This window comes from Diplotaxodon limnothrissa, linkage group LG11, assembly GCF_057381915.1.
Source record: "Diplotaxodon limnothrissa isolate DT_005_m linkage group LG11, D_limnothrissa_male_GT1.1, whole genome shotgun sequence".
Classification (NCBI taxonomy): domain Eukaryota; kingdom Metazoa; phylum Chordata; class Actinopteri; order Cichliformes; family Cichlidae; genus Diplotaxodon; species Diplotaxodon limnothrissa.
This window is the reverse complement of record NC_140606.1, coordinates 38,565,995-38,706,657: the sequence shown is the minus strand read 5'-3', so window position 1 is coordinate 38,706,657 and position 140,663 is coordinate 38,565,995. Positions and strand designations below refer to the sequence as shown.

Sequence of the window (140,663 nt, the reverse complement as noted above, 5' to 3'; positions counted from 1 at the left end):
AGTTCAGCGCCTCCGCCCTGCTGCATACCCGCCACAGGAAGCCGCCACCCTCACTCGCACGTTTTCACGCCCTGGCATTTGTGCAACACTTTACAAAAAGAGCAGCTTCCTGTTAAAAAGTCACAACTGTACATGTTGAACGATTAGCTCCACTCTTCGTCTGTTGGACGAGCGGATTGGCTCAAACACAGCTGCAATTTCACTCATGATGCAAACATGTCCTCGTGTCTCTTCCTGTCAGATTACAGGAAACCTTGAGGAAGTACACTTACGTCATCGTCTTAGATCAGAAAGCTTTAAGAAAGAGACAAAAAGCTGTCGGGTGTACCTGTTGGGTCCGGCAGCAGCAGGTGCGACTGCCCCGTGTGGCGGCGGTTTACTGTTGGAGTTGTAGACGGGGTGTGGCGGAAGGTAGGGGTTGGACGGCATGGCTGGAGGGCGGGGCTTTTTTGGGACTAGAGGTTTGAGTGGAACAGAAACCTGCAGAAAGAAACAAATGAGTGTCACCTGTAACTGCTCGGCTGGCTCAAAGGAAATGTGACATCACGGAGAAGCTTGGAGGATTTTTTAAATCAAAACGGCTGATTGGTTTCCTCTTTACGAATGAATCAGCTGCAGCTTTGAAACTTACCAAGTCTGAAATGATAAAACAGGTGATTCTATCCAATCAGGAGCCTGCATGCCCAACGCTCACCTGCGTTCCTGAACGCCTCATTAATGTTGGGCATGATTCCAGCCAACCAATCACATCACACCCTCACACAGCCAGTCTGACCATCAGCTCTCAGTAATCACAGTGATTGATCCATCTCATCACCATTTCAGCTCCTAGCACTACTATATGCTCTCTATGTACTAGCAGCTAGCAGCATGCAGGTAGGGCGTACCTGTCCAGGTGTGATGGGGTCAGGGGGGAGAGGCTTGTTGGGCGGAGCTGGTCGACTCACCAGCTGCTGGAGGGTTAGCGAGGAAGAAGAGAGGAAGAAGAGTGAAGCTTCAGCAACAAAGACGAGGAAACGTGAGGAGGAAACAGAGCACAGCAGGTGGCGAGGACTCGAGGTCGTTGAGCTTTATTTTGAAATTCTCTGTTGACTGACGTGAAACCGAGAGGTCTGACTCACTAATGAGATGTTATTTCATATCAGACTGATAGCGCAGCATGCAGGCAGGAAAGACATGGGTCAGACAAACTAGGCTGTCAGGCAGATGTTTCACCTGCTGATTGGCACCAACAGTTTCCTGGAACTTCAGATTAACTTGACCACCTGCTGCATTAGGGGAGGTGTGAGGGGGTATTTCTATTTCTTATTTGTGTTTTTCGATTTAAATATTTTAGAGTTTTATGACTCGACTGGAGCGGCGGGACCTGAAAATGAAGCACCAGCAGCTGCAGTTCCTCTGACATCCAGCAGAGGCAGCAGTGAGTCAGTCCAGGGTGAATTCTGCTAATTTGTATTTAAGGATTAAAGTTTGCACTTTTAGGGGCGTGGCCTCTTTGACTGACAGGTATCTGCTAGCTTCACCTGAACTGGACCTCTGGACCGTGTTTGTGCTGCTGGCGCCTTTTTATTGACATCATCCAACCAATAACATGGCTGCTGTGAGGTCACTGTACTAACAGACCAAGAAGGCGGAGCTCCAGTTTTGCTGAGTGGGGTTCTGTTTTAACTTCAGCGCTACATCAGCAGTGACAACACGTTCCAACAGACGACACACACACACACACGTACTGCAGACAAACGGGACGGACAGTAACACTACACACTACAGGTAGCGTACCTGGTTGGAGGGGGCGGGGGGGTCAGGGGGCAGAGGCTTGGTGGGGGGGGCCGGTCGCTGTTTGACCAACTGAAGCAGCAGAAATAAAAAGTCAGAAGAACATCGAGTCAGTGTTTGGAGGTGGAGACGAGGCCGAGCTGAGTCAGTGAGGAAGAGTTCAACATTTTAGGGAATCCTCAAAATTCCTCGTTAAGGCTGCTCTGCAGGTGAGCATCCACCTGAGCTGACGAAGTCGGCTTCTGTACTTCAGCTATGAAAATTAATAACGTGCTCCTAATTATGTGGCATTTGTGGCGGCTCACACCCAAAACACTTTCGTGCTAGCAAACAAACACTGAAGTCGTTCGCAGTCCTGGAGAGTTATTGATCGACTCCTCAGAAAACAACACGCCGTGTTTGGCTGCACTTCTGCTGGGAAGCTTTCGCTGCTGCAGGAAAGGAGGGAGAAGCAGCAGCAGATTGCAGCGCGTTTGGTTTGTCCAGGATCCACTTCAGCTGAACACCTCATCGAGCCAACACATCTACCTGTGCAGGTGTGTGAGGGCCTGAAACCGGGCATGAAGAGCGCCTTCTCAAGCCTTTGCTGTTTGGAAATGCAGCTGACCGCCATCCTCCGGCTGCTCAATTAGTGTCATGTTTAAGGAAAAGTAGACGAGTCCACACGCACCAGCACGCCTCACTCTCCTCACGTAGCCGGTGCTTCCTGTCGCTGCTGCTCGTTGTGTTCACTGATGCCGTCTTTGGTTTATTTTCCCTGCTGACCGTCTCTTACAGAGTCCCGCCCAGAGCGACACGTTAGACGACCTCAGCTGATTTTATTTCTGAGGTCTCGGGGACGCAGAGAATCTGAGGATCTTTTAAAATGCTGAACTTTTCCTGCTTTTCCACTGAACACTTAAATCTGCACGAATGATTCACTACGACTAAGACGACACAACTCACACACATCATGCATCACGACGACACGCAGACACACTCAGGACACCTGAACACGCACACACCTAGAGGGGAGCGGTTACCTGCGGTGGAGGTTTTAGAGCAGGGTCTGGGGGGAGTGGCTTAGTGGGAGGAGCAGGTCTGTCATGAACCTGATTGGAGAGGAAACAGGAAGCAGAAGCAGAGTGACAGCTGACAGACTCAGAGGTCAGAGGCCAAACGGGCAGGTGTGTTAATATCAGACAGAAGAGGAAAAGGTGCTGGAGCGTGCCACTTCCTCTGAGCCGTCGGCGACGTTTCACTTCATGTTTCTGCGAAGCCTCGCTCGCTTCTGCTCGAGTCTCAGTATTAATTTTACTCACTGCAGACAGGAAGTTTACTCAGAACGGAGCAGGGCGAAGGAAGCGGCGCCACAGCGCACACAGTCATATATGCTCAAAGTAACACCGTCTGTGATGTCATTCGATACAAGAAGAGAAATATGGAAATATATTTTGGGAGCTTACAAGAAACCTTTTCAAGAGATTAAGGGCGATGCCTTTGAAAGAGTCTAATATTTAGCAGGATGAGGTTTAGAAGAACTGGGTGCGTTTTAAAGGAAACGTAGGAGGTGTTCGTGGATTAAAATAAAGAAAAACCCCAAACCACGAGTGGTAGACCTCACTCACAGAAAATCAACAAAACCTCCACAGTTCGCTTCAAATCTTTACTATTAAAAAGACCGATTTCAAAAATACAAAATTCGCTCTCCACACACACATCTTAATTCCCTTAATGCTCGCTCAGGCGGTTTGCCATGGCGTGCTGCACCTCTCCGGCTGCAAACAGTCAGTGTCGGCGTGTCTGTGCGGTTACTCTGGTTACCTCTTTTTGGGGCGGGGTCAGCGGGATGTCCGTCTGAGGGTTCAGGTGGTATCTGAGAGGTCGGACCTGCTCTCCGTTCCTGCCGTCCACTCGCTCCATCGCCGGAGTCCTGGACGAGAAGGTGAGTAAATCAAAGAGACACGGGCAGCTCAGGTGTGGACTCGTCCTCAGAATCTCTGTGATGCTCTTATTTTATTACAGTTTGTATGTTTTAGAACAGCTGATCTAAAGTCACCGCACCTACAGGCCACAAACACAACACCAGCCGCACCAGTTCAAGCTGCTGCAGGTTTGTGGAGGGTGGACACGAGGAGCTCGGGGTTTTTTACATGTGTTTAATCACCTGAGCCGCTCTACAGGCTGGACACTACACCATCACTCTGCTTTGTGTTTGATTCCTGGCTGTGAAAATCAAAGCTCTGTGTTTACGCAGGCTTTCCCATATATGAGAAGTTTCATTTAAAAAGTCTGTTTACTGAGCAGCTCCAGCTGTGCAGCATCATAGACAACCAGACGTTTCATTGGGTGTTTGTTTTAATGAAGGTGATTTTGGCCAAATTTAACAGCACAACTTTCGTTTTTTAGATCTATAAATCATCAGTAGAACAAACATTACGAGGCCCTGCTGCTCAGTTTGCTGACTGGAAAAACAGATTTTTGAGACATTTTTCACGTCAGTGCTGAGGAAAAGAAACAGCTGATTGTGAGGAGTCAGGTGGGAAGGATCCAGGTAAGACTTAAAGCTGCGCCAGGAAAGCGCGTCCTGAGACGTGCTTGAAGGAGCCTCAAACTCTGACTTTGTTTAGTTTCTGCAGGAGGAGACGTGGACCCGCACAGCTTTAAGCCCTGACCTGGTTCTGCTCCACAGGTGAGAGCAGACAGTCAGTGAGGTGAAGGAAGCGGGCGAGCATGTCAACGACAGCAGAGACACTTTATCAGCATCCATCGGTCCAGCGCTTCATCACCTCTCTGACTCTAACGGGACAGAGCACAGAGCAGGACCCTGCAGGTCCAGCAGTACCTGGAGACGTGAGTGGGCGTTACCTCCAAACCCCACATCTCACAGTCAGCCACACTGCATCGTGGGTAAGAAAGAGCACATCAGAACCAGGCTGGAGGTGGAGAGAGGCGGTACAACTGAGATGAAGCTAACTGTTTCACATGAGGAAGACTGCACTGGTTTAACTGATCTTCATCAGTAGCACACACACACGCACACACACGCACGCACACACGCACGCACGCACGCACACACACGCACGCACACACTAGGGCTGGGTTTTTATAATCGATTCATCGATTAAAATCGATTCTGGCTTGGATAACGTAAAATCGATTCATTAAAATCCTGAATCGATTTTTAAATATAAATTTATTTTTCCTGAAATGCCAGAATCTCTGGTGAAACCTCACAAAATTTCAACAACCACCAAACAGCTAAAACAGTAAATGAGAGCAGGAACACAAAGACGTAAACACACAGCGCGACCCGCGGATCAGAATCAGTGAGATGTGACTTTCTCACGGTCGGGGCTGAAAGCCGACAGCTCGCTGACTCTGATCTGTCGGCGCTTTGTGTTCACGTCCTTTATGCGCTGATTCTAAAGCTGTTAGTTTGATGTCTCTCCAAACAATATTGACCGAACCAGCAGCAAAAGAAGATCCAAACTACGCTTCACATAAACATCGTCATGATTCACTCTTTCACTGTTTTGCTTCCACCGCGATGCACAGCTCCCTCTCTCTCTCCCTCCCTCTCTCTCTCTCTCTCTCCCTCCCTCTCTCTCTCTCCCTCTCTCTCTCTCTGTACTTCAAGAACAGTTTCCCTTTCTTCATTATTCGCTTGCTTGTTACGCACCAGTCTACTGTTGTTTACAGGCTGTCGGCCGCTGTTTTTTCCTTTTACATTCTTCTGAAAAGAAAACCTCATTTCTGCTGCTCAAAACTGAACAAATGTAAACTTTTTAAAATTATGCAAAATGCAAAACGCTGTGTCTCTAATAAAACCTCTGTAACTTCAGATTACAATCATGTGTTGATTAATGGTTTTCTTTCGTTTTTGATGTACTGCAGAATATTTTTATAAAATCCAGAACAGGAAAATCACCTTCATGTTTTTCTGTTTTATCCTCAGCTACTTTGACACAAAGGCCTCGCTGTGACGCTCACACCTTTGATAAAGTCTCGAAAGTGTCAGCTTCCTTTTTATTGATACAGAAATATGTAAATGTACTGATCTGAATTATAATATTTCTGTCAAAATTCGAATAGAATTAAATCGAATCGTGGATCGAATCGATTCTAGAAATCAGTGACAATACCCAGCCCTAACACACACACACACACACACACACACACACACACACACACACACACACACACACACACGGTTACCGGTTGTGCTGTCGAGCTTTATGAAATGGGCTGTTCGGTCCCAGGCAGAAGAGACGCTGACGGAAACCAGGGAACCGAAGAGCGAGGAAGAGGAGGACCACCGGCAGGATGAAGAGGAAGATGACAAGCAGGGTGACTCGAACGGGATCCGATTCTGAACGCAAAAACACAAAGGATTAACGGGCGCTGCGGAGAAGACGAGGATCGTCTCATTTTTGGATGGTTTCTCAGAGCGAAGCACCTCGAGGCGCTCGGGCCGGGCCGCTGTCCACGCTGCCGCCGTGACCCGAGTACCTGCAGTCGGGCGGAGCCCAGCCCACCTCGCAGTGACAGTTCCTGTTGCTGTTACACACCTGCAACACAAACACACAAAACAGACTCACACTGTCACCAAGAACAGCAGGGACCCGGTTGTAGTTACAGTCTGTGGTAGCAGGCGGAGGTCTAACTGCTGCTTCTGCCTCCACCGCCTCAGCTGGAGGTGTGCAAGGAAACAGAGCTCATCGAAGGACACTACGGTCTCATCTGGATCCAAGTTTCTGGACCTTGTTGGTGGAGTCGGTGGAGTTTTTCATGTGATGGGGGGTGTTCACCACTAGGATGGTGGCGAGGTGGAAATGTTGTAGGTGGCTGAGTTTATGCTAACAATGGGACTCCTTCTTTTATGGGACTTTGGAGGTAAATACCATATTATCCATCGTTGATCAGCACACGTCTGCTGCCACGGACGTCGCTGTCACGAGACACTCTCACAAACATAAATCAGTTTAGTAACGCAGCGTGCTTATGTGAAAGTAACAGTAATCTAATTACTTTTTTGCAATAGTAATCCCTTAGTTTACATGTTACTTGAAAAAAATAATTTGATTACGCGTTACTGCCCATCGCTGCTCCTGACCGTCTCTGGCGGTGGCGTCTCCCTGTTCTTGTCTGTACGGCCGACGCATCGACTCAGAATTATAAGATTGTGTTTAGAATTACAGAGTTTCTGAGGTTGTTGTTCTTTTGCCTCAAAACTGTAAATACAAAAAAGTTGCACAAACTAGTTTCCCACCACAGGAAATTTATTTTAAGTGTCTTCATAGTTTTATTTTTGAGATACACCAATTTTTATACACTGCAGGAAAAATGAAAATAAATATTATAGTGCAAATTTGCAAAAAAAACAGCAAATGCATCAAAATAAACTATTTCCAGCAGTGCAATATGAGTCCTCAGCATCCCAGAAACGACACAGGAAGTCATGAAGTCAAACATAACTTTTAAAAACACCAGTATAGGCTCATGAGATCCTGATGGTAAAAAACTACATTTCCACAAAATGACGTCACTTCCGGTTTCGGGCAGGTCATGGCGGACATGCGATAGTTCGCGCTGATGGACGTAGGAAGTGTTACAAACAGCTGATCAGATCACAAAGCGTGTTTCTGGAATATTATGTTTTTGTTGCTGCAAGTGCTTTTATGCAGTTTTTGCAAAGCTACATGTGGAAGGAAACCGTGACCGAGGACAAGCTGATGGCATCAGATGTAAGTACAACTCCTCCGGTTTCATATGCAAAAAAATTTATTGCGCTAGCTTACAGGGTTGCAGAGCTACCGGGATTTAAAAATATTTACGCAAACTGGAGCGTGCTGCTCTGACCGGCTTTAAAGGGTTAATGTGAAGGATCCTCCCAAAGTGCAAGGCAGTACGTCTTTCTCATGACCAGCAGGGGGCGACTCCTCAGCACATAAATCATGACCTCAGTAAACTGATGAGTTTATTTGGTCTCATGTGAAATTATGGTGGAAAGCTCTGTCTTTGTGCCAACGTATACCTCACACATTTTTAAACGTGACTCACCCCGTGGCCGTTGCATTTCCTGCGACACTCGTCCACACCGAACACTGACACATCCTGACACTTCTGGTTCAAACAGGCCTGAAACAGCAACAAAATCACACTTCTACAAAAGTTTGTTTCAAGAAATTCTCACAAAAATCTTACAAAACTCGGAATATTTGGAACTTCAGTGGAACATTCGGTTTTATCTATCTAAGGAGCTTGGAGAGAAAAGCCACTGGACTTCTTTAAGTTTCTTTGAAACTTTGTTTTTCTTTCCCAGCTGCTTCGATAACCATGACCTGGAAGACTGCGAACCTACACAGACGCTTTGCTTTTAATCCTTTTTTGTTGTTGCATAATTAAAATTACTGCAACTAAAGAGAATTAATTCAAATACAAACTGTCCCCCAGCCTGTAGGAGGCGCTGTCTGACCTTGCCGCGGCCGCATGCGGTGCCGTGGGCCACGGTGGCAGGGTCGGACACGTCGTCACCCAGGTGGAAGAAGGTGCCTCTGCAGACCAGGTCGCTGTTGTTGAAGTGGACCCTGGTGGTGAGGATCTCTGCGTTGGTGCCCAGCAGGGGGCGGTCCCTCCCACCCTGACACTGGATCCTGCCGCAGTGAACGTCCCTGCATCGGCAAGCAAACGTGACAGGAAGTGAAGTGCGGGAAAAGCTGGAATTTTGGTTCCCATAAGCATAGCAAACGTCCAATTTTTGGTCTCCAAAAGAAGATATGAACACACACACACACACACACACACACACACACACACACACACACACACACACACACACACACACACACACACAGGCATGATGGGATTTGTAGGCCTGCAGTACAGTAACGCAGCAGTGACCGTGACAGTGCCCCTGTGGACTCACGAGTTCCTGCAGGGGATGTAGGAGCCGTTGGTCAGCTGACCACAGTTTCCATATTTGTTTCCCTTTTTGTTCACAGACGAGAAACAGACGGCGGGAGCGCTGGTGGCATCTGAAGACAGAAATAAAAACCAGTCACAAATGCACGTTTTAAACTGGTTTAAACCAAAAGAGCCAAAGTTTAGTCAGAGTACAACAGAAACCAGGCTTCAAACAGGAGCTGGCTCAGTGCAAACTGGTTTAAGCTTTGTTGGCTTCAGTGTTGTTCACTGTGCGGGTCAAACTCACTCCAGGTCGCTGGTACGTGAGGTGCAATCAGATTTAGGCTAAAATAAGCTGTGACAAATTGTGATTGATAGGAGATTTAGACTCGGTTTAAATCTATCTGCTCATTCTCAGCTGTGTCGTCCTCACACAGCTTTAAGTCCTCATTTGTGGCTCACAGTGATCATTTCCTCCATGTTTAATATAAACATCCAGCACAGGACAGGAAATGAGGGACAGGTACAGACTGGAGTCTTACTGGGTCCCCACAGCGTCTGGCACTGGCTGTGCATGCTGGCGCAGACTCCTCCATAGCAGTAGGAGGCGCCCTCCTCACAGGGTTCCCCGTTCTGCAGAAATACATTGGGGGGGCAGTAGGGGGAGGAGCCTGTGCAGTACTCAGGGAGGTCACATTCCCCGAGAGGCTCACGACACACCGAACCCGCCGCTCGCAGCTGATGGAGGAGGAAGAGGAGGAGTTAGATGAAAATACTGCAGGAAACATTGTTTTTATATTTGTGGGCATCGACGTCAGCCTGACCTTACAGTCCTGGCAGCAGATACCATCAGATGAGCACTGAGCTCCAGGAACCAGCTTACAGGTGGAGGCGTTACAGCAGGGGTCCTCACACTCCTGACCAATCAGAGCACAGCAGCACATCATCAAGAAGGAGAACAAACCAAAGTAACGTGTGTGACCTTCATCACTGCTAGGAGTGACGAAGAGTAACTGTGACTGAAACTGAAGCAAACGTGCTGCAGAAGCAGGTGAACAGGCGAGTACCTCCAGCAGGCCGCAGTCACACTCCTCTCCTTTCTCCACGTAGAGGTTTCCACAGCGAGGTCCTCCCAGCAGGTGCTCCGGCTGTGGCACGTTGAACAGACACATACCGCCGCCGTGCAGCAGGCTGACGGACAGATCTGCAGCGCTGCAGCTGCTGAATAGCTGACCCGGCATGAACCTGAGGTCAGAGGTCACAGGACACTGGTATTACACGGCTAAAAACGAACCAGGAAAGCCTCAGGACTGAAAAATGACACCGAAACTGAACCTGCGGCTCCTCTAATGGCCACTTGAGGCTCCAGCAGAGAGCCAGTAAACAACAGACACATTAAGGCTGCGTCACACGCAAACGGCGTTTTCGATCACTGATAACTGAGATTCTTTAAAACTCCTGCCATGGTGCAGATTTTCAGTTTTTGCGTTTACGTGTGGACGAGGAAAACTGAGAGTTAGTCACGCAACGTCAAAGCTGTGCGCCTTGTTTGATGTGGCGCTGTGCGCCACATTGTTGTTTACATCAGATTATTTCTACAATGGCGGATAGAGACAAAATACGATGGCTGTTAATCCGACTATCTGCAGTTTTGTCGTGCTTACATTTACACACACAAAGAAACAAAAACGGAAAATCTGTGTTTTCAAAAATACCCGTGTTCATGTGGACGTAGCCTAGGAAGTCCAACTTTACAGCATATTTACAGCCTGATGCAAAAACCAAACGCTTTGGTCTCTGTGGATAATTTCATTTAGGCTTTATCGGGTTTTTTAAACGACAGACTGAGCTGATCGAACAGGAAACACGATCCAGCACCGGAGCTAAGGTCACGGTTCACCTTTGTTTTCAGCCTGAAGTGCGAACTCTGACCTGACGGGTCCGAGGGCGTAATAAGAGGTACTTATTGAAAATGAATAGAAAATTCAATAACCTTATTTAACTTTATTTGACCGGGCGAGACATTAAGAGCACATTCTTTGGGAAAAGGGGGAACGACTAAAAGCAGCTGTGCTCCTGCTGAGACGAGACCTTTAAGACTTCAGAGATGTAAAGCAGTTAAAGCACAGAGTAAAGAGAGAAGCAGGACTCGAGCGATGAGTCTCAGCAGGGTTGGGGGTTCTGGTCTGATGCTGACCCGGGTTAAACAGTCTGGCACTGACCCGGTTGAGGGCTCCATGATGCAGCCCCCGAGCCGCGGCTCGTTCTGGCAGGAGCAGTGGCGCTCCGCGGTGTCGTGGCTCATCCCGAGGTTGTGACCCAGCTCGTGAGCAACAGTTGATGCCACGCCCAGAACACTGACCAGGTGATCCTGACAGGAAGAGAGAAATCGCTTCGTTTTTATGGAGCCAAGTATTTTGTCAGTAAAGTGTAAAAAGATCAAAATGTTTTACACTAAAATCTTGTTTGGCTAAAAATGTAAACGAATCACTAAATCACAGTGACACAGGAAGTAAACGGAGCTCGACGCGAAGGCCGACTCACCACGTTGACGCCGCCCGACCTGTCTCTGGAGCACATGGATGACTGAGACGCCATCCCCACTGTGGTGCCGTCAAAGGACCCGCCCCTGTGAAGAAGAAACGAACACGTGACGACCCGAACCAGGAGCGATGCGAGACTTTTATTTTGGTAAGTGCTCCTACATGACGAGCTGGGCGTTGTCATGGCGAAGGCGTGGCAGCAGGTCTCTGGTCCTCCACTCCAGGAAGTTGCTTAGGGTGTCGGTCGGGCTCTTCTCCACACGGATCTTGTCGCGGTCGCTCCAGATCTCCAAACCCGTGAGCGCCACGCGGACGTTCAGGGGACGGTAGAACTGAAACAGGAAGAAGAGGCGGTTCAGGTGCGCTGCTGCTGCTGCAGTGTTACAGAGGCCGGCTGTGACAGGAAGTCAGAGATCTCACCCAGTCCACCTGGTTGGCCACGTCCAGCATGCGGTAGATGATGGTGTTATTGTTCTTCTGGTAATTCAGAAACTGTGGAGCAGACTGCAGCTTTAGTCACATCAGGATGGAACAACCAACATGTTAAACTGCAAATCAAATCAGCAAACGACAAAGAATCAGTCGGCACATTTCAGGGTGAAACAAACTGCTGCCATCTTGTGTCGAGAACGCGCTACTGCAGGTTAAAAACCCCAAACAGCTGAAACTCTTTAAAAGACATTTGTTTGGCTCGCTGCAGCACGCCCCTCCTCTCTGCTCCAAACGCCAGGCCATGTTAATTGTCAAATCACATGACCTTTGCAGGTCAGAGGTCACCGCTCTGCTGCATTGAGCCGGGTCCCATCAGACAAACCTGTGAAATCCTGCTTTGAAGAGGTAACTAAGGCTACGTTCACACTGCAGGCGAAAGCGCATCAAATCCGACCTGGGTCACTGTCATGTGGTGCTGAATCCGATACATATCTGATGTTGTAGAAAGCGACTGCTGTTTGATGGTCATGTCGCATTAAATCCGTCTTTTACGTCACTGACACAAGACAGACGCCGATTATCAGCGCCGGAGACAAACGAGAAAGCATGGCGGCCATTGTTAAAGCACGGGCCCTTTTTTCTCAGTGTCCTTCTTTCTCTAATTAATTTGTCAAAATTCTGTCGGTTACGACTCTGCAGAAATTGATAGACTGCTGCAACAACACCTGCTAGCTCTGTAGCCGCCATTTTTCCTTCCGCAAACAGAGCGCGTCATGTGTGACGGCTTCTTTTGCGCATGCGGGCCGCTTTGAGGGTTCACACTGGAGCGCGTTTGCGGTCACATTTTATTTGCAGTGTGAACAACCAGACAAAAAAATCAGAAGGAGCTTTAAGACCTGCAGTGTGAACGTAGCCTAAGAGACACACCAACAATACACACACACACACACACACACACACACACACACTGACCTCCTGGTGATCGGCCACCAGCACCAGTTCGATGTATTTGGTCTCAGACAGGATGTCTCTCTTCGTCTGCAGACAGAACACACACAGAGGTCAGGTCAGAGGTCAGGTCAGAGGTCAAATGGGAGTAAAAGTTTGACGTATTTGTAGTTTATCAAACTTCTGCAGTTTAACGACCCCGTCAACAGCTGCCGCACGAGGGCTGACCTACAGTTTGAAGCCTCCAGACTCGCTCACCTTAAAGAGAGTCGCCTTCTCTGTGAGGTGAGTTTTACTCACATAAAACAGGAACTGCTGATCTGACTTTAACACGTCATCTAACATCTTAAAACTCTTTAAAATTCCTGCTTTATTGAACAAAGTCTGGGGAGAGGAACAGCTTCACTTCCTGTTTGACTGCAGGTGAAATACTGGAACACTTAAACACGCGGATTGTTTCAGGTGTGTGAGATCTGTGAGCACAGCACTGCATCACTTCACCCTCCATGTCCGTGGGGGCGTGGCTCCTGTCACTGACTGTGGGCCAGAGCCTCTCCAGATCTGACCTCCTGGGGGCCCTAAGCCTTACCTTTGCAAACACCTGTAACACATTCCTTGTAAGCACTTCCTGACTGTGCAGACTATAACTCAGCTCTCTATAAAAACATGGCAGCCTGTCTCACCCTGTGTGTGTGTGTGGAGCTGTGGATGGGGGGGACGGCGGTGTGCGACACTCCACAGCCTCCTGCAGCGTCATCCTCCAGGGGGGTGGTGGAGAACAGCAGGTGGACTCCTCCTTCATCATCCTCACCTCCACTCTCCCCTCCTGCACCCTCCTCCTCCTCTTCCTCCCTCGCCTGGCGGTGGTGATGGTGGTGCTCCTCCTGTGGCTGCAGCTCAAAGCTCAGGGTGGCGTTCAGGGCGACGATGCCACTGCAGGAGGAAGCAGCTGATTAACAGGGGTCCTATTCATATTTCTAAGCACACACACAGGAGTGTTTACCTTTGACCTCAGAGCTCCACTGTAAATATTTCTATCACATAACAATAAAAAACAGAATAAAACTGGTTTTTATTGATTTGTTATCATGATGCTGACGACACAGGAAGTAGGATGGGCGTGCAGTTATGAAATCATATCGAGGGAAATGATGACTCCGGTTTTTTTGTGCAGTTAGAAAATAAATTCGCGATTCATTTCACAAACCAGACTCGGTTCTTTTCACGGCGACCTACAGGCTGCAGGAAACCACCACAGAGCTCGCTGAGCTGCACAGAAAATCTTTGTTTTTACGTTCTCAGTAATCCAACCTGATGAATAAAGGTTAATACAGCTTGTGTATAATCTGAGCTCAGCGATTACTCTCGGGGCCGGACCCTCCCTCTTCACGTGCTGATAAATAAACCTGATAATCGTCCTGCAGCTCGAACGTTTTCTGTGTCAGGTCAGAGGCCGTTGATCCGGATCAGTTCGGCCGGCTCTGGAACGCTGACGCTTCACTCGGGTTTTCTGCCAAGAACACAAAGACCTGAAACATCGAGTCCTGGACTGAGCGGATTGGAGGTTTTTAGGTTTAAGGAGCTTTCTGACATGTTTTTGGTTTTTGACGTGACGCAGCAGTGAATCCCACCGACTGAACGTGAACATCTGTCAGTCTAAACACAGACAGCTGTCAGCGATAAATATTCATATTTCAGAGAGCAGCTGCCTGCCTGACACTCAGCTTCGACCCGTCAGCAGAAATCTGCAGCTTCTGTTTTTGCAGAACAGGATGAGCGTTTGGAAACCAGCGCTGTCTAAACACGACGACTTCCTCCTGAACCGTGCGTCTCCGTTTGTCAGGCTTCACGTCCGTTCGAGCGTTTAAGCACAGAAACTCTTTTCTTCTTCCTTCCTCTCTCACACTGAAATTACTGTATTTTTATAGTGTCTGTATTTAATACGTACAGGAACCTCTAACAGCTGTCTCCACCTTAAACTCAGAACAGGTGACCCTGAACTCTCCTGCAGGCGTCCCAGGATGCAGTGGGGCGTTCTCCTCCACTCTCTGTGGCATGTAAAGGTTTATCTTCTCTCAGCTTTAGTTTGTTGTGTCTTGCTCTTAGTTTTTCAGAGGAAAGGAGGATTCAGGGTCACCTGATCGAGCCCAAAGAGGAAAGTTTCAAAGCTAAAGTTGAAAGCAGAGGATGTCTGTGTCCTGAAACCAAGCCGAGGATTCACGGAAGAAGGGCCGAACGCTCGACTTTTAGAAACTCTGAACCACAAATAAGCCTCCAGCTGAGAGCGAGACGCGCTGTGATGGGCCTGAAAGGTTGTCCTTCCTGTTGGGGGCGGGTACTGACCGGAGTCCCGAGCAGGTGCTCAGAGCCACTCTGGACTGGGGGAATCCTCTGACGCTGCCGTGGTAATAACAGTGAGTCTGCAGGCGACATAAACACAACAGCATCTGTCACAGCTGGACGACTCCACGGGGAAGGTCTGACGGCTGCGGTGCGTTCGCTGACTCACCACAGGGTTGGCCATTACAGACACTCCGGTACCGTTGGGGAGGTAGTAGAAGACGTTTGGCGGTTTGGGCAGCAGGTCGCTAAAGAGACACGACAAAGATCAAAGTGTGTGAGAGACGGCGAGAATCAAACAGCAGCATTAACAGAATCACATTCAAACGAGTGATGCGACGCGCCCTCGCGTTACGGCCTCTCAAACAACCTGCGATGTTCGCTGCCAGGCTGGTGTCAGAGCACGGCTTCCCAAAACAGTTAAATATTACAACACCAAAGGACAGCTGATAGTTGGGAGGGGCTCAGAATAAAGTCTCTGACTATCCCCCACATATCAGCTGTAAACTAATGTCAACAGGAAGTGATTGAGTCAGAAACGGCGAGTGTACGCGACGACGACGACTGAGAAAGAATTCAGAATCAAACAGCAGCGATAAAATTAAAAATGTCTCCTCAATCCGACACGATCCGCAGTGACGGCTGCGACATCTTTATTTATATCAGCTCAGATTAACGTCACAGGAGGTTCGGTACATGTGGTGTTTAATGTCACGCCGCTCAGACTCACTGGTTCTTCTCCAGCTCCAGCAGGAAGAGTCTTCCTCCCACCTCCAGCCCACACTGCAGCCTGTCAGGGTGGCCATCCTGGGAACACAGGAAGAACAGTTCCTTCATTTACTGAGCCGATTAAACTCTGGAGGCAGGAAAGAAAAGAACAGGATGGAGCGCGTCCAAACGGCACAAATACCCGAGGCTAACGAGACGGATTTGCACATTCAAATTACTGCTGAGGGCACCTGTGGAGGTAAACAACAGGGGCATAAATGATTGGCTAAGATAACAGAAACTAACAGAGCTGTGGAGGGGCGGAGCTTCCTCATTGCTCTATATCCAGTCACCTGCAGCTCTAACAGCTGTCTGAACTTTTCCAGGTACCACAGAGGGCCTATGTGTGCCTGAACCAATCATCATCTGGATTTTTATTATTAAACGCACTTACTGCTCAACTTCATCATCATCATCATTTCATACCCTGAATTAAAAGCACCAACTCTCATAATTCAGCGAGCCCACTCCCACTCTCATTGTTCCGCTTCCACCATTTTTACTTCATTCCGGTGACTTCCTTTCTTCTGCTCCTTTAGGATGTGGCGGTGCAGAGTACATCCGCCATCTAATCAATACACCTTCCTGTCTTAATGGAGCTTCTCTCTGAAGTGCAGGCACTTCCTGTCCAGCGGCTTTCTCCTCTCAGCTCTGGAGGAAGTGTAGGAGTGTGTGTTACTGGGTGTAGCAGCACTGTTCCTGTGAAACCCCCGTCATGGGGAGCAGCCACGTGGCCGTTCCTGTGGCTGATGACGCCCTGCTTTTCCTCATAAACCTTCGCTGCGCACCGAGGCTCAGCGACTGAATCGGGCCCCGCTGTGTCGGAGCTAGAGCTGGACGTCCTGTTAGAGCCACCTGACACATGCTTTGAAATCCCCTCCATCCACATGTTTCTGACATCAGCCAGATGTTGTGCACTGCAATGCAAAACGGGATTTAAGTTTCCTTTGTTAAAACATCGTCCCGGCAGTGCTGGCCGGGACGATGTTCATGGTGTATCCCAAGTTTACCAGAGCTCTTTCTTGTGTCATATCAGCGGTCCCCAACCCCCGGGCCCCGGACCGGTCCGTGAGTCGTTGGGTACCGGGCCACGAGAGCTGAGGCTCGGGTGTGAAATTTATGGTTTTCAGGGTTTTTATCGTTAACTGTTTCCCTGGGTCTTTTCCCGCGTTGTAGTTGCGTGTCTTATTTTGAAAGGGATATTTACACGTTACCATAGCGACCTGAGAGCATTAAGGGGCAGAGAGGAGGATGTCACTCTCATTGTTGTCGTGGCATTTCAGGAGGACGCTGCTAATAAAGTTACACACTTACACAGTGAATTCCCGTTCATTATTATATTTACCACCGTTTTTGTCTCGGTCGTGTCATTTTACTTTGTGTTTATTTATCCGCGACATCTTAAAGGCCGGTCCGTGAAAATATTGTCTGACATTAAACCGTCCGTGGGGCAACAAAGGGTGGGGACCGCTGATCTATATCATACTCAATACAGAACATGTCCTGTTCGAAAACAAATCAAACAAATCAGTAAACCACAGAACTTTTTGCTGTCTTTAAACTAAATGAACATCTGGATGGTCGTGTTCGCGTTTCCTCAGCACGACTGTGAAGCTCTTCTTTGAATTTCCACATGGACTCCTCCGTTCTCTCTCTCCAGGTAGAATCACCGGCTAGCCCAGAGTAACGCCTGATCTTTGCCTCACCTGGTTCCCCATCACTGTGTGTGGGCGGGGCTGCCTGTAGCCCCACCCACAGCAAGTCCAATGCAGAGGCGGCAGCAGAAGTGTTTGTTTAAAGCTGCAGACACAGCTCTGCTCTCTTTCCTGTCCCAGGTGCATTTACGGTTCCTGAACGCAGCACGGAGCCGCTCCAGGCCGCTGCCGCGCTGCGATCATGGAAATGTGCAGTTCTTAATATAATCTGGGGTTATGTTGATTTCTGGATCATATCACGTCACACTGGGGGAACTGTGGGACCTTCACACAGCTCTGGTCTCACAGCACACAGTCAAACTTTGAACATCTTTAATTTTGTTACACTTACAGTTTACAAGAAAAAAAAAAGCAGCTTTACAACTCACAGCTGACTCATGAATAGTCAGCGTGAGCATCTCTGCTCTCCTCCCACTCGATGATTAATAACCTTCAGTTTTGTTTTTCTGGAAAGCTGGACTAACATGTGACCTGGACCGCCCTCGCTCCGTTCGGATCTTTCGTTTTAGTGGTGATACTAAACAACAACATGTATTCCTCACATCATGGGCTGCAGTCCTGCAGGGTTTGAAGGGGAGATTTTGGGTGAAGTTCTCCTTTAAAAGTGAACAGAATTCCCCTCTGAGGCGTGCTTGTTTCCCCACCCTCTCTGAACTTTGTACTGTGGTGGGGTCAGATTATTGTGCAGCAGGATGTGTATGTGTGTGTGTGTGTGTGTGTGTGTGTGTGTGTGTGTGTGTTGGCTGAGTCATGATCGTTGCAGCTGGGAGGGTCCGACTCTGAGAGGCAGCGCAGAGGAAACTGAATCAGCGACATACTAAACTCTGCGAGCTGGAAACATGCAGCTGTTCAGACCTCTGATTGGTTCCTCCAGACGAGCATGACAGCGCCCCCTTTAGGTTCATTTCTAGAGCACGCAGCTGATGTACAAAGATTTTCTTTCACCGCTAAAAGAAACAGGCGTGACTCGAGTTGCTCTCGTGTGCATTTTTTTTTTTCCCCAAACGGTCCAAATAATTCCCTGAAAGCAGACGAAGCAGCTGGAACAGATGTTACTGTTCATGTTACTAAAAATGGCGAGCGTGTTATTGTAGCTCTTAATCTGAAGAACAAGAATTATTAAAGCAACAAATGCATTATAGATGTAAGATGGTTCATAGACTGACGTCAGTATTTAGAACTGCAGAGACAAACTCTGGGCGGAGAACGGCGGCGTCGTCGCTGCTGGGTCGTTTTTGAGTCGGCTTAATTCATCGCTAATCAAATCAGAGTGAAACACAAAACGTAATTAGCTCCACTGCAGGAACTCTGCTTTTTAAACCAAATCAGAAGCTCCACAGTGCTGTGGTTCAGGAGCTCCACCCGGCTGGAAAATCCTGATTTTGATCTGAAATAAACGACTTTCTTATTGGCGAATCGTTTAATAATCATAGATTTAGGAACTATGATTAAGTACTGCAAACAGTAAAACTGGACACTTCATTATTATCAGGAAGTCCTAAAAACTCCCTGAAAAGCCTTCAGCTGATCCAAAATGCTGCAGCAAGAGTCCTGACAGGGACTAGAAAGAGAGAGCAGATTTCTCCTGTTTTGGCTTCCTGTTAAATCCAGAATTCAAAATCCTGCTCCTCACATACAAGGTCTTAAATAATCAGGCCCCATCTTATCTTAATGACCTTGTAGTACCATATCACCCTATTAGAGCACTTCGCTCTCGCTCTGCAGGCCTACTTGTTGTTCCTAGAGTATTTAAAAGTAGAATGGGAGGCAGAGCCTTCAGTTTTCAGGCCCCTCTTCTGTGGAACCAGCTTCCAGTTTGGATTCAGGAGACAGACACTATCTCTACTTTCAAGATTAGGCTTCAAACTTTCCTTTTTGCTAAAGCATATAGTTAGGGCTGGACCAGGTGACCCTGAATCCTCCCTTAGTTATGCTGCAATAGATGTAGGCTGCCGGGGGATTCCCATGATGCACTGGGTGTTTATACACCTCTCTGCATTGAATCATATCTGTTATTAACCTCTGTCTCTCTTCCACAGCATGTCTTTATCCTGTCTTCCTTCTCTCACCCCAACCAATCACAGCAGATGGCCCCGCCCCTCCCTGAGCCTGGTTCTGCCGGAGGTTTCTTCCTGTTAAAAGGGAGTTTTTCCTTCCCACTGTCGCCAAAGTGCTGCTCATAGGGGATCATATGATTGTTGGGTTTTCTCTGTATGTATTATTGTAGGGTCGACCTTACAATATAAAGCGCCTTGAGGCCACTGCTGTTGTGATTTGGCACTATATGAATAAAATTGAATGGAATTTCTGTGATTTTAGTCCTGGATGTGTCTCCTTGTCTCACTTGGTTCCCTTTGTGTCCTGCAGTCTCTCTGCATTTGTGAGTTGAAGCTATCGTGCTTCCACTTCCTTCTCTCGTGTTTGAACTCCCATCAGCCTGCACAGCTGAGGTTCACAAGGTCGTCCCCTGCAGGTCATTGACCTCGGCTCGCTTCTCCTCTGCCAGGTCGTTGGGCGTCGCTGAGACGCTAAGACCTTTGTGATTGGTTTTGCTAAATTTGCTCTGTGTTTTTTTTGCCCCCTCGATGCTAATTGGATTCTCCCGTGCTTAGATTCACCGTCGCCTGTCGGCTCAGCCGCTCACCTTCAGCTCATTCAGCACTTTGAGCCACGCTCAGTCTGCCCTCACCATCACTCCTCCATCAGCTCGACTCACTCCGAGATTTCAGCCAGAAACAAGTGCGAGTCACACAAAGGAACATAACAGTCAGAGATCACGGAGTTCTTCATATAACAGCAGTGCAATTCACTGAAAATATGGAAACATTAATGAATGGACTGGACCCCGTCGGACACTCCGGTGGGACAGCTCTGGTCCTCTTGCTTAAGAAACCTGACGTCTTGCTATCTGCAGACATAAGCGAGAGGCAGTCACCTGAATATATGCTATATGTAGCCTCATTTCCACACAGTGCAATGATGATGTTCCTACAGACTAACTTACAGGGCATTTAAGGGGAGGCCTGCAAACTCCTGAAACGCGGCCCGGTGACACGTACAGCTGTGCCCGCCCTCTCAGCCTGCTGATAATCAGCCCTCCTCGTGTGTCTGAGCACATACATGTTTTAATACTTCAGGAAAAGTTCATTGCATCACTTTTTTCTTTCACTGTTGTGATTGTTTCTAAGGTTTTTATTGAAAGTACATTTCTGTTCCACAAACCTAATTATAACCTCATCCTCCCCTCGCTGTGTTTTTCAGCCTCTCTCGCCCACTCTCACCATCTGTTACCACCCTCCCTTCTTGACAGGTTTCTCCCTCTTCGCCCCTAAAACTCGCTCTCCATGCAGTGAGGTCATGTCTCTCGCCCGGCCTCCAGATGATGTCAGAGCTGCAGAAACTCTGGGCGAGGCCGAGAGCTGCCGACCACAACAGAGCAGGAAGAAAGGCCGAAAAACAAGGAGGAGTGAAACAGCAACAACAGGGAGAGAGCTGAGGCCTGGTTTACGTCGCGTGTCAGGAAGACACAGGGGAAGCACGACGTCAGGCGCCGCCAACGACAGCCAAACACAAACAAGGCCAGAGATGAACTTTGTTCCAGTTCTGTGAAAGCCGAAGAACGGCTCGCGTGAAGGAAAGCAGGACTGATCCCACCGGTGTTTGATGTTCTCTGAGCCACAGCTGCGACTGCGTTACACGACATCCACGATGTTGCAACATCTGCTGAAAAGATCCTCCCTCAGAGGAAGGCTGACGGTGGGGGAGCCGGGTGGGAACGGTCTGTGGCTACTTTGTGAACGGATGGATCAGGTGACCCTGAGCCATGTTAAATGGAAGTTCTTCCTCCCCACCATCACCATATGCAGTTTATATGGGACCATCTGATCACTGGAGATCACAGCTGTAAGGTCGTCAGCTTGCAGCACGAAGCAACTTAAGACTGTTGCCATGGGGAGCTATGGGCAGAGCACCACCGGTGATGGTTTTGCTGGTCAGAGCTGATGGTCTGGGGTCCTTCAGCCCCGCTCTCCTACTCTCTCTTCCTAAACTCCACGTTCGCTCCTGGTTGGGTGGGGTTGGGATGGGTGGGGGTTTCTACAGGAAATGATTTCAGAGCTTCTCTCAGCAGCGCAGGAAGTGTCCATCCTCTAACAACGCTCTTTCCCCAACTTCCCCTTCTTCCCTCCTGCAGTCAGGTCTCAGCGTGCCTACAGGAAGCTTCTGGTGAAAACCATCAACGCTGCGGCTTCCTTCCTCTCTCAAACAGTCACAACGTCTCAGAAGTTGGACTGAAACTGAGACAGAGAAGGTAAAGCCGCCGATTCCTGCTGCTCGTCTGCAGAATAAACTCCGCAGCTCTGCCGTCAGTCTTTGTGGAGCGCTCAAGTTTGAGGGTTTCCGTTCAGGTCAAACGAACTTTATCCAGCATTATCAATAAAGCTACACACGCTTTTCTCACCGTCACTGTAAACGATACCTTCTTTACAAACTACACCACAAAGAAACAGCCTCCTCACAAACACCTGCGACTGTTAGCTAACGTGAATCATCCAACAGCATCTCAGACGCGTGTGCAGCGCGTCAGTGTATCCATCGAACACAGACACAGTCCAAGCAAGAGTCACGACTTTGCTCACTGCTCCCACACTCGCTGGATGAAGACGCAGTCAAAGCCTGGCTAATATGTAGCGTGTCCTCCATAAATGGAGACTTCTCCAGAGTCTTCAATGATTACTGCAATCAGCTGTTTCTCAGAGGAGTCTCGTGGCCTGCTGATGCACTCCACAGTGGACTTCAGTCTCAGTGAGCTTAGTGCAGATTCTGGTCTGAACCTACGATTAGCAGGAAGGTCTACGGTCGCTGGCTGAAGTCCACGATGGTCGAGTTGGACAATGCTCACCTAAGATTGTCTCTGTGGGAACTGACTGTGGACAGCATCGGCCTCTCAGAAGGACAGTAACATTCAAAAACGTGCAAATATCATTTTTCTGGCTCAGAGTGGATCTCTGTGGGAGGACTGCACATGTAAATCCACGCACAGAGAAAGGCAATCAGGCAGCATTAGCCTAGCTGAAGGATCTCATTTGTGTTGTATCATCACCTGAAGAACAACATGTTGTGTTTGTGCAGATGATTTCTGTGTGTAGGAAAGTCCCTGTAACCTGTCCAAGTAACGTCAGTGTGGAAACACACAATCTGTGCTGACACTTCCACCCCCACAGCCCGGCCACGTCTGCTGGAGATAATCTAGTGCCGGGCAACACAAAGACTTCATGATTTGATGTTTGACAACAGAAAAAATATTACAAATGAGGACTGGTGAATATTGAAAAAGTGAAAAACATGATTTAAAATCTCCTCCTCTTGTGTTTTCAGCTGTCTCTGTCCTCATAACGCTGCCGTACATGCAGTTTGTGGAGGCAGAGCTTCACGCCCTTCATGTCGTGCCCAAAATACTCGCATCAGGTAACCGCGATAACAGATGGGCGGGTTAAATCAGCTTTGTTTTCTCAAATAGGGAAGGGAAGTGTGTGTTTGAATGTGTTTCCCACCCATCCCGAATATCCAGTTCCAGCTGGAAACCAGACTGAGCTCAGGACCACTGCACCAACACAGATACTCCACCCAAACAGCAGCACCACCTCGAAATGACATTTTCATCCTACCCGGAAAGCTTCCTCGAGGCTCCGTCTCCGCCCGTCCACCAGAACGAATGGGCGAGTTTTTGCCAGCAGTGGGCGTTGGCGTCTGTCCACACCTGAGAACAAAGACAGACGGTGAACTCCAGCAAGCTACTGGGAGAACTGGGAACACGGGGTTCCACACAGAGGCTACACGATCATGTTGTTTCTATGGCAGTTTTATACTTGCTAATTATTAACAATTGATCTGAGAACCAAGTGTGTGCTGTCTGACAGCCAATCAGAGGCCGTCCGCCGTCTGGACGCTCTGTCGTGTTCACGCTACAGCAGGTTACAGAGAGGCAGTCCGATTAGCTACCACGGCAACATGCCAAGTATTAAATTAGAAAGGGGTCAAAGGTTACACCCGTTTGTATTGCCATCTTTGAAAGCGCCCTCATTAGCATCACTGTTCTCTGTGATGTCATGAGGATGCAACTATTTTTCACATTTATTTTTAACTTTAAATTTATGTAATTATATAATCAGTTACTTTCTTTTTTTAAAGTTAGCCCAGACTTGTGAAAAGTAGCAGATCCACAGTGATCACAGATAAGAGTGATTGTGAGTTTTTGCCATTCTTCAGCACAAATGTCTCCACCTTATACGAGCAGGGACACTATTGGGTGATGCTTAATTAAACAATCTTAATTGTAGGCGCGTACATAATCGTGATGGACATGATTCTGGAACATCTGGAGTTTAATGTGTAAGTAATCTTCCCATTTTCTTTATGGTGTGAAACGAAGAAACGAAACTTAAATTCTTTTATTGTAATTTACAGAATTATAAAACTCTATGTGACAAAATAAAGTCAGACAGAATTATTCAACGTTAGAAGCCACATAGCAGCCTTTCCTCGGCTGCCATAGTGGCGTGGTCACAGGTTTGAGTCTGTCACGCAATCTTCCAAAACTCAACAAAAGTGCTTCCAAGTAGGTCCGCCTTCAGGATGTGTTGTTATGGCAACAATGGCAACAACACCAAGAAATCCTAGATCGATCCAAATGGTCATCAGTTTAATCCAGACAAAGGGTTAATCCAGCTGCGGACAACTGGCACCACCACCATCACCTCACTGCCCACGAGGACCTCACTCCCCACGAAGACCTCACGCCCCACGAAGACCTCACTAACCAGGTTAAAAACTCACACTGGTCCCCACAGAAACATATTTATAAACACAATAATACACACGAACAGGCTGAAAACTGAAACAATCCTTGATTAAATGTTTTTAATGAAATATTTCTCCTACATTTTCTGTCTGTAGAGCACATTTGTTCTCTTTTATTTAATTATTTTTTAAACCTCTAATTTTGGTTTTTCCTGATGTAAAAATTGACATTTTGGAGGACGACTTTGCACATAACCAGGACTAGTCTCCGTATAGTTATATTATATTACTTATCACAGCTACATTCATTGTTTCCTGTTCTTTGATTAAGTAACTACTTCATACATAAATAAATAAAATGTAAAAATATTTTTGAAAATTAAATTAATGTTTTTATTTTAATCCCAGTGATTTTTCTTTTTACCCAGACTTCTTGGGTTTTGGACATGTTCATTATAATTTTAAAATTTTCATATTACCAAGTTAATTTAAGTAGAGATACAGTATGTTCAGCTTTATGATTCTTTCTCTGATTATTGTTTACACATTTCTAATTAAATGTAAAGAGGCTCCTTTATTTTTTTGTTTTATTTTCAATAAAAATAGGTTGAGAAGACCAGATTCAGTGATTTTTGGATGAATTACATGGTTACTTTTTAAGCTCCGGGTGTATTCCTGAATGACGGTCGGCCCCATCAGTCGGTTATCGTTACCTGTCACCGTGGCTGTCAGACTGTCGGTACCGTCCGTCTGTCCGTCCCGAGGCAGACTCCCCACATCCTGGGGTGCGTTCAGGGACCGGCAGACGATGAACGCAGCACGGCCGCTGAGCAGTAGCAGCAACAGCCCGGTAGTCCCGCTCATCCTCTCTGCGTCACCGGCAACCAGCAACAGGTTGCTGCTGTCTGATGTGTGTGTGTGTGAGGCAACCCCGTCCCGCTCCCGTTACCTCACCGTGTCCGAGCTCTGGGAGAGGCTCCGCTGAAACTCCATGGCGCTTCTTTTCCATGTAACACCCACACAAAGCGGCGTGTGCTGTCCCGAACCCCGGGCGGGGGAGTGTCCGTTACTGTCGGTAAAGTAGCGGGAAATCACGGCTCTGGCTCGGACCGTTATCTGCGCAGCTCCAGCCAAACGTGTCATACAGTCCCAGACTGAGCGCCAGTCCCGGGAGGACCCCGCCAGCTCCTCCGGCTCAGGGCGTTTGTTTCCGGACAGCTGGGTTCATCCGTGTTTGGAGGCCTGAAGCTGCTCATTAACATAGCGCTCCGGACCGTCCGTGTTTATACTGGGACCGACGGTGACGTCAGCAGGCTGGCCGAGGAGACAGGAAACACAGCGAGAGACCCTTCAAAGTAAAACAGCGTAAACCTTTATGTACGTGTTGCAGCTATTTTAAAGATTATTATTATAATTACTAGAAAATGCTAGCTGTTTTATAAACGATTTAGCTTTTGATGAGGAAATTGTAGTATTTCTTATCAAATGCTTAACATTCAAATTTATTAAATTCACAATATTCTTTTTTTTTCCTGCATTTTTGTGCCAAAATTGGAGAGAAAATGATTTAGCATTAACTGGAAAAGTGCTGGGTTTGTACTTTTATTTATTGCCTTTTTTAAATAAACAGATTCAGATTCAGATTGCAACTGGCTGTTGGATTTCCTCACCGGAAGACCTCAAGCAGTACGGGTCGGCAGTAATACATCCAGCACCATCATTTTAAACACGGGGGCCCCGCAGGGATGTGTGCTGAGCCCCCTCCTCTTCACTCTGCTGACCCATGACTGCACTCCATCATACAGCTCCAACCTCTTCATCGAGTTTGCGGACGACACAACGGTGGTGGGTCTCATTAGCAACAGGGATGAGACCGACTACAGAAGTGAGGTGAGACGCCTGGCCACGTGGTGTGCTGACAACAATCTCTCTCTGAATGTGGAGAAGACAAAGGAGATTGTTGTGGACTTCAGGAGAATGCACACCCAACATGCTCCTCTGACCATTGACGGAGCGTCTGTGGAGAGAGTGAGCAGCACCAAGTTCTTGGGTGTGCACATCACAGAGGATCTCTCCTGGACGTACAACACCACAGCACTGGCCAAGAAATCACAGCAGCGTCTCTTCTTTCTCCGCAAACTAAGAAGAGCAGGAGCACCAGCCCCCATCATGTACACTTTCTACAGAGGCACCATCGAGAGCATCCTGTCGAGCTGCATCACTGTGTGGTTTGGAACCTGCAATGCGTCCTGTCATAGAACCCTCCAACGCATAGTGAGAGCTGCAGAGAGGATCATTGGTGTCTCTCTCCCCTCCCTCCAGGACATTTACAGCACCCGTCTCACTAAAAAAGCCCTTTGCATAGCGGCTGATCCCACGCACCCAATGCAAAGCTTCTTCAAGCTGCTGCCGTCGGGGAGGAGACTGCGGAGTCTCCGGGCCAGGACCAGCAGACTGAAGGACAGCTTCATCCATCAGGCTGTCAGGAAGCTAAACTCCCTCCCGTTCTGCCCCCTCTCCCCTCTCTCCTCCACGGTCCTACTGAACTCTGTCTCACACACACACACACACACACACACACACACACACACACACACACACACACACACACACACACACACACACACACTCTGACTCACTCACTGGCCTGCACCAGTTACCAGTCACTTTGTGGAGCATTGGACTGCCACTACCTCATAAGACTTTGTTGTTACACTATCTCTTACCACATACTACTAAATCTCCATTTGCACTACTCTGCCTGGTTTGCACTCAATGTCATTTACTCATTATATTGTATATTGTATAGCTTTCTTGTTATATGTAAAAATTGTATTGTATTTATTTATTTAAATTTTTACTTGCATTTTTAATCACTCTTATATTTAAATGTTCATTTGCTATTTTATCTAGGGATTGAGAGTAACGTAGTTTCTATTCTCTGTATGTCCTGTACATGTGGCAGAATTGACAATAAAGCTGACTTTGACTTTGACTTTGACTTAAATAATTGAAATAATGAAAATTATTTTTAATTTTTTTTTTTACCTTTTTCAGAATCAGAATCAGAATACTTTATTGATCCCTGGGGGAAATTATTTAATGAGCAAGATAAAATAAAATAAATAATAAAATACTTCCCCAAAAAAGTAATCCCGTTACTTTACTGATTACTTATTTTCAAAAGTAATTAATCACTTAGTTACTTAGTTAATTTTTAAAAACACGATTTACAACCTGAATAGTTTATAAAGTGATAGATCTTTCAGCCCAATTCTACATTTTTACACTCAGTCTTTCAAATAGATGCAAGTAAAACGCAGCAGAAAATAAATAAAGTCAAAGACTCAGCAGTCCTGTTGCTCTATTTTCACCTGTAAAGCAGGAGTGGGGTAGGCGGAGGTTTACCCTGGTGCAGGTGTGCCGCGGTCAGTGGAAGAATCCGCGAGTTTCTCTGTGAGTTTCCCATTACGTCGTAGCTACTCGGTGCTTGTTGGAAGTTTAGGGGTTTTTTTCGCTGTAAAAAGAAGTTTTCTTCCCACGCACAGCGGACACTAATGTTTTTGTCACTTTTTATGGAATCAAACTCAAAGTAAGGTCAGTACTTCCACGCTTTAAACGCTGCACACTCATACTCTCTCTGCACTCGATATGTGATCCATTGTTGATCTGCACACAGCTGTTGTCACGAACGTCGCACTCGCTTACGTCACTGTCGTGAGACATTCTCGCAAAAAAATCACGGTTTTAGTAACGCAGTAACGCAGCGTTCCTACGGGAAAGTAACGGTAATCTAATTACCGTTTTTGCAATAGTAATCCATTACTTTACTCGTTACTTGAAAAAAGTAATCAGATTACAGTAAGGTGTTACACGCGTTACTGCCCATCTCTGGTGGGAACGAAGGCAGGCAGTAAAGTAAGACGGTGAAAAATAAACCTCCCAAAAATGCATAAAAAGTTAAAAAATAAAATAAAGACACACCAACACACACAGATGATAACTCTTCAGTGGATTTGAACACTTCCTGTCACCTGTTTGATGTGACGTCCACAGGTTGAACCAGGCTGTGTTATTAACCATTCAAGCAAAGACATGCAAACATATTAGAGTCCTCCAACAGTGTGGAAATATGTTGGAGCTTTCACAAAATCACAGAGATTTATTTTGCTTTAATTTTAATTCTTTTGTTTTGTTTTAAGCATCCCTCCAACCGAAGGAGCTTCATAGAAGGCTGTGGTGGTGTTGAGCCTGTTGGTGTGGTTCAGCATCTTGTAGCATACCTCCTGGATGTCTCCTACATGCCTGGGGCATGTTGGCTGACCTGAGGAGCAACAACAGATGCCTCGAGGTGCTTTATCGTTTAATGCAAACATGAGCATTACCCCGTAGGAGTCAGAGGAGGTGGCTGAGAGTCTGCTCTCTGTTTAAACTACAGGAGAAGACTGGTTTCATCTGCAGTTCTTGGCAGGTTGATGCTACCTACAGACACCAGAACAAAAAACCAAAGACTCTTAAGCTCACAGACATGTTTGCGTTTGTCTAGTTTACTCTTTCAGGTAACTGAAATGACTTTTTTTGTTTTACTTGCTGCAGCCAGAGGAGAGAGGAAAGATGCTATCTCTTTCTTATTTTCTTTTCTAATCTGCTTCATGAAAAAGAGAACATGACAGCCATGTCTGTTTGAAGGACTAATGTGAGTTTAAAAGCAGTGTTACTGGTGTTCCTGTGGTCCACATGGAGCTGAATAATTAGTGTGTTCGGGAGGATTATGAGTCACTGGGGTCAGAAACAGTTCAGGGAGCGCCTCAGAGGTGCACCGCTGTAAACTGATCCAGAGTCAGATTGAATCTGAGCGAACGCGGCACGTGCTGCTGCCGCTGCAGAGGATCAGCTGCTTACATAACTCCTCTGTACATACGGCGAGTAATCGGATCATGTGATCACACACAGTGCTGTATATCAAATGTACTGACTGTACAGTTTAGTTAATGACTGATTGTTCCGTCGGCTCAGTTTGACCACACTGATGGTTTCACAGGGTTTAATGGGAGACAGATACATTCAGCAGTGGGTTACCACGGTAGCAGGATGCAGCTATTCAGGCTGATTCAGAAAAATAAAGTTTGCAATAAATGCAGCTCAGAGAAACCTCTCACAGAGTCAAATCCACTCTCACTCTCACACTAAAACATAAAACGAGCTTCAGTCCAGTTTGAACTGAATGTGTTTTTATTGCCTGAAGCTCGAGTCTGCCACGAAAAACTGGACGACTTCTTCTTCATCCAGGTGGAGCTTCCTCTCTCTCCTCTAACCGCTGGCGTAGTGCGTCTTCTCGGAGCTGGATGCTTCCTCTCCGTGATGATGCCAGCAAAGGCGGTGCCCCCACCTGAGCAGGCGCTGGAACACCTGAAGGCAGCAGAGGAGACGTGAACACACGGAGACGTAGCACAAAGAATCCAGAACTGCAGTCTGTGTGAGAACTTTGCAGCTGCAGAGGTGAAACTCCAGGACAAGAAAACATTTTTAAAACTTTATGTTGAGTCAAAAATCGGTAAAGTTTAAGCAATGTGTCGAATCAGATTTGACTGATGTTTTATGTCCCAGTGAAAAACACCTCTGAGAGCAGACTTCCGTGAAACGTGGTTCTACAGGCAGGAAGCCACTCACCGTCCTCTGTCCACGGCTGATGATGCGTTTCCTGCTGTTGCTGGAAATCCGGCCGTGAATGTGCAGGTTGTAAAGGAACAAGATCCTCGTCTTCTCCCTCTGACACACAGACAGAGACGACGTTTTGTTTTACATGTATGGAAAGTCTTTATATGCTTCACATTTCTGTCTGAAGACCTGAAATCTAAAACGCGATTCAGTCGCTTGGATCAAAGCTGAGAGAAGCTTAACTGGGACCGGCCTGCTCTTCATCACCTGGTGCTGACTGTGTGCCCAGGTGAGTGACGCTCTGCAGCAGAAACATGATATATTCTCTGTATGTGCAACAACACACATTATTATTATGTCACTGATTTAGTTTAAAGCGATGTTTTCTTGCCAGTGTTGCATTAAAATGACTGTCACCTGATCTCATCTGTATACAATGTTCACGTGTTTACACTTCTGTAAAAATGTGCAGAAATATAACACAAAGCTGTTCTCCTGTTACAGCTGCTGTCGGCACAGGTTGGAGGTCAGAACCAGAGCTGCAGGACTGGAAGCTTCCTGAGGAAACGGCCTGAATGGAGCAGATTTAAATAAAGTTTGAGGATAAAGGAACGTCTCGATCACGGCTGTATCCGAGTACTCTCTGATCCTCCGTGTGAACGCGTCAGCAGCAGCAGCTGATGCTGGACTGCAAAGTGCTGAGTGTGAATGTGCAGACCACGTGTGCACCTGAAGCTCATTCATTCGCAGCCTCGCTCTCTCGCTCTCTCGGCCACAGTCAGCTCAGCTGTAATGCTCTTACACTAATCTGCTCTCAGATCAGATTTACAGCATCTCCCAGGGTTTAAACAGAGCGTGCGTGCTAATGAGTTTGAGCGGTTTACTTCTTCATCAGTTCAGGAGAGGAAGTGACATCACGGCGTGCGCTCAAACCAAGACAAACACTCGTTTCATGTTTCTTTGTTTACTAATAAACACAACAAATACTGCTATTGTCGCTACAGACGGCACAGCGACCCGGCCGCTGCACGCGCTCCATCCGAATCTCTGTTTGTCTGTTTGTGATCAGTCGTGACCAAACACAACAAACACCGCCATGAGGAAATGGACACACACACACACACACACACACACACGAAGGAAACGCTTTGATATTCACTGAAGTCTGAGCTGAACGATCACCGAAACACAGAGAACTCGAAATGTTAACGCCACACAAACTTCTGATTTTACACAAATCAGAGATGCAACATCAGTTTTGTTCTCATTTAATGTCTCTGTATTTTCAGTCCTTTATTTATCCTGGTAAAAAATCTCTTTGAGATTAAAAATCTCATTTCCAAGAGAGACCTGGCATCATGGCAACAAAAGTAAAGATACACGTACCACACAAGTGTATAACATTTAAAACAAATACAACATCCTGTACGAACATGTGAAAAATATACAATAACAGATCGAATTAAGAGCGACATTAAAAACCATCACACTGAGTAAAAGAGTTATTCTCCTTTAAGACGGACTTAAACTCCCCGAGGGAACCAGCTCTGATCATTTCAGTTCCTCCTGCAGATGATTCCAGGAAGCAGGGGCGGCGTGTTTAAAAGCCTTTTTCTCCTATTCTGTTCTGATTGTTGGGACAATCATTTGTATGATATTGTGAGAACGCAGGCTGTATTGGTTGTGGTTTTTACACATATAAACACACAGATAAGAGGGAACCAGCCCAAGCAGAGATTTATAGATAAAGATCAACCAGTGGGAGAGTCTGAATATGCAAAAGGTGGATTTCCATAGCCAGTAATAAAACATGAAGCACAATGGTACACAGTTTCCAACCTCGTAGGCGGTGGGCAGGTGCATTCATAAAAAGCAGGTCACCATAATCCAATAAAGGTAAAAAAGTTGCATGAATCAAGCGTTTTCTCACTTGGAGGGAGAAACAGGAGGGATTTCTAAAAAAGTAACCTAGTTTTAGTTTTAACTTCGACACAAGCCTTTGAATGTGAGTCTTAAATGACTAATTCTGATCTATAATGATCCCTTGATACATGAGACCATTTAAATTTCAGTTCCTTGAATTGTTTTAATCTTAGGAGACGTAGCTAGCGACTCTTTGCCATTCGAGAATAACATGAACTTGGATTTATCTGGATTTAACACCAACTTAAGTCGAGTTGACACATTTGATTTGTTCTCACACATGAAGGAGCTTCTTTATATATTCATGTGGCAGGAAAGGAGGGGGGAGGAGGGCACACAGCACTTTACAGCCAAATGTATGTGGACAGGCCAGAGAGGAATTACCCAGAAACCCTGCATGATGATGTCTCAAAGTACAATTTTAATACATAACTATGGGTTGTTTTGTTCTCCATTCTGTTGGCTCCACATATTTGATTCCCAGGTTTTGGTGCTGGATGTCCTCAGGAGATATTACAGCTACTTCTGGTCTCGATCCTGTTTCATGTTAGATGTTAGGTGAGCGTGTAAACTGCAACATCGCAGAGCCACCTGTTTACTCAAGCACTACTGTGTTACTGTGCCAACATTAATTTGGATTATGAAAAATTAGCATGTTAGTGTCATACAATCATATGTTTGCTTGCAGACGATGTTTTACTTTATTTTATTCCACAGGCAAAAGTGTGTGTGTGCATGTGTGCGTGCGTGTGTGTGTGCATGTGTGCGTGCGTGTGTGTGTGCATGTGTGTGCGTGCGTGTGTGTGTGCGTGCGTGTGTGTGTGCGTGCGTGTGTGTGTGTGTGTGCATGTGTGTGCGTGCATGTGTGTGTGCGTGCGTGTGTGTGCATGCATGTGTGTGCGTGCATGCGTGTGTGTGTGTGTGCGCTCACCTTGGGGTTGTAGAAGGCAGCAATGACATGCCGGAGCCGGTTGGTGTAAATCTGAAGGCAGCTGAACAGCGCCACCAGCAGGACACAACACACACATCTCACATAGACCTCAGCAGAGAGGGTGGAGGGGGGGGACATGCACTCTGAGGGGGGAGAGGAAGAGGTGTGGGACACTTTTGTGTGTAGTTTGAGACAAACTGCGCTGTCAGCAAAAGTTCGGCAGTCGAGACTGAAACTTTCAGCATCCAACAAAGCAAACGTGGACATTTACTCCCGTGTCAGAGATGTAACTGACACACATGGACACATAGTAAAATCAGTCTGATTTAATTAGCGCCTGTGTTCATCAACATGAAAATCGGAGTCATTAAAATGTGCTGTCAGGACGATGCATGTGTAACAGTACTGTGTACTGCCCTCTGGTGGTCATCTTTTAGGCCTGATTCTCTGGTTGTTTAATGATCTGGTGAATTTGAATATATGCTAAACAAATCCTGTGTGACCTTTGACCTATGACCCACCCTGGTTATCACTTTGGATATTGAGGGTGGACGAGCTGTTGAAGGCTGAAATTGTCGTCCTCAGGAGGCGGGCCATCATGGTGTCCCCTTCCACTCTGATGTCCACCTGGTGACTACCTGCAGAGAAGGGGCGGAGTCACAAAGTGAAACTCCCTGCAGTCAGCGAGTTCAATCTGCAGCATTTCTGTAAGATAATCCTAAACACATGAGATAAGAGCAGAGTAACATTTATTATGGGACTACCTGTATAAATAAAGGTTAAATAAAATATTTATTATTTATGGGTCGCGGGGGAGCTGGAGCTACCACGGGACGAGAGGCGGGGTGCACCTCGGACAGATCGCCAACCTGACGCGCAGCGAAAACAGAATATATCCTGTCCAGTTTGTGTGTTTCACAAAGTTTCAAACACAAGTGTTGATATCAGCTCCACTTATATGAAGTGTTACTTAATACAGGTTTTAAACCTCTTTCACTCCAGTCATCCTGCTGGTCCTTCAGCAGGACATCGAAATGACCCCCAGCAGCTCCAAACAGCTGATGTTCAAATCACCTGCCCTGCACACAGCTGACCCGTGTGTGGGATTTAAGACTGGAGAGTGGTGTGTGTGTGTGTGTGTGTGTGTGTGTGTGTGTGTGTGTGTGTGTGTGTGTGTGTGTGTGTGTGTGTGCGTGTGTGCGCGCGCGCGCGCGTGTGTTTACTGGTGATGTTGAAATGGGTGAGGGTGTGTCTACTGATGATGTCCAGCACGTGGGACAGCGAGAAGTCGACAGTCAGCAGGACAACGGACAGCAGGAAGACCGTCAGCACCTGAAACACACCTGACATCTGCCAACACACACACACACACACACACACACACACACACACACACACACACACACACACACTAACTTTAGTCTGCTGTCTTGGCTCTGAGCTCTGCTACACACAGACAGGTGGGGAGTGAAAGGTGGGGTTAATGAGGGGTTGAAACAGGAAGTGGTGCAAAGCAGCAGTAAGACTGGAAATTCTGCAGCTACAGTGGGATGCAAAAGTTTGGGCCACCTTGTTCATAGTCATTATTTTCCTGTATAAATCGTTGGTTGGTACAATAAAAACTGTCAGTTAAACATATCATATAGGAGACGCACACAGTGATGTTTGAGAAGTGAAATGAAGTTTATTGGATTTAAAGTGTGCAAGAATTGTTTAAACAAAATCAGGCAGGTGCATAAATCTGTTGTCATTTTATTGATTCCAAAACCTTCAGAACTAATTGCTGGAACTCAAATTGGCTCGGTAAGCTCAGTGACCCCTGACCTACATGCACAGATGAATCCAATAATGAGAAACAGTATTTAAGGGGGTCAATTGTAAGTTTCCCTCCTCTTTTAATTTTCTCTGAAGTGTAGCAACACGGGGGTCTCAGAACAACTGTCAGATGACCTGAAGACAAAGACTGTTCAGCATCATGGTGGGAAGGACACAGAAAGCTGTCTCAGAGAGTTAAGCCGTCTGTCTCCACAGTTAGGAACAGATTGAGACAATGGACCACAGGCTCAGTTCAAGTTAAGGCTGGAAGTGGCAGACCAAGAAACATCTCGGAGAGACAGAAGCGACGGTGAGAACAGTCAGAGTCGACCCACAGACCAGCACCAAAGACCTGCAACATCATGTTGCAGCAGATGGAGTCGCTGTGCATCGTTCAACCATTCGGCGCACTTTACACAAGGAGATGCTGCATGTGAGAGTGATGCAGAGGAAGCCTTTGCTCCGCCCACAGCACAAACAGAGACGCTTGAGGTTTGCTGAAGCACATTTGGACAAGCCAGCTTCATTCTGGAATAAGCTGCTGTGGACTGATGAAACTACAATTGAGTTATTTGGGCATAACAAGGGGCGTTATGCATGGAGGAAACAGAACACAGCAGTCCAAGAAAAACACCTGCTGCCTACAGTAAAATATGGTGCTGGTTCCATCACGCTGTGGGGCTGTGTGACCAGTGCAGGGACTGGGAATCCTGTCAAAGTTCAGGGACACATGGATTCCACTCAGTATCAGCAGATTCTGGAGACCAATGTCCAGGAATCAGAGACAAAGCTGAAGCTGCGCCGGGGCTGGATCTTTCAACAAGACAACGCTCAAAATCCACTGAAGCATTCATGCAGAGGAACAAGTACAACGTTCATCTCAGCCCAGACCTGAATATTATTGAAACCTGTGGTGTGAGTTAAAGAGCGCTGTTGATGCTCGGAAGTCATCAAACCTGAATGACCTACAGATGTTTTGTAGAGGAACAGTCCAAAATACCTTCAACCACAATCCAGACTCTCATTGGAGCCTACAGGAAGCGTTTAGAGGCTGGAATTTCTGCAAAAGGCAGATCTGCTAAATATTAATTTCATCTCTTTTTTTTGTGGAGCCCAAATTTATTCATCCGCCTGATTTTGTTTAAACAATTCTTGCACACTTTCTGTAAATCCAATAAACTTCATTTCACTTCTCAAACATCACTGTGTGTCTCCTATATGATACATTTAACTGACGCTTATATTTAACGATTTATACAGGAAAATAATGACTATGAACAAGGCCGCCCAAACTTTTGCATCCCACTGTAAATGAAAAACCTGCCAGGCACGGGGACAAGGTTCAAAGTCACAACCTCAAATACTTTTTTATCTTTATTAAACTAAACTGTGATAATCAGCTATAAAAACAGTAAAATGTGTATTACACCTTTTCTGGGTGTATTTGGCTGAACACAGACTGTGTCCTGAAATTGCACCTTGAATTTATAACGGCACAGAAATCTGCTATTGCTGCATACCTGTTTGTGAGAGTGCTGCACTCTGATTGGACCACGTCTAAACACGTTATTTATAAAAATAACTTAAACTTAAAAAGATGGAAAAGTGGTATTTAGGGTAATGATCCTTTAACAAATCTGCAGATTTTTAGGTGAGTGCAAAGAACTGAGGAGTCGCGTCACTGCTGCTATTACAGTGGATTATTTCCTGTGAAGCACTTTGTGAAACACTACATAAATACTGCCAGAGTTACTGCTCTTGAACGCACCACTTGTTTGACCTCTTCGGGGTAAATTTTCAGACTGCAGGGGTTGATCAGCTTGTTTTTCTCAGATTTCCTCAGAGGCAGCAGGCAGCGCTTCCCCTAAACGCAGCACAGGAGAGGACAGGACGGTCAGACCGTGGACTGTACTGAAGTGAGGATGATGAGGATGAGAATGATACCGCTTTCCGTCTGCGGGCATCGATCTGTCTGAAGTAGGTGGTGATGTAGACGTTGTCGAAACAAATGTCCCTGTTGTACTGCCAGAGGTACCCAAACGCCCTGCAGAGGAGAAAAGAAGATGGAGATAAAGGTGTGAATCTTAACGGGATGAAGGTGAAGGTGAGACTCTTACTGGGTGAAGAAGGTGATGAAGGTTAAGGAGAGGAGCATCTGCAGGATGTTCAGCACCCGTCCCGTCGTTGATGTCAGTTTCTGGAAGGATGTTTTGACAGCGTTGGTGAACTGTTGGTCCAGCAGAGCTTCGCTCAGCGCCGGCTGCTCCTCCTCCTGCGAGACGACACGCAGGTTACATTTCAGCCGACTCTGGGTTCGTCCTGTGGGTGGTGCTGGAGGACCGGCGGTGCAGGTCTGACCTCTACGGTGAGCTCGGCGCTGAACTCTCTGGACAGCAGGTCAACCGAAACATTCAGCCGGTCGAAGAGTTGACCAAAGTTTCCCTCCACGGGAATGTTGTCCCTGCACCACGGAGTCATGACTGATGGGAGGAGGAGAAGAACTAAAGATCACAGCAGCTGCCTTTTCAGCACCACAGAAGAGTCACCAAAACACCAAGACTATCAACCCTGAAATAATAACTCAAAAATAATCTGCCGTTTACGTTTGAGGACACTTGAGTACGACATACCGCTCAGAACACTGAAGCTAATGTTTGCACACCTTCAAATTTAAAGGTGCTTTTTGCAAAACCTTGAGCTAAATTTAATAAAAACTTCCACCACAAGATGGCAGCGTTTACCAGAAAGGTTTAGTGTAGTCGTTTTTTTAATATTTAAAAATATAACTGCTCGTTTTTACTCTTCGAGCTCCCAGAACAAGTCGCTAAATATTACTTTAATGTGAATTCTGTACAAATGTCAAACTAGCACCGAGCTAACAATAATAGTGTTGTCATGCTGTGTTGTGATTGGATGCTAAACTCAGTGTCACCTTGTGGCTCAAAGTGGTATTACACCAAAGCGCCGGAGCCCAATTTCAGTTTTATTTTTTTAAAGCAAAGACTTTCTGGTGACAGTTTAAATGTATTCTGATGCTGATGTTTGTGAGTTAGAAATGTCTGACTGGAAAGAGTAGAGACCGCGGGGTCAGCTGGATGTGGATATTTCATAACGCCGTGGTACGTATAACCTTTTACCTTTCATGATGTCACACAGGAAGTGAAACTTCATTGAAATGCAGAGGATGTAGTTGATGACGGGGACGGGGATCGCCTCCAAACACGCCGTCCACCTGTTGGCGAACCAATCGACGCACCGCTGCACGCCCTGAGCCACCACACCTGGGGATCAAACCACGCGCGAGTTCTCATCTTTAAATGACGTTTGTGAAGCAGGTGTGAAATCATTTTGAATCACATTAGTGACGACATTTAAAGCGATTGTTTTCTCGTATTTGTGACACGAGGATGATGATCAACAGTTTCCTTCTGTATTGCGTTTCCTGCCTGAAACCTTTGAACTTCACGTCTGGTGTTTCTGGTGTTTCTGACTTACCGTCGCACTGCTTTAGGGTCTTGGCGGTGAACTCCTCCTGGGTGCTGTTACCGCCGCCTTGTTTAGATTCGAATCGGTCGTATCCGTACTGAAGGACCATCTCGTCTCTGATGTCCTGAAACTTCTTGCTGACATTTAAAGCCTCCAACTCAAAACCTTCTTTATTATCCTGGAAGCGAAGCAAAAGATCTGAGGCCCCTTCAGCTTCATGTTCATGGCAGTAGGTAGGGTGATAATTATTATTATGTTAAACTAGAGGAGCTTTGAAACATGTTCCTCTCACCATGAGCTCCTGTGTGATGATCAAAAATGGCTTGATGGCTTCTCTCCACAGTAGCTTGCTGTGACGGACCTGCAGGTCCAGGTTGCAGCTCACAGACACGGCGGCGGCCTCCACGTTACGCTGGATGTTTGAAACTGGGCCTGCAGACGGGACGCAGCATCACATGACACAAAACTCACCTGAAGACATGTTAATCAGGCCCATTCAGCCGCTGAGGTAACCAATCGTATCTGCATGTTGTATTATGTATTTAGTAAAAGATTTAATCAGCCACAGACAGACTGGGTCCAGTGAGGCCTGTGGACCCAGTATGTCTGACTGTCTCAGTGCACTTTAATGTTGGACGACTCAGACTCATAAATGTTACTGTGCAGGCTCACAGGATCAGTGACGTCCTTTAAACCAGCGGTCTCCAACCTTTGTTGCGCCACGGACCGGTTTATGCCCGCGATATTTTCACAGACCGGCCTTTAAGGTGTCGCGGATAAATACAACAAAATAAAACCGGTACCGAAAAAAAGAAGATTTATTCATAACAGACGTGAAAAGACCCAGGAAAACAGAGTTAACGATAAAGACGATAACAAAATAACGCTGAAAACCGATAAAAACCCTGAAAACCCGACATTTCACACCTGAGCCTCAACTCTCGCGGCCCGGTACCAAACGACTCACGGACCGGTACGAGGCCCGGGGGTTGGTGACCGCTGCTTTAAACACGTTCCAACACTCGCTTTTATGTCACTCCATCACATGAGAGGTCTTTGTAGTCTTTGACATTGTAGCTGTTAATTCATTCATATGTATTTAGTATTCATTCATCCTAAGTGGTCGAAATGAAGGTTTTTGGTTCATGAGGATGAAACATTTCACCTCTCAACAAAGAAGCTTCTCATCTTTAAAACTGAAGAGTGAAACGTCTTCACGAACCAAAAGGAAGTGCAGCCGGCCTCAGCCTGAGCCCTCGGGACGACGCACACATTGATTGTTGCTGTTGGTGTCGTCTGAACTCTTTAACACTGATCAGTATATCAGCCTATCCCAAAGTCACACGGGAGCAGGTCTGTGTGACTTCAGACAGCACTGACCTCTGCTGGTTTGATTGCTGCACTTTGTTTTTAACAGTGTTTAATGTTTGCTGATAAAGTGTTATTAAATCTGTCCTGCTGATCAATATTTTGCTGACATGAAACAGTGGAGCTTGTAGAAAAGTTATTTGTGGGTTTTATGTTTTTTTCTAAATGACGCATCAATGATTTGGTTTCAGGGATTCTGACCAAACACACGAGCGAGGGGAGCAGAATGAAGACAGTTTGGACATCTGTGCTTTCACAGGTACAGACGAGAGGAGTGGATCCTCCCTCCATCTCCTTCTGAGCTCATTATTTTTGTTTTTTCAGTTAAAAAGCCAAATATGTGCCGATTCCTGCAGATTCATGAAACTTTGGACTCACTGGACACGAGAATGTTTCTGATACGACTCCATGAAAAAGATGACGGCACTGACCACACTGTGAGCCGTGTGCACACTCTGCACAGGCGTCTGTTTACCTGCGTACAGCACAGACAGGGCCAGCAGGATCAGGTAGGAGCGGCCACGGGAGCCGAGCATGCTGGGAAACACGAGGAGGACCGAACACCTGAAGGACGAAGACAGGAGTCCGCCTGCGAGACACACAGCTGAAACACACACTCGGTCAGATCTCCACGTGTTTCAAACGTGTTTCAAAGAACAGATGTGAGTGTGCGACCTCGCCTCACCAACAAACAAACATCCTACTGCCACCTTCAGGTCAAAGGTCAGCGGGAGGTTGTGGGCAATGCCCAGGAACAAGACTGTTGGTGAGACGAACAACAACAGGAGTCAAACATCACATCGGCTTTTTTCTAACAACCTTTCAGAATAATAATAAAAATAGCTGGAAAGTAAAAGAAGAGCTTTGCATTCGTTATATTTATAGTAACAAATGATAAAATTACACAATATTAAAAATAAAGACAACAACAATGTGACTAAGTCATAATAACATCAGCTAGTATTTTACAGTGAATGAAATTATTTAATGAGAGGCTGATTCTGTGCGCGCTCCTGTTTCCTCCGAACAGCTGATCGGCCCCAAAATGAGCGCAGCTCTGCGGCGTCTTTTCGCTCTGATGCCCGCGCTGGTTTCCAACATGTGCGGATTGAAGCTCAGAGATGAACCGCCCAGGTGTGTCGCTGGAGGTGTTACCTGTGCCGGTCGCTACTCCAAACAGCGCCCTGAAGAGCGGGCGAGCCACCGGAAACTCCTCTGATTGGCTGAAGAGGAACCGATGGACAACTGGAGGCAGGATGGTCTGAACGCACCTGTGCGCCGCTGTAAGGAAGCACAAACACCTGGAAACAGGTTTTGACCGTCGGCTGGCAGCCTCAGGGCTGATCAGCTCCACCACCTGAGTTTTGAGTTGTTGTGGGTGAACTCACAGCTGTGACGTGTCCCGGTGTCAGCCATCATTCACCACAAATCGCTCCTCTAACCTGCGTTCAAGCGCACACCGCTTACAAACGTATCGTCGTTTGACTGTTGGAGCTTCTGTTAGCTTCGGCCTGTCACGTGATGTGTCTCTGGTTTCCAGGTGACGCGGAAACGTTTCCCCTGGTGTAAAAGATGAAGATGAGGAGTGAAGAAAGGAAACAGCTCCTGATGAAAAGTGACATCTCAGTCCAGGTGAAGAGGGGCGGAGTCACAGAGACTATCCGAGGAGCTCTGAGCAGGTAGAGGGACCAGATTCACCTGAGTGCTAACTGTTAGCTTTTGAGCTAACACATTCTCATTTAGAGTGACCTGGATGTTAACCTTTCACCTTTTTAAAAAATGATTTGTGCTCACATTTATTGCTCCACAGCCTCATCACAGAACATTTTAACTTCCCTCCTATTCACTTCCTGCAAATTATTTTACTGTATATAAAGGATGGAAGCATCTGAAAGTGAACCCAACATTCATCCGTGGGGGCGGGGCTCCTCCGGCTTTATTTGGGGAAACAACCCCAGAGTTTTCACTTGGCTTGACGTCAGTGGACTCTGATGAGTTTACACAACAGGATGGTATTTTGTAAGTTACGACCTGCATCAGGGTGAAAGGCGAGGACAAACAGACGTGTGCTTCGGGGCAGCACACGGGCTTATCATCTCTGGTTTCACACCCAGCATCAGACCTCGCCGACGTCACCGTGTCTGTGCAGACCTTTACTGCACAGCGCGCACTCACAGCTGACATTGAAACTCATCGTTTCTATTCCATTAATCCAACATTAAAACGGTGTAACAGAGACACGTAGCTGTTTATTCTTACTCAGAACTCACAGATAGTTTTAAAGTCTGTTACTCCGTTGTAGTCGTCTCTGTTTGTCCACCAGCGCGATGCAAACAGGAACAACAATCAGGCTTTTCAGCCTTTTGTGTTTGAAATGACGAGTCTCGGGGAAAAGGCAGGTAGAAGGTGAGGTAGTCCTGAGACATGTTTGTTAAATACAATAAGACAGGGCTGATGTTTTAAACTTTTATTAGTTTTTTATTTAATTTGTCCTACAAAGACGGATCTTTGATAAATATCCCAGCCACTGTGAATCCGCCTGTACGTCACGGCCTGCAGGTGGCAGCACTGTAGCTTCATGTCTATGTGGTGCTGCAGGTTAGTGAACATGTCGTTCACTGTTTTTGCTTCCACAGACCGGCGGGACGCTCTCGACTCAGCGGCAGGAGGAAGCTCAGAGCTCACCTGGTGGAGGTGGGGCAGAGGATGGTGGCGTTTGTATCCGGGCTGCTGATCGCGTCTCTGTACGGACTCATGACTCTCTTCCTGCAGAAACAGCCGCTGTGGTTCTGCGCCCACACCACGTTGTGCTTGGCTGGTCTGGCAGCGTTCGGTATGGGGCTGTCGGTCAGCGTCAGGGCCAGCATCATGGTCATGCTGCCCTCCATGTGCTCAGGTTTGTCAGCGACGCGCCTTCAAGGTTTTATACCGATCCTCTCTTTGTTCATCGATATAAATCTGACATGCTGTAGAAGAGAAAAACATCCCAAAAATGACAATATTGTGTGTTGTAATAAGTCCTCATCGTTAGTGCTACTACTACTAAAGAAACTTATAAACTCTGTAAATTAAGAATAAAAATAATTTAAAAACAGACATTTCTTGGATGACATGAGGATGGTAGTGATCCCGTCAGCCCAACTTCTTTTAGTCTCCAAACAGAGGACGAGCTTCCGATAACAGCCAGAGCTCTGAAACAGACAGCAGAGCTTCTAACTGAAGTCAGAGCTCTCAAAAAGCTCCTGAATAAAGTAGAGATGGACCGATCCGATATTACGTATCGGTATCGGTCCGATACTGACCTAAATTACTGGATCGGATATCGGAGAAAAATAAAAAATGTAATCCGATCCATTAAATATCACGAAAGCACCTCACAAAACTTGCAACGCGCTGTAACTCACCTCAGAACGTTAGCACGTCGGAGCAGTGTGCATCACGTGATAGAGCGGCTGTGGCATGCGGGACCTGTCGGTGGTCTGGATAGCATGTGGAGCTTCGCTAGCAACCCGGCATTTCATCTCCGACAAAGTTATCCCCGAGAGAAGTAAAGCAAGTGTGTAAGTCCATCTCTGAATGTTTGTAAAGCATTCCTGCGTTAAGCTTAACAAACGATATATGGAGCGACTGCCTCTTCTTGCTGCTACTTCAATCATGAAACTGCTAATGATCAGCTGATCGGCTTTTCTGTCGCGAGTCCGTGTCTCTAGTTTGCTTTTGGCCCACTTTGCACCAGAAACAGGAAACCAGCGGCTGAACAACAGAAGCACGTTTAAGCTTGATCAGCTGTTGTTAGAATTTATTTAATATTACTTTCTACTCCAGGATCTTTTTCTACGTAGCTGACGCTGGTAACTGTGCAGGGGCGGATCTAGCAAAGTTTAGCCAGGGGGGCCGATAGGGCATGAACAGGGAAAAGGGGCACAAAGACATACTTTTCTTTCTTATTCTCATTTAAAATGTCTAGCTTTTAATAAATAATTATCTGACACCCAAAGTTTTAATTTGATGCAAAATGAATAGAAGTCCATTACTGTATATAGTGACTATTAAGTCTAATATATATACCCTAGTAAGCTATAGTACTTTTTCCTTTGGGAAGGTACCATCTGTGCAGTCTGCAATTTTGTTGAAGAAAGATGTTCAATCTATTTAATATTTCTTGAAAAATAATTGATTTCTGTGCATTTTTTTCACATTGCATCAAATTAAAGTTGATTACGTCGATTAAGCATCATGAGGTGGAGCGTGAGGGGTGGTTCCCTATTTTTTATTTATTTATTTTTGTTGTTGCTGGGAGTTGGAACCCTATTAGTTAGGTTGCTTAATATTTATGCTAAGTACTCTTTAAAATACCAGAATAGGGAGGATGGTGCAGGTTTAAGTTTATTAGATTGATCAGTATTGCTGAACTATGAAACATTTTTTTTGCATACAGGTATAACAGAATAGCTTTAGTGTAGTTGTTGTTTTAAACTTGAGTATGAACTTATACAAAATGCAGCAAGATATTTAAAAAACAGTTTTGTTGATTAAAAAACACTATATCGGATTCATATCGGTATCGGCAGATATCCAAATTTATGATATCGGTATCGGACATAAAGTGGTATCGTGCCATCTCTAGAATAAAGTTACGACCACAGGTGACGCCGTACAGAGCTCTCAGAGACTGCGCGCCAATATTCAGATGGTGAAAACTCTGAGAGGTCGAGCTGTTATTGCCCTTTAAAGCTCTAAATAAGACACTTCTGAGCTCCTGTACAATTCAGTTTGAGAACTTCTGCTTTGAAATGATCAAAATGACATCGTCACACGCAGGTCTCCATCTTTGTCCACGACGTCACTCGCTGTGTTAAAGGGAACAACTTTAAGAAATTCAAATTCATCATGCTGTTCTTGTGCAAAATCTAGATATGAAGTCAAGTAAACCGTCTTCTGGTATTGTGGCGCTTACACTACCGGTCGAGTAAGATGAGCTTCCAAAACAGAGAAGCATTTCTAAATGACGTCATAGCTCAAAGGGATGAGTTAGGACTCATAAATCAAGTTAGAGCCTCCATGTTGATTCAGAAAAAACGTGACTCTCTCCACTTATGAGCTTCCAGGTATGAAATCTCTGAGCAGACTTCTACAACGGCACAAATAGAGTTCTCAGATTTGAAGCAACACACACTCTACGTGCTCCCTAACCTTCAAACAGAGTTGGACCTCCTCCCAAACGCAAATGGACCTGATGCAGTACAAGCTCTGAAGTGGAGGTTGAATCCCAAGGTCCCAAATAAACATGGAGTTCCCAGCAGAGTCACTATTCCCGATTAGAGGTGGACAATCAGAGCTTCTGAATTAGACGCCAGGTCCACGCCGTCACAGCGCTTCTCTTCCTGTGTTTCAGGTCATGGCAGGAACTTCCTCCTCCTCATGTTCGTGTCGCTGCTCGTGTCCGGTCCGCTCAGCAACACGTTGGAGAACACCGAGCGAGCCGCCTCCAGCCTGCTGTGTGGAGCTGAGCTGGCAGCCAATCAAACGCAGGAAATGATGCAGAAAGCAGCCACGCCCCTCTTCTGTAAGACCCGCCCCCACACCCACTGCAGTTACAGCCGCCAGTGCTCCTAAAAATTTACCACTCGTGTTTCATATTGAAATTTAATAGAATTTTAAACAAAATATGAATTTTATATCAGTTGCTGCCGTTTTTATCCAGTTTCATGGATTCATATAATTCTTTCTGATCCAGTCACAAATCAGATGAATGTGGCGAGCTGTGAGCGTCAGTGTTTTTGTTGGTTTGCAGCCGTGTTGGACCACATCAGGGAGATCAGCAGAAACGCGTACGCCGTCGCAGGAAGAGTCCAGAACTTCATCTACGCTATGACAGACAGCATCCGCCATGTTGGTAAGGCAGCCTCTTTAACCAGCTGATATGGGACAGCAGTTCCTGCAGATGCAGCCACCAGATCCAGTGCATGGTGCGACAGTGGTCAGCACTATATCCTCACAGACAGAAGGTTCCTGGTTCAAATCCCAGCCGGGGCATGTCTGTGTACAGTTTGTACGTTTCTTTCTGTCCCAAAGACAAGTTAGTCATTCGAAAGTGGCCGTGACTGTGAAACAGATGAAGTGTACATGCAATATAAATGAAAGCTTTGCACCTGTGACATAACAAAATGAACCAATTAGAAAACACTTTCACTGAGCTAACAAACATCAAAGACGCCTCAGAGGGTCATAAGATTGTAAAAGCATGTATTTATCTCAAATAGGCTCTTCAGACTTTCTCATTTGGTGTAGATGAAGGAAAACTGACCCGAACCATGCTGTGAAGGCAGGAAGTGCAGCCCTGTGTTAAAGAGGACTGATGGTTTCACCCACAGTCATTTACAGTTGGCTGCAGTTTCACACCTTCCATGTGCATACCTGGGGATCCACACTCTGAGCTGCAGGCCCCGCCCAGAACAGAACAGGTGTCGCTGACATCAGATTTTAAGTTGAGTTTCTGTGTTTGGTAAAGGGAGGAGGCTGGGCCTGAGGTGTGTAGCACTGTGGGCAGGCTGAGGCCTTATAGGAGACAGTGTGTGTCAGACCGACCATGTTTGCCATACGCCTGCAGATACTCACCTTACACCTCTGACCTCTGACCCTGCAGCTCGCGCGCTGAGGAATGTCCTACGCTTCCTGGCCGATATCGGGGACATCTGTAACGAAAAGATGGGAACTCCGTACAGGAAGTGCCGGTCACTGTTTGAGGAAGCTCGAAGCGACTGCTCTGAGCTGCTGGGCGACTTCAACTTCCTGTGCAACATCGTGGACGGCTTCCTGCCGCTCTGCAACCTGGCCCGCGGTGCGTCCATGTATCCCGGTCCTTGTGTGGACGTTAACCCTCAGAGGCACAAATATCAAAGTTACAGAAGGTCAGGCTGTAATCTCTGAGACTTAAAGAATAAAACGTGGAAAAGGAGTGTCGGACAAGATCTACTGTTCACGGTCCAGGACACTTTTCACTTATTTCAATGATTTTATTCTAATGTCAGCGTGGCCTTAAAAACCAAAGAGTCCAAACTCTGTATTTGCTCTCACGTTCATCTTTACGTCTCTGTAATCGTCTCACTGTTGGTCTTTCAGCTGGCGAGTTCTTCTGCATCGTCCCTTCCTACATCGCCGACCACCTGAGGAAACGTCTCGCGGCTCGTGAGTCCATTTCCTCTTTATTGTTTAGCCTTTACTGCCGGGCGCACAGAGGCTGACTCCTGCCTCTTTCAGCTGTCATTGCAGTGTTTCAGAAGATGAAGCGTGAGTTTGAGTTCAACATCTCCGCCTCACTGGACTTTGACCTGGATGCCAACAGCAGCCAGTCTCTGCACCAGATGTCTCAGAGCATCATGTCGGAGATTTCATCGGAACTTCAAGTGTTTCAGAAGCTGAGTGGACCGCTGGCGTACATCGGCCTCGTCCTGCTCGCCTGCTCCTTCCTCAGGTCGGGACTCTTCTCACATCTACACACTTGGTTCACTGAATCTATCTAATGTACAACAGCCGCACACTTCAGTTGCTCCACACAGTGCACATGCTTCAGTTCATCTAATAGATGCAACGCAACACTTTAAAATCCTTCAGTCACACCACAAGTATTCGTCCCCTCCTTGAATCTATTTATTTAAAAGGGACAGCGCAGCTTAACTGAGTCCAAGTACAAAACAGGAAACTGATGTAATACACAAGTTTATAGCTATTGCTAATTTTCAACAATTGTCCCTTGTTGGGCTTACAATCAAAATAGATGCATTTTACAATAAAACAATAAAACTTAACTCATGAGTTCAGTTTCACGGCCACACCGGGGCTGATCACCTAAACCAGCGGTGTCCTTCAGAGCTACCGTCCTGCAGCGTTTAGACGCATCCTTGTTTCGACACACCTGAATCAAATGAATGGCTTGTTATCAGGCCTTTGCTGAACTTGATGGCGTGCTGAAGAGATGATCCAAGCAATTTGATTCAGCTGTGTTGGAGCAGGGATGCATCTAAAAGCTGCAGACAGTAGACTGGAGTTGGACACCCCTGACTTAGACAAAGCGCGTCTGACAGAGCGAAGCACGCCAAAAGATCCCAAACAGCAGCAAATCATTCCTCGATTGAAAGAAAGAGCTGAGACACAAAGTCGCTGACATCCATCAGTCTGGAGAGGGTTGCAGATCCGTTTCTAAGCCTGTAAAACTTTGGTCGACCAAAATTACTTTGGGAACGCATCAGTGGCTCATCTGGGAGGTCACAGAAGAACCCAGAACAACATCTAAAGAACCGCAGGCCTCACTCGCATCAGGTGAGGTCAGAGTCGCTGTAACTGGTGGAACCATGGATTCTGCTCTCGACCAGGATGAAGGAGAACCTTCCACCATCAGGACGGTGATCAGGAACACGGCATCGTGTGGCGCCTAAAATGCTTTGAAGAGGCTGTTCCTGCTGGAAAACCCTCTAATGTGACTGAATTCAAATAATTCTGCAAAGAAGAGCGTGGCACGCTTCCTCCACAGCGACGTGAAGCACTCATTGCTCAGCGTCAGTTATGGTCGCACAACCAGGTGTTAGGTTTAGGGTGGAGTTACTTCTTCACACAGGTGGGTTTGGAGAGCTTCCTCCCTGTAAACCAAATCATTATTGATCACATTAAAATCTGTTTGATGATCTGCAAGTGTGAAAAATGCAAAAAATAAAACAAGCAGGAAAATGTTTTATTATTTCTCTGTTTTCGCTCCACATGCGCCGCTCGGTCTCCCTGATCCACAGGCGTCAGCTTACTTGAGCTGCCTGATTCAGTTTGGTTCATTTGCGCTCTTTAGTTCATGACATCTGCACATACTCTGCATGCTTTAGGTCACTTTAGCCAAATGCAAACCACATGCTTCAGTTTACTTCAGCTACACGAGGACGATTCAGGAAGTCTTTCATAGCTCACGCAGCAACATCTGTGCAGCAGAGACTCATCTGTAATCTCATCGCTGCAGTTTTTCAGCTCTGCATCGTCTTCTCACATCGCTCTGCTCGTTTCCTTTTTTATTCAGTTTCATTTCGCTTTTTGAGGTATTTTGCTTCATCGATCCACTTTATCATGTTCAGCTCTTTGTGGCATTTTTACTCCACGAGCTTCCTTATTTGACTTTTTCCCCTCGTCTCACTCTTTACACTTCACTTTATTTCCACGAGCGTTGCTTTGCATTAACCTCGATGCTGATTGTTTCTGATGGGTGTTGATGTGGTTGTGTGTCTGCAGGGCAGTGCAGTACAGACACAGGTACCTCCACAATATTAAATTTGATAACAACTACATCACTGCTCAGTTTAAAGACCTTGACCAAAGGGTGACCTTAGTAGGCGGAGCCTCTGTGTTTCCAATCACGCGCAGAGAGGCCAAGACCTACATCACACCACGTGAGTACATCCGTGTGTGTGGGTTTGTTTGTTAGCTTGTGTGACAGGTACACAGCAGGTGCTGGACGAGGTCATGGTTTGTGGATCAGCGATGTTCATCAAAGCGATCTGACGCGTCTGTCCTGCAGTGTCATTTCAGCTGACGTACAGAGAGCGGCGGGCGGTGATGGCGGGCTTGGTTTCGGTCTTCAGGCACCTGATCATAGGCAGCCTGCTGGTGGCGCTGGACTTCCTGGTGTTCTGGATTCTGGATCAGGTGCACCACCAGGTGACGGAGGACATCGTGGCCAGAGGTGAGCCAGCACACCTGCCAAAAACAGCCCTGCGTTTTCACTGTGAGCGGTGACCAGCGTGACGCTCTGTCCCGATAGTTCCGGTCACGGTGGCGGTCCAGGTGAACGGGTCGGGTTACGCCTCAGACATCTACAGAGACGTGGTGGCCTCGTTCAACATCCTGCAGCGGGGAAACATCACCGTGATCAGCAAGAAGTGCCTGCTGGAGCCGTCAGAACCAAACTACAACACGTGTTTCATCCTCGGTATGACATCACACAGGAAGCGAATCACAATTGGCCTCATTGAACTTTAAAGGAGGACAAACCACGTAAAGCTTAGAATAAATCAGTGCGTGGCTGCAGTGACGCAGGTGGCTGTAGCTGCCAGCTGTCTGCTCAGTTTCAGCTCTTGTAACCTCTGCAGTGTCTGTGCTGTGGAGCCTTTGGACGCAGTTTTAATGCAGTCATCTAATGAATAACATGATTTTGTACTAATAGATCGATAGGTCTGCACTGATTACAAGATCCAGTTTATGCATCTGCAGCTTTTTGAATAATCTTCCTAGTTTTAGCTGTTAACGGATTCACAATCTACCCAAATGATCCCTGAACAAAAGAGGACGCTGCCATGAAGGGAAGATGAATGTGGTCTCAATCTAAGGACCTATACTTTCCCCGCAGACACACACACACACTTCCTGTAGTACATCCTGCTTCCATCTCCTCTCCAGGTAAACAATGGAAAAGGAAAAGTAATTCATCAGACCGGGACACCACCTTGGCCTGGCTCTGTGCTCATTGTAGGTGGAGGTGGAGTGATCTGGCTCCTTTGTGCTGCAGTAACCCTTGTGTGGGCTCTGAGCATACTGGCTGCTTCACCTGTCATCCTTCCTTGGATCACTGTGTGCAACGTGACCCCTGCCCTAATCACTCACTGGCCTTTTACCTGCCTCCAGGGCATCACCTCGAACAGCTGACTGCTCACCTGCTGTGTTAAAAATCCCACACAAGGACACACCAGGAGGCTGATTGTAACGAGATAATCGGTGTTATTCATCTCAGGCATCAGTGGTTTCATTTTGTTGCTGGAAGCAAAGTCGTAATAAAATAAAAGCCAGATTCCTGAGTTCATAGAAGCTTCCTGTACTGGAAACGGGCCAGTAGCAGCAGAGGAAGAGGATTTAAAAAAAAAAAAAAACTACCCAGGAATGTGGAATCCGAGTGTCAGAGCGACTGCGTTGTTTTGTCTGAACACGCAGATGACTGGAAGCAACGTTTTGAGTGACTGTTGAGAGAAGCTGTGACGACAGAGCGTCTCTGACACAAACACGTCCTGAGCTCAGGAGCTTTAATCCAGCTTTGACCTGCAAACATCACAACAAAGATGAGCAGAGGAAGAGGTTGTGTTGTTTTGAGCTTAGCAATGACTCATCAGTCACTGATCCGTCCAGAGCTTTTGGAATATTTGAGTTTCATTAAAACTGAAAGAGCAGACAGTCAGATTTCTAACACTCATATGACGTGACAACATGGAGTCGTAGCATCCTTCATCACTTTACACGCTCCACTTACTCAACTATTCAGACCACAGCATGAGCTTCAAACCTTACAATGAAATAATTAGATACTGAGATCAATAAGAACTAGGGCTGCCACAAACCATTATTTTGATAGTCGACTAATCAGATCATCATCCATTGGACGTAAAACGTACAGCTTATTGCACCAGCAGCATCTGCTCTTATATAACTATCATTAGCTTACAGCTTTAAGTGTTTAAGGTCTGTGCTAACTAAAGATAAAGACAAGATGATAGTTTATTAAACTCTAATGAAATTTGCAGATTGTTTCGGTGAAGTTTAATAAACTCCTTGCTATCTAAAATATAACAGGACACCGGAGTATATTCTCGAGCATCTCACACTTCTGATAATCAGCTGTCTGCTTGACGTTTATTCAGCTGTGTAAAAACTATAACTTTAATCTCAGCCAAACAGATTTACTCAGGAACAAATAAAATACTAAAAAAAAGCCAAACAATAACATTTTGAAGTTATCTAAGTGACTCATATATCATGTTTAACCTGAGTAGCGAAAGACGGCGGTGGGTTTGAAAACGATCTGCCGGGAGTCCGGTGTTCTCACGGCTCTAGTTAGCCTAGCCCCCCAGCTAGCTATCAAGCTAGTGGGTAACAGACGTCTCAGAAAACGTCGGAGCGCTTTTGAAAATATGCGGTGTCTTGATAAACTGAGCAGATATTTGAGGTTTACACAGCTACATTCTCCATGAAAATATGTTAAACGTTTATTTTGTGACCCAGAAAGAATAATAAGAGTAATGGATGTCGTGTCCAAATTCATGGGCTGCATTCTCCTGAGGCCGCATTTGTAGACCGATTACGTCACAGCGACGCGCCGAAGGCTGTCCAAATGCGTGCTCCTTTTTCCGAATTTGAAGGATGGGTCGGGTGTGTCCTTCGTGGCCCACCATATCCCAGAATTCATAGCGCGGCCCAGCCAAGCTCCAGTTTCCGGCTAATGGCGGCCGCTACTAAGTTTTAAAATTACTCTTATTAATCTTTCTGGGTCACAAAATAAACTTTTAACATATTTTCAGGCGAGAAAGTAGCTGTGTAAACATCAAATATCTGCTTGGTTTATCAAGATATCGCATCTTTGCTAAAGTGCTTCGACGTTTTCGGAGACGTCTGCTACCCACCAGCTCGATAGCTAGCCAGGAGCTCGAGGGTTACTGATGCGGCCGAGAATGGCACAACTCCCGGCACATCATTTTCAGATCACCGCGGACTTTCGCTGCTCGGGTTAAACGTTGTCAGCCGGTGATCAGCTGTGATCAGCTGATCACGGGGCCGGGGTTAAAAGAGAGACGCCAGACATCATTCTCTTCGTGTCAGGAGCTCCGAAACTCTGCCGACGTCAGTCTCCGCCTGATTCAGCAACCGTGAGTGATTATCCCTTCAATCCTTTTTCTCTTCCCGGCTCCGCTCGCTCTCTGTCGGTAACGACCGTTCCGAAGCCACGCTTCGTGCACTGATCGTTACTAGAATAACTGCGTGCCTGCTCCAAACCCACCGCTAGCCTTCGCCGCGCTTGGGTCTAGCCAACACGCCACACGGGCACGCCGAATTACTGTGTGTAACCCGCCCGGCCGTGACAAACGTAATATATAAGTCACTTAGACAACCTAAAAATGTTATTGTTGGGCTTTTTTTCAGTGTTTTGTTTGTTCGTGAGTAAATCGGTTTGGCTGAGATTAAAGTTATTAGATTAGATAAAATAAAACTTTATTAATCCCCCGGGTGGGTTCCTCCTTGGTTTTTACACAGCTGACTAAACGTCAAACAGAAAACTGATTAAACAGAAGTGTGAGATGGCCGAGAGTTTACTCCAGTGTCCTGTTATATTTTAGACAGCAAGGAGCAGACGGCTGAGTTTATTCAACTCCACCGAGACAGCGGTGACGCTAATCAGAAGGCTAGACCGTCCAATTTCACGGCCGTTTACTTCCGGCCTACCCGATCTTCTGAGGACCCGGCCCACGTAGACCGCGAAGGCCGGGTCCTCGGGAGAATGTAGCCCATGAATTTGGACACGACCATTAAAACTAACTAGCTGCCGCCATTGTTGGAAACTGAGCTGGGCTGCGCTATGAATTCTGGGACAGAGCTACTTCTTCTTCGTCGGAGTTTAACGGCAGCTGGCATCCTTGTACATGCAGTGCTGCCATCTTCTGTTTCAGTCCGTTATTACACTCTTAAATCCTGCTACTTATTCCTGCATCTTTTGTGATCTTACAAAGCTTCAAACGACGCGTCGACTATTAAATCAGTCGTCGACGATTTTAATAGTCGACTAATCGTGGCAGCCCTAATAAGAACCCACCAGAAAAACAAATGGCAAAGGCCTGAGCCCCGGCCGCTTCTAACAGAGCACCCACCCAGCACAGAGCCCAGTGTGCAGAGGCAAACCAACACAAATATGTTCACCTGACATCAGAGATTTACATGCAGACAAATGTGATGTTTGTCTGATTGCAACCTTTTCATAATCAAATCAGCTGTCCGTCCGATATCTGTGTTGTATGTGTGTTATTGCCGTCACACCGTGAAGACGGGGTCGGTGTTTCAGCCACACACATTTTCACCTTTCTTTTTTAACCACATTGAGACAAAGGGACTTTACTGGTTTTACTGGTTGTGGTCTGTGTTGCAGGCTTCCTGTTGGGTTTGGCTCTGCTTGTGTCTCTGACCAGCGGATTCATGCAGCGCTGCAGACGCCTCATCTGTGCTTCATATCACCCTGAGAGAGAGCAGGTACACACACACTTAGAGTCACATGATTCGGACGACGCCTCTCGCCCTGTGACAGCGGGGACGGGCTCCAGCTGTCACAGGGCGAGAGGCGTCCCCGAAATGGAGAAATGGGAGAAAATTTGTGGGTGGGTGGAAACCTTGTCGCAGGTTATTGCTGCGTTTTTGTTTAAACCAGTTGAACTGAAGCTGGAAGTCTGCACCTGAGTCATGCCTCCTGCCCGTCCGTCGACACTGTGTGAGTTTTAAATCCACTGCAGTGGTGTGGATTTACAAGGAGAACTCTGATTTAAACCAGCTCTGAACCCTCTAACAAAGCTGTCTGGCAGCGCACGCAGCCGCTCCTGGGTGGCTCGCATTTTTTCAAACCTGGGCTCATATTCTCTTCGTGGATTTTGGACGCCGGCCAGCCTCGCAGAGATGATGTAAACCGATCCTCTGACAACACGAGGATCAGGAGAGCTGTGCCCCAGGGCAGGTTTTTTTATTTCACCTGCATGCCCCGCCCACTCCTCCTCTCCGAGTGAAGGTGTGCTGTTTTGGTGAGACGAGCGAAGAGGAAGAACAGCTGCTGCTGTGGGTGAAAGGTCACGGAGCAGAGAGGCATCTGAAGAATCTGCAGAATGAAAGAGTGAGAGGAGGAAGGAGGAGGCAGGTCCGGACTGCTCGCAGAGACCCGAGCCCGGGCGAGGCCGAAAGTCAGGAAAACACGCTGCTGCCACAAACCAGCCCGGCAACTCCGTCACATAGATCCGATCTCCAGTTTAAAGGCCAAAGCTTTCCCAGTCTTAGACGATTCCCCACAAAAGGAAATCAATAAATCAATAAACAACCACCAAATAACACCAACGTTTGACTTTTGCCAAAACACTTTCACAATGAAGGTTAGAAACATTTCCCAGCATGCCGCTGGGCATGAGCCCGAGCGGCTGGCTTCATGGTGGCGGTGCCATCTTTTGTAAATGCAGCCTGCGGTTTAGGAAAGGATTATTGTCAGGATTCAAATAGATCCACGTTCACCGCATGTTAGAAATCCGGGCGATGACCCAGCTGCAGCCTGCACTCACTCTGAGGTCGTGCCCGCTGCTCGTGACTGCGAAGCATTCACGCTGAAAAGGTTAGAGGCGGGCGCGCTGCTCGACAGCTGGCGCAGGTTTAACGGTGTGGAGGTGCTCGCCGCTTCAACCTCATGTATTTTGGCAACGCCTTTCTGCGCGACCCTGATTGTTCGGGTTACAGGAACCAGAACATCCTGTGCCGCCCGGCTGGTCGACGGCTCTGAGGCGGGGGCTGTGTGTCTAATGTTGATCACAAACTGCTGTGGCAAACGGCGACTAGTGTGTCTGTTAACACATCTGTTTTCTGTGCTTTGGTCGTGGTGGTTGTGAAATTTCTGGGAAATGACCCACTGCCGTCGGCCGCTTTCAACTCTGATTTCACAAAGAGTTCAGTTTGGTGTTTGCTTTTCCTCTGTCTGCACGTTAGTGTGTGTCTGCTGCACGTGTCGTTCGCTCTGCAGGCTGGATGCAACTTTCACGCAATAAATCACACCAATGTTGCTTTCTGGATTCCTCCTCTTCTTCTGTTTGTAGTGAAATATAATCAGCCGCGTGTTCTGGGCGTGGTTGCTTTTCTGACTGCCAGGAGTGCGTGCCGGAGATGCGATTGGCTGGAGGACGCCGGGTCAGATTTAGTGTCACGCCAAATCTGAGCCCAGCGCAGCCTCATGGGCTCCGTTTAGATGACTGGGAGAGCTGCTGGGATGCTGCTGGGCTGAGTTTGGCCTGTTGATTTTTCTGTTAGTGTGGAGTCGGAGCCTCGACAGATTAGATGTGAGTCCTCAGTAACATGACAGCGTGGGTTCATTTACGGCCCCGTGATGTTTTATATAAGGATGGTTGGTCGGTTACTCCGTGTTCGTCTCACTGATGCTGTTTCCTTAATCAGTGTGTTAGCCGCGGTTCACTGCATGTTAAAACAAACCCACGACGAGCTGCAGGAGAAGCAAACGGACTCAGTGGGAATCTGAGCGGGACACCAGCAGGTCACTGGAGTGTGAAACTAGCTTAATTTCTTTAACGTGGAATTTTCTGATGATTCCAGCTTCATTGTGCTGCTTATGTTGAAATGTTCCCTCACAAAGCGTAAGAAGCAGCACGTTCATCTGTCGGCCGTCAGTGTGTCGTTGCAACATGTCCGTTTATCTCTGCATCGCCTGACAGCGGACCTGCCCTCACCCTCCCGCCGAGCGGCATGTTTTAACTCTCCGTGACAAACGCTGAAACTCTGCCAATGTTTCTGATTTTGCACAGAGAGCGGGAGGTTGTGTTGCTGCTGTGGTGGATGTTGATCACAGAGCGTGACATTCTGGATGTGTGAGGGAAAAGTGAGACATGATTGTGATGAGCTGGGCTGTTGTCGTTGCGCTCGACAGGAGAGGATCCGGTTCCTCCGCCAGCAGATCCTGGATCAGAGGAGGGGGGTGCGCAGAGCCCTGAGGAGGTCTGTGGGCAGGAGCACAACCGACCCGGGAGGAGGAGGAGGACGTCTCCATGCTCTGCTGATACGGTACAAAGACTGACCTAAAGTCGTGTCCCACAAACACGTGCACGCTTTAGGTGCTGTAGGAGTGAAAAACATTTGTATTTCCCTCAGAAACTGTTGAACACAAATTCAGTCTGATTCAGTTTTTTTTTTTTTTCAAATGATGATTTCATTCGTGAAGGGAAAGACACTCGCTGCTGTGTTTGCGTCCTGATGGGCCGACATCCTCGCTCACTCGTGGTTCCCTCAGAGCAGCCCGGACCATCACACCACCGAGTCCGACTGTAGTGGTGGCAGGTTGATGTTCTGCGTGCAGGTTGACGCAGACGTAACGGGACTCAAACCTTCCACAAAGTTCAGCTTCTGCCTCGTCAGTCCACAGAATATTTCCCAGACGTTTCTGGGATCTTCCAGATGTTTGTTGGCAGATGTGAGACGATCTTTTCGGTCTGCAGTGGTTTTCATTGGACTCTCCCACGGAGGCCATTTTTTGCTCACTCTCATTTTGTTGAATCGTGACCTCTGACCTTAACTGAGGCCTGCAGGTCCTCCTGGATGAATTTTGGTCAGCCGGTCGCTCCTGGGAAGCTTCCAGGACTGTTCCAGGCTTTCTCCATGTGTGGATAACGGCTCCCACCGTGGTTCGCTGGAGTCCCTGATGTCACTGACTTTGTGTCTTTAGATCGTGGCGTGATGTGATGATCCTTTATGCTGCTTCACTGTCACAGCTTGTGGTTAATGCGATGCAACAGGTCTGACAGGGATGAGCAGAGTAGATCGACTTCAGCCTGTTTAATGTTGAAACATTGTGTGTGGTTACATTAATAACAGGGTTGGTATTATTCATTGAAACTAAGGGACCAGAACCTTCAGAAGGTCAGGATGCGATCTGTTTGCATTACTGTCAGGTTACCTGGAGGAGGTCGCCTGTCTCACCTGCTGGGCTTGTCGACACCTGCCTGCTGTCTGGTCTGTGGAGAGGTGCTGCGCCTGCCTGACCTGAGCGCAGTCATCTGTGATGCCCCGCACTGTTCAGGTAAACCCACCGAGGGCGCTCCCTGGTAAAACCGTCCTGAGGTTTTTAGTTTTTATTGGGTGGATTGACCTTTAACCTCTCCACGTGGCGCCTCTTCCTGTCCAGATTCTTTGCAGATTTTCTGCACATTTGCAACAGAAAGTAAGCACAGGGAGCCACGTGCCGGATATCTGCATCAACCCTGAAAAGTCTGTTTGCTGGACATAGCATCAATGTTCAGCCCTGATGATGAATGTGATGTGATTTAGTCTCTGAGGTGTGTCTTTCCCTTTAAACAGTGAGGTAACGCTTTACATCAAAAAACAGCGAAAGACTGAATCATTTCTCACACCAGGACAAATACCTGCAGTGTGACGCCGTAAACTGGAGCGTGTGTGTGTGTGTGTGTGTGTGTGTGTGTGTGTGTGTGCGCACGCTGAGGGAGTGTCCTGCAGCACTCAGTGTTGTTGACTCAGCTGAAGTGAGAGATAACTGTAACTGTAGCAGATTTAACTCTTTAGCTTCTGTTTAGGTTTCACAGAGCCAAGAGATCCTTTTAAAAGGCTGCAGAGAGGATTACATTGAGCTGGTTAATAAAAAAACACCTGTTATCTGTGACACTGAATCAGTCCACCCAGCAGGAGAACTTTATATCAGACTGCACCCAGTGATAGCCTGGGTCACTGTTTCACTGGTCCTTTCATTTCCTCATAAGTTCGTAGTGAGCGATTTAAAACGAGCAGAGTTTGTGTCATGAATGAGGATGAATGCTCTTTTTACAAGCTGCCGTCTCTTTGCAGGCGTGTACTGTCGGCCGTGCTTCCAGAGTTTGGGGAGCACGTGTGTCATCTGCGTACGACCTCTGACCTTCCAGGAAGACAGCGAGGAGGAGCTGTGAGTGAACGCCAGAGAAGGGCTGTAAAATTGAGCCAGAGCGGTGTCGCCATGTGTCTCATTGACTCTGTTTTAAGTGATTTATAAAGCAGAGAAGCGGCACTGGATTTGAGTTCTGACGTTATCCAGTGACAGGACGTCACAGAGACGCAGGGTGACGAAGGGTCCAAACAACTGTAACGAGGCAGAATTACAACGGTTTCCATGGAGATGCCTGCTGTCACTGTTTAAAAACAAACAGCTGGCAGCGACAGCTGAGGCCACGCCCCCACACAGGCTGACTTACCGCTGCAGCCTGCCTCAAGTGGCCATCAGAGGAATTGCGGTTTTTGTATTAGCTACATTTGTCAGTCTCTGCTGCACACGCCTCCCCGTAGACTGATCGCTGTTAACAGAAACCTAGCGCGCAGCTATGATCTGTTACTCTTCAGCGTTTCTGAACTTCTTTCAGTGATAAATGTTTCCCAAAGCTGTTGGAGCAGCTGAGAACGGCACCGGTTCGCCTTACTTTCCTTGTCAAGAGTCATGTTAAAGATTTAAATTCTTTGCACTTGTGCTCGGGGCCCATCAACAAATATTTGCTTCTTAACATTATTTTCCAAATTAAATTTAGTGAAGGAGCAGATGAGCGATCCAGATGTTTCAGCACAGAAGTGCTTCCTCTAAATCAGTCAAACATGTTCTTCCCTGCCCCGGATTCAGAATCTGGGGTAAAGGTTCCCCTCCATCTTGCAGCTCTGTGTCCCCCAAGAGTGGCTTGCCCCACAGTGGGACCCACTGGTCTATGCTCTCTGTCTGGTTCTCTCAGAGACTCCACTGATGATGAGCGGCCCAGTTTGTCGTCGACCCGCCAGACAAACGCGCAGATAAAGAGGAGGATCCCCACAGCGAGGCAGCAAAGTCCGAGTGGCCGCTCAGGAAGGGAAGCAGAACGAGGAGAGCGCCCCAGCAGTGATGACAGTGTTTACCTGGACTCTGAACTCAGGTAGGACACGTCTGAAGGAGGCATTGATAGAAGCTGATGGTAAACGTAAAGGATCGCATGTCCACATGTAGATATTTTTAAATGTGACCTGCTCGGAGGTTAAAAGTCTTGAACATCTGTTTCCCCCTCTGGCCAGTGAAGCAGACCTGATGTACCAGGACCAACCGGGGTCAGGCGAGTCCGACAGCGACCACTCCTTTAACTCTGCTCTCTCAGAGCACGAGTCCCTCGTCTCAGTCGTCATTCACCGACCCGACCGTGCTCAAAACCTCCAGGACCTTCCACAACCATCGGGTTCTCTCTGGGCTCCGTCTCCCGGACCATGAAGCTCAGCCAGATGTTCCACTTTGTGATTAAAGCTAATAAAGCAAATTTACACATGAAATACCTGATAACAAAACTTTAGCTCCACTTATCGACTTTTTCCACAGAGAGACAAAAATACGGGCTAAATTCTGAAGTCCGAGTCTCGTCTCAGTGAGGCGGAGAATCCAGATGTGCTCCAGATAAACGGATCATAGAGAAAACAGACGGTAGCGGTTCGTGGACCCACATCCTGAAGCCTCGGGTTTGTGCTTTTGAGACCGCCACAAAAAGGCGGGACACAGGAGAACGTCCGAGATCTAAAGGGCTCATCCCAGTAGGGCAGGTGTGTCAAACATAAGGCCCGAGGGCCAGAATGGGCCTGGCAAAGACTCCTGTTGGGTTTGGAAAATGTGGAGCAGGCGATAAATTTTGGACTTACTTGTATTTTTTAAAAGTTTTACGACTTTCTTGTGTTTTTGTTTTTGCTGTAAAGCCACATTTTAAAATTCTGTGAATTAGAAAAACTTTTTTCTTATAATTTTATATAATTATCTATTTTGTTTATTAGTACAAGACAGTCTGAGCAAAGATTTACCTGAGCTTGTTCTGTAATTTTACATGTTTATTTCTTACAGTTTAAGGTGTCGTGATTTCTTTATCATGCAAACTGAACTGAGCCACACTGTTGGAGTATATTTATTTTTCTTATAATAAGAAATCTGAGGGTTTAGTTTAATTTCTTCAAACTGACAGAATTTCACCGATCCGGGTCAGTTAAGATCCAAATATTTGGCCCACTGTGTAAAATGAGTTCGACATCCCTGCAGTAGGACAAACGCTGAAAACCTCCAAGGTGAGATTGCCTGACATCAGCTGACACCACCAAGCAGCTCCTCGCCTTGTTGAGCTCAGTCACCTTACAGATGAATGATTATCTGCTGCTTGATCCTTCGAGCTCACCTGTCGACCCGACGGCCGTAGGTGATGGTAAGAATGTAGACTGACTGTCTTCTGGTTCCTCTGTTTTACCCAAAATGGTCCACGTTAGTCTCAACGCTGCACTGATCCTCTGATCCGTCCACGGTAAAGCACAGAACGTGAAAGTGTTTCAGTGACAGCGGAGAAACAAAACCTGAGAATAAAGAGCTAAAAGAGACCAAACGAACCACACAGACTTAAAACGACACAAAGGAACAACAGGAACCGACAGAAGTGAAAAGACCGTTTCTAATGAAAAGCTTTGATTGGTGTGAAAGTAAAAACACATACTGCCAAAGCATCAGATAACATGATTGTTGTGTGTTTGCGTGTAGCGTGAGGCGTGCTGAGCACACGGAGTAATAAGTCGCTCTGAAATCTACAGACTGAATGTTCTTTGTTTCATTGAAAGTTTTGCTCTGCAGGAGGAAGTAACTGCCAGCCTCACCTGTCGAGGCCTGACCACACTTACTGACTGCTTCCTGCTTGCTGCCACGATCATTACGCGTCTTCCTTTTTTGATTTATGGTTTCAGACAGCAGAGACTTTTTTTCTTCAGATCATCTTTTACAGCAGGACTGTGCTCGCTGTGTTCTTTCCAATAAATAAAGTTAATTATTGGTTTTATCCAAAAGTGATCAGAATAAAGTTTATTTATAAAGCACTTTTGCTAAAAGCATCTGGGAATCTGGGTCTTTTCCAGGATGTCAGTAGACGCCACGACCGCCAGCGTGTAAAACTGCACTCCACCTTATCTTTTGGAAGAAAGGTGTTCATCCACCCACTCTCAGAGACTTGGAGAATCGGTGTTAAGGCGGTCCATATGTGACATTAACAAACTTTGTTAGTTTTTCCTTTAATTTGTCACCTCTAACAGGATTCAGTCGAGTTCACGGACCACGTTTAAAACTGGAAATAAGACCCACCCTCCATGTTCTCTTATCTGTAGCTAAACAATCTGAAGATGTTCACCTGAGCACAGGTAACCGAAAGTATTTTGTCAAATAGTTTTGATCATTTAATGTGTCATCTTTGTAAAAACAGCTGAGAAATCTCATGAGTGGAATCTCACAAACACGTCACAGTGGAAACGCATAAAAGTTATGTTTGGCTGGTCCAATCAGCATCTTGTCTCACGTGTAGCATTCACAGTCATTTGGCCAATTTATGCACACAAACAACGTCGCTGACGTCACTGCAACTTCCACACTTTGCAAAACGTCCAGGGGCGGACCGGACGCTTTGGCGGGCTGGATCTGGACCCCGAGCCGCTTGTTTGTCTCTCCTGTCCCAACAGAAACACCGTCAGAGATCTGCTTTTACTCTAAACGTAAGAATGACTTATTCAGGCCCTCGGAGACACACCCGGCTGGTGTGGTCCAGTTCCCTGTGACGCACCTGTGACGCGTCTCCACTGATTAACAATTATAAGAATTTGAGAACAAACCTGAACAGGCTGTTCCAGAAAGCTCATCTTACGCTGCTGTTAGTTGTCAGTTTGGACTGGTCACGTCCCTCTGTGTGTGTGTGTGCGTGTGTGTGCGCGCGCGTGTGGGTGGGGCTGATAAGAGCTCAGCGCTGACAAACAAAGAGGTTACACAAAGTTTAGAGGGTCTGAAAGCAGCGGAGGCTCACACGTCCGTGTGTGTGTTCAGTGGGTGTGTATTCGCGCGTGTATCACTGTGTGTGTGGTGAGTGGGAGGACTTTGTGTGACTCTCAGCAGGAAACGTGTAAATCCTCCGGCACTCTCCGCTCGGTGCTCCTCGGTTTCGGTGGTTTTTCAGTTATTAGTTGTTCTTGTTGTTTTTTACTCGTTTTTTGGGACCGAACTTCCGAGATGGAGACTCAGGTAAGATAATCGAACTCCCCGGCTGGTCGATCAGAGCGATCGGCTGAGACGGGCTCGGCGGGCGGAGCGCAGGACTGCTGGGTGTGATCGGGCGCCCAGAGCTGCGCGAGAGAGAAATGATCAAGTTTATGAGGATGTGTGAGACAGAGATGAAGGAAACGGGTCGAATCAAACGGGAACACTGATTTACTTCCAGGTGCGAGAGGTGCAGATTCTCTCCTCTGTCCGGTGTTTGCGTCTCCGTAGAGTTTATTTCTCTGAAAGTAATACAGTAAAAGTAATATTTATGAGAATAGCCCAGGTTAGAACTATAATACCTTAAAGGCTAATTAATGTTCCATCAGTGTGACTGATTATTTTCTATAAATAAGCTTAAAGGCGCTTTAATGAAAGCAGCGCAGTGAAACGTGAAATAATGAGGCCGACGACCTGAAAATGAAAGCAGCTGCTGCATGCAGATAAAGGACAGCAGTTACTGGAAGCCGAAGCTCTGAAATTCTAGTCAAACTTTTCTTTCCTGGCTCAATTTGAATAAAATAAATGTGGGTTGATGGTATCAGCAAACCTTCCCCATTTGGTTTAGTTTTAAACAGACTGTACATAAAAGATGGCATTGGGCTTTTGGCTCTTCCTGTTGAGTACGTGATGTTTGCCTTTGGGGTTCTGGGGACAGACCTGACCATAGAGCGCTGAGTTATCAGCTAAATGTAGCGAGCTTGGTTCAGCAGCTGCTTTCATAAACTGTACAGGTGCAAAACATGAGCACAGGTACGTGCTGACTGGCTGCTGAAATTTCATTCATCAGAATGGAGCTCAGACTTCAGTCTGTTGTTACACCTAACCACACAGCAGCCATGTTGTTGGTCAGATAACCACATTAGAGATGCTCCAAAACACGGCCCACAGGTCCAGTGAAGCCGAACAGACGGCTGTGTGGACTCCTGTCAGCCAAAGAAGCCACGCCCCTAACTTAGAGCCTCAACAAGTCAATTCACCCAATAAATAAGTTATTTCTTTTTATTCATCTGTGATGAAGGAGGAAATCAGCTACAGAGACTAAAACTGTTTTGTTTCAGCTCTAAAGTTTAACCTTGACTGACTCTTCTTTGGAGCCAGCAGAGCTTTGGTACTTTTGCTCTGACCTCTGGTGCTGCAGCCGGGCTTTGGCCTGGATTTGACTTTGCTCATCCACGCCCCGTCTGCAGTGGCGTTATGCCCTAAGAGTGGGGCTTTCCCACACTGCGTTGGCGTTATTCGTTTTCAAGCTGATATCATTTGTACAGTTAGTTTTATGTCTACTGTTTTTCTGCACACAGTATACAGCAGTTCCTGCAAAATAAAATGGATGGAAGGAAATCCATTACAAGCTGTAAATCCGCCTGAATGAAGCTGTAGTTGGTGCATTTGGCCTCTGGGAGGCAGTGTTGCATTCAGCTTCTACTTTGGACCAAACGCTGATGCAGATTTGAGCTCAGGTTAAACTGACTGAGAATGCAAAAATACAGGTGGAGCCGACAGCAGACCCTTTAAGTGCTCGTCTGCTTCAGCTACACCCACCATGCACAAGCAGCTCACATGAACTGGGTGAAGGAGGCTGGACAATCGCATGAAGTGGATTTTCAGAGGATCTCTGGACTGAGCTGAAGCAGTTTGGACCCTCTGAGTAAAAACACATAAAAGCTGGTTGACACGTTCTGAGTCTCGGCTCGTGTTCAGTCATCTTTTCTCTTTAATTCGCCTGTTAAAGCAGGAGAAATAGTTTTTCTGGTTTGGGATCAGGCAGACTTCTGCAGCCGCCGCCCTCTTTCACAACAGCAGCTGAGCCCTCAGAGGGCCGCTCGGTCTGATCTCATTCAGCTGTTTAACACTTTCTGCTTCGGCCGAGGCAAGGCAAAGCCAAACAGCTCAAACCCAGCCCCGCACACTGCAGGAACCTCATTATGTTTCATTAGAATTTAAAGATTACTGCCCTTATTTTTGTGATCCTGCCCAATCTTAATCAGTTTCGAGCTCGGAGGAAACTTCTGATGTTAATATTTTTGTGTAGCGAACAAATAAAATCCAGGATGATTTGTCCCAGTGTGAAACTTAATATTGTTACTGAAGAGCGTAAATCAAAAGATTTGGTGCAGAAATCGAAGCTTGTGTCAGTTTATGGGTTTATTTTTGTCCACTAAAGAGTAACGACTGATCTCTCACTCAGGAGTAAATGATTAATGCTTCATAACAACTGCAATATGAACATTGGACATTTCAAATCAAATCGAGCACCTTATCAGTCCAGATTGTGATTGGCTGACAGATCCTCGTCCTGTTAGTGACAGGGTGAGGCGCATATGAGTAACAGCAGAGATCCAGTGTTGACACAATGAGTCTGTACAGAGAGGGTGGAATAAAACCCCGGTGCTTGTGAGGAAACACGCTGTGGCTGGGTCGTCCTGTTTCTTTAAACGTGTGCAGAGACCTCGCTGCCTCTGTTCTTTAGCACTGCTGGATTTATCACACGAAACATCATCCCGCTCAGATTGGAGACGCTGATCTGTGATGCTAGAAATTCTTCAGATTCCAGCTTTGTGTGTCATTTAGCTGCACCCTGTAGTTACCCAGGAAAAGAGATATCTTTCTAATCTCCTGCATGTTTTAGTCCATTTGACAGTACTAGTGTACTTGTAGCTGTAATTTACACACGTTCCTTAAATGCATCAGATGCTGCAGACACAGAGGGTGAGTATCAGGACAGATTCTGGCTGTTAAGCCTCAGTTTTAGGGTTAAAGTCAGAGTTTGGGTCAGTGTGGGGGTTGTGGGCGTAAGAAGTCAGTGGAGGTCGTCACAAAGAGCCCTTCCCCGCACACTGAGTGGAGCAGGCACTGCTAACAGATGCAAACTTAAAACCTAAAGCAGGAAAACCCCTGAGTGCCCAGAAACATACCTGCCATGTTTGATGTGCGCTGGATAAAGGCTTGGTGAAACAGAATGTGTCATGGAGGGAACAGGAAACCAGTTTATTTAACAGACCAGCGACCCAAAGTCCCAATCAACACGTTTAAGGAAACGTCACAGTTATATATGCACAGACAACTGAGGGATGAGATCCAGGTGAAGAGGAAGGACAGGTGAAGGGCGTCAGAGTGGAGCGGTAGAGCAATTGTTCTTTATCTGTTTTATATCTGTAAGCTGTCGCTAACATCGGGGATGAAGCCCACCTGTAAAATTACAGCAGGATGAACTGTGTGTGGAAATGTTCGTATCTGCTGCTGACTTTCTTCTTTGGCTCTCGGAGGAGGCGGACGCACTTTTTCTCCTCTCCCTCATCTTCCCTGCTTATGTCCTTGTCTAGTCTCGTGTTTTTTGTATTCCTTTTCCCTGGAACACTCTCACAGTCTGTTTCTAAAACATAAAGAGGAATTATGGATTGGATCAACTGGTCCCTAAATGCAACTGACACCCCTTCCTCAACGAGAAGTCTGGGCTCGGGTGAGCCTGAGTGCTGAAGATATCGACCTATTCTGAACCATGGTAACAGGGTTCTGGCTGATCGGAGCTGGCTTGGCCCTGACTTATCGAAGAATTAAGAAAGTGGAACCAGCTGTTCAAACCCCCACAAGGCTGCCCGCTGGGATTGAAGCGATGGGAGAGGCGTGAGTTTCTCAAAATGGGCTCATTGAGTCAGCACGGATAAGATCTTGGAGAAGCTACGGCTGCTGTGAACACTCAGAATAAGATCTCTGACTGCAGACTGGATACATCTCAGAAGGGCTAGCCTGGAATAACATCTCTGGGCACAAATTGGATGACATCTCAGGGAGGCACACTGCCGTGAGTTCTCAGAATCGGCTCCTTGAGCACAAGAAATGACAACATCACAGAACGCAAGTATGGTGAAGCTCGCGGCTCTCCAACGGGAGATTGAGAGACCGGTGTTGGACTGTAGAACTGCTTTGAAATTCATATGAGCTGTTCGCACTAAAGTAAAAAATACCATCACTTCATGCGGAGACCCTCTCGGCACCAGCTGCAAGGCCGGAGCCGAACAACAACTCCCTGATGACGACTGTGTTGAGTCTGTTCCTTCCCATTCCATGCAAGGCCACCTGGGTTGGCTGGAAGACTGTTTACTTAGCCTGGCAGGACGAAGGACACTGTCTCAGCTGAACTATGGACACGCACACACAGACATATACTGATACTGATAAGCACTCACCGACGCATCACCCTCCCTACCCCGGATCCAACGCCACCTCCAACGCTTACCTCCCCTCTGATGTGGACATCGGGTCAGCTGGAGGCGCAGTCGAAGATTGTAGCGGTCCCAGATCAGATGTACACACTGGAACTCTTCCCCATGTTGCTGTCTGTGTTTATTGTGCTGTGGTGTGTTGATATCTGTGCATTCCTGTATTATCCTTCTGTGTTACACATTTCAATGTTTTTTCCTGCTACCTGGCCTGACCTGTCTCCCCAATGTGATGTTTCTGTATTATATGTACGGTCGGCAAGGTCTGTCATCTCGGTTGTGGGCAAAAGACCTGCAACTGACAAATAAAGGCTATCTCATCAATAAGTAAAGTTCAAATCATCAGGATCACAAACACTGGACCAACACAGAGCAGACAGACATGAGAGGCTTCTTTATTATTACAAAGATGGTTTCATGCAGTTTGGTTGTTACATTCAATAAAGTGTAAAAGTGTTCATGTTTGACATGAGATGGTCAAACACACGTTTATCATCGGTATTCGTCTTCACTCAATTTTCTCTCAGGAACAGATTTCAAGATGTTGTCTTGATATCCTGACATTTTTCACGATGATTAAAATCAGCGATCAGCAGCTCTCACTGACTTTTACGTTTGGGAACAAAGTTTCCAGGAATATGAAACAATGTGACTCTGGTTCAGACGTAATCTTTGCCTTTTTATTAAGAAAGAAAGAACGGTTAATTAAAAATTGTTGGTCAAGAGCTTTTGTCAGTCTCTCACTGATTATTGATTCCTGATGATTAATAACAGTATTGCTAACAGCAGCTGTTTTGCTCCTGTTTCAGTACTCAGAGCTGGAGTTGGCCCTCAACACGTTGGTCACCGAGTTTCACAAAGCTGCAGACAACGGACCGACCATGAACACCACCCAGTTCCAGTCCATGATCTCCAGTCAGATGCCGGCAATTGCCAAGGTACTGATGACATCACAGCTCGTCTTCCAATCACAAATCATTTAACTCGGTCTCCAAACAAAGGCTGTTTAACCAAGTAAGCAGACTGCAGGAGAACATGCGTCTGTTCCTCGTTAATTAAGCGCGGGGGCTGGAATAATATGCGTCCTCGGTGACGTCTGACGTGTTCGGGAATGCTCACTGCAGATCAGAGACGTTATGACGGAGACAGTCCTCAGAAAGTCCTGAAGGGAAATCTGCACAGATGGTAGAAGTTGAAGTGTTTTTGTTGTGCTTTGTTCCAAATAAGGTTTTAAACCCAAAGTCAGCAAAACTCTGATTTTTCTGTCACTTATTTATCCATCCCAGTCCACGCTGAGGGCTTCAACTGAGAAACAGACTTTGTTTTTATACTCCCAATCAAATCATTCCTAAAATAAAAAATCCTTCATGTCTACAACCGAACTAGATTTCACACTGATCCTCCAACATGCTTTTATTAGAAATGACCAGCGTTGGTCAAGTTACTTGTAAAAAGTAATCAGTTACTAATTACTTCCCCCCAAAAGTAATCCCATTACTTTACTGATTAGTTATTTTCAAAAGTAATTTCTTAGTTACTTTTTAAAAACATGATTCACAACCTGAATAGGTGATAAAGTGATAGATCTTTCAGCCCAATTCTACTTTTTCTGCATAATCCATCATACAAAATGTAATCAAATGGAAAAGTCTCTTTTTAAAACTTGTTTTATTAGTTTTAATCTTTTAATTTTATGCATCAAGCAAACATTTAATTATCTGCAACATTCTCTGACTTGAATAAATTAGTTTAACATTTAAACCTATTTTCTGCACATTCCAGCACATAAAATAAAATATTTTGTGTGTTTACACTCAGTCTTTCAAATAGATGCAAGTAAAACACAGCAGAACATAAATAAAGTCAAAGACTCAGCGGTCCTGTTGCTCTATTTTCACCTGTAAAGCAGGAGTGGGGTAGGCGGAGGTTTACCCTGGTGCAGGTGTGCCGCGGTCAGTGGAAGAATCCGCGAGTTTCTCTGTGAGTTTCCCATCACGTCGTAGCTACTCGGTGCTTGCTCGGACGTTTAGGGGTTTTTTTCGCTGTAAAAAGAAGTTTTCTTCCCACGCACAGCGGACACTAATGTTTTTGTCACTTTTTATGGAATCAAACTCAAAGTAAGGTCAGTACTTCCACGCTTTAAACGCTGCACGCTCATACTCTCTCCGCACTCGATATGTGATCCATTGTTGATCTGCACACAGCTGTTGTCACGAACGTCGCACTCGCTTACGTCACTGTCGTGAGACATTCTCGCAAAAAAAAAAAAAAAAAAATCACGGTTTTAGTAACGCAGTAACGCAGCGTTCCGACGGGAAAGTAACGGTAATCTAATTACCGTTTTTGCAATAGTAATCCATTACTTTACTCGTTACTTGAAAAAAGCAATCGAATTACAGTAACGCGTTACTGCCCATCTCTGGAAATGACAAAGCAACTGATTCCTTTAGCTTAAAGTTTGATGATATTTCTGAAAGTTGTCGTAAAGAATTCTGCTTTTTGTTGCATCACCTGGAAACCAACTGTAAATGCAGTCATCTGCACAGCAGAGGGCGCCGCAGAGGTGATTTAATTCTGGGCTTCTCTTCAGCGAACTGCCATCAGTCGGCAGAACGTCCCACGTTAGGTAACAATCAGACTAATCGAGTCTTTGTGCACTGACAGCTCAACGTTGTTTTTAAAGTCTTAAAACAAGCTTAAAACACACTTTGCATGAAAAGAAAGGAAAAAGTGATTAGAGTCAGTATTATGTTAAAAATATTGAATTAACATTACAGCTGGGATAGGCTCCAGCCCCCCCACAACCCTGAAAAGGATAATGGGAAGAGGATGGATGGATGGATGGATGCTTAAGCATACAAGAGAAGCAAAAAAATATGAAATAAAACTCTTTCATGCTAACAGTAATGAAGCAGGTCACATCCTCCTCTCTGTTATTCTGGACCAGAGTTGCTGGAGTGCTTTGTGCCTGAGATCACGCTCCCCTGAGTTTCCACTAAGTGTTTCCAGCAGTGCTGACTGACTTGCTGTTTCCTGCCTGCAGACGGTGGAGAATGAAGAAGGCCTGGGTAAGGTCCTGGAGCAGATGGGTGTGCAGAGCGGCCAGAACATCTCCTTCGACAACTTCTGGAAGCTGATCAACAACCAGGCCCTTCAGCTGTTCGGCACCATGCACAAAGAGAAAGGCACCAAGTGCACCTGCCTGCTGCAGTGAGCTCTGAAGCCAAAACGCCACCACACCTGAGCCCAGAAACACCACACCTGCCAGGTTTCTCTGTGCAGACCACAGGGGGGTGCTGCAGGGTAACAGTGGGACATGAAGACACAAAAGAAGAAGAGTTTTATTGGTGATATTCAAACTTTGTTTGCATTAAAGACGAGTTATAACCTGCAGTCTGTTTCAAACCCACCGAATATACGGAGGACCAAAGGTGACTTGTTGAAAAACAAACAGGCCAAATGAATAAACACATTTGTAAATGACAACATGTGTTTAGAAATAAATATAATTTAAACTTTCATAAATGAAAACGATTTACAGAGCTAAGACGTTCTTGACCAAATACGTCGCAAAATATATGTAACACTGAAAAGTAACAAATGAGTAATAATATGTCCACAAAATACTCAAATAGTAAATTTATTTATCAATAATAATACTAAAATAACACAACATGAAATAGGGAAAATGGATAAAAGGAGAATTATAGTCACTGTTCTGCTTGTATGGAAGTTGAAGTCTGACTCAAACTGATCTCGAATCATAAAATACTGAAATAATATTTTCAAGGTTCTCTAAAGTTAATACATGAATTTAAAATGATGAACACAGACCATGAAAAGTATTTAAAAGGAATTAAATTGTGTATTTTCTCGTTTGTATTTCAAAGTGTTTTATATGAGTCGTTTTTATCAGCTGTATTACTTTATTTTCATGAAGTCAGCTTTGGTCCTCCGTAGGTGAAGTCGAGCAGAGGGAAAGGTCACCGACATGACTGCACTCTAACAAAAACATGGAACAAGGATGTTTTTAGCTAATCAATGTCTTTTTTAATGTAATCCTGGAGTTAACACAATCTTATAAATTACTTCTCATTTAGACTTCATCTCTTAGCTGAAACTGTGATGTTTTGTTTTTAACATCATTTATATTCACTCTGAATATTACTAACATGTTTTTATTGACTGTAAACCATCTGATCATCTCAATGTTAATAAACCTGTGACTGCTTTTAGTATAACATCCTACTGCGGTGTGCCGACTAAATTTTTATAAGAATAATTATTTGTGAGAAAATCAACATTGGTGTGTATCGGCTCACTGAGTGGACAGGAAGGATGGGCCTACATCCTCAGTGGTGGAGGGGTTGGAGTTTGCTGAGCCCTCACACTTTTATAGGTGGACACGTCCTCTGTGGACACAGCGAGCCGAGGATGACTTATTGCAAAAAATTGGCTAAATGAACAAAAATGGTGAAAGATGCTTTTATTCATTTATATACATATTTATTTGTAGTCCACATGCATTGACCAATCACGTCTTTGGTTGCATGTAGTTACAGTCCTGTTCTTCTTTTTGTTCACATGTAAACAAAACTGTAAACACACTGATACCCACTGCTATGGCGGCCAAGTCACAAATAGGCTGTAAAAAAAGGATGGACGTTGGCGCATCTGAACGTGAAGCTTTGAATCTGCATTCTTTCTACAGGCCAGCAGGGGGCAGCTGGTCTGGTTGGAAGAAATCTGACTGTATAGAAGTGCAGTCTCTAATTTCAGGTCTTACTGAATGCAACAAACAAACAATCTGTACATTTCCACACAGTATATTAGAGTCTGTAAACAAGCCACAGTTACCAGGATGCACACTACATAGTCTTTATTCTTGTAGTGCAATGTGAAGGTTTGGCCAGCAGATGGCGCCATGCAATCAGTAACTAATTACTGATTACTTCCCCCCAAAAGTAATCCTGTTACTTTACTGATACTTATTTTCAAAAGTAATTAGTTTTTTAGTTACAACCTGAAGAGGTGATAAAGCGATAGATCTTTCAGCCCAATTCTACTTTTTCTGCATAATCCATCATACAAAATGTAATCAAATGGTTTTTAAAACTAGTTTTATTTATTTATTACTCATCTAACTTTATGCATCAAGCAAACATTAAATTATATACAACATTCTCTGACTGGAAGAAATTTGTTTAACATTTAAACCTATTTTCTGCACATAAAATAAAATATTTTTTTGTGTTTACACTCAGTCTTTCAAATAGACTCAGCGGTCCTGTTGATCTATTTTCACCTGTTTAGCAGGAGTGGGGCAGGCGGAGGTTTGCCCTGGTGCAGGTGAGTTGCAGCAGTCATGTCAGTTGAAGAATCCGCGAGTTTCTCTGAGTTTCCCATTACTGTAGCATTCCAGCCGGACTTTATTCAGACGATGCACTCAATGATCATTACGGATGGACCATGGTGGGGTATTCCAACCCATTTATTCACAAATTGCCATAGACACATCGTAAGAGCTGTAATCATAACATAAAACAAATAAACATTCACTTGATATAACCACGTTTCTGTTATGCTAATCAATTCACAGAAAAGGCACAGGAGGTGCTAGCATCAGCCTGCTAGATCGCTCATAAACTTATTAACAATCAAGTAATACATTTACAAATTGTCCGAAATGTAAACAACAAGTACAACACACAAACATACCTGTTCGCCTTCCAGCTAGATGCTAATTTTAAGATGGATGGAAAACGATAACCTTCTCATTAATCCTTTCTGCGGCAAGCAGTTGCGGTACGATCTTCCTTCCCGGAAGTTGCCCGTTCCGAATTTCAAAATAAGAGTCTAATCTATATTATAAGGTATAATTCGTTCAGGGATTTAACTGTTTGAAAAATATCAAATAAACAAATAATCTGGGTCATTTACACTCCCACCAAATCATTAGTGTTCAAAAACATAACTCCATAAACATAGGAAGAAAGAACACAATGATTTCATAATACAAATAATGACCAAACAACAGAAGCATAGTATGCAAGGAATGGACTAGTCACCTTCCAACAACAAGACTAGTTTTTGAACTGGCCGTTCAAGCACTGACCGCTTAGTAAGACGTTCAACATTTTTGCCAAGTTTCCTGTCACCTAGACAGAGCTTCACTCTCCTAACCAGTCCATCTCTGTCCATTGTAGTCTCTACGACTCTTCCCAACCTCCATTCATTTCTGGGCAAGTCTTCATCCTTCATTATGACTATATCCCCGATCTGCAGGTTTCTCTTTGGGGTGTGCCAGCGTTGTCTAAAGGCAATGTTGGCTAAGTACTCTTTTTGCCAACGGCTCCAGAACTGCTCGGCCAAATATTGTACGTGGCGCCATCTCTTTCTCGCATACATATCTTCCCTTATGAACTTGCCGGGGGGAGGAAGGGCCATGGTAGACTTCAGGGTAAGTAAGTGGTTTGGTGTCAGAGGCTCAAGACTGTTGGGATCATGTAGGTTTTCAATAGTGAGAGGACGACTATTAACTATCGTCATTGCTTCATAGAAGAATGCTCGGAGGGAAGCATCAGGTAGGTTTCCAGGTGAGAGTCCAAGGGTCGCGTTGAGAACACTCCTGACTGTTCTAATTTGACGCTCCCACACTCCACCAACATGACTTGATCCAGGAGCATTTAGGATGAAGTCACACTGCTTCTTAGAAAGGAAGTTCGTCAGTTTATCACCATCTAATTCCGTGAGGGCTTCCTGCAGTTCATTCTTGGCTCCTAGGAAGTTACTGCCTTGGTCAGATTTGATCTGGCGTACGGCTCCACGTATAGCAATGAAGCAGCGCAGTCCAATTATGAATGAGTCTGTAGATAGATCCTCCAGCATTTCAATATGGATGGCTCTGGAGGAGAAGCAGGTGAAAAGGAGACCATATCGTTTTCGCACACTACGTCCTTGCTTGCTATAGAAGGGTCCAAAGCAATCCATTCCACAGTAGGTAAAGGGTGGAGATGGATTTACTCGCTCTGGAGGGAGATCGGCCATTTTCTGTTCTTCTGTCCGTCTCCGAAGCTTCCGCCAAACTACACATCGGCGAAGATAGGATGCAACCGTCCTGCCAATTCCTGGTATCCAGTAACCTCTTGTCCTAATTGCACTGAGAGTCATCCCCTTGCCTTGATGTTTGACTTCTTCATGACAGTATGCTATGATCATCCTTGTAACATGATGTTCCTTTGGAATGATGGTAGGGTGTTTAACTGAGAGAGGAAGGTTTGAATCACGGAGTCGACCTCCCACCTTAATCACACCATTGTTGTCCAAGAAGGGGTTGAGGTGATGTAGCTTGTTATGAGGTGGCAGCTGACAACCTTTCTTCAGTAGCCGTACTTCCTCCGAATATGTTTGTCTCTGCAGATCTTTGATGATGAGGCGCTCGGCTTCTTCTCTTTCCTGCACTGTAGAGAGGCCGATTGACTTATCCTTGTTGATCCTTCGAAGAATGCGAGCCACTGCACAGATGGCGCGAGTCCAGGATGAGAACTTTGCCAGCCGATAAGTAAGAGAATCTTGTTCTACAGTTTCCGTGTTTAGAGTCCGTGTTTCCTTAACTTCTGGATCTCCGACTGACAGTTCCGGAGCCACCTCTTCTGAGAGGTCAACTCCCTTTTCCCATAGAAATGCAGGGCCGGTAAACCAGTCCGATGATATTAGCTCATGGACAAAACAACCTCTAGAAGCACGATCCGCAGGATTCTGGTCAGTAGGGACGTATCTCCATTGCCTTTGATTCGTCTAGAGATGTATCTTCTGGATACGGTTGGCTACGAATGTATGAAAACGTCGAGCCTCATTATTGATGTACCCTAGTACAACCTTGGAATCGGTCCAAAAATGCTCTTCAATGTCCGCATATCCAAGTTCTTCCTTCAAAACATTGCTGGTTTTCACAGAGATGACTGCAGCCGTCAACTCTAATCTTGGGATCGTGGTGACCTTTGTTGGGGCGACGCGAGATTTGGCCATGACTAAAGCACAGTGGATGTCTCCTTCTTCATTGCTAAGCCTCAGATATGAACACTGTCCATAGCCAGTAGTGCTTGCGTCGGAGAAGTGATGTAACTCACGTTTAATAACCCTTCCGAAATCTGCCGGGGCATAACTTCGGGGTATATTTATCCTCTCCAAGTTGTTGAGGTCGTTTTTCCATTTCTCCCACCGTGGACGAAGTTCGTTGGTTAGAGGGTCGTCCCAACCTGTTCCATGGCAGCACATCTGCTGCAGCACTTCCTTTCCAATGAGCAAAAAGGGGGCTATGAGACCCAAGGGATCGTACAGGGATGCAACAATGGACAATATGCCTCGACGTGTTGCAGGCTGTTCCTTAAGGTTGGTGCTGATCTTCAGGCAGTCTGATTCGACGTGCCATTGGATACCCAACGCTCTCTCTGAAGGTAAGTTATCAAAGGCAAGGTTGAGGTCTTTAATGTCTGATGCACGTTCAGTTGCTGGTATGCTTACCAGGACAGCTTTGTCATTGGACACAAACTTGTGGAGCCTAAGACCACCCAGGGCACAAAGTTTTCTGGCTTCTTCTGCTAACTTGATAGCCTTCTCTGAGCTGTCTGTACTTGTGACTCCATCGTCGACATAGAAATTTCTCAGAATGAACTGAGAGCCTAATGGGTATCGGTCTTTATTTTCTGTAGCCAAATGCTTCAATCCGTAGTTCGCACAGCCAGGCGATGAGGCTGCGCCAAAGATATGCACCCTCATAAGGTATTCTTAGGGCTGTGCACCGAGATCTCCTTTCTTCCACCAAAGGAAGCGCAGGTAATCCTGGTCTGACTTCTTCACATGAAATTGGTGAAACATTTTCTCTATGTCACACATCAATGCAGTGGAGTGCAACCAGAAGCGAAGAAGTACACCGTTGAGATTGTTCATCAGGTCAGGACCAGTGAGCAGATGATCATTCAAACTGGTTCCCTTGTACTTGGCAGAGCAGTCGAACACCACGCGCAGTTTGCCTGGCTTCTTGTCGTGGAATACACCGTGATGAGGTATGTACCATTTTTCGCCCTCTTTCCCATCATCGTGGACTTCCTCTGCATCACCCCTTTCTATGACCTCCTCCATGAACTTGATATACTGTTCTTTGTACCCTTCATCCTTTAACAGCTTCCTCTTTAGATGGCTCAGACGTATGACTGCAAGCTGTTTGTTGTCAGGTAAGGTAGGTCTCTCCTTAAAGGGCAACGGCATCTCGTAGTGACCTAGACTGTTCTTTTCGATGTGGTTCTTGAGTTTGTCCAGGAACAGGATGTCCTCCTGAGACACTGGTTTGCCGTCTTCCTTAGCATCCTTAAAGTCAGACTCTAGAATGCGAATGGCATCTGCCGGAGTGACTGGTGGGAGCTCCCTGACTGCAACTCGGAAGCACTGTCCCGCCGTACTTGAGGTGTCGGGGCATGTCGACGTACCACCAACTATGCTCCATCCTAAGTCGGTACGAATTGCATAAGGCTCATCGTCTCCTCCCGTTATGACGTCTCTTGGTGCCATTGCTCGTGCGCAGTTATAGCCTATCAATAAACCAACCTCACAGTCCTGTAGAGGTGGAATCTCTTCTATGACCTTGGAGAGATGATTCCACCTTTTAGCTGTCTCGCATGTTGGGATATGGGCTCTGTTTACTGGTATGCAATCCTTGGTATAAGCAGGAGGAAGGTCGATGAGGAGGGAAGAGCGATAACCCCGAACACAAAGCCCTGAGACTCTTTGGCTCTTTACGATCACGTCGCGTCCAATCATAGTAGTTAACTTCAGCTTAACTGGACAGGAATCTGCCTTTAATACATCACTCAGTTCCTGGTCAACAAACGTCGTGTCGCTTTGCGTGTCCAGCAAGGCGTAAACCAGTTTCTCAGTTCCTGTATCCTTTTTTGACACCCACACAGGCACAATCATTGATGTGTTAGTTGGCTGTCCAGTAATCACTGACATTGAAGTTGCAGCAGCCTCCGTTTGGCCGGCATTGCTCAGGATAGTGGTTTCCTGTGGCAGAACTCTTTCCTTCTTTAAATAGTTGTCATCGTGTAAACAAGTGGGATGTTTACCCTTGCACGTGTTGCATGAGTGTCGATGTCGACAGTCTTTTGCACTATGTCCAGGTTTGGTGCAGCCATAGCAGAGCTTATGTTCTCTGACAAAATCTCGACGCTCCTCCAGAGTTTTAGCAATAAACTTGGGACATCCATGTAGTCTGTGTTGATTATTTTGACAGAAGGCACAAGGAGACCTTTCCTTTCCTTTAACTGGCTTGAGCCTCTCGGTGTCAGCCTCAGTCTGTGTGTTTAGAACCCTTGCCTTGTTCCTCTTAGGGTCTCTGCTGCCTTGTTTTGCTGTGCTCGACTCAGAGCCGCGGAGGGCATAAGCTGAGGTGATTGGATTGCAAGCAATCTCTGCCTCTGTCGCCATAAATGCGGCGAAGTCCTTAAAACTGGAGAATTCCTTATTGCCCTTTAAGGCTTCAGTAACCTTCCTGTTCCAGTGAGATGCTATCCACTCTGGTAGTTTAAGGATTAGCTTCTTATTCTCTTCACAGTCGTTCAGTATTTCGAGGCTCTTCACATGTGTCATTGCATCTTGGCAAGCGTTTAAGAAATCTGAGAAGTCTCTTAATCCTTCTGCATCTCTTGGTTGGATCTTTGGCCAATCTGTGAGCTTATCTCTGAAGGCTTTCTGTATAATAAAGGTTTGGCCATATCTGTTATCCAGTTTGTTCCACGCATCCTTATAAGCGTCGCTGTCATTCCTATAGAAAGTTCCTTCTAATGTTTTACGAGCTGGGCCGCCTACATACTTCCTCAAGTAATAAAGTTTGTCTGCTGGGGAGATGGCCTTTTTGTCAATAAGTGACATGAATGAAGTTTTCCACTCAATGAACTGAATGGGGTCCCCACTAAATACAGACGGCTCTGGAACTGGAAGTCTATTTAGAGCCATACTGTCTTGTAGGGCTTGGGCAAGGGATGACACGTTTAGGTCGGGTGGCGATGCTGTGACGGTGGGAGTTGGAGGGTTGATAGCAGGGGGAACATGATGATTTCCCACTGAACTATTAGAGGAATGGGGACTGCCTTCCTGCAAGGCTACCTGGCTGTAGACTTGCAGTTTGGCCCGAGCAGCCCTCAGATTCCTTTCTGCTTGAAGGCGTTCAAGTCTGCGCTTTTCTACTTCCATTTTTCTGTGCTGTTCCTCTATCTTCTCCATTTGTCTCTCTTCTTCCAGCAACCCTTCAAATTCGACTTCCTTAGCAGCTAGCTCTGCTGCTGCATCCGCCTGTTTGAGTGTTAGAGTAGTGCCTTTGTGACTACGGATTGACTTTGTCACTCTAGATGCAGTGGATCCATAGATGGAGCGTGCGTAGCTGTTCTTAAGCAGCTCCCTGAGACGGCAATGTACTTGTTCTGCATCATAATCACCATCGAGATCTGACATTCTCTCGTAGGTAACTTTCATAATTTCGGCTGTAACTGCCTCACAACTGTCAACGTGACGTCTTAATTCTGGAGAAGGTGTAATGTGACTTCGTATTTCAAGGTAAGTGTTTAACACAGTTTCTTTCTCTTTCTCCAAAGCATCCATCAAAGATGCCAGCTCGCCTTTACTAATGTCTGACTTGAGCTGCTCTCTTGACTCTCGGGCTCGAATCTTCCATCTTTCGTACGTTGAGATGAACTTTCTTTCCCTTTTTCTTGCTTCCTCCTGTTGCATTTCGAGCGCCTTTGGAGTTGGGATTTTTGTTCGAGTGGAACGTCGGAGGCCTTCCTTAAGCTCACCTTGTAAGTTGTTCAACGTTTCTTCTCTGCGTTGAATTTCCTTCTCCAAAAGTTCTATTTCCGTAGTTTCTGATGTGTCTTCAAGAGACGCCTTAAGCCCTTTGATTTTATTCTGCAGGTCGACTATCTGATGCTCTAGTTCTGTTTGTGAGGAGGGAGTCTCCATTTCCTTAATGTTTATGTTATTTACTTATCTAATTTGCAGGCTTTAGTTAATGAGCTGCTTGTGGTTACTATAACTTACAGGCTGCATTAACAGAAGGGAGGAGAATCTTTGCACTTTAAACCAAGTTGAAATAGAAGCGGATAACCAACACAACATTGAGAAGAAATGTATAAAATAATAAATGCAACCTGCTAGCTGTTGCAAACTGATGTGGTAAAGTAAACCTCTTATGCTAAACACAGATCAATACACCATTACTATTGTACAGTTACAAATTGAACTAAATGCCCCTCTTTCACCCCCTTTTTGGTCAGTAGAAAGAATGATAAATATACAGTAGTGGTGGTAAATACCAATAAACAAAATTACTTCACTTGTTATTACTTCATGTCCGTTGTGTCTTAATGCAGCAGATGTCCACAGTAGTTGACGACCTTCTCTCTCCCTTTAACCACCACTGATGAGAATGAATGTCCTTTCCTTGTCGATTAGAATGAAATGTTCCATACCTTTTCTGACCGTCACATCAAACCATTAAGCCAGCTGCATGATGATTATAAAGTCTCTGTCTAGAAGACCCATAGAATGGCACTGAGTTGCTCCGTGAAATGTCTTGTCAATCACAGACGAATAGCAACACAGCTCCGTGACTCGTCCTCGTGGTTCCGTGGTGCAGGATGGCAGCAGGATGATGCGGGGGATCAGCTCTTACTGTAGCATTCCAGCCGGACTTTATTCAGACGATGCACTCAATGATCATTACGGATGGACCATGGTGGGGTATTCCAACCCATTTATCACAAATTGCCATAGACACATCGTAAGAGCTGTAATCATAACATAAAACAAATAAACATTCACTTGATATAACCACGTTTCTGTTATGCTAATCAATTCACAGAAAAGGCACAGGAGGTGCTAGCATCAGCCTGCTAGATCGCTCATAAACTTATTAACAATCAAGTAATACATTTACAAATTGTCCGAAATGTAAACAACAAGTACAACACACAAACATACCTGTTCGCCTTCCAGCTAGATGCTAATTTTAAGATGGATGGAAAACGATAACCTTCTCATTAATCCTTTCTGCGGCAAGCAGTTGCGGTACGATCTTCCTTCCCGGAAGTTGCCCGTTCCGAATTTCAAAATAAGAGTCTAATCTATATTATAAGGTATAATTCGTTCAGGGATTTAACTGTTTGAAAAATATCAAATAAACAAATAATCTGGGTCATTTACAATTACATCGTAGCTACTCGGTGCTTGCTCGGACGTTTGGGGTTTTTTTTCGCTGTAAAAAGAAGTTTTCTTCCCACGCACAGCGGACACTAATGTTTTTGTCACTTTTTATGGAATCAAACTCAAAGTAAGGTCAGTACTTCCACGCTTTAAACGCTGCACGCTCATACTCTCTCCCATAATCGATATGTGATCCACTGTTGATCTGCACACAGCTGTTGTCACGAACGTCGCACTCGCTTACGTCACTGTCATGAGACATTCTCACAAAAAAAAAAGAAAAAGAAAAATTTATTCATTTCATTCTCATGAAAGCCCCTCCCACGGTAAAAGAGAAAATAACAAACAATACAATTATTCAAAACACATGATAATTATGAAAAGGAAAAATAAAGACTGTTATTTTATAAAAACAGTCTTAATCCGGGTCCAAACCCAGCCAAGAGTCAGAGCCAGACTCCAGATCTCAGAGTCTCAATCACAATTGTTGTACCGCGAGATTCTCAGGTCTGAGAAATAAGAAAGACATATTTGCTCACCTTTGAAGAACCTCCAGAGTGGAAGCCAGATAATGGATGTTAAAATTGTAGTAGCTCCCGAACACGATGCACAGTGCAGAAATGAATGAGGATATGTTTGTGCTGACGAGGTTCCGATCAAGACTCAGCATGTATCATCTTAAGGAATAGCAGGACTTTCCTGAGAACAAATTATTTAACAGGTTATATTAATAAGCACTGCAGTACATGAGATTCTATAAACAGTGCAATTAAAAAGAGAGAGAGAGAGAGCTATGAAACAGACTTACCAAAGACAATAATCGTGGGTGTCAGAGACACTTGCTCCAGTTGCACCTCATCTGCCAGACATGCATCTTCTACATGGAAAAGCATGGACTCCTTCTCTTCAAAGTAGCTGAGCAGAAGCAGGACCACCTCTTTCACATCATCTGAGCAGCCACTCTGCCGTCCCCGTATCCTCTGAAGCCTTGCATCAGTCTGAAGGAACGTCTTGCTTTTGCTGACACCAACTGTGGTCATGTAGTCCAGAAGACCTTTTCCCCTTCAAATCCAAGTAATCTGTATTATAGAGGCAGGAATTAGCAGCTGTCCTTGCAGTTTAAGGTAAAAGAGACACATATTTCTGAGATAAGACCGACTATCATTCTCTGGCATATCAGTGGCTGAATTAGCAGATGACATGGTTTTATGTGAGTTTTCTTAATAATCTGTACTGTAATTTGGGGGCTGAGGGTGAGATTGTACATGTCATTAATACCATCTGGGGAACATGCTTTATGCTTCCTACACTTTCTTCTTTTTTGTAAACACATGCAACCATTCTATAACACTGGACTCATTTTTCTACAAAGGTTTGAACTTTGAGAGAGTTTAAACAAGAGAGAAAAGTGTGGAAATGTTCATGTCTGTCTGAGAAAAGTGTGTAGTGAGGGGTTTTACAGCCTTAAAACATCTATAATAATTGTAAAAAATAAAGCTGGCTACTTCGGATTTCAGCTATGGCAGGTTATTTTTAGAACGTAACTCCCGCCATAAATGAAGGACCACTGTACACAGCCTCTTAATGTGACCAATATCTTTTTACAAAAGACGCAGGTGACCATTTTTAGTATTTAAAAAGTTTGCCAGTGCTTTTCAGCTGAACTAGCATGCTAGCGCCAAGTTATCAAGTATTAGTCTAAATATCAACTGGTGCTAGTGACGTTTTGGTCTCGAAAAAAGTAGCCTAGATGTTAAACTTACCGTGCAAACTTTCAGATGAACCACAGACCGTCATAAAAACAATTAAAATCGCATATTTGTGATTTGTCCTAAAAACGTCCTTGGTAAAAGCTCGACGTTTTCTGTTCTCTCTCCACTCTGCAGACTGTGCACGCTGCTGGTTCGTTAGCTGTAGCCGTGAACTAGCAGCTCTTCTCCCGCTCCTCCCGCCCTCACGTCATTATCCAATCAGAGACGAGCTACAGATGCGCATTCAAAATTAGGCGCACTCAGTGTTATGGCAAATGCAGATGGACCCAGGGAGCAGAACGCACGGAGGCAGAGTTGCGGTGAAGACAGTTTATTTACAGTGATGGGGAGGTTTTACAAGGACAAAGTATGTACAATAGCGTATGAATGGGGACGCGGAGCCAGGACGTGCAGGTGACGGAAACACACACAGGTACACAGGTGCACTCGATCTAAAAAAATGATAACCGATAACCGAGAAAAGCTTAAAGTAGACTTTACAGAGAGCTTACTTGGTACTGTTTATTGCCAAAACCTCCAGACGAGGCGAAATCCTGGGGAGGAAACAAAATCCTTACAGTCACCAGAAATAATCCAACGGCTCCAGCAGGCAGGGGCAGAATTACAGACTCTCCAAAAACGTCAATACTCGGACACTAGTCTTCTGTCAGGTAGCTCCTAAAGAACACTTCTGAAGAATGCAGCTGATGAGTAACAGGTGTGCCAGGTTCAGTGACTCACTGCCCCGCCTACCTATACAAAAAGGGAGGCACCAAAAACACATACAGACAAAAACACCACATAACCAGAACCCAGCTCCTAGCACTCAGTGCAGGCTACAGTAGCCTACAGCTCTGTGGAGAGGAGGCACCATAGACATCCTATGGAAGGCACTGTTAGTGTCATGGTCTGGGTGGGTACCTGCAGGTCTCCAACAGCAGCCCCAACTCCTTTAGGCGGAGTTCGGTTGCTCCTCCCTGGCTGACCACCTGTGAGCAATTATTCCGGCAGTATATCAGACCTGCGCTCTCAACCGTTCATCGCCTGAGTATCTGCTATCCCCATGTTAGTCAAGTGGAGCATCATAACTCTGTCCAGAATCCGTGTGATGACTTACTTGTTCTTCTTGTTCTCAGAGGTAGCACCTGGAGTGGAGGTCTTGTCTCCCTCACTCCCGCCTTCCTGGACCTGGGCCGCTTGCTGCTGATACGACGTGGCCTATATGTGTATATATATATATGTGTATATATATATATATATATATATATATATATATATATATATATATATATATATATATATATATATATATATATATATGTATGTATGTACACTGGGTGAATGTGCAGTAGTAGCAGCAAGCAGGTGAATTCTGTACATTAATATGAATAGACATCTGACTATTTTACAGGATAGACAATATAAACATATTTAAAATTAAAGGAATTGAAATGTACATTGTCTGGGATTTCATAGCCAGTCATGTGACATTTTAAAAAACTGTATCACCAACGGAGCCTGAACAAGATTTGCTTGTTAGATGAAGTCAGCTATCTCATCGTAGCAAGAGAGAAGCACCACCTACCGTTCTTTATGCAACTTCAACTGTCGGAGAAAGTTGGAAGCTGCTCCATCTCTGTCTGTGATTCTCTTCTTGCATGTTTTGCATATTGCATTTCGGTTTTTTGTTGACTACTTCATAGTTTATGTACCTGGAAAAAAAAATGTCCTTGCAGCATTTTTGAGCGTTTTTTTTTTTTTTTTTTTTAAATCTGGTTAATTTGAGTGGCTGTGCTACAGCTCACGCACACATACATACGGAGTGTGGTTTGAATAAATGAATGAATTGAATTAATGGTGCACACTTTCTATATAATATGCATGTTAAATTTTATATTTGGGGTGAAATATCAAGTCTTTTCAAGTAAACCGGTTCAAGTCCAATTCAAGTCCCAGGTCATTGGTGTAAAAGTCCAAGTCAAGTCACAGTCTTAGAACATTTTTTCAAGTCAAGTCTAAAGTCATAAAATTAATGACTCAAGTCTGACTCGAGTCCAAGTCGAGTCCACACCTCTGATTATGACTGAACAGAAGTTTTACTTAAGATATCGATAATAATAATTTCTTATAGGTTACTGTACAATAGGCTGCAAATAAGCCTGAATAATTAAAAAATGTCATTATAATTGTATATTTTTGTATAGCATAAAAATAGAGAAGTAACCTCTCAGGTTCACAATGACATTTTCTGTGAATACATTTTTATTAGCCGTATACCTGAATTTGCATAATTTCATGAATCATGTTTAAAGTAGGTCCGTTACAGGCCTACGGTATAAACTTGTAAAGTGACTTACATATAATTCGTGTATTTTAAAAACAACTGACTAAAACTATAGTTTTTACAATATTTGCATGTCAAATTAATATAATTGTTTTGTTAGAATATTAAAGTATTTCACTGTTTTTGTTCCCAATGTTTGTAGTTTTAACAAATAAATTTGATTATAATCACACATTGATGTTGTAAATTGTTACGTGTCTGCAGGCTGTATGTGTTCTTTCCCTCTCCTTTTGTTTGCCGTTCCCTTAGGTCGCAGACTGCAGGCTGATGTCAATCTGGGGATGTCCAACTAATTAGAGGAGGGAGACCCCGATTGGACAATCCAGGAGTGCACACCTTGATAAAGAGACTCACCTGTGGCTGGGCGCGGCTCTCTTCCCTCCTTTGAATTGTTTGGCACATGTGTGACGGTTCGCTACTGTCTTTCTTTTGTTTGATGATTATGGTGGGAGTAAAGTGGACTAGGTAAGTTTGGGGACCCCATACACTTACTCACGTAGAGTATTTTTGTTAGAAACACTAGGTAAGTAGGTTGGTGCCACCCATGTAATTTTGAGCTTGTTTCGAGTTGAGGTTTAGGGTCTTTCCCTCTTGTTTTTGCTTTTCTAGGATAATAGAATCAGCTAAGTTTTGGTTTTGTCTTTTTGGTGTTTTTTTTGGCACAACCTAACTGTCCCTTTCTCCCCCACATTTGTTGTTTGAATCTGGGTTATTTAATCTGTGAGAGCGCTGCCATTAAACCTTTTTCATAACACCTGTACCGAGTTTCCGGAGTTGTTGTGTTATCCCCTCCTGCCCTCGAGGAGACGTAACACAAGTGGGGGCTCGTCCGGGATCTATTTTCCAGAGCTATAGACAACGCTGGTGCTTGGTACAATGTTACTGCCTTGTAATTAAGTATGGATTTTGACTTAGAAGATTTCATTCATGCTCCGAGACCTGAGAAGTTTGAGTTATGTCGTAAAGATGACTTATTGAGTATTGCGGCACACTTTGATATTCCAGTAAAGAAATATAGTGCAAAAAAGGAAATTAAGGGTATTATCTTACAACGTTTAGTTGAGTTGAAAATCTTGACTGGTTCAGAGGTATGTGATGGTAACGTTCTTTCTGCTGAGCAAGGTGTCGAACCTCTGAAGGAGGATGTTGGTGCTATAGCTACTCCCCCCAAAGTCCAGGTGGAGCCTAAGGTGCCTCCTACTCTACCTCGTTTCGATCCTCTGTCCCCAGACTTCAGTGGGTCAAACGGACATGCTAGACTTAAGGTGCATCTAGCTCGCCTTCGGCTGGAGGCACGTAACATAAATGTAACAAAAACATTCTGTTTAATAGTTTACAAAAATTCACTGTGATTGAAACAGAAAAAATGTGTTTTGGGGTTTACTATACATTTCTGTAGGGATTTTACATGGTTTATATGTCAAATTCACTGCAATTTTTTACAGTGCAGAATCTGTAAACACATCAGCCATGTCCATGTCAGGGCAGCGACTGCTGGAAACTCATTTTATAGATGAGCTTTAATCTGTTTCCTGTTGTTTTTGGCTTTTGTTCCTCTAATGTGCGTGCGTGTGTGTGCAGCAGTGAATGCACCGCTGTGTGGACAGGTACTCTGGTCTTAATGTGGAGTTTTATCAGACTGTGAAACACTTTGTTTTAAAACAGAAAATATTTGATCTGAATTTATTTTGAAAATCACCGTCACACAGCCGTCTCGTCGCTTTCACAGATTTTTCTGTGAACAGATGAGCAGCAGAAGTTTTCAGCATTTTACATTCAGATGTTTCACAAACTGTTGGATTGTCTGTCTGGGATTTCATAGCCAGTCATGTGACTGCTGTCCCGCCAATCAGCTTCACTGTATGTGAGACGTCTTATTGTTTAGCATTAAACTTCATGTTGTCTCAGCCTTTATGATGTGTGTTACTGCATCAAATTCAAAATAAGAGCATAAAAATGAAGCAACTGAAAGTTCTGACAGGACAATAAAATATCAATAGACTTTATTGAATAGAGTTTACAATGAAGATGGATGCAGAGCCATGACTGTAGTTTACAGAATCAAACAGCAGCAGAGACATTTCTGAGACAGAAAAATGTATATTTAATATGATAATAGAGAGCATAAATGCGCGATTCACTGACATATATGGCATATCTACTGTTATATTGCTGGGTGCTCATTTGAACTATAAAGTATGAAGTCAAAAAGCTCAGACATCAGGCTGCTCTGAACACTCAGTTTCACCTTTTTCTCCTCTTGAACTTTCATATGTAGAGACAGGATATCATGAACATTTATATCTGAGACACAGAAGGTCCGCCCACCCGCTCACCTGCAAACTTTAGCTTCACCAATCAGAAGAAACAAAGAGGCATAAAACAGCTCATCAGACACTCTGATCTGAGCTTAGGATAAAGAAGGATGATTTCCAACTGTCAGTCATGCAAAGCTACGCTGTTACAGTCCAGCAGTCAGAGTACAGAGATGGAAATAAGTTGAATTACACAGCAGATCATCTGAGGAACATCAGCCAATAACGTTCAGACTAAACCGCCACAGTCTTCCTTCTCACTGTAAGCGGCTGTCTCCTCCTCTCTGTGGAAAACCTTCCCATCAGGCTGCGTCCTCCACCTCAGCTTCACCTCCTCTCTGATCCCTTGCTCCACCAGCTTCTCCCTCACCTGAAACACAGTTTTCACACATTAACAGAAGCTCCTCATTAATCAGCCGTTGTTTCTGTAGTGAGCAGAAAACGTTGTTGGTGCTGTTTCTGGGGGAAATGAACTAAATGAACTGGCTGGGGATGAAACTGAAGTCTGGAATTAGGCCTCATTGCCTGTCATTGGTTCACGTCGTCTCCTCACAGTAATCTGAAATTAAGTGACTTCTTCAAGTTACCAGTTAAAAAGGTTAAATAATACAAATGGATGGGATTGCATTAAACGAGCCCCGTATCTCTGCAGCTGTGTGCTGTCACGTGTCCCTGAACCTGCACAGACTCACTGCTCTCTATCATTTCACAGTAGTTATAGCGGTCTGTTCCTTGTATCGGGGCCCGTGTGACCTCTGACCTGCTGCAGGATGGATTCTTGCACTGTGGGGTCGTTCAGGTCTGCAGATCCCGCCCTCAGCTGAACCTTCACTGACCTCGAGGCTGAAGGTTTGACATCTGCAGAGAAAGAAAAGGGCCATTCAATTCAATTTTATTTATACATCACTAAATCACAACAACAGTCGCCTCAAGGCGCTTTATACTGTGCGGTAGACCCTATAGTAATACATATAGAGAAAAAACCAAGCAATCAAATGACCCCCTATGAATAAGCACTTTGGCGACAGTCAGAAGGAAAAACTTTTTCCCTTTTAACAGGAAGAAACCTCCAGCAGAACTCAGAGCTCAGGGAGGGGCGCAAATGGAAGAACGCAGTCTTACATATTTGTTTAATATGTGCATTGAAGGACATGTCCTGGTCAAAAATGACTCCAAGGTTCCTCACAGTGTTACTGGAGGCCAAGGTAATGCCATCCAGTGTAAGAATCTGCTTAGATACCATATTTCTAAGCTTTTCAGGGCCGAGTACAATAACCTCAGTTTGATCTGAATTAAGAAGCAGAAAGTTAGCGGCCATCCAGGTCTTTATGTCTTTAAGACATTCCTTTATTTTATTTTATTTTATTTTTTTTTTAAATGACATCAGAAACAGCAGTATGCGACATTACGTGATGGCAGAGCTTCAGTTCATCCTTTGTCATTTTTTTTTTTTTTTTTTTTTTTTTTTTAATAAATAGGACAGGGGGAATGAATGAGAGAAAGAGGGGGAGAGAAAGAAAGAAAACCAAAGGGGAGAAGAGACGGTGAGAAGGGGGGGGAAGAGAGAGAGAGAAAAAAAAAGAACTCCTGGGTCACCTGTATGGAGAAAAAAAACAAACAAACAAAAAAAACAAACAGAGGAGACAGCAAACAACAAAGAGCAACATAATAATAGAGAAAACAAAGCACCATCACAATAAACTAGCTAGTCATAGATATCAGTATTTACTAAGTAATAAACAATATTGTGCAGCACGCAAGATAGACAGCGCACAGTGTGCTTTGAGGCAGCAGCCAAGAAAGCTTTAGTCCGCGTCTGTGAATACCCATGTGTGCATACCTGTGTGGATCAGCATGCTTGCATTCCAAGGGTTTCTCCATGTAATGATCTGCTAGGGAGTGTGGGGGGGCCACAGCCCCGTCCTCCAGGGTGTGAAGCGGGTATGGAGGAGATCAAAACTCCAGACATCCAGAGGCCCCCAGAACACAAGAGACCAAGGAAGACCAACAGAGGGGCAGCCGCGCCACTATTCCAGTAAGAGCTGAGGAGAGTCCCAGATGAGGGCTCGCCCAGCAGCCGCGGAGCAGAAGTCAGGGGGAGTTGCAGTGACGCGCCCGTGAGCTCCGCCGGCCCCCAGCTGTGCCTGAGTGACCGAGCCCCAGGCCGAGAGGCCGGGGGCACCCCACCTCCAAAGGGGCCCGAGCGAGCCCCAGGCCCCAGGCCCCGACAAGCGGCCGCCAAGGAGTGAGCCGGTGTGTACCCGGACGCCCACCCCCAGACACAAAGAACCACCAACACACCGACACCTGAGGGAGTCCGCCACCGGCAGGGGAAGTGGTGGTGGGTGGAGATAGGCCTCCAAACCTTGGAGGGCCTGAGGTGTCCCCAGAGAGGTGGCGTCTGATACCCAACCTGACATATAGACACAGAAATACAGGCACACACAGACACAAACATCCATTCCCACCCTCATGCTCTCATATGCACTTACTCCACACTCAACCAACGTGGAGACAGACATAAAGAGACGCTGTACACACAATCACACTCCCCAAGCGTACTCTACAAACCGGGTCTAGGTACCCTTGCCCCTGGAGGGGGGAATTGCACCCAGACCCAGGTGGTGTTACCCTTTTCCCTGCGGTGGGGAGAGGCAGACCACCCCGACTCCGCAGCAGCAGGGAGGCCCCACACCCCAGACCGCAGTCGGACGGCCAACTCCTCCTACTAGCCCTCCCGCTCCAGCAGGCCGCAGAGAATGGGGGTGGGAGAAGACTCCAAACCTCCCTCCACCCGCTCATTGTAGTGTTGATGCATATGTGTTCTAAGGTGCAATTAAAACCCAGGAGGGCATGGAGCTACCTGCCAGAGAGCAGCAGGTAAGCGCATAGTCCCTCCTGCTAGCCCTCAATGACTAAGTGTATTTAAAATTGAGAGGTGGGCAACGACGTCAGGGGTGACATTCCTGCAGTGTAACTCATTGGTGTGTGTTATCTGGCTTCATGCACAGATAGAGCTGGGTGTCATCTGCATAGCAGTGTAAATGTATGCTATGTCTTCTAATGATGCTGCCTAAGGGAAGCATGTATAATGTAAAAGTGCTATATAAATAAAATTGATTTGATACTTTACTTAGGCAATCAAATTAAGATAGATTTTATGTTGTTGGTTTTAAAGAACTGGATGGATATTTTAATGTATTTTTTATTTCTATTTTTCAAGAGTTGGAGAAGTGCCCTTTTTTCATAACTTGGCCTACCCTTTTTAGTTTTGTTAATATTGGCAATAGTGAGAAGTACTATGGTTGGATTCAAATGTATTTAACATAGGGCATCTAATTAAGGTAAATGTCATGTTTTTAGTTGGTAGAATCTGATGAGCAATATTTTATTTTATTATTTTTTATTTTGTTTTTCAGTTTTCCTCCTGAGTGATTGCCACCTTAACGTGGTCAGGGGGTTTGTGTGCCTCAGTGACACTAAGATCTAGACCTGCAGAAGCTGAGCCTTCAGGGGGGACACCCAAGTTGGTCAGGTTTTAGGGTAGAGGTTTGACAAAGTGCAATCCAATTACATGACAAAAACAGTTATTCAGAGCACCCCACATTCGCCTCAGCTGCCACCATGTGCCCCCTTTACATTTCTGTCTGCCCCCTCATATATGCCTGTCTAGAACCAGCCCAGCACACCACCCCCTCGGCCTGTGCTTCGAGATTTCTGGTAGTTAGAATGACTCGGGGGTGTTGATTCATTTAAACTAACATAATCATCCTGCTGCAACCAGGTTTCTGTAAGGCAGAGTAAATCGATTTGTTGATCAATTATTAAGTCATGTACTAACAGAGACTTGGAGGAGAGAGACCTAATATTTAATAATCCACATTTCACTGTGTTACTCTTTGGTTCAGATGTGGATACTGTATTGTTCTTTCTTTGTGATTGTTTATGTTTAAGTTGTTTGTTTCTGGTTTTAGTTTGTTTTTTGTCTGTTTGGGAGCTGACACAGTCTCTATGGAGATGGGTTTTTGGGGGGGTAGCAGGAGGAGAGAAGCTGCAGAGAGGCGTGTAAGACTGCAACTCTGCTTCCTGGTCCCAACTCTGGATAGTCATATTTTGGGGGGTTTAATAAATTTGTCCATATTTCTAGAAATGAGAGCTGCTCCATCCAAAGTGGGATGGATGCCGTCTCTCCTAACAAGACCAGGTTTCCTCCAGAAGGTTTGCCAATTATCTATGAAGCCCACATCGTTTCTGGGACACCACTCAGACAGCCAGCAATTTAAGGAGAACATGCGGCTAAACATGTCACTCCTGGTCTGATTGGGGAGGGGGCCAGAGAAAACTACAGAGTCCGACATTGTTTTGGCAAAGTTGCACACCGATTCAATATTGATTTTAGTGACCTCTGATTGGCGTAACCGGGTGTCATTACTGCCGACGTGAATTATGATTTTACTGAATTTACGTTTACCCTTAGCCAGCAGTTTTAAATTTCCTTCAATGTCGCCTGCTCTGGCCCCTGCCGGTGTCTCTAGCTTCACATGTCTGAGAACAGAATCACCAATTACCAGAGTTTGACCCCCGGCGGGTGTGTCGCCGAGTGGGGAAAAACGGTTAGACACATGAACGGGTTGGTGGTGTACCTGGGGCTTCTGTTTAGGACTATGCTTCCTCCTCACCGTGACCCAGCCGCCCTCTTTCCCCAGCTGCTTGGGGTCTGCCGGGGAACAGCTAGCGGGGCCTACGCTATCTTCGGCTGCACCAGCTACAGGGGCCTGGCTAGCTATGGGTGAATGAAGGGTGCGAAGCCGAGTCTCCAATTCAGTAATCCTGGCCTCCAGAGCTGCAAATATGCTACATTTGTTACAGATATCATTACTGCTAAAGGAGTAACTAAACATCTGACACAATGAGCAAGAAAGTGCAGGAGGGACAGGTGAAGTAGCCATGGTGCACGTGAAGATTATACTATGAAAACAGAAGTTATCTAAAGGTTTTTAATTAAATTGCTACGCAGATAAGCTACTCAACTACTACTTCCTGTTCCTGTGTTGAAACAGGAACAGGAAGTGATACTCTACCGCAGACAGAGCAAACACTAAATGACAGCGCCACCCAAAGCATCGGCAGTGCTGTGCCAAGAGTGTCCGGATGAGCCCAGGAGGACCAGACTGTGCAGAAACACAGAGGACAGACTCACCTCTGGAGCAGAGGAAGGGGCGTTGGTCACTACAGTTATGACTGTTGAAGGAGCCTGTTGATCCGACTATTGTGGCACAGTTTACGCTGTTATCAGGCTGCCCGGGCCCCCACGGCAGGTTGGAGGCTGTGCTCGAGTTTGACCACGTCCAGTTTCTGTACAGTCCAATCCAGGCTTGATGATAATAAGATGGCAACATAGAAGCGACCTGGATGTTGACCTGCGTGTTGGTGATGGTGTTCAGGTCTGTGTACGTCTGTCTGCAGTAAGACTGAGCATCAGACCAGGTCATTGAGTTCTTCACCAGGATGCGTTTGTTAGTCGCAGCTGAAACAAAAGATCAGACGGATTCAAACCTGCAGCTAAAATGTTCAGTTTGTCAAACCCTGGTACCAAAGTCTGAAACACTCACCGTCATAGCAGACAAAGTAATAAGTAGCTGAGCACGGTCTTGTGAACCATGATCCAGATCCAGTTATTATCACACACTCATCAGTCCCTGGCTGTCCCGGTGACCACATGTTAAACCAGGATGACTGAACTGGACCGAGGCGAGACCATTTCCAGCCGCTCTTGGAGAGTCCAATCCACGCCTCGGTGCTCCCCGCCCTTTTCTGGGCTTCCTGGATGAGAGCTGAGCTGTTAACAATGGCGAGGTCAATGTACTCATCTCTGCAGTATTGCTGAGCATCGTTCCAGGACTTCTGCAGGTCAACCAGGTGGAGCTGTCTGACTAACTGATCAGACTGAAGATGGCAGACCATCACGTAACCTGAGAGGACACGAGTCAGTCAGCGCGGTCACAGACTCACCTCAGCTCGACTATTTTAGTCATCAGGAGAATAAATTCTTTACATGCTACCACAACGCAAACTTTTTGTTGACATCTTTAAAGACGTGAATATATGTTAATATATGTGTCCTTCAAAGGATGTGTAACTCGTGTACTGGTTAAAAGCTGTTTTACGGTGCCTGTGGACACCTACACACTGGTTTCCTGCTCCAGGGCGAAACACTCACATCAGCTTAAAAAGCTGCTTTAACAGTGCTAAGTTTGTTTTTCACTCTGGCCTTATTGCACATGTATTTGGAAGATTTTTCCTCTTCAGTGTGCACAATGAAGGAAAACGACGTGTTAGTGGTCGAGGCTCAAAGCTGAACAACACGTGCACTAGGGCTGGGCCATATTATACCGTTCACGGTAATACCGGTACAATGTTAGGCAACGATAAGAAAATGAAATATCATGATAAATATTTTTGGCCATATCGCCCTGCTCTAACGTGCACACGGACGTGGTAAAAGCAGTCAGGATCTTTTTCAGCGAGCTGACGGGTTTGCAGCGTTTCAGGCTTTCAGTCAGATTTCTACACAGAAAATAAAATCAAGACGTGTTTTTCTCAGCAGTGCACACAAACAGCCACGTTCATGCACTGACTCTTCCCTCCTTTCTTTCTTTACTCTTTTACTTCACTTTATACAAACTCTTACAAACTACCGACCATTAAACTGTCAATCAAACTTCTAACTGGACCCAAAGAAACCTTTAGAAGTTTAGTTGACATGACAAAGGTCTTTGGAGATTGTATGAGTGTTCCTGTGACTGCTTGAAGCTCGTTTACAGACACCTTTAAAATAATCCCTATGGAGCAGTTCACTTTGTGCTTTCTTTGATTTTCTGACATCAAAAGTTTTATTCAAACTGTAAATGAGGCGACTGAGATGAGTTCACAGACCTGAGAGCAGCAGCAGGATCAGTCCACACCTCTTCATGACTGAGAGCTGAAAAACTGTGAAGACGTCCTCATGAATCTCATCTGCAGCTGCTCGTTCATTATTAATCATAACACTTAAAGCAGCATCAACAAAGAGGCAGCTGTCTCTGTCATTCACTCCATTTCTATCTAATCTAATCATTCAAACAAAACTATCAAACATATTCAACATTTGAAACGTTCAACTTTAAAAATGTTGTCTTCCTTCAATTATCATCATTTTGTTTATTAGAATACCAGACAATGAATGTGTGAGATTATCAAATAAACCAAACATATGCAGAACATACCCGACACGATGAGACGTCTGTGCAGCTGTGACACAGTCAGAACTCTTCATCTGATATAAATGTCATCCTCGCTCCTCCTCCCACGTCCATCAGAGACTTTGTAAAAGTGGTTTTTTAGAAAGCAGCCCAGTGTTCATTAAAGTGCATTTGTTTAAAGATGCTCAGAGTCGTTTAACTGAAGATGACTTATTCAAAGTTATGCAAACAGACTGACGTCTGGCAGAACGGGCTGTGAACTGGAGCTAAACGAGGTCACAGGCGTCGAACCATGAAACTGGGACTGAGGTTAAACGCAGTAAACGGGCCGTTCGGTTTCAGGCTTCAGTGTCTGTGAGAGGAAGAACATGCTCCTCCTCCTGACTGGAGGTCAGCGTGTCTGCTGCATCATCAGCAAAGATGGACGCACTTGGAAATGTTTGCGTCTTCATTTGAATCCAAGGCCGAGGTTTGCTTGCTGTGCATGTGTTTGCATGGATACAGCGCTGATTCTCTGCCCGACCACTTCAGTCTTATTTGAATAATGTTGTCATTATTAGAATTGGGACAAAAGAGCGTTCAAGCTCGACTCCTCCAAACAAATCAGTGATGATGACGACACAACCCGACACATTTCACATGTCAGTTCCAATCATAGAGAACAAACAGTTTTTATTTTGTTCTTTGTTTGTTTGGCTTCAGCGTCTTTTTAATGATGTTACAGTTTTAGTGCATCTCCTCTAAAAGTGCAAAACGTGCTTTGAGAGTCTCACACAGCACCACTCCCAAAGATGGAGGCTCAGTCACAGACAAATAAAATGCACTGATTTTAAAGTCACCACTAAATTTCACTGAAAGAAGAAGCCAGACCTGCCCTGGATCATGAAAAAGGTGCAGTTTGAGCACTGTGGGTCCTTTTAGTCATCAGCTACAGACTAAGCTGCTGGTTTGCTGACGCTGAACAAAGATCTGGTTTCCAGGAATTACTGAGTTCGATCCTTTATTTCTACTGGTCACGCTCAGTCAGGTTAAATGAGCGCAGCTAATGAGCTGCAGAGGTAGCAGAATCAAAATGCTTTATTAATACCAGAGGAAATAATGTGGTCACAGTTCCTCCAATACAATCAATAAATAAAATATAATATGCTACAAAGTTACAAAATATAATAAAGTAGCTCCGATATATAGCTTTATTCTAAATATCCCAGTTTGTTACACAAAATTTAATATAGATAGTTAAATTAAGGCGCCCCTCAACAGATTTGGCATGAAAAGAAGGGAAGTAACATGGGGAGTCCACCTTAACTTTATTCACTGTAGTGTCTCAGTGCTCGTGATGCAGGGGCAGTGTAAACGGAGGATGGATGGAGGGGGGTGGGTGCTCCACCTTGGATATGACGATGATGATTACACTCCTGCTCACTCAGTGGAATTTTTCTGCTGCTGGGCCCAAACTCATCCTTTCCTTTTACTGAGCTCACAGGTGAAACAGGCTCTTCCTCGCTCCACGCTTCTGTGTAAATGCATGTAGCCCCGCCCCTTCCAAGGTCACATGATGTTGCTCACTTCCTGAGTGAAAATACAAGATTTTTTACACTTGGCAAGTAATTTGGAGGCAGAATAAGGAAGCCGTATAAGTATTTAATCTTGTCTGTAGACTGTATACTACAAAGTTCAACACAGCCAGACTTTCTTTGAGTCAGCTGCCTCAACAAAGTCTTAAAGAGATAATAAAGACAGCGGTTATCAACTTTCTCTGTTGAGATGGGCTTTTTAACCCTGTGAGGTCATCATCACTGATGACCCTGAACCTAACTGTCCCAAACCCTGTGTTGTGGTTAGTGTCAGACGCAGAGTCAGTATAATAAAGATAGCCATGGACGACTTTCAGGACATGCTTACTAATCTACAGCCTAATAAATCAAATGAATATTTCCAGAAACTGATCACAGGTGACCCCTCACATCCTGCCCACCAATTCTTTGACCCGCTGCCCTCTGGTCAGCACCCCAGCTCAATCAGGTCCCACACACCTCCCCCCACACCCCACCCTGACCACCCACCCACAAATCAGAGCCATGGTCTGGGTAACCCTCATCACTCAGGACGCTCACACACAGACTCAGTTTGCACTACTTCAAAGCACTTTGCAACCTGTTCTTCCAAATTGTTTATTTCTGCACAGTTGTTGTCGAGCACCCACAATTTCGTTGTACATTGGCATGAATTCAAGAATTTAAGAATGAAAGTTCAGTGATCCTGGTATTTTCAGACTCCTCGGTGATTGTGCTGGTTATAAATCAGTCACTGTGTCTTCATCAGGTTTCAAACACTTGTTGATTTTACACACTGTCATAATGTGTGCAAACTGTGTTTCAGGTGAGGGAGAAGCTGGCGGAGCAAGGAGTCACTGAGGAGGTGAGGCTGAGGTGGAGGACGCAGCCTGATGGGAAGGTTTTCCACAGAGAGGAGGAGACAGCCGCTTACTGTGAGAAGGAAGACTGTGGCGGTTTAGTCTGCACACCAGGAAGTGACATCATCTGTGTATTCATTATTACTGGCTGATGTTTTAATGATAAATCGATTACGTCTTTTAATCTTTAGAAGTTATCTGACTGACAAATATCAGTAGCTAGCTCCTAAATTATTGTGTATATTAGGGTTAGTAATCGAGTATATGTATGTGTAATGTTTGAAAAGTAATTACTCTGTAGATTAGTGTTGCTGGACCTCTAATCACGACTCTCCTGAGCAGGGTGACGCTCTGCTTTGAGGGTCCTGCTGTGGTGTCAGGAAACAGGTGAAAATGATTTTCTTTTTAATAACTATGATTTTTCTTCTTCAGCTGTTTTTCTCAATGCATGAAATTTGTAATTTTCATCTTATTTTATGAACTAAATAAAAGAGCAACTTTACACGCCTCTACTTTTTCACAACTTACGGGTTATGATGGCAAACAGGGCGCCAATAAAACTAATTTGAATACATTTCATGATTTTGATTATTCTACTTTGATTCTTCAGTTAAATCAGAGCTCAGATTGTCAGACACACCTTAAAAGCCTGTGGTGCACAGCCTCTTAAAATAAATCAGTCAAATTTAAAATCAAACTGTTAAGTCAAATTGTTGAATGTTGTCATTGTGTTTCTTAAATTTGTAAAGTCTTAGTTTAAGCAGCAGGATCAAGACATTCCTTTGATCCTGACCACCTCAGCCTCTCTGTGCTGGGGGAGGTTTTATTGCAGATACATCCTGTCTGACAGATCTGCTTCTTGTGTTGTAAGCTTCCTGCTTTTATGACCCTTTTGGTGAGCAGGAGGTCACACAAACACACCCCCATCACACACATAGACACACATAGACACACACACAGTGCCTTGTCTTAGAACCATTGGGGGGTTTTATGGTGGGAGGTGTTGTGTTGTATTGTGTAAACTGTAATAAATGCGACGCAGCTCTGACTCTCTGTCGGTCTGACTGCTGAACAGAAACCTGTCCCCGCTTCAATAAATGATGAATTTATTTAACTTAAAGAGGAGCTGTATATGAGTTGGCAATAAAATGCTGGGGAGACTGAAGAATGTTCAAAATGTTTAAAATGAACTCATCTGAAGCTTGGACTCAACAAAGGTCCATATGTCATCATTCAGCAAGAAGATAAGAGAAAATGCCTCATGGATGTATCCAGTTTCACTCAGTTATTAACAGTTAAGTTTGAACTAAACAACCTGAAGCTGCACTTTCTCCATCAAATTCCAGTCAGATCAGGAAAACAGTTATACTTTATATGATGTATTTAAACCAGTTTGTTAATGATTTGTTGCCCCCTCACATATAACTGAGTAATATGTTTACATGGAGCCTCTGTGGCTCTGGTCTTTTCTTGTGTGGACACCGGCTACATACAGAAACACAGTGAGGACTTGTGTACGATCACCTCTTTACTCGAACCCTCAGATAACCAAAAAAGGGAAATCTGTTACTGTTGCTAAATATCTTTTTTAATCATGCATTAAGCTGATAGCCCGAGAATTACAGCTTTAATGGGTTCGATTTTTCTGAAAGAGATAAAAAAAAAAATACAATTAGTTGATAATAAGCAGCAACCATGAGTCCAAATGTTCATGGAAAAAGCACAGAAACACAGCTTTGTCGTATTTAAAGTATACCCAAACCTAAAAACAGATGATGATTGCACAGTATTTGAACAGTTTATTCCCAGAAATAAATCCAGAGGTTCCTTTGTTGGAAGAGACGGGAGCAGAGCAGACCTGGAGTTTAATCACAGAGTCGGGAGAGCAATGAGACCAGTGAGGGTTAGCGGTCCATACAGAACTGGTGTTTGGTGTCAGTGGATGAAGACCAGTGACTCCCAATCATCAACGCGAGTTTAACACGAGTACATAGTTTATCGTGTTCTCTGTTACCTCTCATAGACAGACTGATTATTCATGTTCTGCACTCTGTCCAGAGCTCTAACATTTTGTTTGACTGTAACATTATTTTAAATCCAGACAAACACTGAATCTTTACAGCTTGTAACCTAAAATAAAAAATCAGGGAATAAATCATTGATCCCGTCCTAGTGTGCAGACTAAACCATCACAGTGCTCGCTCTCACAGACGGAGTGATGAAGGGCCGTGTGGAGATACAGAAATTCTTTTATTGCTGCCATATAATCTGCATCATTGTAACTGCATTAATAACATTCTTTACAGCATTATTTCATCTAATAATATTTCCCACAGTATTGATACTGCATTACAGCTGTTTATTGAAGATGTCCATTTGAGGATCCTTCCATTATGTTAACTTTTATTACAGGTACGGTTAGAAGTATTTTATACACATTGCCTATCTGTGCTTATTTTGAGTTGATGTTCGGTTCATTGAGGGTCTTAAGCTTCACTGGCGTGACTGTCCAGGTGATCCATGCTGAGGGAAACTAGAACATAGAAGGATAACTGCAATGCATGCTCACAGTACATATAATACATATAATCTAGGAATGTGTCCAGCCGGAGGCCTCAACTCATTTGGTGTCTTAATATATTTTATTCTACTTGGTAACAGACGATCAGAGTCAATAATTAGCCTCAGAGACCCTGAGGGCTTGAAGTTTATTACCTTGTATGGAAGGTGTTATAGAAAAGAGAAGTTCTATGTCTGCTTATAGCTATTAAAGATGTACGATTAACTGTGACTAATGTCTGGAACCTATTTTAATCTGTCATTGACGCCGTTGGGGGGGGGGGGGGGGGGGCGTGTACCCCACTGCTTTATAAGTGTCCACAACATGTATGTTGGTCAGAAGACATATGTTGATGTTTTCTCCGGGCTGTTAATAAACTCATCGTTTCATTGCACTTTTCTGGGGCTTCCATGGTTTGTGACACTGCTCTACATGGATTGATTTCACGACAGCCGTTTGAACCATTTAGAAAAGAATAGAATAGAATAGAATAGAATAGAATAGAATAGAATAATCCTTTAATTGTCCCACAAGGGGAAATTTGGGTGTAACAGCAGCAAGAAAGACATGTATACAAACAAACAGTACACAGGACAAAAACACACATATTTACCTGACGTTTGCGCCATCGGTACGATTCGCTTCAGACCAGCACGACCTCCATTGTCTGTGCTGGGTACTGCTGCCATCTGACCACACCCGCTGCTGTTCAAACCATTTCCATGCACGGTGACCTCATCAGAGGCGTTTGATGCCAGCAGAGCGGCGACCTTCATGCTGTTGCTCAGGTTTGTGTACTGAGCCTGATAGCAGCTGCAATATGAAAGAGAGACACATGTTTCTGTGCTTTGTGCAACTGATGAACCCAGTGAGTCCTACAATAACAATCGTTTCCATGGCTACAAGAAGATGCTAAATGACTGAATCAGTGAATGTTTCATCTCACTTCTCTTTCTAGTGAGCTTGTCTTCATAGAGCCACAAAATGTAGAAAACGGCTGACATGAAGAGAAGCATCCAGTCTGCTGAACTGGAAACAGTTAAAACCGTCCAGATAATAAACATCTGCTCCTCTATCAGAAGGTCATCGTAATTTATGTAAATCCAGATGTAGTATCAGGAAAGGTAAGCGCTCATTAAGGTTTATTTGGTTAAAGATATCAGGAGTCTTTTCTTTATGCAAAAATCTGCCTTATTCAAATTCATTTGAGAAGCAAAGAGTCCTCAGACTGACCTCCATCAACCACCACATGGTGAGGGAATGAAGTGTGAAACCATGAAACCAGACTGAGGTGATACCCTGTAAGCTGTGCTCGTGCATTCATCCTCTCTGACCTTCTTCTGCACTTCTAGTCTGTGAGTGTAATAAAGCTTTTCTCACAGCATCAAACCTTGAACACGTCTGCTGCATCAGGTCTCAGGTTTGTGTCTTCATTTGAATCTGAAGCAGAGTTTTGTGTGTTTGCAGGGCTGCTTCACCACCTCAGCCATATTTGAGTGAAGCTGTAATTATTATAATTCTGGAAAGAGCAGAAAAGCTCAACTTGTTATAGACTGAGGACACAGCCCGACACGGTTTTGTTGTAACATCAGGATATCTTTTTAAAAAAAATTGTGTTTTTAGCATCTTTGCATTTGGTGCGAAGTGATACAGTGAAAACAGACAGGACACGCCCCTTCTTTTCTTTATTATCCACCTCGATTTCCCAGTAATAAACTCTATTTTACTAATTTGCTAATTATCTTAGAGTAATACATAAAATTACTTTCAAAACATGTTAACATCTCAAATGTATTTAAATAATAATACATTTAAAAAGGTAAATATATATATTAACAAAATAAAATATATTTAAAATCCAATATATTCACTCACTGGACACTTTGTTAGGTACACCTGTTGAGCCCTGATTATGTAACCAGCCAATCACGTGGCAGCAGCTCAGTGTATTCAGGCAGGTAGACGAGGGCAAACTGACCTGTTGAAAGGTCCACAGTCACCTGATCTCAGTCCAGCAGCGCACCTCCGGGATGTGGTGGACCCACGTCTCCGAGGAAGGTTTCCAGCACCATGAATATAACAACAACACAACGGGACAGAGGTGACGGTTGATGTTTATGACGTGTTTTTATGTCTAATGTGTTTCCTTATGTTAGTGAGGGACTCGCAGCGAGGTGTACCTAACAAAGTGGTCGATGAGTGTATAAACGTGTTTCTGACGCTCCGCTGTTTCCCAAACCTGCAGCAGGTCTGTAAATACCACAGGTTTCCGGTGACGACCAGCAGGTGGCGGTAATACGCTCACAGTCGGGACGTCACCTGCGCGGACCAGAAGAAGAAGCGGGGCGGAAGTTATATCTGTGTTGTGTTTGTAACGGTTCTTGTTGGTTCCAGGCTAAACCGGGAGGACTCGTGTTACCGTGAATGTCGACGGTGTGCGTGTCTGTGGATGGAGCGGACGGTGACGGTGAGTCCATGACATCTCGGCTGAACCTCCGGTGTCGGAGCTGGTCTCTGACACGGGGCTCTCGGCCCCCTTAGCGGCGTTTCGGGTCCGGGTCTAGCTCAGCTCAGGTTTATTTACACAGCGCCAAATCGCGGCGCCACTCGTCAGACCACGCCCCGAGCCAGCACTTGGCGACCGTGGGAAGCAAAAACTCCATTTCCCGCGCGATGACGTCATGGCGGTGTTTGGGACGCTCCTCTGTGTTTACATGATGTTCGGCTCACCTTGGCCCTCAGGCACGCGCTCCGTGACGTGACTAGTGGAGACACGCTAAACCCTGTAACTGAAGGACTGATGAGAGGTGAAACTTCCATGACCTGGATGACCGAGATCCTCCACAGACACGCCTGCGTGTGTTTTATGTGTGGCTCTAACGGTTTTTCCTTTGAGGGTGGACTTGAGGGTGACAAACCCACGAAGCCCAGTGTCAGATGTGGCTCAGAGGAGACGCGCTGAGTTGCGGTTGTTTCTGTGGCAGCGTGGTTGCTGTAGTATGTGGACTCAGCTCTGGAGGGCCCGCAGAGGCCACATATGGACCTTTATTACAACAGCTGCGGGGTCAGACTCTGACGTAATGGACGATGTTTCCCAGAAAGTTGTTTCTGTCCATCTGCAGCAGCGTTGCAGTCAGAAACCTTTGCGCTGTCCTCCACGCGACTGCACGAACGCTGCAGCTGTGTGACCAACAAAACGGCACCATCGCACAAACATGAGCGCAGACTCATGATCAGCGTTCAAACTACAAATACCGTTAATAGCAGCTCTCAGATGAGCGAAACTCAGGTTTACTGTTAAAGAGAGTGAACTCTGAGTCAGTTACCATGGTAACAGACTGTCTGAGCTTAGTCTGTTCACTTGGAAGATTTTCTTAAAGTGCAGCAAGGGGCTGTAAACACAGTGAGGGTATATATACGTATATCTGTGCCCCCTTTGGACGACCTGCGTCACTGAGTGAAGATGAGGCTGAAATGAGATTAAAGTGAGTTTCACTGTGTTCACATTTTGTATCGATTTGTTCATAAATTCAACATTTTGAAAGATTCAGTCTCTTAAATTAATATAAATCACATAAATCAGTCTCAGTAGGTCCGACTACACGGCAGGAGACTCCAACCTGGATCCAGTTGCATGATATCTGATCAGGATCTGATCACAGCTGATCGTACTGTTATTCTGTCCACGATCTGTAAGCTGTTTGTATTTAACGAGACCATCCTTCCAAAACTGTGCTGAACTATTTCAAATGTAAATTACCAACATGTAGACATTGATTTGAAATTTCCTACAGCTTGTTTGTCTTTACAGACAAAACTTTAAATTCAAATTGTATTTTTTTCAGTTACGTGTCTGTGAGAAAGCTGCCGTCTGTCACTGAAGGCTGAAATGAGATAAAGTTATAAAACAGTAAAGACAGTGTGTTATAAAAACAGCCTGTGGCGTCCGTCGGCAACATGAAACTTGATTAAGAAACTGAAACGCTGATAAACTGTTGCGGATGTTTATGATGATGACAGAGTGACCCGAGCCCGTCCTGATTAAGATGAACATCACGGTGCGCACTGTGTCCAAAGACTAACATGGAGGCTCCGCTCCTTATTTACTCTTTGCTGTGGGGAATCCTGGGATCAGAGCTCCACTGATGATGACTTTCTTTACTCCTGCACATAATCTGTGATCAGCCTTTCTGGAACCAAAAACAAAGAGTTTCTGATTTTAGAGTTTGTTGAACCTGCTTCTTTGGATCACTTCCTCCGTGCTATGTTAGCGCTCCCGCTAGCTGCTGCTGTCGCCTGGTAAAGTAAAGGGGAACCATGTCACCAATGTCAGATCTAGCTTTTTGTGTCAGGATCAGACTGATTACTGATTCACATATTAGATTGGCACATCACCAACGCCACAAATGTTCTCATCATAGCTGCCGGACTTCATCAGCTTCTGTCTTTCAGGAAGCAACTTTGCTGAGCAACATGGAAGCGACAGGAGCATCAGAAGACAACCTGAGTCAGCAGGTAACTCAGACGGTGGCGTGGGAACCTCCAGCAAACCTTATTTTATTTATCTGTATCTGCACCAGGATCTCCTGCTTTGAGCTTTTTAACCAAAGAATATTCACATATGATCCTGCAGCAGCATTTTATTATTATTAGTCCTTTATTTATCCAGGTAAAAAGTCTCATTGAGATGCCTGGCATCATGGCAACAAAAGTCAAGCATGTGGAAAATGTGTGTGAGTGTGTGTTTGCATGCACGTAGAACACTGTGAGGCTGGTGAAGACACCACGAGCCCTATGAAGACCGTTCTGTCTTGTGACACACTTTCAGGATCTCCCGTGGTCCGTACGTGCAGGAAACGTGAATTTGTGTGATTTTTATGGCATTTAAATTGACTGATAAAAGAAAAGACCTCCAGCTGGAGTTCGGTCTCACCTGTGAACGTCTCCGCCTTCTCATCTCCTCAGTGCAGCAACTGCGACGCAGCCTCCGCCGCATGTTGGTGTCTCGACTGTAATGAAGCTCTGTGCGGCGTCTGTGTGTCGGCGCATCGCAGAGTCACGGTGACCAGATCACACAGGCTCCTCCATCACCCGCCAGAAGGTAAAAAAACCCCACCCACACCCAGATCCAGATTCTGTTGGAGAGAAACTGCTCTCTGCTGTCAGCTGACCGTCGCTGTTGACCTTTGACTTAGTGACGAGCTTCAAAAAGATATTTTATGTTGTAAAAGTGTAGAAGCACATCCAAGTGTGTGTAAGCCACAACTTGTGAAGTATTTGGTTCATGAATTGGAGTTTGATACAAATGAAACAGGATGTGATGGTTCCAAGAGCAGGAGCAGCCAGAGGCGCTTCAGTCCACTGTTTTTATTTATTGTTGAAGAACTGAATCCTCCAACAGCCGGACAGAGTTTAGTCTTTTTGACCCGACGGGTCGAGCTGTAGAAACGACGACTCGCTTTAATGGGGAGTGGTCTGCTAAGCCCAGCCTGTCTCTGCAGTGTTCAGCTCAGAAACACTGGTGCTTTCCAGCTTCTGTGTTTACACCATTAGCGTGTCAGGACTCCAGCGTCTCCCTCACCTGCCAAACTTCCACTGAGCTCCGAGCCCAACACGTGGAAACGAAGGGAAAGTCCCGCAGATAATATCAAACACCGTACACTCAGTATTTGTACTACATTGTTACATATTTTACTTTATTTTCGTACTTTGTTTCAGGTCTGGGCGCTCGGTCCAGAGACGGTTTCAGTGGGAACCTGATTTTACCTCATCTGTTACAACCTGTTATATTATAGTAATCATCGAGATCACGGTCAGTGAGCAAACTAAGTGATAATCTGTGTGTGTGTGTGTGTGTGTGTGTGTGTGTGTGTGTGTGTGTGTGTGTGTGTGTGTGTGTGTGTGTGTGTGTCTCTTCAGGAAACATCTTGTCTTCTCCCACCAAGTTCTGCAGACTCCACCCATCTGAGCCACTCCAACTCATCTGCTTCACCTGTAAGCAGCTCACCTGCAGAGACTGCCAGCTGACGACTCACATGAACCACAGGTGAGCCGGGTCGGACGCGTTCTCGAGTTAAAGTGGTTGTAGTGCAGACGTGAGCCGGCACACTGAGCCGTGAGCTGCTTTTGTTTCCAGGTACCGCTTTGTCAGTGAGGCGGTGGTCAGCCTGAAGAAGCAGCTGGACGTGTACGTTCATTCCACGACGAGGCAGGAGGACACGGTGAGGCGGAGTCTGCAGGACATGGAGACCAGGTACGACTGATGATTTCACTGTTTACTTCCTGAAAAGACGATGGCTCACCAGCAGAATAAATCCTTACTCCACAGAACCAAACAGAAATGTATATCAGCAGCTCGAGTGTTTTTAATCTTCTTAAATGTGTTTTCGTTTAGCAGATTATGAGTAAATGTACAGAGGAGCAGCAGAGCGGGTGTCTTTAACCGTGTGCAGACCGGCCAACACAAAAACACCGTCTCTGTACGTTCAGTTCTGTGTTGGTCGAATCATTTGTGGGCCTGAAATCTGCCACAGAGGGCAAAAAAACAACATTTCAATTTACACAGTGGCACTGGAAATACTCTTAAACGGGAATACTATGTGTGAGTGTGAATGGTTGTCAGTCTCTACGTGTTGGCCCTGCGACAGACCGGCGACCTGTCCAGGGTGTACTCTGCGGGGTAGGCTCCACCCCCCCGTGACCCTGACAACGATAAGCAGAAGAGCGTGGACGGGAATAATGTGTGGCTGCCCTTGGCAAGTGTGCAGCGTGGCTTGATAAACATCCTGACCTGTGACGTCTCAAACACGGAGCAGGAAAGGATCAAAGTGTCACTCGCCACAGGCTGCAGGGCCTCCTCCTGATCTCCCATCACCATACTGCGTCGGGTTTGAAGTCGTTATTGCTCGTTAACGTGAAACGCTCCCACTGTCAGCCTCCGCGCTGCTGTGAATCCTCACACAGACTTTTACTCGTTATCTTCATGTTTGGAAACATTCAGAGAATTTGTGTTACATTCACTGAATTTCACTGTTCTGAGTCTCCACGCGGTAAAGCTCGCCACCTCATTCCTACTTAGTATTAATAACTTGAACCTTCCTCAGGTGCTCGCTGTCCCGTCTGAGGACTTTCTGGAAAATAACCCCCCCTCGTGCTTCTGCTGTGTTTCAGGCTGCAGAGCATCGAGCAAACAGAGTCTCGTCTGAGGACCGAGCTGCAGGCGGGATTCGTCGCGTTTGCTAAACTTCTGAAAGCGAAAATGGTGTCACTCCTCAAAGACATAAAGGTAACATCCATCAGCTGTTTTAAATATTGTTGACTATCTAGCAGGCTGATGTCATTTCCTGTTTCTCTCTGCAGTGTCCCCGTCTCTATCTAAGTCTTTGTTTTCTGCAGCCAGAGTTGATCCGCTGCCTCAGCTTCAAGTGCACGTTTCTCATTTGTTAGAAAGTGACGCAAATCTTTTCTCAAAATAGGAACCGAATTTATGAACAGATTTTTCTTCTTGCTGATGTTTCTTAGAAGTCTTTCAGTCTGTGCTCTGAAGTTGTTGCAGTGAGTTTCACTCCTCAGCGTAACCTTGAGTCTTATCTGCTGCTGCTCTCAGTATCAAACGTCTGTGCTCACTCAGCCTCGCACGCCAACGTTTCTGGTAAAATACAAAAAAATGGAGCGCCTAAAAAATGATTTGTGTGTGTGTGTGTGTGTGTGTAGAAGGTGTATGAGCTGGAATGTGAGCAGATTCAGGGGAGGATGGTGAAGATGAAGCAGCTGCAGCAGAGCCAAATGTCCATGAAGGAAACGCTCGAAAAGGCCCGAAATCTCACCGACCTGCCGACCCTGCTCTCACACACCGCACAGGTACACAGAGATGTGGCAGACACACTGCAGCTGTACTCATCATACCATAATATGAAAACATGCGAGGCGCACTGACTCTCAAAATGCTGTGTGACTAATATTGAATATTGAAGTCTTTACAGAGCGATAGAGACGTTTAAACATGTAAATCATACATGAACAGTCATGACAGAAATCTAACAACAACAGTTAGAAGCAAAGAGACTGGAGTTGTTTCCATGTTCATGGATGTCGCCTATCTTCACTAATGTCTGCTGTAGATGCGAAACTGTGGGAGGAGCCAGTCCTCACTGGTACGTCCCCACAGAGTTAGACTAAAGTCCATCAAAGCCAGGCTTTCCTCCCTTATCTGGCTCAACAAAGATTAAAACCCCTAAAAAGGGACGTTTCGCACATCATGTGACTCTTAAGTCATGCACAGGGATCCCTATGAGCGTCCCCCAATCATATCAGATAATCATTGTTTATAAAAATCTTTGAAAACAAAACGCAACACTGTTGCAAACAAACAGAAGTTGTGCAGAAAACGTTAATCTGGTGATGTAGAGCGTAGACGGTGAACCAACCATTTTATCCGTGCTTTGTTTTCTCTGCCAGATTAAAACCCAAATGAAGGAGCTTCTAGATCAGGACTCGGACCCCCCTCTGAAAATGCCTGAAGTGAAGCTCATTACCAAGTTGGGTTACGAGGAAACCCTCTCTGAGCTTTGTAAGTCCGCTCGTGTATCTGTTTGTTATGTTGTCTTCAGCTTTGCAGCGGATGCTCGGCCGTACGTGTGGAAACCAAACCGAATCATTTTACGAGCTCAGAGTTCATGTCGATGCTGTTTGAGTTTGGATGTAGTTTAATCGAGAGAAAATAATTGCTGCACCCTCCTCCATCTCCTCTTCCTCCATTGTTTCGGTTTCCAGGTAACCTTCATGTTTCCTGGATCCCTTTCGCTGTGCCACCAACCTTGGATAAAAACACAGGAACTCCGGCGACTCCTGCTGCCCCTCCTCCCACCTCCACCTGCAACCCCATCTCCAGCACCGTGATGGACAGCGCCTCTGCTTCTCATTCGCTTCATCTGTCGTTTACATCCTCATCTGCCCCCACACATGGAACAGACTCCACTTCTTTCAAGTCTCCCTCCACCTGTCTGGCATCCCCCGGCCCCCAAACTGAGACGGCCGGTTCCAGTGCTACACCTGTTCCTGATGACTGTGCTGCTACACCTTCTCCATCCTCACAGTCAAGTTCATCTTCGGCCCTTTGGAAATTTTCGCCCAACCTAACCCTTTATAATCTCCTCACTCACAACCAGGTTGGCACTCAGGATTCGGTCAATCCTCGATCTCCGCCCTCGAGTTCCCCATCGGGTCAGTTGAGTCATGCTCTCCCTCCAACCGCCACCTCTCCTGCAACCTCCAACAGGCCCCTCCCCCCATCCTGTAATGCCCCAGGCGCTCCAACCAGCCGTGCCTCTCTTTTGTGCACGCTCTTATCCAGCTGCTCCACTTCCATTACCCCTCCTGCTCACACCTCCACCTTTCCATTGCCCACTGACAGCACCCCTCAAACTGGCAAAGCTATGAACTGTAACCCACCAGCTACTACCAGTGTTCTCCCTCCACCATCAACGTCTGTGTCTGCTCAGCCCAGCGTTCCTCTGTCCTCCACGATCGCCATGTTTCCCTCCTCCATCACTCCTTTCATCTCCACCCGTCCCAGTCTGTCAGCACTTGTGTCCAGTCAGCCCACTATTCCTCCATCCTCCACAACCTCCATGTTTCCCCACTCCTCCACCTCCTCTTATACTCCTTCCACCTCCACCAATCCAGTGTTCACCGGCTCCATCGCTCAAGCCAACACCTCCCCCGACACACCTGTTACCATCAGTAGCTTCTCGTCACCACATTTAACCAATCAGTTGTCTGCGTTTCCCCCCTCCTCCTTATCCACCCCTCTTCCCACCTCCACCTGTCCAGCAGCCACCACCGCGTCTGTTTTCCAGACTCTCGACAGCCGTGTCACTAACCTGGTTGTTCCAGATAGTTCCACGTGTCGCCCTTCGGCGTGGCTCTTGCCCTACGATCAGTCTAATCTTCGTCTGTCCTCCTCCGCCTGCCTCTCGTCTGTTTCTCCTCCAACCGTCTCTTCCACCTGCCCACCTGCTCAGATTTCTAACTCGCCGAGCGCCTCTCCGAATCAGTTCAAACCTCTTGTTACACATTCAAGCATGGTGTTGGCTGGTTCTCCAGCCACCTCCTCCACATTAAACTCCGCCCGTCCCGTGTCCTCCTGGTGCCTCCTCCCCCAAACAAGTAACTTCAGTAATCCTAACCTACTTGTTCCAGTCAACTCTGATGCCACCACCACCTCCTCGACAACCATAAACTCCTCCTCCACCAGCCCACCCACATCCACCTTTGCTGTTCTGACCAGCAGTAACGCTGCCTCGCCTGTTCCCGTCAGCATTCCTTCATCTCTTTGGAATTCCTCGTCCACTTCGTCCTCTGTAGCTTTCGTATACTCCTCCTCTGCCACCCCGCCCAGCACCACCTGCTCCACAGCGGCGCACAGCTCGCTGCTCCACACGTCTCGCTCGCTGCTCCACACGTCTCACTCGCTTTTTCCAGTCAGCAGTCTCAGTACGTCACAGATCTTCGCTCCCTCTATCACTCCAACCTTGTCGTCCTTCATCAGTTCTCCCTCCTCCGCCACCAGTTGTTCATCTCCCAGCTATTTGTTCCTCCCCCAAACTGACGCCTCCCGTTCCTCAGTTGTTCTCAGCATGCTGCCTGCCGGCTCCACGTTCCCCCTGTCGGCGGGTCAGTTTCTATCCTCACTTAAACCCGTCCAACCACTGCAGGTTCTGAACCAAACCGCTGGTCCTCACTGGAACCAGCCCACCATCGTCATGCTGACCAACACTCAGAGTATGTATCAGGTGCTGCTCAACGAGACTGCTCTCATCAGGCTGCCTGATCATCGCGCTTTCCATCCGGCCTCGGCGCAGAAACGAAGCGGCCTCGAGGAAAGCAGCATCACAGAAGTGAGTCCAGAGACTTCTGCGGGAAACTCTAGCTGCGACGGACCGAGCGGCACGTTACCGTCAGAGCAGCAAACCATGGAGGATACGAGCCCGGCTTTACCCAGCAGCCCTTTGTCCTCGCTTCAGGAACTCGACAGCACACTTCATCCCCCCTCCCCTCAGGAACAGACTCAGCAGGTTCCCGTGGAGGGCTTGGTGGTTGACTCTCGCTGTGATAGCACTATACAAGATACTGAGGAGGTCCAGGAAACGAAAGAAACCGAGCACGCCACTTGTGTCTCTGACGAAGCAAAACCGAACGCCCTCGAGCCAAAAGACGACTTGCCAACACTGGTAACTCCTGACAAGGACATCGAAGAGCTGAGCGCCGTGATTGGACAGGAGGACTTCAGTCTGAGTCGGTGGCAGCCCAAAGTGTCCGTGTTGAGACTGCCTGTGTCCCTGCCAAGATTTGGACGGTCCCTTCCCAGTTTTCGTCTGTTACCTGGAGAGACTGAAGATGAGATTTACCTGGAGGAAATGAGCGACGACTGTCAGGTAGGATGCACGATCTGTAACCCAGGCAAACTTGAGAAAGTTGGATTATAAAATGAACCGCTCAGCTTTAAGAGACTGTCGTCGTTGTGCTCCGTTGCAGTCCGATGCCGAAGACGGGCCGGCTGACAAAGAGGATTTCATGAAGCCGGAATCGTCCCCAGACTCTCCGATAACCCTGGAGATTCTTGCCTGCTCGGTTTGTGCATCGCCCGGCACTTCGATCATCTGCTCTGCCTGTGGTCGAGGATACCACAGAGACTGCCACGTCCCCCCAGTTGGACTCGACTTTTGGTAAGAAAAATAATTTTTATCCTTTTGCTTCTTTAAGATGACTGAAGTCCACTGATGTGTGACCATTGGATTGAAAATCAATCTAAAGCCTATTCAAAAAGTTTTTTTTTTTTTCATTTTAAGTTATTATGAACAAAACTCAACTCTTTCCTGATTTACTTTTATTATGAAACCTCTGCAGGAAGTCTCTTAACATTGATTCTGTTCATCTGGACGTTTCCAGAGAAACGTTTCGTCATCATCAGGTGACGTCTTCAGCCTCAGCTGACTGCAGGTCTCAATCTTATAAACAGGACATTTACATAATGACTGAAACAGCCCACTGAGGGAACAATGGGCTGGGAGGTCAGTTCCTTCAGCATTGATATGCAAATCAGGCTGTGTGATTTAACCAAAATCTCATATCCCGATATAAGACGTCTATCGTCCCGATAACCATATAAGTCACAAAAGTTTAACATTTATGTAAATTCTGTGAATCTCGAGCAGCTCGACTTGTGTGAAGTGTTTCCAGCTGGAGTCGAGTGTTTTAACCGATGCATGAAACGACACATTTTTAGACATAAGTTGTAACGGCGCCGTTTTCTTTGTGAGTATTTATTACACGGCGTGCTGCGGGGAAAAGCCTGTTCTAACGTTTGAGTCTAAGCTTTATTTTTTAGCTCCTGGCGGCTCTTTTTTTAAATTTTCATCCGTAAATAATCTGCTCTTTCATGTGATTCAGTTTATTTTGAAAAGTCTCAACAGGATCTTGAGCTTTATTGTGAAAGGTTTATGTGGAACATAAACAAGCGGACACGCGATGCTGTTACCGTCGTTGTTGCTAACGACAACGCATAAAAACAGGCGCTTGTCCGTCTGTAGTGTGGTGATATTAAATATAAGAGAAAGAGAGAACTTTAAGAAATGAATATAGTCACTACAGTGACATCAGAACATGAAAAAATATTGACGTAAACAGTTTATTTTTCGACACCACGAAACAAACGATAGCGTAAAATGAAACGATGGATATATATGGTTATATCGAACAGCCGTACTGCAAATTGCTGTCATGACAAGTCTTAATGCTGAAGGAACTGACCTCACAGCCCGTTGTTCCTCAGTGGGCTGGTTTCAGTCATTGTGCAAATGTCCTGTTTATAAGATTGAGACCTGCAGTCAGCTGAGACTGAAGACATCACCTGATGATGACGAAACGTTTCTCTGGAAACGTCCAGATGAACAGAATCAGCTCTTTGGGTCTTCCTTACCTGGTGATTGAGCATCAAAACCTCTGCAGGAAGTGCATACTATGAGTGTCAGTAACATCACACAGTGAAGTGACCTCTGCTGTTTGACCTTGTCCTGCAGGTCAGAGTGGGCCTGTTCATTATGTCAGAACCTGTCAGACCCGTCGGACCCCTACAGCACCGAGAGACTTCAGCGCACCAGCCTCAGTCTGCAGAGCCTCAGGGTCAGCGTCTGCTCACAAACGCTTACTCATGAACCTCACTTCACAACGTGACTCTTGTCTCCATCGGTTTGTGGTAGATTTTCTTCTAAAGTTTTGTGTGTTGTGTCTGTTTTTGTTTTTCAGAGGTGCGAGTGTCTCGTTCTGCATCTGAAGGTTGAAGTCTGCAGTCGGTGCTCTCAGGTCAGTCTGAACAAAGCTCCAGTCAGAGTAGAAGCTTTTAGCAGCTAACAAGTTTATACACTTCATAAAAGGTGCATGAATGAAAATAAACCTGGGAAACGCAAAATAAAGGGTCTCCTGTAGCTGTCGTTGAACCAGCAGGTGGCGCTCCTGCAGCCTGATCAGGTCACAGCGATGAAGACTTTCTGTTTTCTTCTCTTCAGTTTGGCGGTTTGTCTCGGCTGAAGTCTATATCGGACCGCCTGACCCTCCGCCGGCCTCCTCCGTATCAAACGGCCGCGGAGCTCGTCTCTGACATGTGGACTCTGTTTAAAGACGCCTCTCAGGTACGCACGGAGCAGGTGGAGTCAAACATGGAGCCGATGAACTGTTTGTCTCTCTTTAATGAATTAATGAGACGGTGTTAAACTGTACTTTTTGATACTATCATGAAATTAAAATGCCAGATGGATGAAACACATTAATTATTCCATTAATAATAATAATAATAATAATAATAATAATAATCCAGGTCTCTAAAGGGCTGTTTGTGCTTGTGAGCACAGCTGCTCAGTTATAAGGACACAAAGTAAAATATGGCTCGCCTTCATAACGTCCAACTTTTTTATGCAGGTATTTGTTTTAAAACTGTACCTTAAACTTTCACCACTAGGAGGCAGAGTTTTACCATGAAGCCTGAGTGGCGTTGCCTCGGTGATAAGAGCAGCAGAGTTGTGCTGTGGATGTGAGAGTCTGTGGTCCTGATCAGCTTTTCCCCGCCCCTCACCCCGCGGCACCTGTCCCTGAAACGTCAAAGAAACCTGAAGGATACGGCGCCTTTTTAGCGGCTGCGAAAGCCGTGCTTCCTGTTAACCTGCTGCTACTGTTAGTTCCCCGAGTTTAAAGAGAGAGCAGGAAAATGACCTGGAGTCAGTCTTACCTGTTCAGGTGATACCTGTCCGCTAGTGTCGGCTAATTATTCTCGACCTCATCGAGCACTGCTGTGAGTGTGGCGTCGATGCGCCGGCTTCCTTTCTCGTCCTCACAGGTGTTTCACGTCTGAAGATGTTGGACGTATAATTTGAAAATAAATAATCAGAATTTAGGGCTGATTTCACCGCCTGCAGCCATGTTTGCCGTGCAGCTGACGCGCGAGCTTTGGCTTCTTTCAGTGACGCCGAGCTGCCGACGCTCGGCTTCAGCGCAGACTCGCTGAGATAACTGAGCAGCAGGACGAGCCGTCACTCTGCCTTCTCTCTGCTGTTTTCAGGACGACGAGTTGCAGAAACTGCGGGAAAGTTTCCGGATGAAGTTGGTGGAAACTCTGAGTTCGGAGCTCCATCCTTCACTCCTCACCGCACCGAACTCAAACCCGCAAACTGCCGCTGGACACGCAAGCAGATCGCAGCATGGCCGAGAAGACGAGAGGTTAAAGTTGGAAAAAGAAGAAGGGTTAATACCGGAATCCAAACTCGAGGACTTCAGGAAGAGACTGAGAGACTTTCTGGATCTAAAGGGAAGTCCTGGTCCAAAGAGGAGAAAGAGAGACGATGACTGAGGAGGTTTTAAATGACCAAGAAAACTCTGCACAGCTGCTTTTTTTCTTTTTTAACCCATGAATGTACGAGTGACCTCAGCAATAGTTCGTATATGACCTTTACACATAAAATGAAGGAGAAACTGCCCGTCGCAGTTTCCTGTAGCAAGGGGCCGTCTTCAGATGTCATAAGTTTGTGTGAAAAGCCCAGCGAGACTGAACGTAGCGCGATGGAAACGACGCGACTAACCGTGCGTGTGACCGGAAACACGCTCGTCTGCTCCGCCTTCATCGGTTTGTTTCCTCGCTGCTTTTAAAAACCAAAATCAGAGTTTCAGCGGCTCAAAGAAAATAAAAACCTGTCCTGATGCAGATTTGATCGGTGGAAGCTCGGCTCTGTGCGCTCGGTGCTGGAGCTCCTCCAGATGTGCAGGGGCTCCTCCAGATGTGCAGGGGCTCCTCCAGGGGTGCAGGGGGAGCTCCTCCAGGTGTGCTGCACTCTGATGTACAGGAAGCATCTGAGCTCACAGCAGGCAGCTGTAGACAGTTACAGCACGAGTAACTTTAAAAAGCATTTTTCAGAAACACCATGTGCCTTAATTTAAAGCCGCCCACAGAACCTGGAAACCCAGCCGCTGATGATGAAGTCAGTTTCTGAGTGGCCGCCGCGTGTAACCCCACAGGAGTATTAACCCCGTCGTCTCTCACTGACAGCGTGAAGAACCGCTAAAGGTTTCCTCTGCGGTGGGCGGGACGCGTCCTCGCCAGCGCTTCTGTATTTCTGCACTCAGTTCGCTGCATCTGCGAGTCGTAATCGATGATTTTGGTCTGAACTTTAAACAATATTTTTGGTATGAAAAAGTTCATTTTTCTGGGAGTGGTCACATCTTAGAGGCAATAATTTTTCAGTATTTCACATTTTTCTTCAAAAGGGGATGAAATGATGGCGGCATCGATCGGCCCAGTGTCCGTGCTGTGAGCGCTCTGACTTTATAAACATTAAACGGGTGATTTCGTCTGAGACTTTGTGCCGGTCTCGATTTTACCGCCTTATGTAAAGTGAGTGTGACACGTTCATTCAGACAGGAAGCTGTTACTTTTGTAATTACAGCGAGTCCTCGGTGGCAGTATTGTTACCTTTACTACTGTCAGATTTCATCTCTTTGGCAGCTGATCAGCCATAACGTGTTCTAATTTTTGGTATTTCCCCTGAAAGCTGAGGCGTGCACGCCTGCAGCGAGTAGCGTGACATGTTTACAGGTTAGTCCGAGTTTTCTCGTTTGATATTTCATGTTTTACACGAACGTTGTTTTTTCTCTTACGATGAAATACGCAGAGAATTTACTTTGTTTGACATATATAAAAATATAACATTAAAATAAACGTTCTTTTCCATAACTGACTGGCTTTGTATCTGAGATGAGTCTCGTGTATTTACTGTGAACATTCAGTCGACATGTGATTTATTGTAACAGGCGACTCTGTATTTGATCTTTGTCTTCAGTATTTGACTCACATCCTGCTGAGGTCTCAGCTGTTGTTTATTCTTTCATTCCAGCTTTATGACGCGATTTGTTTTCTAATCACTTCATGTCGCTGTCTTCTCTTTCTTTAATAATTATATGTCAAAGCTGTCGTGTCCAAACGGATCCCAGTCACACGTCTGTGGAACCAATGAGCCGGTTCATGTTTCCCCTGGTGTTGGTTGGGGAACGCTGACTCGTTTCTTTGTGTGCGCAGTTCGATGTCATGCACATACCTGTGTTCAAACTTTATTGTGAAAGTCTGTGTTTATGTTCCCTTTTTTTAGGAATTTGAAATAATTTTACTTTGATGACTCATCGAAAAAATAAAAATCTACTGAAAAAGAGAAACGGGAATCAGAACAAGAATTCAAATCTAAACGTGGATTCTTCTTCGGCTGTACATTTTATCAAAGAAAATGTTGGGCTGTGTTTTAAAAAATACCATTAAATATTTTTTTCACGTGACTGTAAATCACATCTTTACTCGGAACACAAATTCCTTTGTGCTTGCATCAGGAGGCCGTGAAAGTCTGCCAAATGCACCATCCGCTGTGGAAACCCCGTGAGACTTTGATCGTTGTCTTATTGAAATTTCTCGGTAGGCTGAAAATCGTGCGGTGGGACAAACCGCGTTTAAACCAAATGATTAAGTGTAAACTTTTAGGTACACGAGGACTTCGAGAGTCTTAGAGTCGACGATACAAAGGTCACATATTTGTCTGCATGATTTATACACCAAATATGGCCCCGAGGGATCCAGTAATGAATAAAGATCAGATAACTTGGTCTAAATTTGTTGGAAATGAATCCTCCTTTGATATCAAATTAAATGATTTGTTGAGGAAAATAATAATCAGTTAAGTTCTGCGGCTGCTGAAGAAAAACAGGAAGAATAAGGTTGTTCAGCTGGGAGCCAGCAGGTGGAGCCAAAGAGGCGCAGAAACGAAGCTCGTCGTTTAATCGACGCGCTCTGCAGCACATAGTCTTTCCCCACTGAGACGAACCCAGCTGCACAAATCTGCAGATTTTCACACGATGCAAAAATGTCCCAATAACTGAAAAATGAGACAGAGACACGCCCTCAATGTCCCCTCACTTCAAAACAGGTCAGATGGTATAAAAGCAGAAAGGTTGTAAACAACAGAGAAAGGTCATTATATCACCACCACCCCACTCCCACCCCCACCCACCAATCAGAGTGGTGCAAAAATGTCCTAAAATGTTCCCACAATTAGTGAAAGCCCTGAAATACCCTCAAAAAGACACCGACACAAGCACGTACACAAAGATGCTCATATCTGCCTCCATATCTGCCTCGTTACTGCTGTAATAAGACTCCAGATAAGACCCTCCACCAAGCACGGGCTGCAGTCAGACTGGGCTGTGACTCACAGCTCCGAAGCCCCGCCCACACGGGGTACATAAGCCGGCGATCTGAAGCGGCGCCTCCAGATCTTTGGCATCTATTGTCAGCAAACCTGAACTGATTCCTGATGGTGGTACAGGAGAAAAGTCGTATGGAGGCGATGGAGGGAAACCAGCAGAGGGTGGAGGTGAACATCCTGCTGCTCGGAGCTCACAATGTCGGCAAGTCCGGTGAGTAAAGATCAAACTGGCTCATTTCCAGAATATTTCACCTTTGCTTACAGAACGTTTTCATGTTGATTCGTTAGAAATATCCTCCTCTTTATGTTTCTCTTCTCGTATTTTCACTTCATTTCTAGTTTTCTAGCTCAAATGTTGCTCAGAGGAAGCAGCTCTGTAGTCAGCTATGAACATATTTCAATGTTCTGATTTCTGTTTTTACTTTGCAGTGTTTTCTTTGATCTAATGATCTTTTCTCTCTGTGCAGCTCTCACCGTCAGATTTCTGACCAGGAGATTCATCAGCGAGTACGGCGACATCGGTGAGAGCTCTGTCTGCTCAGTCAGAGAGAACGTCTGTGTTCACATGCTCCGACTGATCGAAATCATTATTCAGTGTCAGTACTATGAATATTTATTCACGCTTCCCCTTTATCTCGCGTTCTTTCAGAGTCAGTTTACAGCCGAGTTGACAGAATTGATGGGCAGGAGATCTGCTTCAACATCTGGGACTCTCAGTATGCACAGGTAGGTCTCCACCTGGCTGCACCTCGCACACACACAGGTGTATTTCCAGCTCTTTAAAATGTGATCCTTTATATTAAAACACCTTTTTGGTTCCCAAATTGTGGCTGAGCAAACAGATTTGAAAAATATAATAAAGGTCAGTGCTAAAGATGGAGCAGGTACCACACATCAGTATCCATGGTGATTAAAGGGCATCTTAAATCTGAGGTAAACATGATTAATAAAATAAACATGGGGAAAGTGTTTGCTAAGGTCATAGGTCAAGTGTCTCCAATAGAGCTCTATACCAAGGAACGTCAGAAGAGTCGCCCCCTGATGGTCAATAGACAGAATGCAGACTGAGGACCAATCGTTTATATCGAGCGTGTGGTTAGTTTAGTTCGACAGATTAGTTTGGGGAACCTTTTTGCACAAATTTGCATATTAACACCATAAATAATGATGTGAGCATGAATTTTAGAGTTTGTGCGTTTGCTTTCTCCACAGCCCGGAGAGAAGAGTTCCTCCGTCAGCGACAAACAGCTGCAGTGGGCTGACGGGATGATCCTCGTCTACAACATGTGTGATCGCAGCAGCTTCGACATTGTCCAGCAGCAGCTGCAGCAGATACGTCGAAGCAGGAAGCCGTCCTCTGTCCCCATCATCATCGTGGCAAACAAACGCGACCTGCAGCGGCACCGCAGCGTCTCTGGCGAGGAGGGACGGTTGCTCGCCCTGTCCCAACAGTGTGGCTTCTTCGAGGTGTCCGCGGCGGAGACGTACCACGGCGTCCTGCTGGTGTTTCACCGCCTGGTCGACCTCGTGAAAGAGACACGAGCTATAAGAAAAAGCATGGCCGGCGTCCGAGGGATCGTCAGGAGCGTGTCTGCAGTGTTTGCAAAGAAACGGGCGGAGTAGACTCAACATGCAAAGGTTGTTTTTGCTCATTCTGATGAGATGAAAACGTCAGGGCGAGAATTTCCTGTCAGATGCCTCCTGAGTGAAGTCAAAGGTCAGATACGAGACGGGCTGAGGAGGTTGAGAGAACGATTCTTTATTGGAAGGTCGACGGTAAAGCTGGTCAGAGAAAAGTTGTTTCAGAATAAAGAGGGGCAGCTGGAGCTGAAGACCTTTAGCTCAGCTAGCAGAGAGGCGATGAATATCTCGGCACTTATCAGACACTGACACAAAGTTTCTTCCTCAGAGGATGAATCCTAATTACACAGGTGGTCCTCTGACTTTTCCATTAGCCGCACAGGCAGGATGCTCTTCCATCCGATGAGCTGACGAACTCTTCCAGCACCGAAGAGCGTGAACCCGACTGACTTCAGTCACGTAACCTCCTCTGATTAAATTCTGGTAACCATTCTATCGAACCAATAGTGTTGTAATAGGGCCGACATTATGTGCTCCATTCTTTGGTTTGTGACCAAACGTGCAAAAACACTGACTGTAGCATTAGCCTTGTGTATAGTCTTTAGCATGCTAAGGTAGCAAGCATGCACTAAATTTGCATTGTTTCAGAAAATATTTTAAAAGCTCAACAAATTCTCGAGTTCCCCTTGAAACATCTGAAATCATCAGGACTCTGCAGCCTGGTGGGAATGTCGGAAAGTTTTGTGTGTCAGACGGACGTCTTTAATTCATCAGCTACTTACATTTCTGTTGGATTAAAAAACTGGTTTAGATGTGAACTCGCTCACTGACTGACGATCAGCGTTTTTTCTGGCTGTGATTTCAAACAGGTTATCAGGTTCTCCAGACACTAAACTTACACCATCATGGACCTGCAGGAATGCTGGGTTCAGTCTGTTTTTAGCTCCTGGATGAACGAGTGGCCCGCCGTCAGCTGACCCAGCTATCTGGGATATATGAGAACAAAAGAACCTATCTGTACTGTAAAATGAATGTTTCTTTTTGTACATAAATCTATTTATTCATATCAGTGTTGTACAGAAATTTTTCCCCCTGAAATTCAAACCTGAATAAACAACATGAACCAAAGTCACTGTTCAGTCCTCTGAGGTTTGACGAAGCTTTTATTTGAACTTGTGGCTCAGTCAGAAACACTTTCAGATCATCGTTTACATAAGTGGTTTCATACAGACAAGAGTGACAACCATAAAACCAATGATAACTTCTAAATTATCAAAACTATATTAATTAAAAGAGATTAAATGAGTTTCAGCAAATTTCTGTCCAAATAAAACGGGTCACTTCCTGACAGGTTTGAACGTGAAATATTTCAAAGTGCTCGATATTTTGGACAATTACAACCACCGCTGATCACTTTGACTAGATTCTGCTGCATCTGTCTTTTTTACATAATAAAGTTCAGAACTTGGCGAACATTCGTCTACCCAACAAGTCTTGGTATCAAACCCATCCACACATCTCCAACCAACAACACAGAGCCTTCATCACTACTTTGCATCAGTGCTTGATTATCAGGAGCAAAACACAAAATAACATCATAACCAAGCTGCACGTTGACCAAAAAAACAAAACAGCTTTCAGTCACATCTCATCAACTCTGTGACTGGAAAAAGGTTATGAAATGTGGCTAAAGGCTTCTTGCTTCTTCTACAAAGCAAAGCAGATTATGAACAGCATACATTTAACATATTTGAAAGAATTGTGAAATAAATATAGAACATTTTCTGCTAAATGTGAAACAGATCTGGGATTATTTGGGACTTTGTGGCTCGACATTAAACCCAATTAAACCTAATGACAGAGTTTTCTCTGGAATTACATTGATGCAGGCTGATACTCTAGATTCATGTGAGGGTGTTTTTTGGGAGGCGTCCCATACGAATCGGTATTGGGCCCTTTTTTATTTCTTCTGTCTTAAAAACCTCCTTTAGGAAACCTCTTGTAGGTTTTGCATGTTGCCGCCTGTCCACAGCGAGAACGGCGTCAGCGATCAAATGATAATTTGGTGACAGCTTTGCGGCTGAACACGAACGCACAAACCAGCAGCAGCTGAGGCAGGTTCGTCTGATCATCCAGGACTGAGGTGGCCGGCTGTAATCGCTCGGGGGTCGGGGTCAAAGGCCGCGGTTGGTGGGGGATAAGGGTGGGGTCAAACCTCAGCGTGGTGTTTAGGAGTCGGTTGTTTCTGTAGCGTTGGCAGCATTTTCGGAGGAGTTGGGGGTCAGGTACTCGAAGGCCTTCTGGCTCTGGGAGACGAACTGTTTGAGCGGGGCGAGGAGCAGCTCGGCGGCAGATGGCCGTCGAAGGGCGGCGCCTTCGGAAGGGAGGGGCGTGCCCTCCACCTCTGCGGCTTGGGGCTCCTTTAGACTCGAGCGACGACAGCCATTAGTTGGGTCGGGGCTCACAGGACCCCCGGAACCTCGTGCAGCGCGGGAGTACAGGCTCCGGCGGCGGCGAGGACGGCCGTCCATGGCCTTCAGGAAGAGGCTGTTACTGGAGCCACGACGAGACGAGTTGTCGGATACAAGCTCCTCTTGGTTCAAGAATTCCTCCACCTCCTGAGGAGATGGCTTCTGCAGCTGAAAACAAATGGGGAGTGGAGTTGGAAATCCCGACATGTCTCAGGTGTGTTACAGGTGTGTTGCAGGTGCTTTCTACTCACCATGTCGTAAAGTGGTGTGGTGTTGAACACGAACTGAAGGATGATCTTGGCCACTTCCCTCAGCTCTTGAAGCAGCTCCTGGATTTGGAGGGGTACTGCTCGGACCAGACGAACCACACGCAGCTCTGCCAACATGGTCGCCCGAACTCTGACCGCATTCAGAGAGGCCTCTCTGAGGGCCTCTGCTTGGTACACCAGCGCCACCAGGAGGCCCTGCAGGAATTGCAGCAGGTCACCGGACAACTTGAGGACCCGAAGCAGACCAACCTGCAGGGAACAGGTGCTGTTGTTAGAACATCCATGAATCTTGTGTCTCTTCAGCAGTAAACTTACTAAAATGGTGAATGAACTCGGAAGAATTCGACTTTTTCACTCCTCTAGCTGCTTTGTTCTTCAGCTTCTGTCTTTTCACCTCCTTTAACTTTTCTGTCACATAAACCAGAATTCCTTACAGCTGTTTTACAGTAAACACATACATGTATCTGTTAGTAGCCTAAACATGACCCATCATGGACAGGTGCAATGGACCTATGCATGGCTAACACATTCAACAATTCTGAGACCAGGAGGAGACACAAACCCAACCTCATGGGGTCATAAGCTACTCCCAGTCCCAGTTCCAAGCCTGGATCAATGAGAAGGTGGATCAAACATGCAACACCATCTGGGAACAGATCACAGTACCCGAGGATCTCCAGGATTTAGTTTTTGGTGTTATTATGAAGAAAGTTCGCAAACAGCTTGATTGAGTTCCTTTACCCCGGTGATGAATTCTGATCTGTGTAGTGAAATACTGTGTTACTGTTCAGTGGGGCCTCTCTGCACTTTCCTTAAATCTGTAATAAGTGAGTGCTATACCCGAACTGGGACACTCGTGTCCTTTTGTTGGCATAAACTCTCCGTAAACCTCTCAGAGTTTACGGAGACAGCAAATTTTCTGGGACACAACGGGGGAGAAAAATTGGACCGGTACCAGCTGGAAGCAGAGCGACACGTGAGGACACAGAAAGCAACGCGTGAGGAGGGATTGCTCAGGAACAAAGACGGCAGGAACAGCAGGAATGAGATGAGGGCCCGTCTGTCACACGTCCCCAAATGTAATCAGTGATGCATTTATTTTGTGGAGGAAAAGCACTGAATTAACTACACTCACATGTGAAAGGACTCCAGTTCGTACTGGTATTTAGAAGAACCATGCCTCCAGCTGAATACTTCTTTTGAAGACTATAAACTAATAAAAAATATCTTGTTTCAGGATCACAGTGACACGTAATCTGGTCCATAAGCAACAGCTTCAAACCTGGAATTTGGGCTCTTAGATGATAAAAACATCCATTCATTTATTTCGCCTGCCTGTAAACTCGTGGCAACACTGCATTATGTGGATGAAAGTTCAGTAATAAGAGGAATTATGTTTGTTTGCCTCACTCCAGAAAGGCTCACAGCAACAATCTGCATCACTTACTTAAAAGGAAAAGGATCAAAGTGTAATTATACATCAGGACACTGATTGTTTCCTGTCCGACGTTCACTCCACACGGTCTAGATTTTCCCCTACCTGCAGTAGCCGCACACACAGACAACCTTCCATCCCATCATCCTTTATGTGAAACATCATTTCCTTTCTCATTTTTCTTACTTCCCTCGCCACCTTCTCTTTTATACTTGCTGCTTTCCTTCTGCGCTCCCTTTTCCTCTTCCTTGCCTCGTCTGCATTTACTTCGTCTCTGCAGGTTAAACACTCAGGGCTCACCGAGAGACAAAACTCTGTCTAATTTAGATTTGGGCCAATGTAATTGCATATAACATACATACAACACAAACTGCAGATAAGTTTGGATCTGTGTAAAATGTAAACAAAGTATGAATGCAATAATTTGCACATCTCATAAACTCATATTCGAACTGAGATATTTTACTATTTCATGAAAAGTATTCGCAGCAAAAAAGTTGGGAGAAAAGCAAGTGGTGCTAAAAATAAACAGCAGGAGGAACATTTTGGAATTTATGCTTCCAGTCTTTGGTCCTGTTTATTGGAGTGACAGCTGACTGAGCATCAGCCGACCAATCAGAGACAAGCCAGGATGCGTAACGAGATATTTACGCAGAGATTGTTGTTTTTCTCTCCGAATACAAAATGTTCTCAGGTCTGTCCTGGGAAATTTGGGGTTCGGGTATTTGGGTCAAACTGAGACAGCGGGCCGTGACCTTCTGTGCTGCTGACAAACAGCCACTTGAACACGTGAGCGCACAGCGACAGGCTAATGAAGCGGCTGATTGCTGCTGACACAACAACATGTTGACCAGCTCACCTGCAGAGACACGTCCTCATTAGTCTGAATGAAACAGGACAGCTGCGCCCACAGCCGAGCCTCAGAAATGTGACCAGCCTGTGCTTATAAGTCACACTGTGGAGGAGATGACAGGCTTTTGCAGGGTCACTGCGACGTGCCTTTCACAGCACGGCCAGATACCAGCAAGAAGAAACAAACTGCTCACTGGTGAAGTAAAAACACCACAGAAGCCTTTCATGTTTCACAGGGGAAAGGATAGAGTTCAGTGTTTCCTCACACCAAAGATGCTTTTGATAAAAGACTCATTAAAACTCAAAGAGCTGAAACATTTTAGGGCATCCAACTCGTTTTATCGCTCCTCACTACTTCTACTGCATGCGGTGAATCACGATGCTTCAGTTCAGAAGGCTGCACCAAAACTGTGAAGGTCTTTGCTTTCCCGTGGTGCTGCACGCAGTAATGGTGCTATCAAAGCAGCAACACGTGGAGCTTCAGCAGCAGGTCTAATTCAATCAGTTTGATTTTATAAAACCAAATCACAACAACAGACGCCTCAAGGTGTTTTATACGGTAAGATAGAGACCTACAATAACACTGGGCGCAGTCAGTGTTTGGCTCAGTGATCAGGACGACGTAATGCACAAACACAATCTAGACAAACATTGTCACGTTTCTGCCTTTCATTCAAATAACTTCACAATCCTCTGTGTGCATCTTTACACACACACACGTCGGGTATTCATATCATTTTGGTCCCCACAAAGATTCAATTTATTTTTATTTATACAGCGCCAAATTACAACAAAAGTCACCTCAGGGTGCTTTATAATGTCAGGTAGATCCTACAATAATACATACAGAGAAAACCCAACAATCATATGACCCCCTATGAGCAGCACTTTGGCGACAGTGGGAAGGAAAAACTCCCTTTTAACAGGAAGAAACCTCCGGCAGAACCAGGCTCAGGGAGGGGCGGGGCCATCTGCTGTGATTGGTTGGGGTGAGAGAAGGAAGACAGGATAAAGACATGCTGTGGAAGAGAGACAGAGGTTAATAACAGATATGATTCAGTGCAGAGAGGTCTGTTAACACATAGTGAGTGAAGAAGAAAAACTCAATGCATCATGGGAATCCCCGGCAGCCTACATCTATTGCAGCATAACTAAGGGAGGATTCAGGGTCACCTGGTCCAGCCCTAACTATATGCTTTAGCAAAAAGGAAAGTTTGAAGCCTAATCTTGAAGATATGAATATCAAGATGTGTTTTGAGTGCGAATTATCATTTGCATTAAAGATAAAATTGCATTAATGGTTTAGGAATGATCTAAACTCCTGAGTTTAAAGGTACTTAAACAATTGACTGACAGGCAGTTGAAGTGAAGGTGGCCGTTATTACCATGAAAAACCAAAATTAAACCAAAATAAGAACAGCAAAAATCCACAATCTGCTTAAAAAGTCTCAAAAAGAAGGAATCCACCAACGGGATCAGCAACACTGAAAGGTCTGAAACACACAGGAGACAAATCGTGGTGCAGACGTCTTTCCTTGTTTAAGAAAACCTCCGCACAACATGGGAGCGAGTGAAGAACGCGATGATGAGGTCTGAATCGGGACATGAGTGGAAATACAGAGTTTACGATAGACTGCACTCCACTGAAGAACAAGAAGGACAGACCCGACTTAGGAAAACTTGGATTAGCCAGAAAAAAAGCCGGCACAGAAACCAAGATGAAGTTGGAGCTGAACGATGGGAAAAGCAGAAGCAGAGAAAGAGCTCGTGAGCTGAAGCAGACACCAGCAGGGTGATGGCGTGGGCATGAATGGCAGCAGGTGAAAGCGCCTCACAGTTTAGACTGACTAGTATTAAAGTAGTTAAACCAGTCCTTAAAATTAAAGTTAGTCTGTCCAGTTATTGTACATAAAAATGAATGAAAGTCCAGAACAATTCATGACAAATTTTAAACTCCTTGAAGTGACGCTGACAGTCTGCACTTGTGATTTAAACTGTCCTGTAGAGGCAACGCTACAAAAACTGCTTCTGTACAAACACTGAGTGTAGTGTAATGAGTGTTTCTCAGTGTAGCGTAAAGTAACAGGTTGCATCTGTGAAATACAGTTAAAATCACCCACAGATAAACTTCTCATTGTGCACTTTGAGGGCAGAGGCTGAATATCATGATGTAGATCTGTGTCGCTCTGCATGTCGCTGATGATGTTTTAAACAAGCTGAGGCCGTGAGTCTGAGCAGACCACACTCGGCCGTTATCGCCCCATCAGCTCAGACGCTCCACGCGGCACGTAGGCAGCGAGCTCCGCTTAGATTACAGCCGTCTGCTGAGGAAGCACATCCATTTATCTTTAATGGAGCTCATTTTCCCGAAGGCAGGAGACTCCCATCTGTGTGCCATCAATCCATCCCTCGCTATTCAGAGAACACTTGTGTTTTCTTTAACAGCAGGACATCTAAACTGACGCTGATATTTATTTTCTGTTCTCATCCACACCCTAAAAAACATTTACAGAATTTCACTCGCATGTGCTGTGCCAGTGTGCCTGCACATGTGATGTGACAATAAAAAGTGATTTGATTTGATTTGATTTACACGTGAGGCCCGGAGGCCAAAGTCAAAGTGACCTCGGAGATGTCTTTATGAGCCGTTTCCTGTTGTCATTACAGCGCCGTGAATACAGGTGTGCCTGCAACACCTGCACCGAGCAGGCTGGAGCTTCCTCCCATTGCTTTCATTCATGTTTTAGTGTCGAGTCACGTTTTCTCTCTTTGGATTCTTCTCGTTTAAAATTCTTCTCAATTTATCTGCTCACATAACAACGCTAATCTGTACTCGATCAAACTGAGTCTGATGTGTGTGTGTGTGTGTGTGTGTGTGTGTGTGTGTGTGTGTGTGTGTGTGTGTGTGTGTGTGTGTGTGTGCGTGTGTGTTCAGGTTTCTATGTTCTCAGTTTTAGGACTTTCTGGACAAACTGGCCAAAATGTTCCAAGATTCTTAAGTTGGAACATTTCTGACTTGTCAGGCGTGCATGAGGTGTTTTTTAATGTCTTACGTCCCATTTTAAGTGCAGTTTCATCCCACAGCTTCTGGGATGGTTTCATTGGTTTGCACAGTCACTTCTGAATCATGTTTCTTCAGGTTTATTGGATATTTTATGTTGAATTGGATAAAAAGAAAAGAAAGACACTTTGAACAGGTTGGACTTTTGTATCGGAAACTTCGCGTGTCGACCTCTGAACCCTCAGACAGACCTGTGTGTTGGGCTAATTTGCTTTCATTTTTTAACAACTGGTCCTCACAGAGCTAGATAAACGAGACCACTCGTCTTACAGCAGCTGCTTCACGTCTCCTCGTTTGTTTGTTCTGGACGGCAGAAGATTTCTATCATGGTGAAAATGACAGAAACGTTTGTTTTAGGGAAGAGCTTGCTGCCGCCGCCTCTCAGCGATAAACGCTGGTCCCAGCCTGAGAGTCATAAAAGCTGCTGGGAGGAGAAACGTGGGGGTTTTAGGATAAACTGAGGAGGACGAGTCAAAGGTGAACGCTACTGTAGAACATCTGACCAATGTTGTTCATTAATGCTGCTTTAATATACCTGTTCCGTATTAGTATGCTGCGCATGCACGCAGTGAGACGGGAAGCAAGAGGAGGGGACCCGCCCCCTGGAATGGAATGACTAACGTGTAATGGTTGCTTTGTTTCGAAGTAAATGATGCTCGATGATATTCACGAACCCTGAGTCATTATTGAACGACAAACATGGTGTCAGAAGTGGGATCATTTCCAGAAATGCTGCAAGTCATCACAAACACGGCAATTCAAAAAGAGACCCGTAAACCACATTGAAATGCAGGCGCACGGCAGCGATGAAGAAATGTTCTATGTGAATGGAATTGACATAGACACTATAAATCCCTGCTTTCCATACAAGAATGACATTTTCACCACGGTGCATATTAATGGAAAACCCTTAGAGCTCAAAGTGGACACTGGCGCCAAATGTAATGTCATGCCAGCTAACCTTTTTGAACAACTGAGACATGATGAAAAACTCATGCCATCACGAAACACTAAACTGGTGGCATATGGGGGAGAGGAAATTCAAACAGCTGGCACAGCAACACTCTCATGCCACTCTGCAGGCAAGGACTACCCTCTGCAGTTCTTCATAGTGAAACGAGACGTACAACCCCTACTTGGCTTACCAGACTCACTTCACTTACAATTAATCACACTAAACAAAGAAGTCCACCATGTGACTAAGGAAGTGGAAAGCACCTTTTCAGAACAGATCTTCTCAGAGTATTCAGACCTCTTCGAAGATAAACTTGGTAAACTTCCGGTTATCTATTCCATGAAAATAGACCCAGAAGTCACACCAGTAATAAAGCCAGCACGCAAAATACCAGTTCCAATGCTAGACAAGGTTAGAGCAGAATTAACCCGTATGGTCGAGTTGGGTGTGATCACCCCTGTCACAGAGCCAACAGAATGGGTGTCGTCCATGGTGGCGACCCACAAGAAAAATTCAGATGAGATCAGACTCTGCATCGATCCAAGAGACTTGAATAAAGCACTAAAACGCCCACATCATCCTATGCGTACTATAGAGGAGATAGCCGCCCAAATGCCTAACTCCAAAGTCTTTTCCGTCTTGGATGCGAAATGCTCCTTTTGGCAGATAACACTTGACCACCAATCATCCATGCTCACAACTTTCAGCTCACCGTTTGGCAGATTCCGCTTTCTAAGAATGCCATATGGAATAAACTCAGCCAGTGAGGTGTTCCAGCGTGCAATGGAGCAGATCTTTGCTGGATACCCCTGTGCTATCATTGTCGATGACATACTCATCGGTGGAAGAGATATGAAAGAGCATGAACACAATCTCAGAAAAGTACTCGACCGTGCAAGGGAAGTCAAGCTGAGACTTAACCCCCTGAAGTGCAAATTCAGTCTCAAAGAAGCCTGCTACGTTGGCCACGTCTTCACAAGCGAGGGCTTGAAGCCTGACCCAGCAAAGACCAAAGCAATTGAAGAGATGCCCACACCTGAAAACGTCACAGCTCTCCAACGCTTCTTAGGGATGATTAATTACCTAGGAAAGTTCATTCCTAATTTCAGCGAGCTTTCAGCCCCACTTCGGGAGCTAACGTGCAAAGACGTACAGTGGTGTTGGCTCAAGCAGCATCAAGATGCATTCGATGCTTTAAAACGAAGCCTGACCAGTCCTCCTACCCTCAGATACTACGACGTAAAGAAACCCGTCACGCTAACGTGTGACGCATCGCAGCATGGACTCGGGGCTGCATGCCTCCAAGAAGGCGCCCCGATTGCCTACTCATCTCGTACTCTGACACAGACAGAAACGCGCTATGCGCAGATTGAGAAGGAGCTTCTTGCAGTCGTATTTGGTTGTTCCAAGTTTAATGATTACATCTATGGGAAACAAATCCAAATTGAAACCGATCATCAGCCATTAGTCACTATCTTGAACAAGCCAATACATTCAGCTCCAGCCAGACTGCAACGCATGATGCTTAGGCTGCAAAAGTACAACTTTCAGATAGTGTACAAAAAAGGCTCGCAGATGTACCTCGCCGACACTTTATCCCGTGCTCCCACAACCTCGACGGATCAGAACAGTGATGAAACAGCTGACTACGAGATCATGTCGATCCAGCAAATCTCTTCTTACAGGCTGATGCAGCTAAAGGAACACACTGCCTCAGATCCAGAGCTACAGAAACTGAGCACTGTCATAATGAGAGGATGGCCTTGCAGACAAACTCAGCTGCCCACAGAACTTCGTCAATACCACCCATATCGAGACGAACTCACTCTAGAAGATGGCATTGTCATGAAAGGGCTGAAAACAGTGATTCCTAAATCTTTGCAAAAAGATTATATCGTCATCCTCCACAGAGGGCACCCAGGCATGGAAGCTACTAAATGCAGGGCCCACATTGTGTTTTGGCCCACAATGACAGCAGATATTGAGCAAGAAACAGCTGCGTGTCCAGTGTGCAACAGCACAAGGCCACATCAACAGAAAGAGCCGTTAAAGCTACATCCAGTGCCGGACCTACCCTGGTCAACCGTCGCCACCGACATCTTCGAGTGGAACGGACAACATCACCTGGTTGTAGTCGACTCTTACTCAGGTTGGTTCGAAGTAGACCTGCTTCCAGACCTAACCGCCAACACTGTCATCACAAAGCTCAAAAGACACTTTTCTGTCCATGGCAGCCCGCACAAAGTAATATCAGACAACGGCACTCAGTTCACCAGCCAACGCTTTGCAGACTTTGCTTCAGCATGGGACTTTGTTCATGTGACAAGTAGCCCAGAATACCCGCAGGCCAATGGATTGGCTGAACGTGCGGTTCGCAGTGCAAAGCAGTTGATGGAAAGATCAAAGAGAGATGGAACGGATGTCTTCCTTAACCTACTCAATCTCCGCAACGTGCCACGAGACAACACATTAGGTTCCCCAGCTGAAAGGCTGATGTCAAGACAGACGCGCACGACCCTACCCGTGTGTAGACGTCTGCTCGTTCCCAGCCCCAAAAGCAACAGAACAGTTAAAACAAACCTACTTCACAAGCGCCAGGCACAAAAGAGATACTATGACAAGTCCAGCAGACCCCTCCGCCCCCTCATGCCAGGTGAGGTTGTGCGGATGCAAACGCGTCAAGGACATGACTCCTTAGGAACCATCAAGGAAGCCCGCGAAGAGCCCAGATCGTACATCGTCCAGTCAGGAGCTGGAGAGTACAGGCGAAACCGCAGACATATCCTCCCAGTCTCTGAACCGCCACCACCACACGGAGATTCCCGTGATGATTACACCGCAGCCCAACCACCTACCACTGACTCCCCACAGCACATCCAAGAACCCGTGACACAAACCGACGAACAAACACATAGCCACACGCAACACTTCACACAAGCCCCAGTCCAGTCCCCCTGTCGCCCGGCACGTGATGCTTACATCACACGATCTGGGAGGGTCTGCAAACCAAACCCCAAGTATGAACACTAAGGCATAAGAGATGGACAGTAACACAAAAAAAAAAAAAAAAAAAAAAAGTGGACAGTACAAGTGATGTGATGTCAGCAAAGTTAAATGCTCTCCGTGTCCTTACCAATGACACAGTTCAAGGTGTGAAGTAAGTTGTTAATGTTTAGGCTAGAATGTTATGATATGGACATGTTGTTAACGTGTTATTGCTAAAGGTGTTGTTAGCAGTTTATACAGCCATAAGCTAAAGAGAGGGGATGTAGAACATCTGACCAATGTTGTTCATTAATGCTGCTTTAATATACCTGTTCCGTATTAGTATGCTGCGCATGCACGCAGTGAGACGGGAAGCAAGAGGAGGGGACCCGCCCCCTGGAATGGAATGACTAACGTGTAATGGTTGCTTTGTTTCGAAGTAAATGATGCTCGATGATATTCACAAACCCTGAGTCATTATTGAACGACAAACAGCTACTAAAAATAACACAGAAAACTAAAAGCTTTAACCTCCTAGGACCTGGCGTCCACATATGTTGACATCACATTTTGGGTTATTTAGACCAAAATACTCAATTTTGCTCTACAAGGGCCTGATATCCACTTACGAGGACATTATATGCTACTCTTCTATCAAAATTTAAAATGAATATCCTCATATGTGGCTCTTATTTTTGTTAGAAACAAAAATTAGGCAAAAAAAAAATCTGCTAATTCTTTGTTTTTACATTCATCAGGACCCAATCAGCCCAAATATCAAAGAGAAATTAAAAATGCTGCTGTGGAAGAGTTCGGGTCTTAGGAGGCTAAATAACTGAAACTAACATTAACAACAAAACGAGAACACACTGGACTCAAATTATCTCAGGACACAGAAACGTGCAGTTTAGTTTGGCCCAGGTGGACATATTTCCTCATGTGCTCGTCATAATTATGAGGACTTTTGTTTGTATTTTTAAAGTGTGACTGTCACAGTCAGTTCCTCACATTCAAACATAAAGACAGGTTTAAAGTAAAAACCTGGAAAGTGTGATTGACAGATACTTATCATCATCATCATCATTAGAAAAGGTTTAAATGTTTTAATTCCTCTGGTGACATCAGCCCCAGGGTCCTGAAGTCCTGTTTTTTGACCTTGTGATGTGTTTTTTCATCATCGCCTTCGTGGTGTTTTAAATCGATGGGACCATCAAACTTCGAGGTTGTTGGCTGTTGTTGTTGTTCGATAATCCTCCTTTGTGAGTCTTAAAATACGCAATGTTTACAAAACTGTCTAAAACGTTTATTCAGTATCATGTGAAACACGCGGCCGAGCCCAGAGAAGCTAGGAGATCATAGATATCGCCCCCTGCTGGTCATAAGTCAGAAGACAGGACCTGGAAGCTACGTCCAAGTTGTTATACTTTTATCCCAACTCTTGAGGCGATCGTGGCTCAAGAGTTGGCAGTTCGTCTTGTAATCGGAAGGTTGCCGGTTCGAGCCCCGGCTTGGACAGTCTCGGTCGTTGTGTCCTTGGGCAAGACACTTCACCCGTTGCCTACTGGTGGTGGTCAGAGGGCCCGGTGGCACCAGTGTCCGGCAGCCTCGCCTCTGTCAGTGCGCCCCAGGGCGGCTGTGGCTACAATGTAGCTTCATCACCAGTGTGTGAATGTGTGGATGACCGGATGTGTAAAGCGCTTTGGGGTTCTTAGGGACTAGTAAAGCGCTATACAAATACAGGCCATTTATCATTTATCTGCAGCCCAAACTCAGCTGGGGGATTGATTTTATCAATCAAATTACTGGATATGATTCAGATTACATGGAATGAATCCTGCACTATAAGGTCCAGATGTGCCCCAGCTGGGCAGTGTAGTAGTGTGCCCATAGAAGCCCCTTTCTGAGGCCCCAAAGGACAAAGTTGCGGTGAGCACAGCCACTCAGGTCAGTGTGGGATAAGTGTGGGTTTTTTCTGCCCACACAGGCCCACAGTTCACCCACAGCTACCAAAAGTGGGTCCACGCGAGGATGTCTGCTGGGTATGTGAAAGAATTTCTAAGAACTCACGCTCTCTGGACTTGCCATTTCGTTGGGGGAACTGTTGAGATCCTCCAACATGTTTAGATGTAGTTTAGTTTAGATTTGGTTCCTCTTTTAGGTTTATGTGGATTAGATCCCAGGTCTTCCGGACCTTAAAATGAATCTGATTTCTTCTCTCACTGGCATTCAGGTCGCCTAAACAAACCCCACAACTCTGTCGTGTTTCCTTTCACGTTAAACATCACACACCGAGTTCTGCGGGAGTTTGGTTTGCTCTCACCTTGTCGGCAGCGTCTCCCATCGCCCTGACGGCTCTCTGCAGCTGCTCTCTGATCTTCATCAGGCGGTGATAAAGCTGCAGGCTGAGAGTCAGCAGGAGGCTGCGGACCCTCGTCCACATACTGGGCTCATCGCCATCGTCTTCACTCTCGTACTGCTGCACCCTCAGCTCCCATTCCTGACCTGATGGATGGCAGAGACGTTCAGAGGCAGAAGGCTTTGCATTCATAAAGATAGGTTACAGCAAGCAGCCATCAAAAGTAACGTTTGTAGAACTCGTGCTGAACTGGAGTCTGGGCAGGACGTGCATTTCACATGACATTAAAGCATGTTCAGAAACTTCATGTCTGGTCTCATTTCCTGGTGTGGCCCTTGCATTTGACGCCCCTGACCTACAATAAGAAGATTTTAAAAACACTTTCGGTGACACAGCTCAAATGTCCTCGCTGTTTTAAAATTCCAACCAGGCCTCACATAGATATAAAGACAAACGGTAAACACACTCAGTCTAGAAATTTCCTCAGAGTGTCACATGAAGTGAGGTTTTGATCCTGTCACCTTCAGTGTTATTGGCGTCAACATGTGACACTGAGGACTCTGCTCTCTGATTGGTTCGTTGGCTATTATCAGCATAAAGAGCTGAAGTCGCCAGCAGCAGTTTGGGGAGTCAGCAGAGCTTCGGCTCCCTCTGCTGGTTGAATTCTGCAGAAAAATATCCCACACGCAGACACAGGCTGTATCCCAATTCAGGGTCTGCAGCCTTAAAGTATGCAGCCTCAACGATCCTCAAGGGCCGCGTACTCAAAGACCGCTAAGGCCGGAAGTGCGAGGCTTGTGTATTGGGACGGTCTAGCCTCCGTTGCGCTGCCCAGGTTGCCTAGCAACCATGATACTAACAGCTGGAAACGTGTCATACAGCTTTGTTTGACAGAAATGAAGGAGAAAATCTTTTGTTCATTTGTTTCTTTCTACATGAGCTTTGATCATTCTCTGTAAGATTAAGCTCAGCTATTGAACGGCGTATATTTTAAAGTAAAGGCTTTAAAACCAAGTTAGTGCAAACGTCACTAATGTCACATAACTTCGCTGACATTCAATTCAATTCAATTTTATTTATATAGCGCCAAATCACAACAAAAGTCGCCTCAAGGCGCTTCATAGATACAGAGAAAAACCCAACAATCATATGACCCCCTATGAGCAGCACTTTGGCGACAGTGGGAAGGAAAAACTCCCTTTTAACAGGAAGAAACCTCCGGCAGAACCAGGCTCAGGGAGGGGCGGCCATCTGCTGCGACCGGTTGGGGTGAGAGAAGGAAGACAGGATAAAGACATGCTGTGGAAGAGAGACAGAGGTTAATAACAGATATGATTCAATGCAGAGAGGTCTGTTAATACATAGTGAGTGAGAAAGGTGACTGGAAAGGAAAAACTCAATGCATCATGGGAATCCCCGGCAGCCTACGTCTATTGCAGCATAACTAAGGGAGGATTCAGGGTCACCTGGTCCAGCCCTAACTATATGCTTTAGCAAAAAGGAAAGTTTGAAGCCTAATCTTGAAAGTAGAGATAGTGTCTGTCTCCTGAATCCAAACTGGAAGCTGGTTCCACAGAAGAGGGGCCTGAAAACTGAAGGCTCTGCCTCCCATTCTACTTTTAAATACTCTAGGAACAACAAGTAGGCCTGCAGAGCGAGAGCGAAGTGCTCTAATAGGGTGATATGGTACTACAAGGTCATTAAGATAAGATGGGGCCTGATTATTTAAGACCTTGTATGTGAGGAGCAGGATTTTGAATTCAATTCTGGATTTAACAGGAAGCCAATGAAGGGAAGCCAAAACAGGAGAAATCTGCTCTCTCTTTCTAGTCCCTGTCAGGACTCTTGCTGCAGCATTTTGGATCAGCTGAAGGCTTTTCAGGGAGTTTTTAGGACATCCTGATAATAATGAATTACAGTCGTCCAGCCTGGAAGTAATAAATGCATGAACTAGTTTTTCAGCGTCACTCTGAGACAGGATATTTCTAACTTTAGAGATGTTGCACAAATGGAAGAAAGCAGTCTTACATATTTGTTTAATATGTGCGTTGAAGGACATGTCCTGGTCAAACATGATTCCAAGGTTCCTCACAGTGTTACTGGAGGCCAAGGTAATGCCATCCAGAGTAAGAATCTGGTTAGATACCATATTTCTAAGCTTTTCAGGGCCGAGTACAATAACCTCAGTTTTATCTGAATTAAGAAGCAGAAAGTTAGTGGCCATCCAGGTCTTTATGTCTTTAAGACATTCCTGCAGTTTAAGTCATTGGTGTGTGTTATCTGGCTTCATGGACAGATAGAGCTGGGTGTCATCTGCATAGCAGTGTAAATGTATGCTATGTCTTCTAATGATACTGCCTAAGGGAAGCATGTATAATGTAAACAGAATTGGTCCTAGCACTGAACCCTGTGGAACTCCATAATTAACCTCAGTGTGTGAAGAGGACTCTCCATTTACATGCACAAACTGGAGTCTATTAGATAGATATGATACAAACCACTGCAGTGCAGTACCTGTAATACCTACAGCATGTTCTAATCGTCTAATAGGATATTATGGTCGACAGTATCGAACGCTGCACTGAGGTCTAGCAGGACAAGCACAGAGATGAGTCCACTGTCAGAGGCCACAAGACATGTGGCCAACAGTCATGTTTTAATGTTCTTCGTTATTAAACATTTGCACATAAATAAGTGACATCATATTCAGTACTTACTTTTCACAGTTTACTCTTCGGCCGCTCCGCTTCTGCCGTCTGCGGCAGAATTCTCCACACCGACTGCCGCGCTATGAATTGTGGGATATATGGGACCACGAAGTCTACACTGCCACAGCCTTAAAATTCAGGGAAATGAAGGACGCATTTGAGGGCCGCACTTCGAGCAGCCTTTGAATTGGGACAGCCTTCGGCGCGCCGCTGTGACGTAATCGGCCTTGAAATGCGGCCTTTAAGGCTGCAGACCCTGAATTGGGATACAGCCACAGTGTCAAGTACTCCTATCTTTTGCAGACATCTAATCGACATAACGCTTTCCCAGCCCCTGACCTTAACCATGACCCTGACTCTAAAACCACATTTTGAGTCTCAAAAATGCCTTCAAACTTGTGGGGATTTTGCCCCACAAAGATATGTACTCACACTAAAACACACGTTTTCCACAGAAAAAAGTTGATTCTCGATAATCTCGTCTGAAATATGAGCTGCAGGGATGCATTTCTGTGTGATAACACGATAACTACAGGTGAGGCAACATTAGCTTAAATCTCTCAGACTTACAGAAAAATAGCTGTTTTGCCAAAGAGCACTACAACCCTCCTCATACTCACGCAGTGTGGGTGGGAGGGGCAGGTAGTAGGCGGTGGCGTCCTCCACGCGACTCAGCACGTCATCGAGTCCCGACATGGCGGCCTGGCCCACCTGAGTGTTCTGCAGCTGCTGCACAGCCACCCGGCCTACGTCGGCCAGACGCTCCAGCTGATCCAGAGCTGCGTCCAGGCCGTCCACCACCCACAGCTGCACGTCATCCAGGGTCAGGAAGAAGGCGTCCTTCAGGTGAGTCATAACCTGATCAGAGGCAGGCATTTACAGCGATTTAAAGTCCCTGTAACATCAGGCAGCAGCCTTCCCTGACATTGTAAACGGTTTTTAAGAGTCGTCTTTGCACATTAAGCCTTTAACAGGCTCAGAGACACTGCAAATGTTGGAGGAGATCAAACTGATACGATCCACCTGGGGGCAGCTGAAGCATGTGAGACACTTTACAATTATCTACAGTCCTGTTTGGGCCTGCCTAATGAATCTCTTTGAGCTCCAGGTTTGGTTTCCACCACCTCCTCAGAGCAGCTCTCTGTGTGTCGGCTGCTGAGCAGGAAGTGCCCAGAGGCTTTCTCCAGGTGATTTCTGCCCCCAGGTGTCCTGTTCTAGACAAACACCTGAAACTACAACTGAATCCTTTGAGTGATGTCTGAAGGACTTTAAGCTGGATGGAAAAACTACATTTATTACTTTAATTTTACATAAAGGTGATGATTTTAAATGATCCGTGTATAGCCTTTTAAAACAATGCTGAGCCTTTCTTCCGTTGGATCCTGTTGTTTCGACAGCCTGGCTGCTCGCTCGTACTCTAGTGCAGAAATTTACCGTTACCTTAACTGGCAGCGGTGCAAAGAAAAGTTTGTGACATGACCACAACAGAAACATCACATCTGTAGCAGGTACTGACCTCGTCTGTTGACTGGTTCAGGATCGGATAGGTTTTCTCCAGGTGATCAAGACCAACGAGAGCAAAACTGTTGGCAGCATCGACTGTGGAGAACAAGACAAACACGATTCAGAGGCAGCGAAACTGTGATTAGGTGAGATGAAGCTAACGGTGCCAGCAGTGCTGTCACGTACTCTGTGGCTCCAAACTCTGCAGGAGGGGCGTGGCTCGTCTCATGGCCTCTTGGGAAAAGCTGCGAACTCCGACCTCGGCCATTCCTCCCATCAGACCCAGCAGACGGTTGCGAGCTTTGACCCCCGAGTACATCGAAGTCACCATCTGTAACGCTGAGCGAACCAGAGGCAGATGGGAAGCTCTCAGGATGGCATTGGTCTGAAACACGAGGAGGAAAACCGTTACACCTCATCAGGACTACAATGGGGTTTTTTTAAAGCTGGAACTGGGAATACTGGAATATTTGGGCATTGGAGCTAAAGCTCCCTCAGGTTATGCAGCAGGACAATGATCCGAGCCCACCTCCACCTCACAAATACTTTTTCACATACTTATATATCGATACAAACACAGATCACGTTGTTCTTTTATTCCCATTCATTCTGTATTTCATCATTTGTTGCTCATGCTTCCACAGATCGAATCCCTTCCTCCTCTTCTGTGGAGGAGCTGGAGAAACGTTTGGGCGAAGCCTAAGTATGTTCGCTCTTAGCTCACCTCATGATCTGGATGAGATGACATTTCTCTTTCGCCAAATCTGAGAAAAAACAAACAGAGGTCACAGATCAGACTCGCCTCCACGACCTTCACATCAGCATGAGGCAGTCAGCTGCCAAGCCTCCACAAAGCTCACGACTGTTCGACCAAAGCCAGCATGAAAATCGTCTTTTCTTCGCACCATCCGCTCCAGCCGCCGAGCTCAGACGCAGCACAAAAGCCTTTCTTTAAAACGAGAGCGCAGAGAAACGGCGTGAAGACTTTACAGGGAGAAAATGATCTTGAGTTTGCATCATCTGAGTTTCAGCTTTACAAGTCGTCTCTGTGGAAAATGGAAAGCACCTTCAATAAGTCACCTAAAAACATCACGAGGAAAACTATTGCACCAAGATAAACGTTCTGTATTTCAGACACATAATCGGTATTTTGCAGTTTTCTGCATGAGGGAACTTTTTTTGACTTTTTCTTTATTTGTTTGTTGCTGTTTTTGATTTTCAGCAACGTCTATTTAAACTACTCAACATGGATGAAGTGGAAATAATCCCACAATTCAGACTGGGATCATTGGAAATCATCCATCCATATTCTGCCGAACTCTCTTCCAAGGAAACTCATTTGTATCCATGACCTCATCCTTTGGTCGCTACCCAGAGCTTGTGACCATCGGTGAGGGTGGGGATGTAGACTGAGTGGTAAATTGGCAGCTTTGCAACGTTAAAGTTAAGCAGTGACCACAGGTATTAGTTGGGTTACATGCATAGCTGGACTGGCTGGATGAATGAGTTGAAGGGAAGTTATGAGCTGTTTCTGAGAGACAAATAACACCAGGATCCTTTTCTATGTAGCTGACAGCTGGTAACTGTGCAGGGGCGGATCTAGCAAAGTGTTGCCAGGGGGGCAGGTAGGGCATTAACAGGGAGAGGGGGGCACAGAGATATACTTTCTTATTCTCATTTAAAATGTCTCACTTTTAATAAATAATTATCCAAATCTTACAACAAACATTTTCATCTGATGTAAAATGTATAGAAATCCATTATTGTACGTAGTAATTTTTTTAGGGTCCCATCATAATTTCTTCAGAAGGAGCAAAGGTAGTTACTGTTATCTGCAATAAACTTTGAATGAAGAAGTTTGTTGTCCTCCGCACCGCTCAGGTTACGCTGGGCAATAAGATTCTTACTTCACTACAAAGAAATAAGTAAAATAGAATAATTAAATTAAAGAAAATGAACAATACGCAGAAAATAAATAAATTAAAGGATTTACAGCGCACAGAAGTGTAGAGCGGGGTCACAACATAAACTTGGTTCTTATGCAACGGTAAAACATTCAGAACGTACGAGTGTTATTACACAAAAATGTGTTACTGTATAGGCAAAGAAAAGCGGCTGAATATTCCAGTGTGCCAGCACACACACACACACACACACACACACACACACACACACACACACACACACACACTCGGGTATTCATATCTTGTGGGGGCATCTAAGTGACGTAATGCTTTCCCCAAACATTACCTAATTGTAACTCTGACACTAAAACCACATTTTGAGTGTAAAAATGCCGTCCAGGATTCTGGTCCCCATTACGCTGTTGGTCCCCTCAAGTCAATTATTAGTTTTTGGTCCCCACAAAGATATGAATACATGCTCAAACACAATAAAATTTTTATTTCCAGATGATTTAAAAAATTGTCATTTTGTTAACATGAAACATTTTCTTTAACCATGCACTTACTTTTTCTCTAAACACTACTTGTGTAACCGTAAAGCAGGTTAATTTGCCAGGGAGCAAACCACCAACCGTCTGACAGGTGGAAAGTAACCTAGTCAGTTTTGAAGATTAACAAAGACCAACACTGAGCAGTGCTGGTTTTCTAACACTGGAATATTTCTAACATTTTGAGTTATTTTCCAGTGTTAGAAGATCAGCACTGCTCAGTGTTAGTCTTTGTTAATCTTCAAAACTGACTGGGTCACTATTAAACATATAACACTGTCAAAGGTGTAAATTTAACACTCAACAGTGTTGTATTGAACACTCAGAGGACTGGACCCATATAGACACTCTCCAGTGTTAATTTAACACTGGAGATTTTGCTGTGTATGAGAACAGAACAGGTAATAAATGGAGAATTCAAAGCCAACACATAAAAAACAGCATTTAAAGCTGCTGTTTCCCACAGATGAGAAAGGAAACTTCACACAGAGTCCTGAGCTGATCGTCCCAAACTCAGGAAGAGCTTCTGGTGCCTGCAAGCATCAGGTTTTACAAGGCGCCAGTAACAGAGTTTCTGTTTTAACTCTAACACAGACACACAGGAGAGTCTTACCCCATTAGAGGACTGTTGATGAAGCAGCTGAGCCGAGTCACGATGACAAAAATCATGAAGACACTCTGACTTTATAATCTGTAGATAAAGAGTGCTCCTGGGATTTGAGGTTAATAAACAGCGACCAGATTGGCTGGAGCGTGGTGTGATGTCACTGAGGTTTTAGACTTTAATGGGGAAATTGAATGATTGCCCTGCTGTACATGTCTCTGACTAATCAATTACCTCTGAATCAAAAGGGTCATTCAGGGGGAAAGTACAGGAAACTGAGAGCCGAGGGAAACGCAACACAAAATATAAATACTGTAAATCCAGCTGATAGTCACAACGCTCCACCGGAAAATATCAGCAGAAATATCCAGAATAAAGGTAATAATAAGCTGACGAAACTATAAACCAACAACTGATCGAAGCCTTTCAAACAGACGTAAAGTTAAAGACATTAAACTCTTTCTGCAGCACCCTCTGGTGTGTGGTCTATGTTTAGACTTCCTCTAAAACTAAGGCCTTTTTTAAAACATCTAAAATGCAAAATGTTAGTGGAGGACGGGCAGAGCGGCGTTTGCACAGCCACGTCTGCGTTCTGATGTACTGGAGCCACGAGCTGAACGCAGAGGAGAGAAGTATTGATCTGATCAGGCTAGTATCGATCCGATACTGTCCAGGTTAGCTGTGTTGCAGGCAGGATGAGGACTCAAACAAAAGCTTGAACAGTAAGAGGCCGCTTTATTGGCTGTGGCAAAAACTCTAAAATTACAAACAGGGAAAACACAAAACTTTCAAGTGGAACCGCAGAACTCAAAATGAACAATAAGGCGATAACACACAGCCCTGAGAGGCAACAACGGACAGAGGAAAACACAAGGCTGAAATACACAAGGAAGTAATGAGGGAACGAGACACAGGAGCGGGCTTACAGGTGGGGGTGTGGCCACTTTGAAACAGGAAGCTGTAACTGATCAGGCTTACAGGTGGGGGTGTGGCCACTTTGAAACAGGAAGCTGTAACTGATCAGGCTTACAGGTGGGGGTGTGGCCACTTTGAAACAAGAAGCTGCAAGGTAAGGAGTGACTGACTGGCTTCTTCTTGACTGATTTAAAAAAAATGATATTATCAAATCAGTACTAAGGCTTGTTGGTCCGCTCGTTACCGAAGCTTGTTATGAATCCTGGAGTGGTTTCACCATGGCCAGCTTGGTGTTTTGAATCTGCCTTCATCAGCTAATGTCTCCCAGTGTTTTGCTCAGGTTTGGTGTTCACGCATCGATCGTGACCGTGTTCCTGTAACTGTGAGGCGTACGTGACACAACCGATATTTCTGTCACTTGATACATAGCAGTGACATTTTGTAATCTACCCTACAAATTGTTGTAGCTGCATGACTCAATTCAGGAACTTCAAATAAGATACAAGTCTGAAAACATAAAAACAAGAAAACACTGGCTCACTGTTAATGTAAAATGTGAAAGTAATGAGGTCATGCTTCAACACGATCAGCAAACATCAGCAGCAGCCTGCCGGAGACTCTACAA

The 140,663-nt window shown here is 45.6% G+C and overlaps 8 protein-coding genes across 12 annotated transcripts in view; 4 read left to right on the top strand and 4 right to left on the bottom strand.

The window, feature by feature from the left end:
- Positions 1 to 25,448, bottom strand: part of adam15 (ADAM metallopeptidase domain 15) — a 27,557-nt gene extending 2,109 nt beyond the window's left edge. The window contains exons 1-21 of the mRNA XM_085366722.1: positions 24,919 to 25,448; positions 23,074 to 23,165; positions 15,655 to 15,731; positions 15,094 to 15,172; positions 14,928 to 15,004; positions 13,268 to 13,517; positions 12,609 to 12,674; positions 11,625 to 11,696; positions 11,367 to 11,536; positions 11,206 to 11,290; positions 10,884 to 11,032; positions 9,729 to 9,906; positions 9,486 to 9,578; positions 9,204 to 9,399; positions 8,684 to 8,792; positions 8,234 to 8,429; positions 7,819 to 7,896; positions 6,215 to 6,326; positions 5,974 to 6,127; positions 3,580 to 3,688; positions 329 to 480 (exon numbers count right to left, since the gene is read on the bottom strand). Of these exons, the coding sequence (XP_085222848.1) occupies positions 329 to 480; positions 3,580 to 3,688; positions 5,974 to 6,127; positions 6,215 to 6,326; positions 7,819 to 7,896; positions 8,234 to 8,429; positions 8,684 to 8,792; positions 9,204 to 9,399; positions 9,486 to 9,578; positions 9,729 to 9,906; positions 10,884 to 11,032; positions 11,206 to 11,290; positions 11,367 to 11,536; positions 11,625 to 11,696; positions 12,609 to 12,674; positions 13,268 to 13,517; positions 14,928 to 15,004; positions 15,094 to 15,172; positions 15,655 to 15,731; positions 23,074 to 23,165; positions 24,919 to 25,069 (2,645 nt within the window). The 5' untranslated portion in view covers positions 25,070 to 25,448. The remainder of the gene's footprint in view (positions 1 to 328; positions 481 to 3,579; positions 3,689 to 5,973; positions 6,128 to 6,214; positions 6,327 to 7,818; positions 7,897 to 8,233; positions 8,430 to 8,683; positions 8,793 to 9,203; positions 9,400 to 9,485; positions 9,579 to 9,728; positions 9,907 to 10,883; positions 11,033 to 11,205; positions 11,291 to 11,366; positions 11,537 to 11,624; positions 11,697 to 12,608; positions 12,675 to 13,267; positions 13,518 to 14,927; positions 15,005 to 15,093; positions 15,173 to 15,654; positions 15,732 to 23,073; positions 23,166 to 24,918) is intronic.
- Positions 25,449 to 29,515: 4,067 nt separating this feature from the next.
- Positions 29,516 to 40,805, bottom strand: dcst1 (DC-STAMP domain containing 1). The gene is made up of 16 exons (XM_085366013.1): positions 40,775 to 40,805; positions 40,542 to 40,667; positions 40,072 to 40,146; positions 39,862 to 39,990; positions 38,311 to 38,450; positions 38,028 to 38,196; positions 37,670 to 37,813; positions 36,891 to 37,012; positions 36,650 to 36,804; positions 36,477 to 36,576; positions 36,301 to 36,396; positions 33,941 to 34,067; positions 33,239 to 33,355; positions 32,718 to 32,860; positions 29,876 to 29,974; positions 29,516 to 29,614 (listed from the first exon to the last, which is right to left on the bottom strand). The coding sequence occupies exons 1-16, from the start codon at positions 40,803 to 40,805 to the stop codon at positions 29,516 to 29,518; spliced, it is 1,872 nt and encodes a 623-aa protein (XP_085222139.1).
- Positions 40,806 to 40,958: 153 nt separating this feature from the next.
- dcst2 (DC-STAMP domain containing 2) lies at positions 40,959 to 59,181 on the top strand. Its single transcript, XM_085366012.1, has 16 exons — positions 40,959 to 41,065; positions 42,023 to 42,282; positions 44,782 to 44,952; positions 45,181 to 45,282; positions 46,033 to 46,227; positions 46,509 to 46,574; positions 46,647 to 46,860; positions 48,654 to 48,811; positions 48,940 to 49,104; positions 49,183 to 49,350; positions 53,320 to 53,420; positions 55,852 to 55,985; positions 56,870 to 56,997; positions 57,777 to 57,870; positions 58,679 to 58,855; positions 58,992 to 59,181. Exons 1-16 carry the CDS (start codon positions 40,959 to 40,961, stop codon positions 59,179 to 59,181), a joined length of 2,430 nt encoding a protein of 809 aa, XP_085222138.1.
- A 2,573-nt stretch (positions 59,182 to 61,754) lies between these two features.
- Positions 61,755 to 70,464, top strand: s100v1 (S100 calcium binding protein V1). 2 transcript variants are annotated; one of them, XM_085366721.1, is made up of 3 exons: positions 61,755 to 61,989; positions 67,034 to 67,162; positions 69,268 to 70,464. In XM_085366721.1, the coding sequence occupies exons 1-3, from the start codon at positions 61,978 to 61,980 to the stop codon at positions 69,436 to 69,438; spliced, it is 312 nt and encodes a 103-aa protein (XP_085222847.1). In that variant the 5' UTR covers positions 61,755 to 61,977; the 3' UTR covers positions 69,439 to 70,464. The 2 variants fall into 2 exon arrangements, with proteins under 2 accessions (XP_085222847.1, XP_085222846.1); XM_085366720.1 differs by lacking the exon at positions 61,755 to 61,989 and adding an exon at positions 62,095 to 64,713.
- A 15,653-nt stretch (positions 70,465 to 86,117) lies between these two features.
- On the bottom strand, positions 86,118 to 93,005 carry LOC146623582 (putative C-type lectin domain family 20 member A). Its single transcript, XM_085366011.1, has 5 exons — positions 92,825 to 93,005; positions 91,501 to 91,860; positions 91,089 to 91,415; positions 86,649 to 86,746; positions 86,118 to 86,258 (listed from the first exon to the last, which is right to left on the bottom strand). Exons 1-5 carry the CDS (start codon positions 93,003 to 93,005, stop codon positions 86,118 to 86,120), a joined length of 1,107 nt encoding a protein of 368 aa, XP_085222137.1.
- A 7,433-nt stretch (positions 93,006 to 100,438) lies between these two features.
- Positions 100,439 to 113,379, top strand: trim33l (tripartite motif containing 33, like). Of its 2 annotated transcripts, XM_085366010.1 has the most exons (14): positions 100,439 to 100,569; positions 102,555 to 102,617; positions 103,068 to 103,203; positions 104,022 to 104,148; positions 104,239 to 104,355; positions 105,273 to 105,387; positions 105,816 to 105,962; positions 106,560 to 106,671; positions 106,875 to 109,537; positions 109,638 to 109,828; positions 111,182 to 111,284; positions 111,408 to 111,464; positions 111,668 to 111,790; positions 112,714 to 113,379. In XM_085366010.1, exons 1-14 carry the CDS (start codon positions 100,552 to 100,554, stop codon positions 112,999 to 113,001), a joined length of 4,260 nt encoding a protein of 1,419 aa, XP_085222136.1. In that variant the 5' UTR covers positions 100,439 to 100,551; the 3' UTR covers positions 113,002 to 113,379. The 2 variants fall into 2 exon arrangements, with proteins under 2 accessions (XP_085222136.1, XP_085222135.1); XM_085366009.1 differs by lacking the exon at positions 100,439 to 100,569 and having other exon boundaries at positions 102,234 to 102,617.
- Positions 113,380 to 115,999: 2,620 nt separating this feature from the next.
- LOC146623580 (ras-like protein family member 11B) lies at positions 116,000 to 117,564 on the top strand. 3 transcript variants are annotated; one of them, XM_085366008.1, is made up of 4 exons: positions 116,000 to 116,102; positions 116,359 to 116,412; positions 116,541 to 116,617; positions 117,113 to 117,564. In XM_085366008.1, exons 1-4 carry the CDS (start codon positions 116,000 to 116,002, stop codon positions 117,512 to 117,514), a joined length of 636 nt encoding a protein of 211 aa, XP_085222134.1. In that variant the 3' UTR covers positions 117,515 to 117,564. The 3 variants fall into 3 exon arrangements, with proteins under 3 accessions (XP_085222134.1, XP_085222132.1, XP_085222133.1); XM_085366006.1 differs by having other exon boundaries at positions 117,104 to 117,564; XM_085366007.1 differs by having other exon boundaries at positions 116,541 to 116,621; positions 117,111 to 117,564.
- Positions 117,565 to 119,700: 2,136 nt separating this feature from the next.
- On the bottom strand, positions 119,701 to 139,188 carry plin6 (perilipin 6). Its single transcript, XM_085366004.1, has 8 exons — positions 139,133 to 139,188; positions 136,792 to 136,831; positions 136,254 to 136,452; positions 136,081 to 136,163; positions 135,185 to 135,422; positions 131,821 to 132,002; positions 120,195 to 120,461; positions 119,701 to 120,111 (listed from the first exon to the last, which is right to left on the bottom strand). Exons 1-8 carry the CDS (start codon positions 139,186 to 139,188, stop codon positions 119,701 to 119,703), a joined length of 1,476 nt encoding a protein of 491 aa, XP_085222130.1.
- Positions 139,189 to 140,663: the final 1,475 nt, after the last annotated feature.

Excerpts from the sequence above, each read along its gene's own strand:
- dcst1 (XM_085366013.1), bottom strand. The coding sequence starts at position 40,805 with ATGATGGCTGACACCGGGACACGTCACAGCT. Across the intron at positions 39,991-40,071 it reads AGTAGGATGTTTGTTTGTTG|CTGTGTGTCTCGCAGGCGGA; the intron begins GTGAGGCGAGGT and ends TGTGTGTTTCAG. Across the intron at positions 36,397-36,476 it reads ATGCCCGCAGACGGAAAGCG|GGGAAGCGCTGCCTGCTGCC; the intron begins GTATCATTCTCA and ends TGCTGCGTTTAG.
- dcst2 (XM_085366012.1), top strand. The coding sequence starts at position 40,959 with ATGAAGATGAGGAGTGAAGAAAGGAAACAGCTCCTGATGAAAAGTGAC. Across the intron at positions 44,953-45,180 it reads AGCAGCCACGCCCCTCTTCT|CCGTGTTGGACCACATCAGG; the intron begins GTAAGACCCGCC and ends GTTGGTTTGCAG. Across the intron at positions 49,105-49,182 it reads GGAGGACATCGTGGCCAGAG|TTCCGGTCACGGTGGCGGTC; the intron begins GTGAGCCAGCAC and ends CTGTCCCGATAG.
- s100v1 (XM_085366720.1), top strand. The coding sequence starts at position 64,687 with ATGCATCAGATGCTGCAGACACAGAGG. Across the intron at positions 64,714-67,033 it reads AGATGCTGCAGACACAGAGG|TACTCAGAGCTGGAGTTGGC; the intron begins GTGAGTATCAGG and ends CTCCTGTTTCAG. Across the intron at positions 67,163-69,267 it reads AGATGCCGGCAATTGCCAAG|ACGGTGGAGAATGAAGAAGG; the intron begins GTACTGATGACA and ends TCCTGCCTGCAG.
- LOC146623582 (XM_085366011.1), bottom strand. The coding sequence starts at position 93,005 with ATGATTAGATTAGATAGAAATGGAGTGAATGACAGAGACAGCTGCCTC. Across the intron at positions 91,416-91,500 it reads TTACTTTGTCTGCTATGACG|CTGCGACTAACAAACGCATC; the intron begins GTGAGTGTTTCA and ends CTTTTGTTTCAG. Across the intron at positions 86,259-86,648 it reads AAGAATCCATCCTGCAGCAG|GTGAGGGAGAAGCTGGTGGA; the intron begins GTCAGAGGTCAC and ends ACTGTGTTTCAG.
- trim33l (XM_085366009.1), top strand. The coding sequence starts at position 102,420 with ATGTCACCAATGTCAGATCTAGCTTTTTGTGTCAGGATCAGACTGATT. Across the intron at positions 105,388-105,815 it reads CACTCCTCAAAGACATAAAG|AAGGTGTATGAGCTGGAATG; the intron begins GTAACATCCATC and ends GTGTGTGTGTAG. Across the intron at positions 105,963-106,559 it reads TGCTCTCACACACCGCACAG|ATTAAAACCCAAATGAAGGA; the intron begins GTACACAGAGAT and ends TTTCTCTGCCAG.
- LOC146623580 (XM_085366006.1), top strand. The coding sequence starts at position 116,000 with ATGGTGGTACAGGAGAAAAGTCGTATGGAGGCGATGGAGGGAAACCAG. Across the intron at positions 116,103-116,358 it reads TCACAATGTCGGCAAGTCCG|CTCTCACCGTCAGATTTCTG; the intron begins GTGAGTAAAGAT and ends CTCTCTGTGCAG. Across the intron at positions 116,413-116,540 it reads CAGCGAGTACGGCGACATCG|AGTCAGTTTACAGCCGAGTT; the intron begins GTGAGAGCTCTG and ends GCGTTCTTTCAG.
- plin6 (XM_085366004.1), bottom strand. The coding sequence starts at position 139,188 with ATGATTTTTGTCATCGTGACTCGGCTCAGCTGCTTCATCAACAGTCCT. Across the intron at positions 136,832-139,132 it reads ATCAACAGTCCTCTAATGGG|ATTTGGCGAAAGAGAAATGT; the intron begins GTAAGACTCTCC and ends GTTTTTTCTCAG. Across the intron at positions 135,423-136,080 it reads TGAACCAGTCAACAGACGAG|GTTATGACTCACCTGAAGGA; the intron begins GTCAGTACCTGC and ends GCCTCTGATCAG.